This window comes from Mirounga angustirostris, unplaced genomic scaffold (genome assembly GCF_029215605.1).
Source record: "Mirounga angustirostris isolate CCGP_5_RB_7025 unplaced genomic scaffold, mMirAng1.0.hap1 SCAF_3, whole genome shotgun sequence".
Classification (NCBI taxonomy): domain Eukaryota; kingdom Metazoa; phylum Chordata; class Mammalia; order Carnivora; family Phocidae; genus Mirounga; species Mirounga angustirostris.
The window spans coordinates 135,724,471-135,857,389 of record NW_026991711.1 but is presented as its reverse complement, the minus strand read 5'-3'; the positions used below and the strand labels follow the sequence as shown (position 1 = coordinate 135,857,389).

The window sequence follows — 132,919 nt, the reverse complement described above, 5'->3', positions numbered from 1 at the left end:
TAAATAAGAAATAAGATGAATATGAAGAAGTACAATTAAACATATATTGTGTGACTAGCATTTAGTATGATCTGCTTACAGAATTGAGGTTATAGGGTTTTTTAAAAGATTTTATTCATTAATTTATTTTGAGAGAGAGAGTGCAAGCAGGGGGAGGAGCAGAGGGAGAGGGACAAGCAGACTCCATGCTAAGCGTGGAGCCCGATGTGGGGCTTGAACTGATGACCCTGAGATCATGACCTGAGCCAAGATTGAGAGTTGAATGCTTAACTGACAGCCACCCAGGCACCCTGAGGTTATAGTTTTATATTGTCCTTAGAATTGTTCACACAGGGGCGCCTGGGTGGCTCAGTCGGTTGGGCGTCTTCCTTCAGCTTGGGTCATGATCCCGGAGTCCTGGGATCGAGCCCTGCATCGGGCTCCCTGCTCCGCGGGGAGCCTGCTTCACCCTCTACCTCTGCCTGCTTCTCCCTCTGCTTGTGTTCTCTCTCTCTGTGTCAAATAAATAAATAAAATCTTTAGAATTGTTCACACATATTTTTTACAATGCCAAGGAATATGTGTTTAGGTACAGTTATTCTAAAAGAATGACTTCTTTCAGAAAGGTAATAGTAAATTACCAAAAAGGAAAAAGGCATTTTCTTTTTTTGCAGGGTTTTCCCCTCTCTTTTTAAATTTTATTTTACCTTGTTCTAAAGGGGATTTAGGAGGTAAATGTTAACCACCATGGAATAAAATTTCTGCAAAAGGGATATGCTGTCCTTATACATATGGAAGAGGCAGTAAAGGGCTGTGGAAAGTTCAATTCCCTGCTATTCTCATTTCTACTACTTCATGATCATGTAACCTTGTTTCATCTATTAAGTGAAAATAAAACTATCCTTCCAGTCACCACACCTGGGTTGTGAAAATCAAATGGAACAATATTTATGAAAGAGGTTTCTAAACTCTAAAATTATATGTTAATATGAAGTGATAGTAGTATGATAATATTTATTCTAGAATAGGATGTTTGGAAAAGGCATTTTTCTCTAAGGAAAAAGCCATATTTCACTATTAGGAATGAACTGGCAACCACATGTTTGATATAGGTTCAAGCACATACGGCCTAGTAAATTTTGGAATCCTGTGTGGAAACCTCCAGAAGAGATTTAAAAAAAAAAAAAAAAAACATGGTATTAAAGAGATGGACATCAGACAATGCGTATAGGAAATCTGGGATCTAAAAGAAAAATGCAGATACTTAATGTATTTTTATTTCAAAATATATACCTTTCTACAGGTAAGTAACAATAGCTAGTTAACTCATTTGTTTAGTTCATAGCATTAATAGGGGTGCGGGGAGGCAATGAGTTTCAATTCCCAGACCAATTACCCAGAATGCCCTACCCACCTACTTGATTTTCGTAAGAGTTAAAATAAAATAAAAATAGATCAGTTCTTATCGAAAATATTAGAATAACTTAAAGACACACATTGCCAACAATTTGCACACTCCATTTTGTAACTCTCATACACTACCATAGGAATACAAACTACTACTTTTTGAGAAGTAATTTAGCAATTTTAACAAATTTAACACATTTTTTTAATTTGTATGCTTTTTAAATTTATATATCTTTTGAGGTAGCAGTTCCACTTACAAGCATTTGTCCTACAAAACTCTTTGCATAAGAATGCAAAGATATATGAACGAAGATGTTCAATGCAGCATTAATTTTACTGAAAAATTGGAAATAGCCTAAACATTCATCAAAAGGGGTTGGTTAATATGTACTGACTTGGGAGAATATCTACTATATAATAGGTTAAAAAATAAGTTATACAATATTATAATGTTATGTTATTCATATAAAGAAGTGTGTTTTGATATAAACATAGAAAACATCTAAAAGCATACCTAACAAGTTTAACAGTGACTGACTGCCTCTAGAAAGGAGAGTTTGGAGACGAGAATTAATGAGGGATTTTTAAAAAAAAAAAAATACTGTTTGCTACTTTTAATGAGGCTATGTTGTTTTCTTTCATAATTAGAAACAGCATCTTTTTGGAGGTTTTTGAACATATTTGCTAACTTCTTACCCACTTTACATTCTATGAATCAGAGAGAAACAGCTTAATTGAAACAAGGAAGAGTTGAAAATTAATATCTCTCCTTTTTCATTATGTCATATTTTCAGGCAAAGATTGGTCAAAATGAGGGAAGAGCACTATAATTGCTTATACTTGTTTACAAATGACCATCCAGTGATGCATGCTTCACTTTTTGAAACTATAATTTGTAAGAATGGCATTAATTATGTGTGCCTACCTAGGGTAATACAATATTGCCTAAGATATTTCACATTCCATGGTGAAAATGCTGTTTCAAATATTTTTTTCAATGATAGCCAACAAAAAAATGAGCATTATTCTTCTGTCTTAAATTTTTTTGCTGTTTTGTGTTGTTTCTTTTTTTTTTTTTAAAGATTTTATTTATTTATTTGAGAGAGAGAATAAGATAGAGAGAGCATGAGAGGGGGGAGGGCCAGAGGGAGAAGCAGACTCCCTGCCGAGCAGGGAGCCCGATGCGGGACTTGATCCTGGGACTCCAGGATCATGACCTGAGCCGAAGGCAGTCGCCCAACCAACTGAGCCACCCAGGCGCCCCTTGTGTTGTTTCTTAATATGGAAAGCTTCAGGGTAGAGGGAGGGTGAAGAAAACTTTACCAAAGATACTTAGATATTAAAGAAATAAGACTGAAAAGTGATAAAAATTATAACTAAAAATATTCATTTTAAACTGATACATTATTTCAGTCATTGTCTTTTTTTTGACTGGCATAAAACACATAAAATTGACCATCTTAATCATTTTTTTAAGACTTTATTTATTGGGGCGCCTGGGTGGCTCAGTCGTTAAGCGTCTGCCTTCGGCTCAGGTCATGATCCCAGGGTCCTGGGATCGAGCCCCGCATCGGGCTCCCTGCTCAGTGGGAAGCCTGCTTCTCCCTCTCCCACTCCCCCTGCTTATGTTCCCTCTCTCGCTGTCTCTCTCTGTCAAATAAATAAATAAAATCTTTAAAAAAAAAAAAAAGACTTTATTTATTTATTTATTTGAGAGAGCACAAGCAGGGAGAGGGTGGGCAGAGGGAGAGGAAGGAGCAGGTTCCCCACTGAGCAGGGAGCCCAGTTTGGGCTCAATCCCAGGACCCTGGGATCATGACCTGAGCTGAAGGCAGATGCTTAACCGACTGAGCCATCCAGGTGCCCCGACCATTTTAATCATTTCTAAACACACAGTTTAGTAGTGTTAAGTACATTCACGTTATTTTGGAAGCTGTCATTTTAATGGACTGGTTTTCAGCCAACTTCTTTGTGATCTATTTACTCATATTACTATGCATAGAAAGATTCTTAACTTCTATCATATAGACACAAAAAGTAAGTAGCTTTATACCAGCTGTATAATGCCATTAGTTAAATGTTTCATTCATAAACCCATCCTTAAAAGAATTGTAAAATAAAATAGTTTAGCTTTATGATAGTGTTTCTTCTAAATTTTTTTATAAATCAGAATTTTGAGGAAATATATATATATACATATATATATGGTTATCAGCAAACCAAACCAACCAGTCACTGCGCAAATTAGTAAAATGTAAAGAATTCTGAAAATTTTGCTAGAGGGAATCCAGACTTTAAGTTTGTTGTTAATCTCATCAACACAGGGCTCTCCCAGAATCCTTTTGCCTGTCTCTTGAATGAGCTAAGAGGAAGAAAGGGTCATGCCAACTGGCATCATATAATACAGAGAGAACCTGCTTCATAAGGTAAGAAGGGTGTGTTGGTAGGGTTAGGATGCATTTAAATAATGAAAGGTTTACTGTTTCACATCTTTGTAAAATTAAATTTTGTTGTATATGAGGAAGTTTATGTTATTATAGATATGGTATGATTTTTAAACATAGTTTAAGAGAAACTAAAGTACTTTGAATAATATAGAACCAGAACTTAAAGCATAGTGATTTTAGAAATCAGGTAATCTAATCACTGCCATCTTTTTTTATTTGGTAACATATGCATAAAAATTTTTGTTCATATCTCCATATAAATATATATCTAATATATTTTTATTAATCTTCATTCCTATATTAAATATTACTATTGTTAACCTTTTATTTTTTAGACAAAAAAGAATATGCATACTATTTTTTAATATATCCCACCCAAGTAAATCACTTGTGCTCCCCTGAAAATCCCTGACTTCATCCCACATTCTTGTTTCAGGCTTCTCAGCAAGATACTGATAGGTGTGATACTGTTGGTATCTCTGTTTGGTCCTTTGTTTTTCTACTTTTTTCTTTCCATTCTTGCTATTGAAAGGAATAAATTTCCTTCATGAAATACTTTACTTTGGAAAGAAAGTCATTGTGTCTGGTACATGATTGACATCTATTAAATGTTTGTTAAATGATTTTGTAGTAATACCATCAAGAGCACAAGTTCTCCCCCAAACAACTAAGCTTCCACTTTTGTTCCAGCACTTCATGGTTCTTGGGATTGGAAACTGCTAAGTTTCAGGACATGTGGGTGGCTCAGTCGGTTAGGTGTCTGCCTTCAGCTCAAGTCATGATCCCAGAGTCCTGGGATCGAGTCCCACATCGGGCTCCCTGCTCAGCGGGGAGCCTGCTTCTCCCTCTCCCTCTGCCTGCCGCTCCCCCTTCTTGTGTTCTCCCTCTCTCTGACAAATAAATAAATAGAATCTTTGAAGAAAAAAAAAAGGAAACTGCTAAGTTTCTTTGCTTTAAAACATCCTTCAGCAGATGATTAGAATCAAAGACTAAAAATCACCTTATTCATGTTCAACCCATCCTACCGACATGTATAATACAGGCCTTTCCTTCTTATTAAATTGTTCTTTGGATGTCACCAGGAAGTAGCTCTGGCCTAAGGTGGGTAATCAACACAATTGCCAGGAGATGATCTTTTGCCAGAGTACATTTATCCCTGGTAGCTCCAAAGACAAGATTCTCCAGGACACATGTATTCTTGTAGACGAGCCCAAATCGTCAGTAGCCCTGGTTTTCGCCAGAAAATTTTAACCCAGATTCTAGCTTTCTCACAGAGCTCTAAGACAGCCTAGCTATTCCTCATCAGCAGCTTACCCTGCTCTTTTATACTTCCATCTCTACCCTTCAATCAGTTAAGCACCCAAACATTCAGTCACTAGATGTAGGCTGTCATCTCCCCAAAGCCAGGTCCTATCAGGAATATACTTACAGAGTCGAAGGAGAGGTATTGGGTAAGTGGTACAGTGGATATAACATCCTTCCTCCTTTTCTCCCTGGGTTTCCCACAACAAACAGGAGCGAACCCATGCTGTTCCCTGCAGCAGCCCCACATTTCACCCCAAGTGAGGCTTTTATACTCTTCTCTCACTTCTCTCCAGTTGGCTTCATTGAGGCCTGCTGTATCTGGGGCCTGCTGTGTTCACTCACCAAGGTAGGCCTACTTATCACAGAAAGATTGCTTCACTTTCTGATCTGTCCTCCTAGGGGATAATTATGAATCATCACCTTCTCCACTCTTAAGCTTATTTACCTCTTATTGATAACTCCTCCAGGGCTGGAACTATGTTATCTTCATCTCTGAGTTCTTACTTGAAGTGAGAACAAATTCTTTTACCATTTGTGAAAGATTTTTATTCAGATGAAGTATTACATTGAATACATTAATATTTTTTTAAAGGTTTTATTTATTTATTTAATAGAGACACAGTGAGAGAGGGAACACAAGCAGGGGGAATGGGAGAGGGAGAAGCAGGCTTCCCGCTGAGCAGAGAGCCCAATGCGGGGCTCAATCCCAGGACCCTGGGATCATGACCTGAGCTGAAGGTAGACACTTAACGACTGAGCCACCCAGGCTCCCCTTGAATACGTTAATATTAAACTTGCTCATATCTTCTCTTCTTAGGGCCACTCTCAGGTTTGTTTATCTTCCTCCCCTCTCTGCCTGGTCCTTAAGGACAATTCCTTGGAATTGTCTATTTACTGCAATACTGGGTTGTATTCTCATTTTATGAATTCTTACCTAAAAATCTGAATGTTGACTTTAAAAAAATATCTAATATTCTCATTTAAGAACAAATACTTGGAGAAATGAAAACTTCTATTTTAAAAACGTTGTAAGAACAATTGTAAGGGGTTCCTAAAATATTTTAAAATATTAACAAATAATTATAATATTTTGTTTTATGTAAGTTTTGCTATGCCAGAATCACAAGAAAGACCAGGAAGAAATTTTCTTTTCAAAAAATTGTGGCTGCACATCTACATTGTCCTTGGGTGTATAGAAGCCCTGCTGAGCTAAATTGTATGTTTCTTTCGTTTAGTAAAGATTTTTTTTTGCTATTTTTTCCTTTTTAAGTGGACTTTCAAATTCTTTGATTCTCAGATTTTGAACTTCACATTGTTCTTTTGAGCAAAATGCACAGAAGAACTGTAGCAGGGAGATGACAAATGTCCAATTCTTTCAAATAGTATCAATATGATTTAATTATCTTAGTTTTGCTTTGCTTTGCATTAAAAAAATAAATCAGATAATGTGTTTAAATGCCAAATGACAATTTCATTTACTATTAAGAGATTTAATTGTATATGAGCCCATTTATAAGCACAAATGAAAATTGCATAGTTATGTATTTAGTATGTCACAACACCTTATCCATTTATTAAAGGAAGGTAAGTACTTACCTAAATCATAATTGTGACAGATAAGAACAATAAGCTGTAATTTAAAAGGTCGTTCTTTAGTGAGCCTTACTTTATTTTTATGCTATCTAATTCATATATATTTTCCATTGGGGTCATATGGAGTTGAGATTTTTAAAAGATAGCCATAAACTTTTTATCTCTTACCAGGCTTGGGTTAAGAAAGGGTTAGGGCATTCCTAGTATGACATCATATATATTGTAATATATATATTGACATATATTCCTAGTGTATTGTATATATATTGTAATATATATATTGACATATATTCCTAGTATGACATCAATATGTTGTAAACAATTCCAGGAGATTCTTACCCTGCGCCAGTATCCTAAAATATTCCAATGTGAGAGGAAGACTTTATAAATTAGAGTCCTCATACAAATATTAACAATGATGCTATAGAAATTAGAGTAAGAGATAGAATAGGTTAGGGTAGATGATTTCACATCAGGTGGGCCTAAAAGAATCTTCACTGGAGGGCTCAAAAATATGTTCTCTAAAATATCTCTGCTATTAACAATTGTATGTCTGGACTCCCTGCAAACTAGAATGATTACAGATAATGGAAAAAGTCAAGCATAATACTCAAATTTTAATGGAAAAAGGAGGAACTGAGAGATCATTTAGTCTTCTTCTTTGAAATACTATGGTGTTAATCTTTGAAACACAATAACAACCAAAAAAAACCAAAAACAAAACAAAAAAAAAGAAAGAAAAAAACCAACCACCCTAATTTACAAGTCCACAGAGGGAGGCCACGTATCTATTTTCCAACATGGATTTATAAAAAGCAATCTTGCTAGATAAACTTATTTTACTTCTTAAAACAAATAAATGGCAAAAAAAAAGAAGTGTAATAGTAGGTCTGGTTAGATATACAATCATTGCTGACCTTATGCAAAATTGTGATTTAGAGAAAATTCACTTATCTGCTCCAGGTGTTGTTTAATATATTCAGATTACTCATACATTTGTACTTGCCACATACATACAGTTTCAAGTTCTGATTCATTCACTTAACATTATATCATAAACTACATACTACTATTTCTTTTACGTGACCAAGTTACTAAGGAATCTGAACTTGGTTGGGGTATGAACTAAAATGCTTTCTTTTTCTCTAGTCATTGCTCCACTATACTGTGTTCCCCCCAGGGAGATTCCATACTTTTCTGGTCTTTTAAGTTATTCAAAGTCTAGCCTATCCTAGTTAAAACTTCAGTGTTTTAAAACCTCCTCCATTGCTGTCTAGCTTTGTAGCCACAGGGACTTGAAATGAAGAAGGGAGTATAGTCAATTTTTCACTCCTTCTCCTTTTCCAAACCCCTAAAGATTGGGTTGGGGAATGTCTGGTCTAGGACATTTTTTCTTTCCTTCTCAAGGCAAGCTCTTCTGGTGTTGGGGGCTAGAAGTAGGAATAGAGGAGAGATGAATCTAGCTACTTAACTACTCTATGTTTTGGTTATCTTTGCTTCTCCAGTTGATATTGGCTGCCATCGGTGCCCTTACTGTCTCTCACATGGCATGCATTCTTAATTTATTCAATGAGTTGAAAGGGACATCCATTTTATACCAACCTGAGAAGAAAATTCTGACTCTTCGCTGCTTTTGTCTCCTTTGTTAGTAGACCTCCCTTTAGGATGGAACACTGCAAAAGCAATTCAAGTCCCAATATCTTCCTGGTGTCATTTGACCTGTAAGAAATTCATGTATCATCTCTTGTGTGACAATCAATGTCCCCAACACGATGGGCACACGTAGACATATCATATCATCACAGGATAATGAGATTTAAAATGCTAGCCAATGCCAATGCTCTTTATTTATTTTTTAAAGATTTTATTCAAAATAAATTTATTTTTTATTATTCTATAGAGGGGTAGAGAGAGAGGAAAAGAGAGAAAATCCCAAGCAGGCTCCATGCTCAGCACAGAGCTCAATGCAGGGCTTGATCTCAAGACCCTGAGATCATGACCTGAGCCAAAATCAAAAGTCGGATGCTCAACTGACTGAGCCACCCAGGCACCCCTTAGAAACAGAGATAATAACATGAGATAGCCCTATTTCACATGGTTGTTTTGAGGATAGATTCATATTAACTGCTTAGGATAATGTCTGATACATAGTAAGTATTCAATAGTAAATATTAGTTACTATGAGCTATGCATCAGTATCTTGTGTATTTGGTTAGCTTAAGTGATCTTTGGGTCATTTACAAGATGATTTCTGACCTCTGGAACCAATGACCAGATATTCCGGACTTCAGTGACTTCACCATATTAAGCCTTTTTTGAAAGACTTAACAGTTGGCCTTCAGCAATCATGCCTCTCTATCTCAATATGCCCTTCAGACTCAACAATCTTTCAAGTCCCTTCTCCAGTTTTGCCTATCTCTGTATCTGTGCTTACATGTCTATGTTTTCATCTTAATTTAATGTCTTATAAGAAACTCTTATTTCTAAAAAAGGAAAGTGATAGGGGGCAAAAGATGATTTATGAAGATGGTCTTCCCAGAGGTGTGTATTTATTTTTTTATCAAACATTTTTATTGACTACCGCTATATGCCTAACCTTGCACTAATTCCTAGAGATACAGAGATTTTTGTTTTATCTTTTTCTCAATTACTTATAGTGAGCATCTATCATGCTTAAGAATCTATGTGAGTTCACAGTCTGTTGTAGTATTTTTATTTTTTTAAAAAAAGATTTTATTTATTTATTTGACAGAGAGAGACACAGCGAGAGAGGGAACACAAGCAGGGGGAGTGGGAGAGGGAGAAACAAGCTTCCCGCTGAGCAGGGAGCCCGATGTGGGGCTTGATCCCAGGACCCTGGGACCATGACCTAAACCGAAGGCAGATGCTTAACAACTGAGCCACCCAGGCATCCCGTGTTGTAGTATTTTTAAACTGGGCCATGAAATCAGTTCAGTATATTAAAACCAGAATTAGAAAAAAGGGAGAATAATACAGAATAATAAATACCAGAGTATATTGCATGTAGTAAAGTTTGGTATTGCTTCATGAAATTTTTATTTCAGTGTGTACTGGGGTGGGGTGATTAAAAATATGTATTTCATACTGTATAGGTCTGTGTCAATAAAGTTTGAAAGCCACCAGTGGAAAAGACAATAAATGAAGAAGTGATTATAACACAATGATAAATACTATACACAGAGTGGGGCCTACCTACTCCAGTCAGGGAAAACAGGTGGAAGATTGTTTTTCTGGAGAAGATTCTTGAGCTGTATCTTAAAGGGTAGGCAAAGTGGAGTAAACGTGGAGTAAAATATTCTCAAAGGATTAGCACAAAGGAAATAGCACAAAAATCCTTGTGACTAAAGGAACAAGTATAGTAGCAGTAAGGCCGAAGATTTAAGTAAGAAAAGGGAACAATTTAGGAAGGTTTCACTCTTCACCATACTGAGGAATTTGGATTTTATACTGAAGTGACAAAATTTAATTTCCCTTTTAGATTGAACACTTGACAGCACTGTGGAGAATGGATTTGAGGAGAGTGACAAGAGGCAGAAAGTAGAAAACTGGAGGCTTGCGGAACAATCAGGAGGCCTAATGAAGGCTATTTTAATGAGGAGAAGTGATTTAAAAAGCACTGAAGGGGATAGAAAACAAAGGACTGGGGACCTATTCAGATGTGAGGGGTAAGGAAGAGTCTGATACCCAGCTTTCTGACTTGAGTAACTAAGGCAATGGTAATGGTCTTCACTTAGGAAATATAAAAGTACTAATAGCTAGTGCTAGAGTGATCAGCGAGGAATAATCAACAAACATTTAATTAGTACCTATATAGCTAATGTCAGGCATTGAGATAAGTGTTAGGACTGAGGGTGTGGGTGAAGGAGGAAGGATAGGGGAATAAGACATACTCTGCAAGGAACGCAGAGAAATGGTAAATTCAAGAACAAGTGGTGAATTATGGTTTCCATGAAACTTTTGGTGTATAATCCAGCTTGAACCGATTTTTTTCATTTTCTAAGCCTGTATTGCATAAATTTACTACACAATTAAGCATACACATTGTAAATTAATGATTTTACTTATGTTTTGTTTTCCCAGTACATTGTAAGATCTTTATAGAGAAGGATAGTTATGTTCCCTTCATATTTCCTACTTACAGGTATCAATAATAAAGGACATACCACATCTAAGAGATAGCCATATAGAATTCTGTAGGATGAAATGTCCGACCACCCCTTCAAAAGTTCTTTAGTATGTTTAAGGAGAGGGAGACTTGACCATCTGCTATTGAGCATTTGCTTTCTGTGATCCATGCCCCTCATTACAATTCATCATGTCATGGATTATACTCACTTAGTTTCTGTTCCCCATCTAGAACTCTGAGCCTACTGTGTTTGATGAAATGACATTGTTGCTTCTGCCACATGGATCTCAGTGAAGGGGTGATATGTGGAAGGCATACTTCCCATTGATTTTCTTTTCGCTTTGATTTTGATTTTCTTCCACACCATCAATACAAAACTTGTTTATATAATGCTTTATTGAAGGGTTGGGGATGATTAAGTGAAGTATAATTGCTGACTCCCTATTTTATTCCCCATCCCTTATCCTGTGCACCATCCAGGTAAGCCTACCCATCCAGGATGATGGAAGAACAGGGTGAGCAAATAGTGACTGTTTCTGTAGCTTCTTTCCAAGTACTGATAGTGAGGGTAATACAGGAAAGACCATGTAGATGTGTTACTCCATGATTTTTTCCAGTGTTTACTTGACCAGAATCAGGGAAGAAGCAGCAGGTCAGTATTATCCAGAAACTTCCTCAGAAGTGCAAGCTATAGTTAGCTGTTTTTATATGTCAGTTTATTCTTATCCTTTCTGGCATCTTTTGCAGTACAGAGACGTTATGTCATTTTCCTCTTCTGACTTAACTCTTAATTCCTGTTTATTTCTTTTTCATGTAGTTTTTCTTTATTATGTTGTCATTACCTTAAGGTGGTATTCTATTGTCAGGGCTAGTGGGAATGGAATATGCAGAGTACAACTCTGACTGAGACCTTTAACAGTTTTTGGTCAGGTTCCTTCTGTGTTCTCAGCTTCATCTTCTTCTGAATAAAAGAATGCAATCATTCCACATTTCTGCCCACTTTTCCTCCTTGATCTGTCTCTTTCCAGAAGGCGTAACTCTCCAAAGTCTACCTGTTTCATACTGTTTCTTCAGAACTTTCTAACTTAGACTTCCAGATTATTAGTCTGATCAGTACAATCCGATACTGGTCAATATTATACTTTTTGTCATAGTAATTCTTCAGAAGCCTATTCCTATGCATACCCCAGTTCCTAGTTTTCTTGTCTTGAGGGTTGTGGCCCTCTCTTCCTCAATGAGTCCTTTCTTTAAGTCTTCCACTACAAATACGCCCTCCTCTTTTTGGAAACTTCCTACTCAGTGGTTAATTTCATCCTTGTATATCAGTTCTCCTTCTCCCAATAGGGCAATCCAATGACACAGTGATCCATTACAGAATATTTCCCACCAAAGTCTTGAGTTTCTCAGTCTAGATTTACACGCTGGTGTACTTAAGCAGGAGAGTTCCAGGGTAGGCTTTATTTATTTATTTATTTATTTATTTATTTATTTATTTATTTATTTATTTATTTATTTATTTATATTTTTAAAAGATTTTACTTATTTATTTGACAGAGAGAGACACAGCGAGAGAGGGAACACAAGCAGGGGGAGTGGGAGAGGGAGAAGCAGGCTTCCCGCTGAGCAGGGCGCCTGTATTTATTTATTTATTTATTTATTTATTTATTTATATTTTTAAAAGATTTTACTTATTTATTTGACAGAGAGAGACACAGCGAGAGAGGGAACACAAGCAGGGGGAGTGGGAGAGGGAGAAGCAGGCTTCCCGCTGAGCAGGGCGCCTGAGGCGGGGCTCGATCCCAGGACCCTGGGATCATGACCTGAGCCGAAGGCAGACGCTTAACAACTGAGCCACCCAGGCGCCCCCAGGGTAGGCTTTAGATTCTAAGTCTGGTACCTTCCAAGATTTCTGTCAGTGTGTTATACAAATAAACTTCCACATGAGGTGCCTGGGTGGTTCACTTGGTTAAGCATCCAACTCTTGATTTTGGCTCAGGTATGATCTTGGGATCCTGAGATGAGTCTCTGTGCTGGGCATGGAGCCTGCCTGAGATTCTCTTTCTTTCCCTCTGCATCTCCCCCAGCTCCTGCTCTGGTACGCTCTATGTCTCTCTCTAAAAAACAAACAAAAAAACAACTTATTTCCTGTAGGTAACTATTAGACCAGAGAAACACAAACACACAAACACAGCTCCCAAGGACATATAATTACTATCTGAATCCATGTTAAGGAGAACATTTTTTCCTTCAGTTCAATGTGGTTTTCATAGATTCCCCTGCCTATCATAGAGGTACATTATTTGTCAAGCAGTTTCAGTTTCCTTTCCCTACTTTCCAGCAAGGCACAGAGGCTAACAGTGTTTAAAAAACAAGTCCCATTACAATTTCTAGCCAAACAACAGAATTATGTCCCTGAATAGCCATCTTTGTAATGCAAAGATCCAGCACAGTTTTCTGCAATGTTTAATTATGAAAAATTTCAAACATATGGAAAAGTTGAATTTTTACAATAAATTCCCACATATCCCTCAGGTATCACTTATCTCTCCCCGCTCACTATTCATCCATCATCCATCCATCCATCCGTCTCTCTATCCATTCATCAATCTTATTTCTTTTATGCACTTCAAAGTAAATTTAAGATACTAGGACTTTCCCCCCTAAATACTTCATCAGCTAGAATTCAATATTCACAGATTTTTTTTCTTTTGAGGAAAAATTTACGCATGATAAAATGTATAAACCTTAAGTGTACATTCCCTAAGTTTTGGAAAATACATACACCTCTAATCTAAACCCCTAGCAAGACATAGACTATTACCATCACTCCAGATAGTTCCCTCGATTCCTGTCTTCCAGAAAACATGGTTCTTTTTCCACCATAGATTATTTTTTTTGTTCTGGAACTTTACATCAATGTAATCATACAGTGTATGTATGCCCTTTTACACTGTATAATTTCATGTAAGGTTTCTTTCACTTAGCATGATACTTTTAAGACTCATCCACGTTGTGCGTATCAGTAATTTGTTCTTTTTTGAAAATTCCTGAGTAGTATTACATTTTGTAGATATACCATAGTTTATCCATTTTCCTATTGATAGACACCTAGGCTATTTCCAGTTTTTGGCTTTTGTGAATAAAATGGCCATGAACATTCTTGTACAAGTCTTTTTATCCACACATATTTTCACTTCTCTTGGGTAAATACCAAAAGGTAGAATTGCTGGGTCATAGTGTAGGTGTATGTTTAGTTTTATAAGAACCTGATAGATCTTTTTCCAAAGTGATTATACCATTTACACTCCCACTACAGTGCGTAAGAGCTCTGGTTGCTGCACATCCTTGCCAGCATCTGTTGTCAGTCTTTTTAATTTTAGCCATTCTAGTGGGTGTGTACTGCTATCTTTTTACTGTGATTTAATTTGCATTTCCCTGACGGCTAATCATGTTGTGCGGTTTTTCACGTGCTTATTGGCTATTTGTACATCTTCTTTTGTGAAGTATTTGTTCAAATCTTTTGCCCATTTTTAAAATAGGCTGCTTATTTATCACTGAGTTTAGGAGTTCCTTATATACTGGAATATCAGTCCTTTGTTGTGTATATGGGTTTTTTTTTTAAGATTTTATTTAGGGCGCCTGGGTGGCTCAGACGGTTAAGCGTCTGCCTTCAGCTCAGGTCATGGTCCCAGAGTCCTGGGATCGAGTCCCGCATCGGGCTCCCTGCTCCTTGGGAGCCTGCTTCTCCCTCTGCTTCTCTCTCTCTCTCTCTCTGTCTCTCATGAATAAATAAATAAAATCTTTTTAAAAAAAAGATTTTATTTATTTGAGAGAGCACAAGTGGTGGGGGTGGGGAGGGAGAGGAAGAAGCAGACTCCCCACTGAGCAGGGAACCTTATGACCCTGGATCATGACCTGAACCGAAGGCAGACGCTTAACTGACTGAACCACCCAGGCGCCCTTTTGTATATATGTTTTGCTAATTTTTCTCCCAGAGACTGTGGCTTGCTTATTCATTTTCTTAATGCTGTTGTTTGATGAGTATAAATTTTAATTTTAGTGCATTCTAACTTATCAATTTCTTAATTTGTGGTTATTGCTTTTAATATGCTGACTAAAAATCCTTTACCTACCTTTGAGTCACTAAGATATTATTTTATGTTTTCTGCTAAAAGCGTTATGATTTTAGCTTTTGCATTTAGGTCTATGATTCATCTTAACTCAGTCTTAGTGTATGTTTTGAGGTAGAGGTTGAAGTTTATTGACTTTCCCCCGTGAATTTCTGGTTATTCCAGAGTCATCTGTTGAAAAGATTCCTTGCCCCATTAAATTGTTTTAGTACCTTTGCTAGAAAACAAATGACTTTATAATTTTGTATCTATTTCTGGTCTCTCTAATCTCTTCCATTCATCTATTTATCAATCCTTATACCAGCCAGTACCACACTGTACTGATTTCTTTAGCTTTATAATGAATCTTGAAGTCAGGTAGTGTAAGTCCCCTAACTTTGTTATTTTTCAACTTTGCTTTGGATATTCCGAGGCCTTTGCTTTTCTCCTGGCACAATTTTTAAAGTGAAAATTTTTCTTTACTTTGGACCAGATTCCAACCATCCTTCCTTGTTGACCTCTAAGTAGAAGGGAGTCAAAAACCAGATCCAAGTAAATCCCCAGGGATTGGTAGAGGTGGGCATCTGAGGGATTGAACAGGGTATTTATTGTCCCATTTATATACTTTTGATTGGGACAGGAATTTGTGGCAAACCACAGATTTTTTACCGCATTATTACCTAAAGCTGCCTTGGCCTTTGGCATATGCAGAAGGTTTGGTATCATTCATTAAAAAAAAAAAAAAGAATAATAGCAGTTGCCACAGTCAAATATTCTCCATGCTTTGGGAATCATGCTATTTATTTTTCTTATATTTCCTATAGTTGAAACAGTGAGTTTAGTGCAAACAGAAGGCACTCAATAAATTTTTATTAGCTAAAATTTGGCTCACTCTTAATCATGACATTGGAGTATTAAAAGAAGCATTAAAGTTCATCTAGTTCAATCCTCCATCTGTTCATAAGGTTTTTCACTAAATATCAGCTTACACATGACTAGTATAGTGATAGGGCCCTCACAGACTTAAACATCTAGAGCAGCTCATTCCATGAATTCCTTCCCAAATCCATTGAAAAGAAAACTGTTATTGCCTCCACAAGGGAATAAAGAAGACTGTGGTCCAAAAATAAGATCACTGTTATCCCCATCGCATAATTTATAGGACTCAGAGTCAGACTGTGAGGAAGAGCAGGTTAGGAAGACGTAACTGCAAAAGTACAACTATATCATCTGATTTTTGATACCCCACTCTTCCCTCTCCACCAAAAAGAGAATTTATTTCAATAAGACCAAATATTCATAGAGGGAGTATAATACTTGTATGGTATAGAGAAGTCCTAAAAGGTCTAATTTATCTAGTATGTATAAGTGGTTTGGGTTGAAATAATAATTTTCTGATTGATTTTGAGGTCAGCCTATGAAGTAGAATATAATTTGTTCAAACTTGGACACCTAACGCTTAATATTTCTCCCTAGCCTTCCCCTTACCATTTCCCCACATAGACTCTTAGCAAGGAAAGAGTTGAAGCACATCTTATAAAATTTAAGTTTTGTAGTGTTTCAGTAAAATAAAAAGAACCATTTTATAATTCTATTAGGTCAGAACCAATATATACTTAAAAGTTCCAGATGTTCAGGGGCGCCAGGGTGGCTCAGTTGGTTAACTGTCTACCTCTGGCTCAGGTCATGTTCCCAGGGTCCTGGGATGGAGCCCCACGCAGGGAGCCCGCTTCTCCCTCTCCCTCTGCCTGCTGCTCTGCCTACTTGTGCTCTATCTCTCTGTCAAATAAATAAATAAAATCTTAAAAAAAAAAAAAAAGTTCCAGGGGCGCCTGGGTGGCTCAGTAGTTAAATGTCTGCCTTCCGTTAAGGTCATGATCCCGGGGTCCTGGGATCGAACACTGCATCGGGCTCCTTGCTCCGCGGGAAGCCTGCTTCTCTCTCTCCCACTCCCCTGGCTTGTGTTCCCTCTCTCACTGTGTCTCTGTCAAAAAATAAATAAAATCTTAAAAAAAAAAGTTCCAGATGTTCAAATATCCTTTGTGTGTGTGTGCCGAAGTCAGATCATGCTATTTATTTCAAATATTTTTAGTGAGCTTCATCTTGATGGGAGGCATAAAATGCAGCTTATTCCTCATCATAATGATGGTATATGTACTTTTAACCTAGGAAGAGCTTCACTCCTGGTTTAGTCAGTCAATGATATCCTAATGCTCTTCTAAGTGTTTATACACCACCTGGATTTACTTCTTGCAAGATGACATCCATAGTAGCTTGTGTGGGATATGGAAACAAGAACAAAAATGTATTCATGTCAGTAAAATAATTGGAGGAGGCTAGAAGATAAACAAAAATAATATGTTATTAAAAATGGAAGGAAGGCCAGGAGTTGTGGCAGAGCAAGCTCATTGGAAATTGCCTCTTGTTTTAATTATTATATTTTAGTTTATTAAGACACTAGGCATTAGTATAATTCTAACTTTCACCCACAAAGTGCCTGGCTGGTTTCAAATTAATATAATGTAAGCTGCTTGGGAGTTAGAAACACGTTTCTGTGGGTTTGTCTAGCAAACCTATATTTTGGTTTTGCATTTGGGGTAGTATATTATTTTCATGGGCAACAACTTTACAAGCATATTTAAATTCCCAGCTCAGTCAAGCTACATATTGAATCTTTTATTAAATCAATTCTAAAAAGTGGCTATTAATGGCAATATATTTGCAACTAGCCTTTTAGCCTTTAACTTCCAATTTTGCTTTCTGAAATGTCATTATAGACGGTTTTAATTATTAAAGTTTCAACTTATAGTTGTTCCATAGTTTTAAAATTATTTCTTGTTTACAAATGTCGTTTGCAATTTAAGGAAAGAGTTATAAATTACTTTATTGGCAAGTAATTTTAAAAAGCTGTGAAAAGTTTTGAACTATTTCTACCACCTTTTCCCAAATATATTGTGAATATTATTTGACAGGATTGTCTTTTGATACCCCATTAACTAATAAGTTTTCCTTCAACTCTGATCATCTGCAATTGAGGCAAAAGTAAGTTTTAATTTGTTTAACTTTTAATAATACCTTTCATCAATCATTATAACAGAAGGATAGATCACAAAGCTTTTCAGAGTAGGAGCTCTAACTCATAGACTTTTGTATTCCTTTAAATACTTGGTTTATTGCTGTATAGTTTACAATTTTAATTCCTTTATCCATTTTATTGTTTATTATATTTGGATAGATAAAAAATCTATCAAAACCCACCTTTATTTACGGTAGCTGAGCTTTTCTATTTTCTCTGTATATTAGCCTTATTTAGTTTTAAATTATTACATCATCGGGGCGCCTGGGTGGCTCAGTTGGTTAAGCGACTGCCTTCAGCTCAGGTCATGATCCTGGAGTCCCTGGATCGAGTCCCGCATCGGGCTCCCTGCTCGGCTTCTCCCTCTGCCCCTCCCCCCTCTCATGTGCTCTCTCTCTCTCATTCTCTCTGTCTAAAATAAATAAATAAAATCTTTAAAAAAAAAAAAATTATTACATCATCTCCATTGCAACTAGATTAGGACCAGTGAAGGTCTTGGATTTGCTCAAAATCAGCTATTTTTTTGAAGAGATTTGTACATATATATATAATTTTTTTCAAAGATAGCCTATTTTTTAAAAACTTATTTATTTTAGAGAGAGAGAGCACACGAATGGGAGAGGCAGAGGGAGAGAGAGAGATTCTCAAGCCAACTTGGTGGGGTTTGATCTCGTGACCCTGAGGTCAGACCTGAGCTGAAACCAAGAGGCAGAAGCTTAACCGACTGGGCCACCCAGGCGCCCCTCAGCTATTTTTTTATTCAAGAAAATTTTCCTTGTGGCTTGGTGCTTATTCCTAGGAATTATTGTGGTGGGCTCTGTTTAAATGTGATGTTGTCTTCCTCTGTAGGAGTGGCCAGTCTGACCCTAAATTTTCACTCCAACAATATAGATTTGGTCAGCAACATGTTCCAATAGGTAATAATTCTTTCATTTTAAATAAATGCCCTCCTTTCCCTTAAGTACTTTTATTCAAACTGAGGAACTTTCGCCTACTAAACAGACATTCTTCCCTTGTAAAGTAATGTAAAATAAACATTTTGAGATTCCTACTTAGAGAAACTTCAGGAAATAAGAGAGAGCAAAGTATCAGGGGCATAACGTGCTAGAATAACAAAATATGAATTTGTAAATCCTTATGTCCAATAGTATTGTTAAAAGAACTTGGAACAAACTGAATAAATAGATGTAATAGTTAAACCAACTGCAGCAGGAAAGCTCATTATAGTACTAGTAACGTAGCATTCCTTATCAACAATTTCCATTTGCCACTCCTCTTTTCCTCATTTCTGTAAACTTGGATACTTAACATAAATATTATGATTAGTGAAACTGGAGAAAAGGAAAGCCTCCTGTTAGATCCAACATTGGAAACTTGAAAGAGGGTGGAGAGGGGTTACAGAACTAAGTGAGATTAAGATAAATCTTATGTTGTTAGCCTTTTTTTAAAAAAACAGGAAGTATGCCTGTAGTCACAAACAAAAGAAATATACTTAAGGTTGGGGTTTGGGGTCGCATTGACCATCTGTAAGATACTAGAGGTTAGGGACTATATGTTATTTGTTTTTGTATTTTTTACAAGCAAGACTATGTCTGGCATATAATAGATGCCCAGTAAACGTCTGTTGAGTGAATCAATCTGTGGTTCAATATAGTCATAATGGCAAAATTCGGTTTTAGAGACATTATTTTGGTTCAAGGTAGAGGTACTACTTAGGCAGGACTGGCAGTGTTTATGTAGGGGCAGATCGGGCCAGGATTCAGTCCCAGACCTGTCAAAGACAAATGGATTGTTTCCATATGCATTTGTGCCCCACCTCATTGCACAAAGGATTTGGGTGATTAGGAGTGTGGAGTGAGCCTACTAATAAAGCTTTATAATAGAAGAAGAATTACAAATATATTAAGCATATTCATCTCATGCCAATTTAAGGACCTATTTGTCGTTATGTTTCCTTAGGTTTTCCCCAGAGTGCATGGTCCCCCATCTTTTTTATTGTTAGTATTTGCCATTTGTTGTACTTAATTCATTTATTCATCAATGGGACATGCCATTCGATCCGTCGAAATCTTGCTTAATCTGGATCCCAAGCGTTCCTTTAAGTCTCAGGACAAAACGACTTTGGCTGAAGTCGGTGCCCAAAGCCACATCCACTAAGAGGCCTTAAGAAACCTGGGGCTTTCCCGGCGGCGACTCAGCTGTAGGCAAGCACGCGGCGCGTCGGAATCCCAGGGCTGGCACTCCAGCATTCTCCGTGGGAGGCGCGTCCTCCTCCCCAGCGAGGCAGGCCGCCCGCCCGGGTCCAGCTCCCTTTCTGGCGGGGATTCGGGGCCCTCTTCCCGCCCCGCCCCGGGCTCATTTGCATAGGGACGCGCGCGGCGCCGGCGAGCGGGAAGGCGGGCGCGGCCGGGGAGGCGGCGCGCGCGCGCCCTGACAGCTCGGCCTTGCTCGCTCACTCTGCTCGTCCCCGGCTTCCGAGCACAGCATGGCGGTCAAGGTGACTCCCAACTCTCTGCTGCTGCCTTTATTGCATAAGAGCCATTCCGGGACCTTGCCTTCAGCCCCTCACCTCTCATCATTTTCTTCGTTGCCTGGTTCTTAGATAGCGTATCCTGGGGCTCCAGCTTGTGGGTGGGAGAGCTGTGTGCGACTTGGACTGGAGGGAGAGGATGCCCGGCTGGGGGAGGGGAAGTAGGAGGGATTAGGAGTTGGAGGGGCTTCTGAGGACCACAGGTCGGAGGAGGAAGAGTAGTGTCCTGCTCTAGATGCATGGGATTGTGAGCCCGGACTTGGAGGGCATCAGAAAGGGAGTAGGAGGAAGTGGCATGTAAAGCCGGGGATACCTAAGGCATCTGTGTTTTGCAGTGGGGGAGGGGGTGAGTAATTGAGTAATTTGGGGCTTCAGTGGGGCCTGGGGCAGTGGTTGGCATTTGTGCTGCAGGTGGCAGGATGTCGAAAGTATCTGGAAACATTGTCGCAGCTTTCATATTTTAGCTTGGGTGGAGAAAGAGAGGAGATAATTATTTTCTGGATTGCTTTACATGGGGAAGAAAGGCTGCTAGGCCAGGCGATTAATTTGGGTGTTTCAACTTTCCTGTTGCTCTGTTCTTGATGGCCTCTTGATTTGGAGGTGGGTGGTTGCTATTGTGTTGCTAGTGGATGTGGAGTAAAGTAAGGGATTGATCCTCACTGCCTTCCCTTTCCAGTCCAGAGGAATCTGGGAGATTTGCTATATATTAAGCTCTTCACACCTGTACTTCCCCCCTCTGTAGTCACAGAGCTCCAATTTGACAGGTGTCATCAGTATTAGTTCTTTTGGTTTGTTTTAAACCAAACATCCTTATAAAAGATAAGAGCATTGATTGTTAGTGTCTGAGAACTCTAATCTGAAGAGATTATGTGGTCTCTAGTAAAGTATTAACTGGCTTTTTTTTTTTCTTACAGGTGCAAACAACCAAGCGAGGTGATCCCCATGAGTTAAGAAACATATTCCTACAGGTAAATTGGCTTATGTAGCATGCTCTTTTATTGGGACCAAAAAAAAAAAAAAAAAAAAAAGATGTAAATTTAGTGCTTTTCAGGCCTTAACTTTCAGGATTGTTCTATTTTCATTTATTTTTAAAAATATGGATAGACAAATATAGCTTATAATTTAAGGTTTGAATAAAGATTTTCTTTTTTATTAAGGTTTGATAAAATATTTTCCTCAAAATACTGTTTTTTTTTTAACATGACTTAAAATATGTAAAGAAGAACACTAAAAAGAGTTTCTGGCTTCCCTTAAGCACTATGATCAAAATCTTATTTCAAAATGTATTGACACTCTTGTGTAATTACTAGGTATGGTGATTAAATTTCTTTCTTGAAAGTTGCAAGTTTATAGTTTTCCTCCTTATAAGCATTTATGTAATTTGTTACAGAGATAAGAATATTATAGTTATTGTTAATTTGTGTGTGTCTTTTCTCCCTCTACTTATTTATATTCATCAGCTTTTAAGGTTTGTTACAAAATGTTACTGTCTGCAATTCTTGCAAAGATCCACCTTCTGCTAAGTTTCTAAGATCAGCAACTTGGCTGCAGACTTAAAAAGTTGTCTTAGTTTTTTTGTTTTGCTTTCTTTTCTTAAATTTCAGAAGTTCCTCAGGCAGGAAGTTGTACTTAAGAAATAGATGAAAAGGGAGACAAATTAAGGTGTTCCACCAAGTACGGTGTTTTTCTCTGAAATATTCTTTTGAAAACTTTCTATTCTGGAGCTGCATTCTTATATAGAAACTTTGACCTTGGGCAGGTCCCTGCTGGGTATTTGTTTCCTCTGGAAAATGAGAGGTTGATCTCCAAGGTTCCTTCCAACTCCAGAAGTCTATGATTCTATATTAGGAACAGATTCTAACATATGCTGATCAGCCTGGAATAGATGACATTTTTATCTGAGGCATAGATTGCTTAAGCTTTTGTTGGGGAGGAGGCTGCCTAGATGACCATACATATGTGTAGTTCATGAAAAAGAATTAGCAAAAATTGGAATCTTAAATTTTACAAAATCTGATAAAGGGAAGCATCATTTCCAGAACGTAAGTAATTGTAATAGAAATGATCTATTTATGGCTTGAAACCTTTATTCCTCACAAGTGTTCTTGAAAATAATGGAAAAACATGTCAGTATTAACCGCACCGTATACTTAGTTGTTCTGTGAAAAGTTCGTGTGATATAGTTAATTTTTTCTAGATTAAGTAGATATGGAAGAAATCAGTTGAAAGATGCATGATGTAGTGAAGGTGTCAGGAACGGTGGGTTCAATTCCCCGACCTGCCTTTGATTGTTGTACCTGTAGGCTACCTGTCTGGCCTTTCTGGGCTTCACCTTCATATGTGGGGTTCAGTGGGGCGTCAGGAAATGGAAATTGAGGTCCTTTCAGCTTTAAAAATCTTAGGGAGTGGCGCCTGGGTGGCGCAATCAGTTAAGCGTTGGACTCTTGATTTTGGCTCACGTCTGATCTCAGGGTCATGAGACTGAGCCCCATGTCAGGCTCTGCTTTCCGTGGGGAGTTTGCTTGAGTTCCTCTTCCCCTACCCCCTGCTCTCTCTTTCTCTAAAATTAAATATCTTTTTTTTTTTTTTAAAGATTTTATTTATTTGACACAGAAAGAGAGACAGTGAGAGCAGGAACACAAGCAGGAGGAGTAGGAGAGGGAGAAGCAGGCTTCCCGCCGAGCAGGGAGCCCAATGCCAGGCTCCATGTGGGGCTCGATACCAGGACCCTGGGATCATGACCTGAGCCGAAGGCAGATGCTTAATGACTGAGCCACCCAGGCCGGGGGGGGGCAGGTAATATTTTGAAAGCTAGAGGTATATGAGGGGCTAATGGCAGCTGTGTTTGTTAAGTTAAAGGAAAAAAATCTAGTTACTTAGGTGATGAAAAAAAGTGCCTTTACACTGTAACTACCTAGAACATTTGGCCAGTGAGTTTGGATTTGAAACAGTAGGGAGGCCTATCGGTTTCTGAGTGAGCAAATTGAAGTGGTGAATTCTGACAGCTCTTTGTGTATGTTGGATAAAGTGTGGAGAGGTTGGAAGTAGGTAGGGAGATCAGCTAAGAGGCTATTGAAATAATACATGTGGGAGATAATGATCTGGAGTGGCTGATGGCTGGGGAAAAGGAAAGGAAGGACAATACCAGGGACTTTGTAAGGATGAATCCATTGAATTTGGTATTAAATATAAAAGTAAAGGAAGAAGTAGTGAATCTGGATAGATGTTAATTGATAAGGCATCCATTTTGGGATTTTTTTGGGGGGGGAGCAGTTTAAGTTGGGTTGTTAAATAAATATGTCCCATTATGTTGAATCTGTCAGGTTTGGGGAGAGACAAATTTATGCAGGTGGTAGATAAATCCTTGTGGTGATGGGATTAAATATAAAAGAAACAAGACCAGGAATAAGGGACTGATTTATAAGTGATATCCACAATTGAAGTGGGAAGGAGGAAGAGGAGAACTAGGGAGAATCGTCCCAATGGAATTTAAAGTAGTTTCAAAAAGATATAGTCAAAGATTAAAATATAGGTTATTGTTATTAGTATAATTTGTTATAATTTTGGTAGGATTTTGGGGCCGCTTGAGTTTAGGATCATTTGAGCTGTTTAAAGACTACAGAGAATATTTAATTTTGAATTTTGGAATACAATTGAAAGCTTTTTTTTTTTAAAAAAAGATTTTATTCATTTGTGTGTGAGAGAGCACACATGCGCTCACGAGTTTGGGGAAGGGTAGAGGGAGAGGGAGAAGCAGACTCCCTGCTGAGCAGGGAGTCTTATGTGGGGCTCAATCCTAGGATCCCAGGACCCGAAGATTGTGACCTGAGCCGAAGGCAGATGCTTAACCATCTGAGCCACCCAGGTGCCCCTAATTGAAAGCTGTTTTTTGTAAAATTTAGATTAACTCTCTAATTCACAAATACTCATTTGTTTTTGTCATCAGCAAAATATTCCTCTTTGAAAGTGCTGATCTCTCTATATTTAATGGAATTACGTGTGCAAGTTTGTGAGAAGGGCTTTATAAAAGTAAAGCGCATTAACATTTTGAATATAGGGACATAGGCTTATTTTTTCTGTGTTCATTGCTTCTCAAATTTTGATGAGCTATATTTTCAATTAAAAAAAAGAACAATAATATTCACTTGGATTCTGCTTTTTCCTGTCCCCTACAAGTTCATGAAATTGGAGCACAACAAATGAATTGGTATGTGTTAGATTGTGCTATAATTTTACAATCGGTTGTCAAGTTAAGATCTTACTATTACTGTCTTTACAACTGTCATTTCTTGATTTATCTCTTCTTTTACCTCTCTCACCCACACACTATCATTGACCCAATTTTGCTACATCAGAAATACACAGTAGCAAAAGGAGACAATAGAAGCAATGAAGAAGGAGGTAAGGTGAGGATAACAGGAATGTCACAGGCTGTTTGTTATAAACCTGACAAACTTCAAAATGAGGAGTTAATCTAGTCTATGCTTTGTGGCAAAGTAGGTTTATCAAAAACTGTTTTAAGTGAATTGTTTGTCAAGGTCTCTTTTTTCAGTTGGTAGACTTTTTGTTGTTTATCAATGTATTGTACGGTAAAAGCAACGCATGTTGAGACTATCATTACATATGTTAGACTAGAAACATGGTGCAATATAGAACTCAAATATTATTTCCATCCTGTTCTTTTTCTTTTTTTTTTTTGAAGATTTTATTTATTTATTTATTTGAGAGAGAGCAAGAGCACAAGCAGGGGGAGGAGTGGAGGGAGAGGGAAAGATACAGATTCTCTGCTGAGCGTGGAGCCTGACATGGGACTCGGGCCCAGGACCCTGAGATCATGACCTGAGCTGAAGTCAGATGCTTAACGACTGAGCCACCCAGGTGCCCCACCCTGTTCTTTTTCTCATTATCACCAATGTAACGATGAAGATCATATCCCATATAAAAATTATGAAAATTCATTTTCTTCTGTGTTATTTTAGAAAAGAAGTGGAAGAAGATGCTGCTAATATAAAGCAAAGAGTGATTCTTCCTTAGGGATTTTATGATAACATTTAATTTTTAATTGAAAGAAATATCCTTTTATTCAATAAATAATTTGTTTACATATTACGTATTTATTTATTTTGGGCAGTAACCTGGAGCTGAGAAGGGAGTTAAGCAGGACTTTTAGCAGGAGACACTTCCACTTTGTTGAATAGGTATTAGGGCTATGTTTTCGGAAGCATGGAATGTGGATTACAAATGATAACATCTACTGAGGCTCAATGTGGAGGAAAAAGGTGCTCTCACAGGGTATTTGTGGAAACAAAGACTCTTTGGAAAGCAATCTGGCGATAGTTTAAAATAGAAAGAAGATACCATTTGAACAAACAATCCAACCTTTGGGATATTTATCCCAGAGAAATAAAAATACTCATAAGAATATCTATGTACAAGGGGCGCCTGGGTGGCTCAGTTGGTTAAGTGGCTGCCTTCAGCTCAAGTCATGATCATAGGGTCCAGGGATCTAGTCCTGAATCAGGCTCCCTGCTCAGCAGGGAGTCTGCTTGTCCCTATCCCTCTGCCCCTCTCCCCTGCTTGTGCGGGCATACTTGCATTCTCTCTCTCTCAAATAAATAAAATCTTAAAAAAAAAAAGAATATGTATGTACAGCGTTGTTAGTTGCAGTACTCATTTGTTCCTTGAGGGAAAAAAAGTAAGAAATGAGAAATGTTATCAAAGGGGAGTAGTAGAAAAATTATGGAATAACCAGCCCATGGAAAATTATGCAGAACTAAAAAGAATGAGTTAGGCCTATTTCAGCTGATTTAGAGAGATATCCAATGTACTATTAAGTGAGATAAGAAAGATGTAAATAAGTGTATATAGCATGATTATAGTTTTCTAAAAGTCATTTTGTATATGTTGTATTTATATTTACACATATATATGCTTATAGAAGAATTAGGGGAAAATAAAAACAAAGTCTTGATGTATATGTATTAGATTTTGATCAAGTGAATAATTTAAAAAGTAAGAATTTAGCAGTTCAGAACCTGAAGTTAAAAGAAGACTTCCCAGACTAAATTGGGTTGAATAAACCCAGTATGAGACACACAAAAGGGTATCTGACTGATTAAGTTTTCACCAGTTCTTTATAATGTGGGCATTGAAGATGATAGCCTTTATCCTTAGTATATTATTTTAAAAATTTTTATTTTTTTAATTATTTTTTAAAGATTTTATTTATTTATTTGACAGAGAGACACAGCGCAAGAGAGAACATAAGCAGGGGGAGTGGGAGAGGGAGAAGCAAGGCTCCCCGCTGAGCAGGGAGCCCGATGCGGGGCTCGATCCCAGGACCCTGGGATCATGACCTGAGCCGAAGGCAGACGCCTAACGACTGAGCCACCCAGGCACCCCCAAAATTTTATTTATTTATTAGAGAGAGACATAGCAAGAGAGGGAACACAAGCAGGGGGAGTGGGAGAGGGAGAAGCAGGCTTCCCACTGAGCAGGGAGCCCAATGTGGGGCTCGATCCCATGACCCTGGGATCGTGACCTGAGCCGAAAGCAGATGCTTAACAACTGAGCCACCCAGGCGCCCCTATCTTTAGTATATTAGTACTTGCCATAAACTATATAGAGTTTTCATTAAAAAAAAAAAAAGGGTTAGGCATTAAGGGCATATTCACACCATAGACTTTATCCTTGAGTCAACTGAAGGATTGAAAAATAATTGAAAAGATGAGAAAATTAGTGTTATTAAATGCATGTTGTGTTCTATGACCCATCAATATATTTTTAATTGTCTACCATGTGCCAGGCTAGGCATTGTGCTAGGTTCTACCTTTATAGATTTTAAAGATTTTTTTAAAAAAAATGTATTTATTTGTTGGGGGGCGAGAAAGCAATCATGAGCCAGGAGGAGAGGCAGGGCGAAAGGGAGAAGCAGACTCCTCACTGAGCAGGGAGCCTGCTGTGGGGCTTGATTTTGACCTGAGCCAAAGGCAGATACTTAACTGACTGAGCCACCCAGGTGCTCCTACCTTTATAGATTTTAGATAGAGGATTTCAGTGAAGGTAAAACCTCACGTTCTAGGTCGTCGTGAGATAGACAATAATAGTAAAGCCCACAGACTTGGAAAAAAAAACAAAAAGCAGCTGCAGAAGGTGATAAGTCTGATAAGGAAATAAACAGAATGATGGAAAAGGCCATCATTTTTCAAGGGGTGGTCAGGAAAGACCCCTGAGGAGGTGATACTAGAGATGAGACTAAAAGGTGGGCAGAGAGAATTCTGAACAGAGGGCTCACAAGTCTAAAGGCCTAGACAGAGATAAGGGTTTGTATGTTTGGCAAACAGAAAGCGGGCCAGTGTGCCTGAAGTGTCAGTTAGTGAGGGAGTGAATGGCCAGTAAGAGATGAGGCTGAAGGAGAGCCGTATCAGGCACGGCCTTGTTTGCAGGCCACAGAAGAGTTTGGATTTTTTTTTTTAAGAGCGTTGTTGAAACTACTGAAGGTCTTTCACCTTGGAAGTGGAATAATTCAGTTTACATTTTGAATAGATCATATTTAAGTAGATCATATTGACCTATTATATAAGCTTTCTTATACATTTCTGTGCTTTCTTATGGATGACGGCTTTGAGTAGACTGTGAGCCTTCCTATTTAATTTCCTCCTGTCCCTGGGGTTCTTAGACTACCTTGAGTGAGGCCTCACTGACTCCTTTTCATCCAGAAGACCAGTAGCTGGAGCCTACAATGGCTTTGTAGTCTGATCTGGATTTGAGTCCTTATTTGCTCCCTTTTTGCTGTATTACTGTAGGCATTTACATTAGCTTTGGAGTCTGTTTCCTCATCTGTCTGAGAAGGGATAACTACACCTAGCGCATAGGGATGTTATAAAGATTAACTAAGTTAATTTGTAAATGATGCCTGACACATGGTGCTTAGTTCCTTGTTCCCTTCCTTTTCTTCTGAGATGAAGACTTTTCTTTCCTGAATAAGATCTGAGACCCTGTCTTTCCAAGACAACTGTGCTGGACCTATAAAGTGACTAAGATGTTAATATGTGTTTATGATTATGTATGTAATCAGCTAATTACTCACATTCTTGAGACATACACCTGAAGATCTTTACAAATCCCCACATTCAGAAATACCGCCATAAGAGGTGACTTCTCTCAAGTTTATAGGTTCTGAGAAGGGATATAGCCATGGTCTAAGATTGAGAGACTATGAAAGATGTGTACAGAGTTGTTTTTGGAAACTTCAGCTGCTCAGTCTGGACCAGAGAAGGAATAATAGTCCAAGTAGGCTCTGAAATACCAAGACACAGACCTAAAAGAGACTTGTAACTCATTCTTCAGTGTGTAACTTAAAAATCATTTCCTTGTGCTGTCTAGCTCTCTTTTACTTAATATTACTGAAGTTTCTGAAGCATCATTCACTGAAACCGGTGCCATAGCCACTATTGGGCTTCTAGAATGTGCCATTGCTTACTTACTGAATCACTATTATGTGTCAGGCACTATTGTAAGTATTCTATACAAATCTTTATAGTTAATCCTCAAAACAACTCTATAAGATAGGAACCATTAATATTCCCATTTTCATAGATGAGGAAACTGAGCCCTAGAAGGGTTAAGTAACTTGATCAAGGTTATACAGTAAATGGAAGAGACTTGCTTTATGTATTTCAAAGCAACTTGGCTTTTTTAGTTAATATTGTTTGGAGATAGGGGTATGTTAGTACATATAGAATCATCTCATTCTTTTTCTGTCTTTTAAAAAGTCTTTTTTAATTATGGAAAATTTTAAACCTGTATACAGTTAGAGAAAATAGTATAATGAATTACCATATATCCATCACTCAGCTTCACCAACTGTTATGGCTGATCTTGCTTCGTCTGTATTGCAGCTGCATTGGATTATTTTGAAGCAATTCCCAGACATTGTATCACTGCATACACAAATACTTTAGTATCTCTAAAGGTGATGACTCTGAAAATCATCAAACCATAATTCGATTATTACAGGTAAAAATATTCCTTAATAATGTGGATTTCCATTCAGTGTTGAAATTTCCCTGATTGTTTTATTTTTTAAAGTTGTTTTATTAAAATCAGGATCCAAGCCATGTTCATACATTACATTTGTTTGATCTGTCTCTTAAATCTTTTAATATTTTCCACTCCCTACCAGGATAAAGGTCCTTCTATCTCTGTGGCAAAAATCTTGGTATTTAATCAAAGCTTACCAACATTAAAGCATTCTGTCCCCCTAGGAGCTGCACCTTGATTGTCAAAGACATGATTTGCTCAGGCTTACAAATATATATGCTCCTTGTATGTTCCCATGGTTACTTAGACCAAGAGATTGAAGTATTATTTTAAGAACAATGCAAATTAATTATACAACTTAATCTGTCCTGAGAAGCATTCTAGTTTGAGTTATTGAGTTCTCTGGGGTCATTATTTTATTTCCAAGGTTTTTGGCCATTTTGAGGGGAAAATTGTTTTGGTAGACCTCATTTATTATGGTAGTTTCAGTTGATTTCAGTGATTAACAAGGGTCTTGTACCTCCATGCTCTGTTAGGACTTGCATTTTTTAGTAGCCGACAGTAGGACTTGATATAATGGACAGTAAAAATACATATACTGAAGCAAAAAGAAAAATAAGCACATAATATTTCATGGAAACAAGCTGAGTTAGAAAGCAGACTTTTGGAGAACTTTTTTTGTAAAATCAAATAGAAGGTTTGATTCTCGTGTTTGTGAAATATGCAACAGAAAGTGCTAGTTAAAATTAGATGGATGGGACACCTGCGTGGCTCAATCAGTTAAGTGTCTGCCTTTGGCTTGGGTCATGATCCTGGGGTCCTGGGATTGAGTTGTGCATCGGGCTCCTTGCTCAGTGGGGAGCCTGCTTCTCCCTCTGCCTACCACTCCCCCTGCTTGTTCTCTCTCTCTCTCTCTTTCACTCTGACAGATAAATAAATAAAATCTTATAAATAAATAAATAAATAAAATTAGATGGATAAAATTACCTTTTCCTAATGCATGTGTAGTTGATTTTAGTAAATATCAAAAAAATTTTGCATTGCTAATTAAAATCTTTTAAAAAATTGGCCATATGTGTTAAAAGTATTTTTTCTTACTAAAGTATTACTTATGATAATGAATTCCACATTGTATTGTTGTAACAGGGTTTGTGTGTCAGACCCATTGCAGTTTGCTCCTCATGGAGAGTGCTCGTGTAGTGAAAGGGCATACATTCCTGACTAAATTTGGCTTCCGTTAGGAGTAAGAGCAGTAAAAGTGAAGGACAGCAAGAGGATTAACTTTGTATGCTCAGCTCTTCCATTGTTAATGTATTCATTTTTATACATGGGAAATGCTTTATGTGATATCTGTAATTACCAAACTTTGTGACATTGTCATTTGAGAGTTGCTGAAATTAAAAGGATATTGAGATCTGAAAAATGTCAGTTCATCTCCGTTGGAACAAAGTCATGGAGCAACAGTGTGTTTTAACTCATATTACAGCCCCATGTTAGATAAGCAGAGATGAAGCTGGCTAGACCAGTTAGGACCGATGTGGTAAACCCAAGAATAGTGGAAGCCACCCCCAAGGAAACCTTGGTTTGGAGGAAGATGAAGAGTTAGAACAATAACTCCTTCATGCTTGGGCAAAAGCAGAATAATTAAATAAGCAAAGGAGGGAAATTGGGACCCTATGCTTTTCTGTGTTTCTAAGCATTTTAGAAGAACTACAGTATTTCAATATGCATTAGTTTTACAATTTCCAGGTACTTTGGTGTTCAAGATCTCATTTTTTCCCTTACATCAAGACAGCTAGCTTTCTGTACTGTTTTATTAGAGAAGAGGCTCAAAGAAGCTATGTTTCACTCAAGAAATCGCACAGGAGATTAGAACTCGTTTTCTGACCCTGGTTTTGGTGTCCATCATGCTATCGTCTCTGAGCTATGTGAGGGTAGGAATTATGTTTTTGTGATCTTTGCATCCCTAGTACCAGGCATAGTGTCTAGCACACAATCGCTACTTGATAAATGTTTTTTAAGTAAATGCAAAATGACCGGAAGATTTGAAATTAGCAGATTTTAAGTAGTGCCTCTAAATATATTACCTTGGTTTTGGTGTGCATACTTAAAAAGAAAATCCTTGATACAACTATGCTTTTTAAAAAGTAATCCGCTTTATAGTTCTAGCAGATCAGAATTTTTCTTTATAATCTCTGGAAAGTCCTTTAGACATAAAATATCAAAGGATCTATTTGTCTTTGAACTTAAACCATTTTAACAGGTAATTTGTATCATTTAGACTGTTTGGGTTTTTTACTCATTTGTGTCATTGAATTTTATGTTAACCTTCTTTTCCTCTTTACTCAATAGAAATTTAGGATTGTGTGAAAACTCTTTGTAAAGTTTGCTTTATAGTAACCTGTAATATAGGTTGAAATTTGGTAAATAGGTAAAGGAGTTAGTTACTACTGTCTAACTTACTTCAGTCAGGTAAGACCTTGATATGTTGATCTATTGGCTTGGTAGGCAAAATATTTCTAGATAACATGATCTCATTTGGAGCTAGAGGTAGTTCAGTGTAAGTACAGTAGTGTAAGTACATATATCTATATGTGAAACCCTACCATCTTTCATCAGCAATAAAGATTCTAATCTTTCATTAAGATCCATTTTATTTCTCAATCTTCAGAATGTAAAGACTTTTTCAAGCACATGTGAACTACACTCAATGTAAATTTAAATATTTCTGGAAATGTCAAATCTATGTGCACCTTTACATTCCAAAACTTGAGTTGGATTTGGAAAAAGTTTAATCAAGAAAATGTCACTATTTCTGTTTGGATACTGTCAGCTACTTCCTGTCAATGTCTTTCATGTGTCCTTGACTTCCTGCCCAAGAGGGATTTACAACTGCTTAAGAGACATCTTTGAAATGGCAAATGATTAACTCTAAAATTATTTGGAGTATGGATATAATATTTGGTCAATTTCATTTAAAGTAATTTTGGTTCACTCTTTGAAATGACAGGAACAAAATGGAAATGATATTATGAAACGAATAAGTTAGTTGATACATTAAATTTTTAGCATAACTGTTAGCATGGTAGACCCAAAACTTTGTTTTACATTGCTTTTTACTGTTTTTAGTATAAATATGCGAGTCATTTTGGTTAGCAGAAAGAGGTCTCAAAATGGCTACTTAATCTATTCTGATTTCTAGCCTTTTGTGTTACTCAAGGTCATGTTTACTTTGTTTAAAACATTATTATGCAGTCAATTAAAATAAACATTGAAAGTAATGAAGCTGTTTAAAATAAATGGGTCATTCTTTTTTTAAAAGTATTTAAAAATATACTTTTGGTTTAAATATATCATCTGTTTTTAAGGTACCTGCTTTTCTTTGTTAACATAATATCTAAAATGTTTTAGCATCTTGACTGACTGTGGGTAGATTCTAGTTTCAGTTCTATACTCCCTCTTCTGTTCTGTCTGTTCAGGCAAACAGACTCACTGACATTGCCAAGTAATTGTCTCTAATTTAATGAGTTAATTAGTTAACTGTCTCCTGCAAAAGTCAAGTACTAACTCCTTATGGATGAGAAGAGTTATTTTTTTTTCCCTCTGAGCTATACACTTTATCTTTCAGTTCAAATCAAGTTAAAATAGACTAGGAGAGTTGGGGAAAACACTAGCAAAATACCTCAGGGTAAGTGATTCTCTGGCATCATTTATAACCCCAGATACTGGCAAAGCCTGTTCCGGTACTTGTCAAGAAAAGCATTTGTTTTCCTTGTTGGCTGCTGTGTCCTTGGTTTGTGCTAAGGCTGCTTTATTTCCTGATAAAGTCAAGAATGTTGTGAAATCCTGGTGATTCTGTAAGTACAGTATAATTTGTGTGTGTGTGGGTGTTGTGTGTGTAGTGGTGGTAATCCTGGCAGTCAAATTCAGGTATTAGTGTTAGATGTGAGACACCTATGTGGCAAAAAGAAATGGAGACTTTGTTGCCACATTTTGTTAATACTAACTCTGAAATGTTTTCATATTCTCTTTTTTGAAAACTGACATCTGATTAAGGAAAGCAAGCAGCTCTCAAACCATTGGAGAGAGAACAAAGATCTCCATAACCCATCTCTAGTATTTTTTTTTATTTTGCATCTTGTGTTTAGTTCTTCCTTCTTTTAAATTTTCATAGGAGTCAGACCCAGGATTCCTTGTCAAAGGACGTGAGCATTCGTATAGTTCTTTATATATGATATGTATATGTGTATATATTGCTGAATTGCTTTTCAAAATGACTGAATTAGAAAAAAGCAAGATGTACAGAACAGTATCTATAGTTATTTGTGTAAAAAGAAATGAGTAAGAATATTCATGCATATTTGCATGTATATACATTAGCATGTATATGCATATATCTTATATGTGTATAATCATTTATGCGTAAAACATCTGGAAGGATATACAAAAAATTGATTGCCTCTGGAGTGGGGTATTGAGTGGGGACAGAGGTGTTAGAAAGACTTTTCACTGTATACCCTTCTGTACCTTTTGAATTTTGAATGGTGTGACTGTAACATTATGAGAATCATTTTTTAAAAAGGCCATTAGCAAGGGGTGAAAATACCCATTGTTTTCTTATTTGCACTCCCACCCCCTTGGTTGGTTCAGGCCTCATCCTCTTTTATCTGGATCTTCAGTAGGGGACACTTGTTCTCCCTGCCCCCAGTCAGTCTCTGTCCTCTCCAAACCATCTTTTCCCTTGCCACCAGAGATGGCACAGGTTAAATCACATCTCTGTCCTCCTCTAAAATTTTTAGTGGCATCCCAAGGTCCACAGAATGGAGTTCAGACTATTCAGCTTAGCATTCAAAGTCTTCTATCATCTGGTTTCAAACTGCCTTTTTGGTCTCACCTCTGCATGTTATCTTTGTATATATCCTCTCTTCATTACCATTTCCTTTTCAACTAACTCTCCCCCCCCCAAAAAGGAAAAAAAGTATTTTAAAATTTCTATATTTGTTCACATTTTCTTTTTTCTTTTTTTAGCCTGAAAGACCCTGTCTGTTTGCAGTTAAAATTGAATTTTATTTTCAAGGCCTATTCTGAATGTTACTTTCTCTTTCCTACTGCAGCCTCATTCCACCTGTTCTTAGAATGAACCACTCTTTTTTGAATCCCATAGTATTTCCCATACCATTGTTTGGCACTCATGTTCTAGTGAGTTGTTGACTTGTCAGTGTCTTTATATTCTATTTTTAGACTTTCTTGTGTTGATTCCTCTTTTCAATTGCGGTAGTCTTCCTGACATTGTGCTTTTCCCCACTCCTGCCTATTCTTAACTCCGTGGTTTTCTGATTTTGGTAAAACATGTCAGATTTTGAAGAACACTGAAGAACAAAGAGCAAAAGAAGTAGTTGACAGGAATTGGTAGAATCCACTCACTATTAGTATTAATACTATACAGTTAATTTTTTCTTTATTCTATATTTGCATACCTATTGTTTTGAAATGTCAAAGATTATTTGGTCTTCATTTTATTTTTTTAAAATTTTTTATTGTTATGTTAATCACCATACATTACATCATTAGTTTTAGATGTAGTGTTCCATGATTCATTGTTTGTGCATAACACCCAGTGCTCCATGCAGAATGTGCCCTCCTCAATACCCACCACCAGGCTAACCCATCCTCCCACCCCCCTCCCCTCTAGAACCCTCAGTTTGTTTTTCAGGGTCCATCGTCTCTCATGGTTCATCTCCCCCTCCGATTTCCCCCCCTTCATTCTTCCCCTCCCGCTACCTTCTTCTTCTTCTTTTTTTTTTTCTTAACATATATTGCATTATTTGTTTCAGAGGTACAGATCTGAGATTCAACAGTCTTGCACAATTCGCAGCGCTTAACCAGAGCACATACCCTCCCCAGTGTCTATTACCCAGTCACCCCATCCCTCCCACCCCACCTGGTCTTCATTTTATAGATGTATGATATATCTAGAAGCTTGGGGAGAATGGAGTTCTTTTTTTTTTTTTTTTTTTAAGATTTTATTTATGTATTTGACAGAGAGAGACACAGCGAGAGAGGGAACACAAGCAGGGGGAGTGGGAGAGGGAGAAGCAGGCTCCCCTCAGAGCGGGGAGCCCGATGCGGGACTCGATCCCAGGACCCTGGGATCATGACCTGAGCTGAAGGCAGTCGCTTAACCAACTGAGCCACCCAGGCGCCCGAGAATGGAGTTCTTGAAGGACTCGGTGAGTTAGTGGTAGGGCCAGGACTTAAACTTAGGACCATTTCGGGAATGACGTTTATAGCATGTAGAGAGAACATGACTTTATTTTGAGGTGATATTTGTTAGGTGTTTTTGGTAGTACAAGCTAGTAAAAACATGTGTACCTTGGGCTACTTCTTGTGCAGGCTAATAAAGCACTGGCTGTGATAGCCTCTGTGGTGTGTTTTAGAATATGACAAAAGAAACGTATTTTATTTAATTCTTTCCTTGTTGAAAGAGCTGGTTGCTTGGTTTAGTCAGATTCACAAATGAGAATATTTGAAATGCTTAACCAAAAAGCAAACCAATAGTCCTTTGCTTTGATCCTTTCCATTCCTGTCTTGTTTCCCAGAAGCAACCACTTCTAACTCTTAGCTATTTATTGTGGTATTTCCCTTCATATCTCTATACTGCTATTTCTAGGCATTATTGACTTCCTATGATAGTAGTTGAGGACTTCCTTATACTTCTTCCTCCTTCCTTCTCCCTCCATTCCTCTCAGTATGTTTATCATTGTTATTAAATTAATATTTGTATCTATATTAGTATGACTATAAATACTGTTTGTTTTGAGCCAAGTCATGTATTATATTTCCTGTTTTTGTACAACAAAAATACCTTTTCATAACTTACTTTCTCATAGGGTTAAAAATCACCTAACTTTCCATTTACTTAGCAATTTGTATACCTAATACCAATTCATTAATTTAACAAATATTTACCATTTGTGCCATTATTCTTGGTGCTTGGGATACAACAGTGAACAAACTAGACAAAGATTCATTCCTTTTTTTGGGAGATAGACAATAAACATAATAAAGAAGTAAAATACGTAGTGTGTTAGAAAGTGATTGGTGCCAATGGGGAAAAAAGAGCAATGTATGGGGGGTTGGGAATATAGGTGCAGGCATGGGTTGCATGGGTAATACTAAATAGGGTGATAAGAGTAGATCTCATTGAGAAGGTGACATTTGAACAAAGATTCATACTCCTCCCAATGTTATTTTTCACATAGCCAAATGCCTTGGGTAATTTAACATTTCATTTTCCCCAGTGGCTTCCTTCTTGGAGCCCTTTGTCTGCTCCCTGCCAGGATTATGAACTCTAGAGGCCTACAGCACAGTTGTCCTGGGATTTCTCTTGGCCACTTTCCTGGGTTGGATCATCGGATTCCTGGATCCCACATCTTCCTCTGACTTGGTTCATGCCCTCTTTTTGATGGAGTAAATTTTCCTATAGCTTCCTGAGAAGGCACATGATGAGAGAAAAAAGTATTGAGAACATGGATATCTCAAAGTACTTTTATTTTTATTTATTTATTTTTTAAAAGATTTATCCATTTTAGAGAGGGAGCGAGCATGCATGAGCAGGGAGAGGTACAGAAGGAGAGGGAGAGAAGCAGCCTCCATGCTGAGCACCAAGCTGGCTGCAGGACTCGATCCCATGACCCTGAGACCATGACCTAAGCTGAAACCAAGAGTCAGATGCCCAATTGAGTAAGCCACCCACGCACCCCTCAAAGTACTTTTAACCTACTCTTACAATTGATTGAAAGTTTGGCTCAGTTTAGAAATCTGGGCTGAAACTCATCTTAGAATTTTCAAGGTCTTACTGCATTGTCTTCAGCTTTCAGTGTTTCTGTTGAGGAAGCATTGATGCTGGTGATTCATAATTCTTTATAGGTGACCTTTTTTTTTCTGTCTGAAAACTTTTAGGATTTTCTCTTTATTCTGATGTTCTATAATTTTATGATGATGGGCCAGGTCCTGATGTGGGGTTTTTTTTTTTTAATTTGTTTTAATATATTGTGCTTGGCATTTAGTGATCTCTTGTATTCTTCAATTCTGGGAAAATTTCTGATGTTACTACTTTGATATTTGACTGAAGTAGCTAAATTGATGAGCTGCAACCCAAAGAGGAGAGCTTTGGTTGTTCATGTTTGATCATGCCATAGTACATAAAACGCTTAAAATAATGAGGTATTTATTTGATAGGCAGGTATTATTTTCTTTGTAAAAATTAATCACATAAAAGCAGAATATTTTTGTTTCTTTTTTCCAGCTACTGGAACATAGAACAAATACCTATGATGGAAGGTCATGTTTTTCTCGTTCATTTCACTTTCTAAGGTTTAGTAGTCTGTCCTGCACCACCCTCCCTCCCCCGCCCCCCAGCTCCCCACTATTGGAGGTGGAAACCCTCTAGGAGTCTACAGGTGTCATCTTCTCACTCTCAGGTCTTGGTCACCTCGGCTGCCCTTTCACCTTTCTTCGTCTTTCTCGTATTTCTTCTCTTACGTATTATATGTTTCGTTGAGATAAAAGTCACATAACAAAATTCACCATTTTAACCATTTTAAAGTTTATAGTGCAGGGACACCTGGGTGGCTCAGTCGTTAAGTGTCTGCCTTCCGCTCAGGTCATGATTTAAGGGTCCTGGGATCAAGTCCCGCATCGGGCTCCCTGCTCAGCAGGGAGTCTGCTTCTACCTCTCTGTCTGCCTGCCGCTCCCCCTGCTTGTCCTCGCTCTCTCTCTCTCTCTCTCTCTGTCAATAAATAAAATATTTTTTTTATTTGGCAAAAAATAAATCTTTTATTTATTTGGCAGAGAGCACAAGTAGGCAGAGTGGCAGGCAGAGGGAGAGGGAGAAGCCGGCTCTCTGCTGAGCAGGGAGCTGGACGTGGGGCTCGATCCCAGGACCCCGGGATCATGACCTGAGCCGAAGGCAGCCGCTTAACCGACTGAGCCACCCAGGCGCCCCTAAATAAAATCTTTAAAAAAAAATCTTAAAAAAAAATAAAGTTTACAGTGCAATGTCATTTAGTATATTTACAATATTGTATGGCCATTGCCACAATCTAATTCCAGGACATTTTCATTGCCCCCCCCAAAAAATCTCATATGTGTTTAAGCAGTTACTCTCATTTCTCCTTCCTCCCAGTTCCTGGCAACTATGCCTCTGCTTTCTGTCACTGTGGATTTGCCTACTGTGGACATTTCATGTAAAAGGGGTCATACAATCTGTGGCCTTCGGTATTTGGCTTCTCTAACTTATAATGTTTTCAAGGTTTGTCCATGTTGTAGCATGTATCAGTATATTAAATCAGGCTATGAGTATTTTTTACTATCCAGAGAAAAGCCCTGCATTTATTATCTTTATTATGATTTTGATAACTGGCCTTTAATTTACCTTTTCACAAACATTTTTTGGTTACAAGATGTTGTTGAATAATTTTAATTTTTAAGTATACATTATTTATTTTTTAGTATGCCAGTACTGAGGTTGATGGAGAACATTATATGACCCCAGAAGACTTTGTCCAGCGCTATCTTGGACTGTATAATGATCCAAATAGCAATCCGAAGATTGTGCAGCTCTTGGCAGGAGTAGCTGATCAAACCAAGGATGGGTAAGAACCTTTATACATTTTTTGAAAATGAATGTTCCTCAATACCTTACTAGAAAATAGTAAACTCTAAGTTTATCTATAACTATCTGGAATTTTAATATTAAACCATATCTTAGAAGTTTATAAAAAGTGTTACTTGCTGCCATTATCAAGGATTTGGCATAATTAGCATTTCTTTCTTGCTTGCTTTTTTTGGGGGGGGAAGAAAACTACACGTAAAAAACCATATTTTATATTGAATAATCTGAACAGAATGGTTTTCAGATAACTAAGTGTATTTCTTTCACTCATACAACAAATATTGAATACCTTCTATGTTTTAGGCAATGTTCTAAGGCCTAGAATTACATGAGTGAATAAACTAATAAATGCAAAAGCAATATACAAATTTAAAAGTAAACTATAGCATGTTAGATTATAAGTGCTATGAAGAAGAATAAATCAGGGAAGAATTTAGAGAGTGGTATTTATGTATTTATTTGTCTCATTTATTTGACAAAATTTATTGAACAACCACCATTAGATAGGCACTGTTGGGCCTTAGTAATGCAAGCATAAGTAAAATGGGGTTCCTGGCCTTAAGAAGAAATTCATGGTCTAGTGAGAAAGAGGATGAGTAAACAAAGAAAATAATACTTTGGGAATAAGGTGCTATAATAAAAGTATGTGACAGATACAAAGGACACCCAAGAAAGCATGGTTAACTCTGTTTTAGGTGATCTAGACAGCATTATAGAAGAGGTGATACTTGAGTGAAATCTGGCAAGATGAACAGGAGATTGCTGGTGGTTGGGTAGTAGGGAGGAGGATTCTAGGACAGGGAACAGCAGTGGTAATGAAACATCAAGGAGAGTGTGCGTGTGTGTGCCTGCGTGTGTGTGTTTTGGGGAGTGACGGGGAAGTTGTGTTAAGTGTACCTTGGCGTGGCTGTGGTGTTGCTCTGTTGCTGCTGGAGTTGTGGTTGGAGTGGAGCTGGGGACCTTGTGTGCTAAGTTTTGACTGTATCCTGAAGGCTCGTGACTTAGTCTTGGAAGTATTTTTAGCCTGGCAGTGTGTGGGTGTGTACAGCCACAGAAATAGCAAGGTGCATCTTACTAGAGTGTCAGTTTACTCGGGGGAAAACGCACACCATTTTTTTATTAAATCAAATATGATTGTATTATGGAGCAAATGAATTATTTTTATGAATTATAAAGAGAATTTTGTCATGCTTTGTGAGTTCCAAGCTACATCTTCAGGCCTTCAAAGGCCCAGGTTCTTTCTCCTACTTATAGAGGTAGTTGTGTGAAAAACTAGGCAATGAGGAGTTGTTAAAAGTTATTTCTATTACCACAAATATGATCAGATTTTAGAAAAATTGTAGGTTGGAATAGGGCAAGACTTGCATGCAGTGAAATCCATTTAGGAAATGAAATGGATAACTACTGTAGTAGTTAAACTAGAAATGTTGGTATCTAAGTTGTTTGAGTCCAGCGTTAGTATTGTATTTTCATTTGTATTTTCCCACAGAATCTAGTACAGTGCATGATATCTACTATGAGTATTTTATATCTTAGATAAAGATTTTATATAATTTATCAATAGTAGATATTGGGGAACTTGTATACATTTTGTGACTGGTCTCTAAAAAAGTCAAATCAGGGGCTCCTGGCTGACTCAGTTGGTAGAGCATGAGACTCTTGATTTTGGAGTTGTGAGTTCAAGCCCCACACTGGGTGTAGAGATTACTTAAATAAATAAAGTTTAAAAAATTAATCAAATCAGCTGATAAGTTACTATGGACTATTCAGTCATTGGATTTCTCAATAGTGATTAGGCAGTAATACATATGAAAATCAATTATTTTTAATCAGAATTCATTCTTCAAAAATTTTAAAGGTAACATATACGTTTAGATCTTTTAGAAACTATAAGAGCATTTATTGTCATTAATTTGGCCTGAGACCTGCTTTCAGAGTACTCATATCTTTTCAGATGCTTTTTTTGTGACCCATTTGCTCTGGTCCATCTCAGTAAGTGTATTTTTTTTTGAAGCTTCATGTGGTTCTCCCAGACTCAGGTGCATTGTTAATGTGGTTGAGTGGAATCAACGGTTAAGTTGCCAGAGTAGATGAAAGATGGGTTTTGGCTAGTGAAGTATCTAATAATGTTGATAATGTTCACTTAAAAACAAACCTGTTGGGCGCCTGGGTGGCTCAGTCATTAAGTGTCTGCCTTTGGCTCAGGTCATGATCCCAGGGTCCTGGGATCGAACCCTGCATCGGGCTCCCTGCTCCGTGGGAAGCCTGCTTCTCCCTCTCCCACTCCCCCTGCTTGTGTTCCTGCTCTCACTATCTCTCTCTCTGTCAAATAAATAAATAAAATCTTAAAAAAAAAAAAAAAAAAAACCAAGCCTGTTTTTCTTTGTAAAAGGTGAATCTTTTTTTTTCCCCTCCCCCTGAATGGTAACTCTTTTCTATTTCAGATTTTAAGAACTTTTTAAGCTTACTTTTTCCCTCCCTTTGGAATAAGTCAGATTGGGATTGGATAGGAAATCTGATTCAGAGAGTTAGTTCATAAAAATTAAATGAGTTTATGAAACATATAGGTTGTTTCTGAAAGCAGAGAAAGGTGGAATTTTCTAGAAGCACAGCAATTCTTTTTATTTATTTATTTATTTATTTTTTTAAGGGGAATAGGAGCACAGGGAGAGGGAGAAAGAGAATCTTAAGCAGGCTCCACACCCAGTGTGGAGCCCAATGTGGGGCTTGGTCTCACAACCCTAAGATCATGACCTGAGCTGAAATCAAGAGTTGGACACTTAACCAACTGAGCCACCCAGGCACCCTGAAACACAGCGATTCTTAACCTCCTATTCATGGCTTGTCTTCAGGGGTTCCTGAACTTGCTGAAATATAATGCTAAAAGAGTGAATTTGTACCTGCATTTTTCTGGGGAGAAATCCCAGGTTTTCAGGAGGGGGGATTTATGAAATCAAAAAAGGTTAAGTATCCTTGTTAACGTTTCTTTAATACTTATAATTTAAGAGAATCAAAAGCTTTGATATTGTTTAATTTATTCCAAGTAGTCAACCCTTGCTCATTTAACATTTAAGGAAAATGAGACCTAAAGAGGTTGATTGATTTGCCCAATAACACCAAATTCTCTTTTTAGTCCATTTTCCTTCTTATAATCATTTTTTAAAAAAATGTTCTCTCCCCCCCGCTCCTTTACCCACTCCTTTATCCAGAGCTGTGATGGAAGAATAGAATAGTGCAGTTGGTACATTTTTTTATAGCCCTGATATTCATTGGTTTTACTGTAGTTGTTTTTTTTTCTTAAGATTTTATTTATTTATTTGAGAGAGAGCAAGAGAGAGAGAGCATGAGCAGGATGAGGGGCAGAGGGAGAAGCAAACTCCCTGCTGAGCAAGGAACCCAATGCAGGGCTCCATCCTGGGACTCAGGGATCATGACCTGAGCTGAAGGCAGATACTTACCAACTGAGCCACACAGACGCCCCTCTTGTCGTTTTTCGATGAGAATCTTATAGGTACAGATATTTTTTTTTTTTTTAAAGATTTATTTATTTATTTGAGAGAGTGAGAATGAGAGAGAGTACATGAGAGGGGGGAGGGTCAGAGGGAGAAGCAGGCTCCTCGCTGAGCAGGGAGCCCGATGCGGGACTCGATCCCGGGACTCCAGGATCATGACCTGAGCCGAAGGCAGTCGTCCAACCAACTGAGCCACCCAGGCGCCCTAGGTACAGATCATTTGAAATAGCATCACATAATATTGTTTATAATTACCCAAGACCCACTCTCAATTAATAGAACTAGTATAGGCAGGCCTAAGTGATTTAGTTAATAAGTATGTGGGAAAAGCAGGTTTAGGAGTAGTGAATACCATACCTTTTTGTGCTCTGGACTCCCCCACCCCCTGCTCCATGTTTTCTTAGCATGTAAACTGCCCCTCTCCTCTTCCCCATTCCCATTCCTCCAAAAGATAGTAAAATAAGCAGGAGTGTTTTGATATAGGTGTTTGCTGTGCAAAGCCATGTAGAAGCAACATTTTATGGTGTAAAATAGCATGATGGGTTGTCTAAAAGTAAAGGCCATTAGCCAAGTATTTGTGAAATTGTGGCATAAACTTTGAAGATGTGGTTATATAATGAAAAGCAAAATGATTTTATGCATTAAATGCAGGTTTGGGGAACTATTATTGTGTGACCTGATCTTAAAAGTTTAGACAGTTGCTTGTTTGAAACTGTAACTTCTAGAATTGTAGTTTTTATATTTAGCTCTAGTCAGAATTTCATCTGGAGGCTCTATTCTCCTATAATGTGTAAAACTATTATTTTCCTCTCAGTTTTTCACAACTGTTTTCCTTTAATGTTCTACATACATATAAAAATATATTTTTTTAAAAGATTGATTTTAGAGACAGAGAGAGAGAGAGAGCACCGGGCAGCCAGGAGGGTGGAGGCAGTGAGGAGCAGAGGTGGAGGGAGAGAGAAAGCCAAGCAGACTCCCCACTGAGTATGGAGCCAGATGCAGGGCTCTGTCAGCACCTGAGATCATGACCTGAGCCAAAACGAGTCGGATGCTTAACTGACTGTACCACCTGGTGCCCCAAAAGGAAAAGTATTCTTCATGCATATAGAAAAACCTTTTATATAGAAATCTCGGTTGCTCTAAAAATTGCAAAATTAACATAATGAAATTTTATTAGTTTCTACTTGGTAAATTTAAAAGGAACTTTGTAGAAAAATTTATTATTATTTTTTAAAGATTTTATTTATTTATTTGACAGAGACACAGCGAGAGAGGGAACACAAGCAGGGGGAGTGGGACAGGGAGAAGCAGGCTTCCTGCTGAGCAGGGAGCCCGAAGTGGGGCTCCATCCCAGGACCCTGGGATCATGACCTGAGCTGAAGGCAGACGCTTAATGGCTGAGCCACCCAGGGGCCCCTGTAGAAAAATTTAAAACATGCAATTCATAAAATACATTATTTCAGAATTATAAAATGAATATATGTTCTTTGTAAAAAGTCAAACAGGAGGTATGGTAAAAATTGAAGGTGCCACCTCATCCTCATTAAAAGAAAACCATTTATTAAAGTATGAACTAAGCAATGGTTTCTTCACCCCAGAGTTAGTGGCTTGTGGTTTGCATTCTGCTTAAATCTTGGTCAGAACCTTCTAACAATAGGGAACTCATTGCAGGATATGGGGAAAAGAGCCTTAAAAATTATTCTGGAACATGTTTGCTTTATGTTCACAGATAAACAGGCTTTTCTTGCTTTATGAAAATTATAGTTACATTATCATGTGGTATAAAATGCCTATGGGCTAAAAATAGATAAGGGGCATATCAGAGAGACGTTGTCCATGCCCCCCCGCTCCCTACTTCTTCCCAGTATCTTATAATGAAAATTCACTTATATACCTACCATATTCTACCATTAACATTTTTCTGTGCTTCCTTTTTCATATATCTATCCCTCTATTTTTCCATCCATCTTATTTTTTCACACATTTCAAAGTAAATTCCAAATATTGATACTCCTTAAATATTTCAGCATGCATATTATTAACTGGATTTCAGTATTTGTTTTGAGTGTTTTCTTTAGATGTAAAATTTACACACAGTGACAAATATTAAAACTTAAAGGTTCATTTGTGGAGTTTTGATAAATGCATATCCTGGGTAATTTCAGGTGATTTTTTTATTGTATTAAAATATATATAATGAATATAATACCGTTTTAACTATTTTTAAGTGTACAGTTCAATGGCATTAAGTATGTTCATTTTGTTTTACTACCATCACCACCATCCATCGCCTCCATTGTTTTCATCTTCTCATCCTGAAACTCTGTACCTTTTAAACAATGAGTCCCTGTTTTGCCTCAGTACCCAGCCCCTAGTAACCTCTATCTAGTTTCTGTTTCTAATGCGTTTTACTATGCTAGGTATTTCATATAAATTGAATAATGTAATATTTGTCCTTTTGTGTTTGGTTTATTTCACTTAGTCTATTGTTTTCAAGATTAATCCATGTTACAGCATATATCAGAATTGCATTCCTTTTTAAGGCTGAATAATATGAAGTGGCTTTTTTTTAAGTTGCTGATACTTTTGTGTTTCTTTTTTTTTAAAGATTTATTTATTTGAGAAAGAGAGCGTGCGCAAGCGTGATGGGGAAGGGCAGAGGCAGAAGGAAGAGAGTCTCAAGCAGACTCTGTGCACGGAGGGTGGTTGGGGGTGGTGCTGGTGGCTGGATCTCACCACGCTGAGATCAGGACCTGAGCCAAGATCAGGACCTGAGTCAGAGGCTTACCTGACTGTGCCACCCAGGTGCCCCTGCTTTTGTATTTCTTAATTGACCTTTCTTCAAATAAATTGCTCTGTGTAACAAAGGTAACTGTGAGTATTGTGAATTGGCTGTGTATCCCCCCAATACCTTCTTATAATGTCTACTTAGTACAAACACCAGGTACCCTTTCTATTTTTCATCTATAACTTTAAATTTGGGGAGGGGGCAGGAATACATGCACTGAATTGAAGGCAGGAATTGAGAATCTTCCACTGACTTGCTGAATTTCTTTGAGCATATCACTTGACTTTGGATTTTCTGAGGTCCTTTTGGATTTGCCTTTTTGAATATACTGATAGAGAAATGTATATATATATATATTTATTTTTTTTTAAAGTTATTTATTTATTTATTTGAGAGAGTGCACGTGAGCCAGGGGGAGGAGCAGAGGGGGAGGGAGAGGGAAGAGGAAAGAATCCCAAGCAGAATGGGTGTGGAACCAGACTTGGGGCTTGACTTCATGACTTGAGCTGAAACCAAGAGTCTGAGGCTTAACTGACTGAGCCACCCAGGCACCCCAAGAAATGTAGATATTTAAAGTCCACAGACTTTATATTTTAGAGAAAGGTCTACTTAGTTGGAAACCTACATGAGGGTGGTTGTAGATAACTGATGGGCCCTGGTCTCTCTGAAGAGGCGGCTTCTGCTTTGGCCTCAGGGGGCTGGTGCTACATGGGATGAGAAACATGTTGCCCACGCTTGCAATTTAACAAGAGAAACCAGAAAACTGGATATTTGTGTGAAGTACTTACGATTTCCTAATGTTGACAACTAATGTAACTAAAAAAATTATACTTTGCCTGCCAAAGAAAACATGTGTGGGCCAAATTCCGTCTGCCAGCCAACTGTTTATAACCTTTGCTAGTTAAGGAAAAAGTCTTTTACCTCTTCTGATAAATACAGAAAGTTTTGCTACTGAGTATGAAAGGTGTTTGAAAGCTACATATTCTGTATTTCAGGGTGATTGTATTTTTGATGTTAGATTCCTGAGGCTGTTTTGGAAAAGCCAAGATGTTATGGATTGTGTTTTTTAATCCATCATCAACCTAGTTACTTTTTATTTTTTAAATTACTCTTATAATCAAAAGAAATAATGCTAAATAATGATAAAAATTTCAAACATTTCAGAAATACAGACTGTAGAAAATGAAGGCCTTCTCTAAGTCCTCCCCTATATCATTATTTTATTCGTGTTATATATTCTTATTAAAACCACATATTACTGGGCGCCTGGGTGGCTCAGTTGGTTAAGCGACTGCCTTCGGCTCAGGTCATGATCCTGGAGTCCCTGGATCGAGTCCCGGAGTCCCTGGATCGAGTCCCGCATTGGGCTCCCTGCTCGGCAGGGAGTCTGCTTCTTCCTCTGACCCTCCCCCCTCTCATGTGCTCACTCTCTCTCATTCTCTCTCTCTCAAATAAGTAAAATCTTTAAAACAACAGCAACAACAAAAAAACCCCACATATTACTCATTGCTTTTTCGGGGTGTGTGGATGATGATACCTGATATGTTATAACTTCATTTGTTTTTACTACTCTAGAATTTGTGTAATGATAACCACACTTTGGAGTTTTATTATAGTTTTTAGTAGTACACCAATGCATAAAGTGTATTATGACGTGTGACCTGATAAAGTTTGATTATTCTTCTTCCCAGGATTCATTAGGCAATCAAGCTCCTAATTTCATCAAAGATTCTTCAGCAGGGGTGCAGTGAAGGCATAGTCTTTAGTGTCCTGAATAATACCACCACAAAGGCCTTTTCCTCAATAAAGGGAAAAGGCATAGAATACACCATTGCTTTGGATATGATGTAACTTGTGTAACTTAACATATTTCAAAGTATTTTATTTAATAGAAAATGAAACTTTGAATGTAAAATATGTCTTTGATGAGTGGGGGCATAAAATGAAATGTAAAATGTAGTCATTCCTAATACTTTGTTGAGAAATATGGCTCTCTAAAAAGCCTTGTATTCTAAATTGAGTTTATTCAAGAATATTTACAAGTTCCTATCCTGAATCAAACCTGTGCTCTGTGACAAGCCTACCTTCTTGCAGGGAATTAGACTTTATTTTTTATTTTATTTTATTTATTTTTTGAAAATGGTTTTATTTATTTATTTATTTGTCAGAGAGAGAGACAGTGCGCACAAGCCGGGGGGCAGCCAGCAGAGCAGAGGCAGAGGGAGAAGCAGGCTCCCCGCTGAGCAAGGAGCCCGATGCGGGGCTCGATCCCAGGACCCCGGGATCATGACCTGAGCTGAAGGCAGACGCTTAACAGACTGAGCCTCCCAGGCGTCCGGGAATTAGACTTTAAACAGTGAATTACATAATTACTTTAATAAAAATTTTGCAAGGGGCACTAAAAAGGTACAGTGTGCTGCTGTAGGGGTGTGAAGGGTATGTAAAGTCATCTGGGGACTCTGCGATGGTTCTCTTGAGGAAATGATACTTGAGCTGAGCTATGTAAAGATGGGTATAAATTAAATGGGCAACGGTTTGGAGATGGTGGGATGAATCCAAGGAGAATGAAATGGTCCTGAGTGGAAAGATCATGGATTTAAGAATGAATGGGTTCGGGCGCCTGGGTGGCTCAGTCGGTTAAGCGACTGCCTTCGGCTCAGGTCATGATCCTGGAGTCCCGGGATCGAGTCCCGCATCGGGCTCCCTGCTCGGCAGGGAGTCTGCTTCTCCCTCTGACCCTCCTCCCTCTCATGCTCTCTGTCTCTCATTCTCTCTCTCTCAAATAAATAAATAAAATCTTAAAAAAAAAAAAAAAAAAGAATGAATGGGTTGGAGTGCAGAAGAACAAGGGGGAGGTGTGCAGAGATCAGATCCTGAAGGACTTGGAGCCATGTTACAGATTAGGTCTGTTCCTTTCTACAGGGTGACTGCAAATGTGTTGTCTAAACCAGGCCATTTGAGAATAAAAGGCAGCACCATTACTAATATAAATAAGCAAATAAATTGGTATATGTATTTATATATTTATAAAAACAGATTTTTATAATGCTGTTACTTGGATACTAGTCACCAATAGCAGCAACAGGGTATGGGATCTTTGCAGCAAGCTTGCTGTGGAAGATGACTCTAAACTAGCATATGCTAGCTCTGTAAGAGCATTGAAGGTGGGGTGCCTGGGTAGCTCATTTGGTTAAGTGTCTGGCTCCTGATTTTGGCTGAGGTCATAATCTCAGGGTTGTGAGATCGTGCCCTAAGTTGGGCTCTGTGCTGGGTGTGGAGCCTACTTGAGATTCTCTCTCTGTGCACCTCTGCCCCCTACTCATGCTCCCCCCCTAAAAAAAAGATCACTGAAGACAATTTTAGTATAATTTTGACCACTGGCTAATTTCACAACCCTGAGTATTCTAGGACTCAATATGTTTTAGTTTTCTCCCCTTTTGTTTTGAATTTTCCTTTAAAAAATGCATTTTCTTTAAAAAATTTTTTTTGAGTAGGCTCCATGTCCAGTGTGGAGCCCAACATAGGGCTTGACCTCATGACCCTGAGGTCAGGACCTGTGAGCTGAAATCAAGAGTAGGATGCTTAACTGAGCCACCCAGGCACCCCTAAAAAATGTATTATTGACATTTCAAACATACAAAACAAACTAGTGTAGTGAATTCAATATCCTCATCACCAAGTTTTAGTAATTATTAAAATAATTATTATGTTTGTTTTATTTATACCTCTTCCCATTCTTTCATCCCCTGGATTATTTTGAAGCAAATTCCAGATGACATACTTTTTGTAAATATCTGGGTATATCTCAAAAAGATAAAAAAAATTACCAAACAAAACAAACCTCCTCAAAAACATTAGTATCAATGTCTTAATATCATCAAGTATTTGTGTTATATCATTATTACCATTTACTAATTTTCTTATAAATTAAAAAAAATTTCTTTGCTTAAATCAGAATCCAAATAAGATCTTTATCTTGTAATTAATTACTATACCTTTTAGGTCTTTAATGAGGTTCTCCTCCATATCTTCTTTCAAAGTTGTTGTTGTTTTTTTTTTCAAGTACAGAATGTTCGCCCTGTAGTTTCCTACAGTCTGCATTTATGCTGATTGTGTTTCTGTGGTGATGTTTAACATGTCCTTTGTCCTTTGTATTTTCTGTAAATTGATTACATGGAAAGCAGTGAGTCTTAACATGGTGGGTTGGCAATTTGCAATTTGGTGGGTACAGGCCAGGGAGGCTACTAAACATGATACATTGCCCAGGAGGCCCCCAAAACAAAGAATTATCCAGCTTAAAATGGTACTGTTGAGTGCCACAGTTGAGAAATTATGATCTAGAGACTTTATCAGCTTCCAATTTAATTATTTTTGGTTTAGTTCTTTCTCTTTTTGTGATTTTAGGAGTGATTGATTATTGCCCAGGTCCATTAATTTATTAGGGACTCACAAAAGGGTAGTATTCTAATTCTTTCATTCCTTTCTTCTTTCTTTATTATCTGGAACACCTCTATAAAGAGAAATGTCCCTTTTTCAATTATTTGGTTACCCCTGAGCTGTAGCATATATTAAAGGCAGGTTAAATGCCTGGTATTTTCCTTTTCTTTACCAATCAATAACATTTTATATTTTATTCCAGATTGATCTCCTATCAAGAGTTCTTGGCATTTGAATCTGTTTTATGTGCTCCAGATTCTATGTTCATAGTGGCTTTCCAATTGTTTGACAAGAGTGGAAATGGAGAGGTGACATTTGGTAAGGAAAAAAAAAGATTATAAGGGATAAGTGAAGTCAGTAAGGCTGGTACAGTCTTTAAATGCTAAATCTAGTAACTGCATATAGATTGCTGCTTATTTAGGAGCTAGTCAATATTAATTTCCTAAAAGAATTTACACAGATAAAATTAAAATGGTGTATTTTCTTCAAAGCTTTAGACTATTGCAAAAAAGTAAGGAATCTAGGAATGCCTTGCTCATTGAGTCACTGACACTTTTACATTCCTAAAATAGGTGGTGTAAAATTTTCTTGTTCTGGGCTAGCCTGGGCAAAATTCTTTATGAAACAGACCGTGAACAACATGGAATAATCATGTCATTCTTTAAGGAATTTTTGGGTAGAGAGTGCAGAGCTTCTCAATAGCAGTTTGGAAAATTGCTGCTTTGTCATTGTAGCACCAAGAATGGAACTGAAGGAGGGAGTTGAGAATAGTTAGCATTCTCTAAACCCCCATTATAGTTTTTTGATTTTAGGAAACAAGCCTAGTACGTTGAAATTGATATCTGTGTTAAATGTAGAAATTGATATAAACCCTTTGGTAGGCACATAATTTAACATAATGTCATTGTTTGACAAGCATATAAACTAGAATTTCTATTTGTAGCCATGTGTTAGTTTTTAAAGATGCTTATTTGTGGAAATTAGTTTGTGTTTAAAGTATCTGCTAATTTTTCTGACAACAGGCTTTTCAATAAATCAATGCAGTGTTTTCAAGGACCTTGAACTCTCTTCCCTTTTTTTTACATTTACATTTTTTATTGTAGTAAACGCATAAAATCTTAACCATTTTTCAGCATGCAATTCAGTAATGTTGAGTATATTCTTGTTGTTGTGAAACAGATTTCCAGAACTTTTTCACCTTGTAAAGCTGAGCTTGAGTCCTTTTATGGTGTGAATTGGCATCAATATGTGATAGAAAAACTCTTGAAAATCAAGCTTTCCCTGACTATAGTGCTAAATATTTAGTCACTGCAGTATTTGTTATATAAAAAGCATCCTTCAGTTAAACTCAAAGGAAGAAGTGTCACTGCCATGGAAAGAGAGAAAGTATAGGTATTCAGAAGAACCAGTGGTGCCTTTACTCTGGTTTTAGTGGGCACATTTTCTAGCTTGGCATTGACTGTTTCCTTTTGCCCATTGACCCAGTTATTTTCTGTATAAGAAGATTTTCCCAAATAAATACAAGTGCAGACAGAACTCCTTAGGTTTTTGCATCTCTCTTGGCATGCTTCCTGCTTTGGTGCAAGCTCTGGCCATTCTGCCTCCTAAAGAAGGTTGACTTTCCCCAGAAGCACCTAGATTCTCTAGTTTAATGTATAAAACCTTTATCATCTCATCATTCAGCATTTACCCTGGACCACGAATAATGCTGCATTTTCTATTTTCAGTAGGTACCACATATTCTCATATGTCTCACTTCCAAATGTTGTGCAGCAGTGCTTGGGAAATACCTTGATACACGTATCTGCATTAAGAACAGCATACTTGTGCTTCTAGCATGTGTCCATTGTTTAAGAATTAGATTTCCCAAAACCAAATTGTGGTTTCTTTTGTCCCACCTACCTTGGTATCTTGGTTCTTTGTGTCTCCTCAATTTGATTGCTTTTCCCAATTTTATTTTAAAAAACAAGTCACTCAAGTCAGTTCAGCCAATAGAATAACAATAGAGACTCATGCCAGTGTTGATTAGTAGATTAAAATGAGTATAGAAAATAGCTGAGTGGTTTATAAACACATTTATTTCATGCAAATGAAAGCTTGTAGTTATTAGATCCCAACTTTAGCATTTTAAAGATCTTTTGTTTTCCCCAGACTATGATGTATGAGTTAGAATTTTAAGAAAATATAATTAAGATTAAAAACCAAACAAATCTGTTTGCGTTGTTATAACGCCTGTTATGAACTGAAGAACATAAGCCCTCCAAAACTCTGCTTTCATTCTTCTGCTTCATAATCTAGAGATAGAAAGATTCTTATGGAATGATATAAAGCTGAACGCCCTTTCAACATTGTTCTTGGAGTCCCTGGCCAGCTGGATGGTTGTCTTGATGTTCACATATTTCCTGGGGACCGTAACCATTTTCCCTTCCTGCCTTGCCTCCCTAGTTTTGAGGATCCATTTTGGACAAATTTTCTTAAATAAAAATCATAATGAAGGAGAGGAAATTTAATTTTATATTTTTAGGAGGAAAAGCATTGAAACTGTTACAAATGCCATTTAACAAGATTTCTAAGGCCTACTCATTACAGGCAGTTCAAGACGACAGAATTTCCGCATAAGGAAATAATTAACTTGGAGTTTATTTTTATAGGATTTTGGATCTGTGATAAAGGTCAGTTTTCATGTTTGTATCCACTTAATAAAATGAATTATGCTTATGTATTTATAGATAAATGCTTAGGTAAAAGGAAATTTTAGATCCATAGTAACTCTAAATCCTTTTCACTAAATGGCCTTATGTTTTCTAGTTTGGAACTTGTTTATAGTTTTCTCTTGAGCACATCAGGAGAGAAAGGTGGGAGAGAATATTGGATGCCAGGTGTAATGGAGTGGGGAAAACTGTTATGCCATCGATATCTCGTGGACTATGATGATGATGTTATCTGTGTATTTGTATATATTGTTCTCATCTATGCTTTTTTTTTAGATATGCTTTTTAATACACATCAGATTAGATACTTAAACTGTGTACGTTTTTGAAAGTATATAAATAGAAATATTGAACAACTTTACTTGAGTGCTGGAAAAGTTTTGTTTTTTTTAATTGTTAGAGATGCCTCTACTTTGCGGGAGAGGACTTACACTGAGACCTCAATAATCCATTTCAGAATATGCAAGCTCAGGAGAGGGTTCTGGAGTTTTTAAAAGAGTGAATAAAACCGTTAGTTGTTTCCTCTTCAATGTTCTTTTAATAAAACTTCTAATGCATGCTGTGGATAATTACTTACTGGCTTGTTTATCTGTTATTGCCTGGTGGCATGAGCCTTGTAGAGGCCACTGCATGACTGGGGTTTGCTAGATACATTATAAACTTGCCTTGGTGTCCCTGCTAGCCACTAGTGTACTGGATATTCTGCTCGATAGAATTAGGTTAAGGTAACCTAGATAACCAGTATACTACATTGTGTTCTCAGTAGCTGCCATGCATTTGTCCCACATTTAAAAAATCAAAGCCTATTGGTTTAACAAAGATGTAATCCTTCTAAAAAAAATGAAACCCGAACTCCTGTGTATTAACTAATAAATGAATATAAGATACATTATACAGTCTAAGTTTTCTATTAAAATCTCATCAACATTGTTTTCCAAACTGCTTGCCTAGGGATGGGAACTCTTCAAAGTGAATTTTTTTCAAGGGCCTGTCTTCATCTCCTCACTGTAAAACCCTCAAAAGCAGGGATTCCTTTTGATTTTATACTGTGTTTGGTCATCATTAGATACAACAAATAAATATGTGTTCCATTTGTGCCTCTAAAATAGGCTCTTTTTCTATGAAGGGAAGAATAGATTGGGTTTGGCATAACCACAACTGTTATTAAAAGGTTCCCTCTCTCATGGAAACAAAGCTGTAGACATGGAGTAATATGAAAATCTAATAGTAACAAATACCTAGTTTAATCTGGTAAGAATTAGAGCTTCACTTGGGTGTTCAAATTGAATCAGGAAGAATTTTGAGATTCCTTTCAGATACTACAGAGAAGGTCGTATTAATACTCAAAGCTACTAAAGTAGCTTAGTTTGAGGTAAAAAAAAAAAAAAGAAGAAAGGATATGGCGTTATTAGTTTTTATGCCATTTGGTGATAGACTCTTGAAGCATCTAGTTTCTATAGTAATAGATGCTCTTTAAGTGTAAACTTATCTTTCCTGAGAAATGGACCTTCACATGTATTTGGCAGAAGGACTACTTTATTGACTGACTGTGTGGTAGTCCCTTCTGGAGGTAGGTAAAGGGTTAATAGAAATACTTTCTTGCTTGGAAAAACAGAGGAAGTCACCTAGGAAACTAATGCCCTACCTGGAAATACAACCTAGCAGTCTGGGACTGAGTACATGCTACGTTGGTTGGGACTTCCTCTGCTAAGTTCCTGTTGTTGAACTTTTTGTTGTTGTTTGTTTTCCTTTGTTTTCCTTTTTGGTCTCTTAGTTGTTCCTCTTCTTTCTCCCCAAGTTTTCCTTCACTGAAAAACTCTTTACTTCCACAAGTCTCGCCATTGTTTTTGTTCAGTTATACACAAGGAATTCATTGTTTTGGTGGGAGTCCTTCTAAAAGCCTCTCTGACTTCACTTTAAGAACTGTGCAGGTGAAATTCAGCTATTGAGGATTTCTTTTTTTTTTTCCCTGACAATAAAAATGTTTGGTCTCAAGCCTATTAAGTTGGAAGCAGTGGCTCCTGCTGGGCTGGAATCCTTGGAATCAGGATGTCGTTGGGCTGATGGTAGGTGGGCTGTGTCACAGGGCTGATGGCTTGTATACCTACAGGAGGAGTTCTCTGGCCACACCGTTGGTACAGCAGCTCCTTCCAGGCTCATTCATGGAACAGGCATGGCGGCAGTCTTGGAGAAGAGTGCCAGCCCCGGTCAGAGGTAATTTTGTACTGCAGAAAGGTGAACAAGACCAGTAGGAAGCTCCCATAAGGACCAGGGGAGGGATGAGGGTGGATGAGACGGGGAGACACAGTGTGGGCTGATGGGGAAATTAAAACCTCTATTAAGACATATTTACATAATATATATGCTTCAATGTGTATTTCATCTAGTCCTATTATCATAAGTGACTGATACAGCTAAACTGACTAATGTTATACGTCTGTGAACATTTTTACTTAATCACAGTTTTCACCATTACCTGCCCTCCTGACAAATTGTGCTCCTTTCCTTTGAGCAAAGAGAACATAATGACAGGCTACTTTTGTATCTGTCCCCAATTCCCTTTTCAGAGGAATTATAAACCTTCTCTTTCATAAGCCCATGCTCTGCAGGAAGTGAAAAAGTGGTCTGTTGTTTTCTATATGTCAGAAAACGAATGGATTCCTATATCCCATAGCAAAACCAGCCTAGTATAAAACACTAGATCATGATCTTGCTGCATAAGATGTGACCGTCATAGCTCTTTCATCCAGGCCAGAACTATGGCCACTGAAATAGCACTCCAAGGAGTGCTGCTTAGAACCAAAGACCCTTGTTTGCCACTGGAAAGACGGGATTCTCTCTGGGGGGAAAACTTGCTATGTAGTTTCAGTTAGATGCCCTGGGAATATTTGAGATTATTGGGGTTTTCTTTCATGTCATGCAGGACTTGATAAAACTGGGTAAGGTAAGAACAGCATCTCTGAGCTATTGCCTCACACACACAAGTAGAAGCTCCCCAGTTCTGGAGCTTTTGCATAACTTTTTTTTTTTTTTTTTTTTTTGGATAAAGCACATCCTGGTAAAGTAGTAATTATGAATTGGACCTTAAAACAATAGTTGTACTAATTATCTTTGTAAGCTTCTTGAATTAGCCTTAGGCAGTTGGTAGTGACAATAACAACAGAAGGGAAGTGGGACACATCAAGAGGTGCCAAAGTAGGTTGGAAATATTGTTATTCCTAGTAACTATAGTTGTAGCCTGTGATATCCTTAAAATAATTAAAAGTGTCTGGGGGGGTGGTTAATAAAATACAGCACATATTAATGGTCATAATAAAACCATATACAAAGCTGTCAATGACCACTTTGCGAGAAGTAGGAAATGTTGAAACAAATACTCATGGAAAAGGACACTTCAGTATTTGGGGAGATTACTATGAGTAATTTGAGTTATCATTTTAAATTGTTTCAAAGATATTCCAAGATCTTATTTAGAGGTTGTTAGGAAGTTTACAAAATAGGATTTTAGTTAAAGTTTTTTTTTTTTTTTTAAGATTTTATTTATTTATTTGACAGAGAGAGACACAGTGAGAGAGGGAACACAAGCAGGGGGAGTGGGAGAGGGAGAAGCAGGCTCCCCACGGAGCAGGGAGCCCAATGCAGGGCTCGATCCCAGGACCCCGGGATCATGACCTGAGCCGAAGGCAGACGCTTAACGACTGAGCCACCCAGGCGCCCCTAGTTAAAGTTTTTATTATAGAACTTTTTTTGAATGTAAATCAGACATTGTAGTTTTGGTTCGTAAGTATCCATTTTGTGATAGTAGAAAACAGTTTTCATAATTAAGTAAACTTTCATAGTTTGAAAGCTTTTGAATCTTTCATTATATTTGATTAGTTCACACTAATATTCTAATATTTTCTGATTATATAAAGGGAATGCAGTTTTATTCCACCATTATATAAAACTTCTCTAGGTAGTAGTATGTACATTTCTTATTAAATAGTTGAGTTTTAGAACTTGTGACCTTTAAAATAAAGGTTATCATAAAATAACTTATTCCCTTTCATACTCTTAATATTTAAAATATATATAGTAACTTAAGTTATTCTATTCTGCTTTTGATTAATTTCTTCATGTTTCCTTAGTTTAACACTCTGTTAGACCTTAAAAATAAGAAATTAAAGTAATTTGGGAATAGAGCAGCTAGTTAATTAAAGGAGATTATAAAAAAATCTTTGCTCTCATATTTGGCTCTAAATATTATTTGTAACCCTTATTATTTTCATGACCTTGTAAACTTTAACATATTTTACAACTGTTGAAATTCCGTGTAGATCTAAGGGTAAACTTTTGTATTGGTTATAAGCCAGGATCCCATGAATTGCTACTGAGTTAATTCTTTTTGTTTTTAGAAACAAAAACCCATATATTTAATATGGGTTTATGGAAGGTGAAAATAATTTAAAATGGTTTGAAAACTCTGAGACAGTATTGCTAACTAGGCAAGAAATAAATGCTTCATTCCATCTGAAAGGAAAGATGAGAATCCCATCTCCCCAGTGACATCCAATGCCTTCTTCCAACTTACTGATAGCTGTGACCTATTCGGAGCTGTACATTGAGTCCAGACTGGTAGGATTTCCAGTTCAGAATTCTTCTACCTTCTTCCACCTTCTCCCAATAGCAATGCTTTTATCAAGAAAAAAAGGTATATAAAACTAAAGGGAATCCATTAAACCATTTACAATGTGAGATCGGTATCTTATTCAAAGAATTTGCAGAAATTAGAGAAAAGAGTATAGTTGGAGATTATAAAACATTAAACTTTTACTAATTAGTAAAATTGATAGCTATGGATGGTAAAACACTTCCACTAATATAATTGGCATGAACTTGAAAATAATTTTGTTCTTAAGACATCAGTAAAACAGGCTTCCTGCTTTCTTAACTTTGCTAATGATTTTTTTTTTTTTTTTTTTTGGCATGAGCTTCTGAATTAGGCTATCCAGTCTATGCTTGTTAAAGTACCAGTCATTTGTGAATTGACTTTTATAGTAAGTGTAGAACTGTGTAAAGAAAGTGACTGACGTTGTTAGTGCATGAAGACAAGCTGTCATAGGGTTTTGGTTGTATATTACAAGCTTGACTGGTTCCTATCTAAAAGTGTAGTGTGTTTAGTCCTTCTTTATTTAAAAGTGAATCACTAATTTCACTTATCTTAAAATATTTTTAATAGTTGAGACTAATAATCATGCTTTTTATGGGGATTTTGAAGCTTTGTGTCAAGACCATATTTTTGACAATATCAGAAGCTTTTAATAAGGTGCTTGCTGCTGAGCTAATGATACGCTTTTGGTAGTATTTCTTATACCTATCTTCAATAGACATTCAGGCTAGTGTGAATGTAATAATCAAGCCTCAATCAAACCATACTTAGTATGACAAATATTGCATTATACTGTAATTTAGGTATTCATGCTTCTGATAAAGGGCTTAATTCGACTCCTTGAGGAATCGGGAAAACACTATTGATTTTATACTGGAATGCAAAGTAGCAGCCATTTATAGTGCAAGATATAAATCACTTCCTAATTAAAATTAAATCAAGAGAAATTAAGAATCTCGTGGCCTTATATGTAATGGTACACAATCTTAAGTGTAAAATTATATTTTGTATCAATTGTGTTCCTGTGCATGGGTTTCTGGGCACAAAAAATTTTGCAGCTAATCTTAATAGAAGCAGATAATATTGACTTGAAATTTCTCTTAATTTCTTTCTGTAGGAACATTGCAGTGGACTAAACTACTTATTCCAGATATAATTTATTTATTTTTGTTTTCCCTTTTAAGAAAATGTCAAAGAAATTTTTGGACAGACTATTATTCATCATCATATCCCTTTTAACTGGGACTGTGAATTTATCCGACTGCATTTTGGGCATAATCGGAAGAAGCATCTTAACTACACAGAATTCACACAGTTTCTCCAGGTGAGCTTAGTTTTCCTAACTGGTGTAAATACATACCTTTTCTCCTCCACTTCTTTTTTAGTTTTAAGTTTATTACCAAAAATAGCAATTCCTTGTGGCATTACACCCCCATTTTTCATTTCCCACTCCCAGAGGCAACTTTTTAAAACTCTTGTAATTGTTTCTTTAAGTGATTACTTCTATAGCTTTAAGTAATAAACTTGCATTGGCACTTCTATTTTTTTTAATCTTTTTTTTTTAAAGATTTTATTATTTATTTGACAGAGAGAGACACAGCGAGAGAGGGAACACAAGCAGCGGGAGTGGGAGAGGGAGAAGCAGGCTTCCCGCTGAGCAGGGAGCCCAGTGCGGGGCTCGATCCCAGGACCCTGGGATCATGACCTGAGCCGAAGGCAGACGCTTAACGACTGAGCCACCCAGGCGCCCCTTAATCTATTTTTTTAATTGAAGTATGGTTGACACACAGCATTAAATTGTGATTGCTTAGTCTATGCTCACCACAAGTGTAGCTATCGTCTGTCACCATACGATGCTACTATAGTACCATTCATTATATTCCCTATGCTGTGCCTTTCATCTCTGACTTATTCATGCCATAACTGGAAGCCTATACACCCCACTTTCCTTCACCCATTTTGCCCATTCCTCCACATGCTTCCCCTCTGACAACCACGTTTTCTGTATTTATGGGTCTGTTTCTGCTTTGTTTGTTCATTTGTTTTATTTTTTAGATTCCACATATAAGTAAAATCATATGGTATTTGTCTTTGACTTATTTCATTTAGCATAATACCCTCTAGGTCTGTCACTACTGTTGTAAATGGCAGGATCTCATTCTTTTTTTTTTTTATGGCTGAGTAATATTCCATTGTATGTATATACCACATCTTCTTTATTCATTTATTGAGGGATACTTGGGTTGCTTCCAGGTATCTTGGCTATTGTAAATAACGTGGCAATAAACATAGGGGTTCACATATCTTTTCAAATTAGTGTTTTCATTTTCTTTGGGTAAATACCCAGTAGTGGAATTACTGGATTGTATGATGTTTCTGTCTTTAATTATTTTGAGGAACCTCCATACTATTTTCTACAATGGCTGCACCAATTTACATTTCCACCAACAGTGCATGAGGGGTCCCTTTTCTCCACATCCTCAACAGTACTTGTGATTTCTTGTGTTTCTAATACTAGCCATTCTAATAGATGTGAGGAGATATCTCATTGTGTGTGGTTTTCTTTAAGATTTATTTATTTATTTTAGAGAAAGAGTGTGGGGGGTTGAGGGGCGGAGGGAGAAGGTGAGGGTGTCTTAAGCAGACTCTGAGCTGAGCAGAGCCCGACACGGGGCCCGATCCCATGACCCTGAGATCACAACCTGAGCTGACATTAAGAGTTGGATGCTTAATGGACTGTGGGGGCCATCTGGATGTCTTCTTTGGAAAAATGTCCATTCATCTCCTCTGCCTGTTTTTCTGCAGATATTTTCTCCCATAACTATGTTGTTTTTTTCTTTTATTGATGGTTTCCTTTGCTGTGCAAAAGCTTTTTATTTTGGTGTAGTCCCAGTAGTTTACTTTTGATTTTGTTTCCCTTGCCTCAGGAGACATATTTAGAAAACTGTTGCTAAGGCCAATGGCAGTGAGATTACTGCCTATGTTTTCTTCTAGGAGTTTCATGGTTTCAGGTCTTACGTTTAGGTCTTTAATCCATTTTGAGTTTATTTTTGTGTGTGGTGTAAGAAAGTGGTCCAGTGTCATTCTTTTGCATCGTTTTGTCCAGTTTTCCTAACACCATTTATAGAAGAGATGGTCTTTTCCTCATTATATATTCTTTCCTGTTTTGTTGTAGATTAACTGACCATTTATGGTCAAATTGTGGTTTTATTTCTGTGCTCTCTATTCTGTTCCATTGATCTATGTGTATTTTTGTGCTAGTACCATACTGTTTTGATTACTACAGCTTTGTAGAATATCTTGAAATCTGGGATTGTGGTACCTCCAGCTTTATTCTTCTTTCTCAAGATTGCATTGGCTATAAGGGGTCTTCTGTGGTTTTGTACTCTACTTTAAAATTTTTCACTTTTAGGTATTTTTCTTTGAATTTGAACTGTGGAAGATTAGGAGCTGGTTCTTTTACCCCTCTCCCTTTCCCACAGACTTGGATATTTTCTATCTCCATCACCCATATAATTATGTTATGATTCTGCTTAGATCAATAATCATATTTTAATTACTATAATTTTATAAATACGCATGACTAAAATGATTACTTTTTTTAGGGTTTCTAGTTTTTCTTATTTGTTTAGTTTTCTATGTATTAATGCTAATTCATTCTTAAATTTTGCCTCCGTTATTAACATCTCATTTTAATATGTTTAAAACGTATTAGGTATTCATTCTATCAATTTCGTCTTCTTGGAGCTCTCTAGGAGCTTTTTCTTTTTAAAAAATATCAAGGTAAAATTCACTTAACATAAAATTAACCATGTGAAAGTACATAATTTAGTGGCATTTAGTACAATTCACAGCGTTGTGCAACTACTACCTTTGTCTTATTCCAAAACCTTTTCATTACCAAAAAAACCCCTCTGTACTCATTAAGCAGTTACTCCCCATTCCTGTTTCTCCTCACCTCCTGGCAGTCACCAAACTACCTTCGCCTCTGTGGATTTACCTACTCTGCGTAGTTCATATATGGTAGCTCCCCCATTATTTACACTTTTGCTTTTTGCAGTTTCAGTGTACCTGCGGTCAACCGCGGTCCAGAAGCAGATCCTCCTTCTGATGTATCATCAGAAGGTTAGTAGTAGCCTAATGCTATGTCACAATGCTCACATCACCTCACTTCATCTTATCACTTAGACATTTTATCATCTCACATCATCACAAGAAGTTTGAGTACAGTACAGTAAGATATTTGGAGAGGGCGAGAGAGAAAGAGACCACATTCACATAACTTTTATTGCAATGTAATGTTATAATTGTTCTATCTTATTATTTTAGTGATTACTGTTAATCTCTTACTGTGTCCAATTTAGGAATTAAACTTTATCATAAGTATGTATGTATGGGAAGAAACAATATATATAGGGTTTGGTTCTATGTGCAGTGTCAGGCGTCCCTTTAGGGATCTTGGAACATATCCCTCTTGGATAAGGGGATATGGATACTGCTGGTGAAATTATACAATTATCCATGTTGTAGCATGTATTACTACCTTATTCCTTTTTATGGCTGAATAATGTTCCACTGTATGGATATACAATATTTTGTCTATCCATTCATTAGTTGATGGACACTTGGGATGTTCTCACCTCACCTTTTGGCACTTGTGAACATTGGAGTACATGTATTTGTTTGAATACTTCTTTCCAAATCTTTTGAGTATATCCCTAGATGTGAAATTGCTATGTCATATGGTAATTTTATGTTTAGCTTTTTGAGGAATTGCCAGACTGTCTTCCATAGCCCCTGCACCATTTTCTTGGAACTTTCTGACTTGCTTCATGGCTGGAGGTTGGACTTCGTACTTTTTGCATAACTGTCAGTCTGTCATTTCCCTTCACCTTCATCGTGGGGAATCCATTTGTCATCATTTTATGTTGAATCTCCTGTTTTCTGGATTCCATCTCTTCCTTTATTATGGTTTACTTCCTCTTTTTGGTGGAATGCTTCCTGCAGGAGCTTCTTGAAGAAAGTAAAATAATTTTTTGTGAGACTTTTCATATCAGAAAACCTCTGCTCTGTTTACACTTAGTATGACTGGGGGGGGGGTATAGAATTCTCTCTCTCTTTTTTTTTTTTAAAGATTATTTATTAGGGGGAGAGGGAGAGAGACAGAGGGATTGAAAGAATGGGTGAGAGGAGGGGCCGGGGGAAAAGCAGACTCCCCGCAGAGCAGGGAGCCTGATATGGGGCTTGATCCCAGGACCTGGGATCATGACCTGAGCCGAAGGCAGATGCTTAACTGACTGAGGCACCCAGGTGCTGGACTGGGTATAGAATTCTTGTAGGAATTATTTTCCTTCTGATTTTGAAAACATTTCTCTTTTGTTTTCTTCCTGTTTTGCCACTGAAAAATCCAGTGCCATTCTCATTCTTGATTCTGTTTTGAAACATTTTTTTCACTCTGGAGGGTTTTCAGATTTATTTTTTTTCTTTTCTTCAGTATTTTGAAATTTCATGATGATACTCCTTGGTGTGGGACATTCAGTAGGCTCTTTGAAAACTTTTGTCCCTCAATTCTTGAAAATATTCTTATTACTTTTCTTATTTACTTTTCTTTCTTTCTAGGACTGGTTAACATATTAAATGTATGATTTAGTTTTTTCTTCTCTTCTACTTTTGAACCTTTTATTAAGTTTTTAATTTTGTTGTATTTCAAATTTTCAGTTAAAAAGAACTGAATATTCCTTTCTGAATATTCCTTTTTAAAAAATAACATATTATTTTTTCATGGATGTGCTATTTCTCTCCCTTCCCCAAAGATATTGAAGGCAGGTGTTTGTTTTTCACCCCCTCCAAAGTGTCTGTTTTCTCCAAGTTTCTTTCTTTTTCTTTGTTTGGCTTTACTCATGTCTGATTGTCATTGGTCCTCTGCTCATATTTAAGAGTGAGGCTTATTGGGAGTTCTGATTTCATGGTACTACTTATTAATCTTATTGTAAAGTTTGCTGGCTCAGCTGTTATATTGGGGACCCTCTAATGGCTGTATGTTCAGGTCTTTTCTTTTGCATCCCACCTGAATATTCAGTCTGGCTTTTGACATTCTGGTTGCTGAATAAGACAAGAGGGTTGGAGGTCTCAACATTCAGTATGGAGATGGACTTTCATTGAATTACCTCTTTTCTTCCTTTTTAAAAATTTTTTTAAAAAAGATTTTTATTTATTTATTTGACACAGAGAGAGAGAGAGAGACAGTGAGAGAGGGACACAAGCAGGGGGAGCGGAAGAGGGAGAAGCAGGCTTCCTGCAGAGCAGGGAGCCCGACGCGGGGCTCGATCCCAGGACCCTGGGATCATGACCTGAGCCGAAGGCAGACGCTTAATGACTGAGCCACCCAGGTGCCCCAAATTACTTCTTTTCAACACTGCCTGGGCTCCCCTAGTACAGAGACCCTCTGTTACATTCTCGAGGCAGTGAACTTCTAGTCTTCTGCCAGCCTTGGGAAAGGGCAGAATCCTGGCTACAGTGAGGCAGTGCAAGTGACTAACTGCATTGAAACAGACTTCCATCTAAGCCTCCTATTTGTAGTTCCAGTCTACGGTCACTTCCAGGGGTACTAGTGTAGCCAATTCCTGCGTGTTTTGGGGGGTGCTGTCATGTATACATTGGACTGCTTTTTGGTTTTTTCCATGTCCAGTTTTCTTGAGTCTGCTAAGTCAGTTGTCACTTGCCTTTCTGCTCTCTAATCTTAATAATATAGTTGCTATCTTCTTTTCTGTTCTCTTTGTCCTTGAGTGTCTGTTTTTGGTTCCTTTACTGTGATTTTAGTGAAGAGTGGAGTTTTAGAAGACAGCAGCGTTACATGTACTAGGTCATTCTCCTTCACTCCCACAGTTTCTGAAGCTCAGCTGTTTTCATCTCATAGTTGAAATGCATTTTAACTTGAGCATAACTTCCTTTTTTTTTACCCTTTCCTTCAGTTCCCCTATCCACACTTGAAATCTGAAAGCAGACTTATTTTATCTTTCATTTATTAGAGTATCTTTATCTTTTTAGATAAAGTATCTTTTTAGAGTATCTTTATGTATTTTATCTTTTATAAGCCTAGGGTATTGTTTTTCTTTATGAGCGTGATCACAGTTTGAAAACTATATCCTTTCGGTGTGGTTGTTTGTAGAATTCAGTGCTTGTTCTAACACTTGCACGGTTAGTGCCTACCTGACTGACATTGTAAAGTGCTCAAACTGGAAAAGTTGAAAATATTATTTATTTGAGACATGTTTATTTAAAAAAGGAAATGACCCCTGAAAGTAATACTACACTACACAAATTTGAATTTAAATAAAATCTTGAAAGAAAAAAAATAAAATGAAAAAAGGAAATGTTCTTCCAACTGGGGTTTTTTAAGATTTCTCTAAAGATGGTTTGTTCTTGTCATTGGTTCCCTTGCATTTACTGAATATATTTTACAATATCTACTTCTACCCTGATATATTAATTATACTACATAAACTGGAGAGCTGTAGATAGGAAACTTCTTTTTTCCCCCCTTGTTTTGCTTCTCATTTGAAGTCCTTAATGTTAATTTTTTTAAACTTTTTATTTTGAAAGATTTCAAATATATTTAAAAATAGAATAGTGTAATGAACTTCCATGTACCCATCAACCAGCTTTAGCAGTTATTAACTGTTGGCTGCTCTTATTTTGTCTATAGTTTCCACTGGCTCCCTCCCTCATTTGGAAGCCAATCCCATACACTCTATGGTTTCATCTGTGATACTTTCACTATGTATCTTTAAAAGATACATAGGAGTTCTCCAATTGTTAACCTAATAGAAAATAGAAAATCTATTCTTCCAGCATTACCCTTGCAGTGAAGATTCTGCTTTGTCTTTAATATAAAGGTCCACATTTTCTTCAGTACTGAGTGTCATTAATAAGGCTTCATTATATCCATGGTTGTCACTGGATATTTCTGAGAGACTAAGACATGGAGAAGATAAAGACATGACAAAAACATAAAGAAGGAGGGAAAAAAGAGGAGTGAGTAAGGGAAAACATATAAGACAGGGAGTGGACCTGTGTCTGTTTCTGATGCTGCTTAGGAATATCCTTTCTGTGGGGAATACTTTCAACAATATTTTAAGGTTGAAATAAAGACCTAAAATTCCTGCTTCATTTGAAGGGTGATATGGTTGGAGGTGATAGGAAGGATGGAGTGAGTAGGGAGAATGAAGAAAGTAGAAGAGGACAGAATTCACAAATATGTGGAGATTATACAACACACTGCTGAACAATTAATGGGTCATAGAATAAATCAAAAGGAAAATCAAAAAATATCATGAGACAAATGAAAACACAACATATCAAAATGTATGGGCTACAACAAAAGCAATTCTAAGAGGGAAGTTTATAGTAATAAACACCTACATTAAGAAAAAATAAAGAACCTACCTTTACATCTCAAGGAACTAGAAGAAAAATAAACTAAGGTCAAAAGTCATCAGAAGGAAGAAAATAACAAAAGTCAAAGCAGAAATAAATGAAATATAATGACTAGGGAGACAATAGAAAAGATCAGTGAAACTAAGAGCTGTATTTTTTTTAAGACAAACAAAATTGGCAAATGTTTAGCTAGACTGAGGAAAAAAGACTTAGAAATCAAAGAGACATTACAATTGATAAGAGAAATACTAAGGATCATAAACTACTGTGAATATTTGTATGCCAACAAATTAGATAACCTAGAAGAAATGGATAAATTCCTAAAAACATACGCCCTACCAATTCTGAATCATGAAGAAATAAAAAATCTGAACAGACCAATTACTAGTAAGGAGATTGAATCAGTAATTAAAAACCTCCCAACAAAGAAAAGTATAGGACCAGATGGCTTTCCTGGTAAATACTACCAAACATCCAAATAAGAGTTAATACTAATTTTTCTCAAACTCTTCCAAAAAGTAGAAGAGGAGGGTACACTTCTTCCAAATTCACTTTACTAGACCAGTGTTAGCCCTGATACCAAAGCCAGATGAGGACTCTGCAAGAAAAGAAAATTACAGGTCAGTATTCTTGACGAAGATAGATGCAGATAGCCTCAACAAAATATTAGTAAACTGAATTTAATAGTACATTAAAAGGAGCATACACCAAGATCAAGTGGGATTTATTGCTGGAATGCTAGGAGGATTCATCATATGCAAATCATTAAATGTGGTATACCACGTTAAGAAGATGAAGAGTAAAAATCGTATGATCATCTCAATAGATACAGATAGAGGAAAAAAATTTGACAAAATTCATTATCCTTTCATGATAAAAATGCTTAGCAAATTAGGTGTAGATGGAACATACCTCAACATAATAAAGCACATAAATGATAAGACCATAGCTCACATCATGCTCAACAGTGAAAAGCTGAAAGCTTTAAGATCAGGAACAAGACAAGGATGTCCACTTTTATCATTTTTATTAAAAAAAAGTACTAGAAGTTTTAGCCAGAGCAATTAGTCAAGAAAAAGAAATAAAAGACATCCAAATTAGAAGGGAAGAAATAAAATTGTCCCTTTTTGCAGATGACATGATATTATATATAGAAAACCCTAAAAAACTACACAACACACACACACCAAAAACTATTAGCACTAATAAATGACTTAAGGAAAGTTTCAGGGTACAAAATCAATATACAAAAACAGTTGCATTTCTATACATTAATGATGAACTATTAAAAAGAGAAATTAAGAAAACAATCCCATTTGTAGAACATCAACAAGAATCAAATACTTAGGAATAAATTTAACCAAGAAAGTGAAAAATCTGGTCACTGAAAACTGTAAGCCATTGATGAAAGAAGTTAAAGAAGACAAAAATAAATGGAAAAATAATTGTGTTCATTTATTCAAAGAATTAATATTGTTAAAATGTCCATACTACCCAAAGTGATCTATGGATTCAACAGAGTCACTATCAAAATTCCAATGGCACTTTTTACAAAAATAGAAAAACAGTCCTAAAATTTGTATGGAACCACAAAAGACCTCAAATAGCCAAAGCAATTTTGAGAAGAACAAAGCTGGAGAATCACACTTTCCGAATTCAAACTGTATTGTGAAGCTATAGTACTCAAAACAGGATAGTATTGTCAAAAACAGACACATAGATCAATGGAACAAAATAGCCCAGAAATAAACCCGTGCATATATGGTCAATTAATTTCTGACAAAAGAATTAAGAATATACAGTGGAGGAAGGGTAGTGTTTTTAATAAACAGTGTTGGGAAAACTGGATATCCACATGCAAAAGAATGAAACTGAACTCATATCTTCTACCATACACAAAAAGCAACTCAAACTTGAGCATAAGACCTGAAACTGTAAACTCTTAGAAGAAATCAGAGTAGGTAATCTCCTAGACTTCAGGCTTGGCAATGATTTTTTTAATTTGACACCGAAAACAAAGGCAGCAAAAGCAAAAATAAACAAGTAGGACCACATCAACGTGAAAAGCTGCACAGTAAAGAAATCCGTCAACAAATGAAAAGGCAACCATTGGAATGGGAGAAAATATTTGCAAACCACTTATCTAATAAGGGATTGATATCCAAAATTTACAAGGAATTTATACAACTCAATAACATACCTACATATATACATAAAAATGGGCAAGGGACCTGAATAGTCATTTTCCCAAAAAAGACCTACAAATGCCAAGAGGTATATGAGAAGTTGTCCAACCTCACTAATCATCAGGGATAAGGGCAAAATAAAACCACAATGAGATGTTAACTTCATATTTGTTAGGATGTCTATTATCAAAAAGACCAGAGACGACAAATGCTGGCAAGGATGTGGAGAAAAGGGAACCCTTGTACATTGTTGGTGGCAATGTAAACTGGTACAGCCACTATGGAAAACAGTATGGAGGCTCATCAGGAAATTAAAAATAGAGCCACCTTATGATCCAGCAATCCCACTTCTGGGTATGTATCCAAAGGAAACAAAAAGTCACTACTTCAAAGAGGTAGTTGGACTCCCATGTTTATTGTAGCATTATCACAATAGCCAAGGTATGGAAACAACCAAAGTGTCCATTGGTGGATGAATGGATAAAGATGTGGGTGTGTGCTCACATGCACAGGCACACACGTGAGAATATTATTCACTCTAAAAAAAGAAGGAAGTCCTGTCATTTGCAATAATTTTTTTTTTAAGATTTTATTTATTTATTTGAGAGAGAGAGTGAGAGAGAGAAAGAGCACAAGAAGGGGGAGCGGGAGAGGGAGAAGCAGACTCCCCGCTGAGCAGGGAGCCCGATGCGGGATTCGATCCCGGGACTCCAGGATCATGAACCTGAGCCGAAGGCAGTCGTTTAACCAACTGAGCCACCCAGGCGCCCCTCATTTGCAATAATTTAGATGAACTTGGAGGACATTATACTAAGTGAAATAAGCCAGCCAGAGAAAGCCGTATTACAAGGTATCACTTCTATGCAGAATCTTAAAAAAAAAGTTGAACACATAGAAACACAAAGTAGAATAGTGGTTGCCAGGGGCTGGGTTGGGAAGAGGGGTGGTGAGAGAAAGCCTCTCAGGAGAAGCTGGAAAAATATTACAAACTTTCAATTATAACATGGGTAAGGTCTGAGGAGGTACTGTGTATCATGGTGACTGAATAATACTGTGCTGTATAATTGAAATTTTTTAAAAAAGATTTTATTTTAGGGCGCCTGGGTGGCTCAGTTGGTTGAGCGACTGCCTTCGGCTCAGGTCATGATCCTGGAGTCGCTGGATCGAGTCCCACATCGGGCTCCCTGCTCGGCAGGGAGTCTGCTTCTCCCTCTGACCCTCTTCCCTCTCATGCTCTCTGTATCTCATTCTCTCTGTCTCAAATAAATAAATAAAATCTTAAAAAAAAAAAAAAAAGATTTTATTTTAGAGAGTCGGGGTGGGGAGGGGCAGAGGGAGAAGAGAATCTTAAACAGACTCCACGCTGAGAGTGGATCCCGACGTGGGGCTCAATCTCAGGACTCTGAGATCACAATCTAAACTGAAATCAAGCGTTGGGACGCTTAACCGACTGCACCACCCAGCACCCCTGTATAATTGAAATTTGCCAAGAGAGTAGAACTTGAGTGTTCTCATTAAAAAAAAGATAACTGTGACGTGATGGATGTGTTACTTAACTTGGTGGGACTCCTTTCACAGTGTATGCATGTATCAAATCATGTTTCACACTTTAAATATATTATGATTTTATTAATTTTATCTCAATAGAGTTGAAATTTAAAAAAAGTAGAAGAGTGGGAAAAGAAAACTTTGTCAAATCATGCTGGTTGTTTATTTTGTACTTACCAGTTGAGTTTTAGTTTCTCCACTCCTGTTGCTCTTTTCAAGAAAATCCAAACATTTAGATGTTTAATGATAGATGTTACAATGTTTAGATGTTTTCCTCAGTGTTATCATTTAATTTTTTAAAGTTATGACTATTGAAAGATTTAGTAGTTTTGATATACTTGTCTCTAGCCTGCCAACCTGCTAAGAAAAAATATCTTAAAAACTTCTTTTGTTGCTGGGGTGCCTGGGTGGCTCAGTCAGTTAAGTGTCTGCCTTTGGGTTGGGTCACGAACCCGGGGTCCTGGGATCATGTCCCACGTCAGACTCCTTGCTCAGCGGGGAGCCTGCTTCTCCCTCTCCCTCTTCCTGCCACTCCCCCTGCTTGTGCTCTCTCTCTCTCTCTGACAAATAAATAAATAAAATATTAAAAAACAACAACGGAACAACTTGTTTTGTTGGAGAGAGATAATGAGCAAATGTATTGGTTCTTTTAGAGGAGGCGGCAAGCACTCTGTTGTATGTGAATTTGGTTATTTGGTCAAACCACGCATTCCTCAGTTTTCATTTGAGCACCCACATATAGAAAAGATGTCTCTTGGGGCGCCTGGGTGGCTCAGTCGGTTAAGCATCTGCCTTTGGCTCAGGTCATGGTCTCAGGGTCCTGGGATCGAGCCCCACATGGGGCTCTCTGATCATCAGGGAGTCTGCTTTTCCCTCTCACTCTCCCTCTGTGTGCACGTGCTCTCTCTCTCTCAAATAAATAAAATCTTAAAAAAAAAGATGTCCCTTTAAAAAAATAAGAAAATTAAGTTTTAAATAACATTAAATATTTTAATCTGACATCTAAAGCATATTGAACATAGCCTACTTCTTGCTTGACTTAATATTCATTTAATTCTGGTTGTCCAAATGTATATTACTTATTCCAGAGGTAACCTTGTCCATAATAATTTGTAAATGGTGTTATAGCTTAATACCTGTGCAAGGAAATGGGAACTATTTTCATATTTACTTATAGTGCTATAGAGTCCAGTATGTACAATATTAAAGCCAAGACATGGATGTTTAAAAGAAATTTAATGTTCACAGTTATCACTGATGCTTTCACACTATTAATAAAACCATATTGTGAAAAAATTGTTTTGTTTAATATACAAATACAGAAGGTCGCATACAACAAATAGTTTGATGAGTTATTATGAGACAAACACTTAAGATAATTTAAATGTCTTTGAATTACCACTGATCTATCACAAGCCCATAGGAAAATAAATTAGTAAAATGGTGAGACTTCTGTCAAAAACTATTTTAATTTTTTTTAAAGATTATTTATTTGAGAAAGAGAGAGTTCACACGCACACACGTGCGCTCAGTGGGGAGGGGCAGAGACAGAGCAAGAGAGAATCCCAAGCAGCAGAGAGCCTGACCTGGAGATCACGACATGAGCTCAAACCAAGAATTGGATGCTCAGCTGAATGTACCACTGGGCACCCCCCCAAAACTATTTTAAATGTCAGAAAAAGCAACATTGATTTGTAGGCTTGCATAAATAAATTACAATGAAAATTGCAGTATTGTATCTATGAATAATATTTATTTAGATATGAATTTTATTTCTAGAGTTGCAAATAGTGTGAAAATGGCATCCAAGAGCACCATTATTATGTTGTGATAACAGATTTATTTGAATTATGTTATGGGTCGTCAGGGCAGAAATGCTCCAGTTTTGACTTTTCTATAGTATTTAGAGTATTACTGGCATATTTTATTGTTTTTGTTGATATCATTTATGACAAAAATTGGCTGCCCAATAGTTTAAAAGTTCAGTGATCTTTTGGATTATTTTACAGTTTATGAGTAACTGCTTCTCAAAGCCAGACAGAATGATAGCTGAACACTAGTTATCGGTTTGTTATTCATAACTTTCATGTTAGAATTACTAAGTATTGCTCTTACCAGTCAGTAGAGTTTCTCACGAAGTTCATTTTTTTTTTTTAAAGATTTTATTTATTTACTTGAGACAGACAGAATGAGAGAGACAGAGAGCACATGAGAGGGGGGAGGGTCAGAGGGAGAAGCAGGCTCCCTGCCGAGCAGGGAGCCCGATGCGGGACTCGATCCCGGGACTCCAGGATCATGACCTGAACCGAAGGCAGTCGCTTAACCAACTGAGCCACCCAGGCGCCCTCACGAAGTTCATTTTTAAAAATTGTTTGAAAAGTAGTCTAATTCATTGAGAGGGAGAAAGAGACATTATAATTGCAGTATTGAAATTGAAATACTGAAAATGAATCTAAACTTTTAATTCAGAAATTACCCTTGGATAAGAATGCCTTCAAGCAGGAGAGAGTACATTTTAAAAGTCGAAGGAAAGCACAGAACTGTTTTCAGTGCTGGAAACTTTTCAAGTAAATGAAGGGTTTTTTCCTCCTCCCTTTTCTTTATTGCCATGCTGTGCTTCATTCTTCCTGAGGAATAGTGTGTGGTACATTTTCAGGAAAACATGTTCCTTTTAAAAGAAATCAAAAGTTTTATAAATTCAGAGCTCTACAGTGTTGATTTCTGTAGTAAGTGCATGTAGGGAAAGAATGTCCTTCCTTTTCAAAACATGCAGTTGGGATGTGCTTTGACCAATCTAATGTCCTATTTCTAACTTTTCTCTCTAGGAGTTACAGTTGGAACACGCAAGACAAGCCTTTGCACTAAAAGACAAAAGCAAAAGTGGCATGATTTCCGGCCTGGATTTCAGTGACATCATGGTTACCATTCGGTCTCACATGCTCACTCCCTTCGTGGAGGAGAACTTAGTTTCAGTAAGTAGAAAGCAAGTACTTCATTGTGTATTTCCTTAAAATTTTTGAGCCATTTTGTCCTGGCTTGCCTCCTTGGACCCATCGAACTCTCTAGTATTCTAACTTTATGTTTGGTTGTAGAAGGTAAACAGGTATGTGTAAGGGAGGTGGGGGTGATGGTGAATAGTCTTTCCCCAGATCATAGCTTTTTTAGAGCCACCATCTTGCTCTCATAGATTTCCAAATTGTTTATTTCCGTTTATAGAGTTCAACTAAAGAAAACAAGGGAGTTTGTAGACAAGGGTGTGCAATTACTTTTTCCAGCGGCAGTACCTCTCCCAGACACTACTGCCTTCACCCTGGCCTCTTTCTGCCCCCCCAGGCTCCTTTTAAAGCCTTGCTATAAAGATGGCTCCTTCCTTTGTTGCCTGCAGGGTGCTGTTTGCTAGAGGATCATCACTGGCCTCTGCACTGTTTTAATAACCATTGCCCTGGCAGAAGGTATGGAGGAAATATGTGGGCATCAGCCTCTGTGGCTCCCTCCTCTCTCTGCCCCTTCACCTGTGCATTCAGTCTGCATGGACCAGACGGGGTTTTTTTTTGTTCTGTCAAACTGCTAATCTCTACAAAGTAATCATCTGGACCAATAGCAAACTGATGTCATTCACTTCCTCACAAAGAGTGGCGAAACTTTCCTCACTTACCAGTTTTCTTGTTCATGCATTGTACTTATGTGTAAGTTTTTGATTGCTGCTTGTTTTAAATGGAGGGAAGCCAATGAGTGCTTTTGTTGTTTCAGCTGAAGATCATTATCCCTGATTTAGACCAGGGTAGGAAGATCAACTTCTGTTCTTTTTCTTCAGTGAATGTGAACATGGAGCATGTCACCTTGTCCTACACATTTCACCTCCTTGACACCCGTCTCCCACTCCCTGAACCCTTACCTCATACCCCAGCCAAAAAATGAGAGAAGGAAGGGAAGAAAGGGAGAGAGGGAGGAAAGTGGTGGTAGTGGTTGTGGGATATCCTAGAGGGAAGGACTCAGCTCAGTGCCTTGGAGTGAGGGGACCCATTTAATCTTTTCCAGTTGGGTTACATAGACCTATTATAGCTTCAGCTTACCAAATGGCATTTCAATTCCTGAAGGAATGTATTAAATAATTTGAGTTCTGCTTTTGGGTCACTGGCATCCAAATTCAGGCTAATACACATATCATCTATATTTGGGTTAAGGCATGTATGTGAGGGATGGGTGCATTTGCCTATCATTACCTACACTGTTCTTAGTAGACCTTTATGATTAAGGTCACGCTGGTATTTCCATTAAGTATTTCTTTGAGTTTTTAATAGAGAATGTTTTCAATCATATGGGTTCCTCTGACTCCTGGCTTAGAAATTAGGCTTTTACAAACTATGAAAAATATTCTCTTTTGAGTTTATGTCCAACGGGTAGGCAGAGGGAGAACTTACCTCCTCACCTTGCAGAAGTAACGAAGGCCACATTGCCCCCCCATTGCTCCGCAGGCATGAGCCTCTTCTGCACCATTCCACTAAAGATGTAATTCATGGTGAATAAATCCTCTCTAGATTTTCTCTACATTTTTTGGAGTTTTTGGTAGTTGTACCTTTCATGATGTAGGTTCAGAGCCCAGCACAGATTGTTAAATATCTTAATTATAACAGTGGCCTTTAAAAAAAAAAAAAAGATTAGGAGAGTTGATATAGTGACATAGTCTTAAAATGTACATTTAGCACTGGTTTTTGTGTGCGTGTATAGGAATAAAAACAAGTTTAAAAAATACTCCTTATGTTGTACATTGATGTTTGAATTATGCTGGACTAGCAAGAGTTCCATAGTTAAGGATCTTGAAAATCCTGTTTAAATAAGTATTGTTTTTGATCTGTGATGATTGTATTTGTTGTTTCTGACCTTATAGGTAGATGAACCGTGAAGTCCAACTTCCAGATGTTGCTTTCTTCCTTAAAACCTAAATTACATAGACCTCCCTGAGGGCGTGAAATGCACTGTTTCAGTATGATACTTTCTTTGTATTTATGGACTGGTTGTTAATCATTTTAATAATGAAGAGTCCTTTGGATCTTCTTTGGGAAAAGTGTAGTGTCCTTAAGCGTGTTTTTTTTGTTTTCATTTGTTTTTTAAACTTTTTGTGTTGTCATTTCCTAGGCAGCTGGAGGAAGTATCTCACATCAGGTTAGCTTCTCCTACTTCAATGCATTTAACTCCTTACTGAATAACATGGAGCTTGTTCGTAAGATATATAGCACTCTAGCTGGCACAAGGAAAGATGTTGAAGTCACAAAGGGTAAGATTTTAAAAATATGTATTGATTTGAATCTGTATTTTTACTTTTCTTTCTCTAGGGCATGAGGTTGATCTAAGTTTACCACTCTGAAGCCAGATCCAGAAAGTATGTTGCTATGTGTATATGCTTCACTTGGGCCCTAGTGGTCTCCAAAAATCCAGGTGGAATTAATGGGATGCTGGGGTCAGGAATGGAAAAGTGGCTTTGACAGTTTTGAAAAGAACCTTGGCCCAGTCTGTCAGACTGGTCAGTGGCAGTGTGGTGCAGCTTGTTTGTTCTAGGAAAGAGTTGTCACAGAAAGACGGGCAAGCCTATTCTTTCTGCTATATTGTAGTAGGGTGTTTTAGGTGATTGGAGAATAGCCAATTCTTTTATCTTGTAACCCTGGAGACCAAAGCAAATAAGCAGGATAAGAGAGAGGATTCTAATGAGATTGCTTTATCTTTGAAATTAATTTGTCTGTTTTTGCTGTTCACGATGTTAACATTTTATCTTTTGCCAGCTTTCAGAAGTATAGTTGAACTTAGATATTTAAATTCAGTTTTAGATTTTTAAAATAATACTAAGATGCCTTTTGCTTTCAGATTATAATTGGTAAAGTAGAAGCATATTAAGAATTTTTAAGATTTTAAAATACTTTCTTTTTCTTCTAGAGGAATTTGCCCAGAGCGCCATACGCTATGGACAGGTCACTCCATTAGAAATTGATATCCTCTACCAACTTGCAGACTTATATAACGCTACAGGGTAACTATTTCAATAATTCTTTGTGTTATTTATTATAGGACAGTTCCTTTAACATGTAAAGCAGGGGTATGCTTTTAGTTCATTTTAACAGTAGTTAATTCAGTCTACAAATTCTAAGAAAGAGAGATAGGCAATATGAGAAGCAGGGGAGGAGGGAGAGACAGAGGAAGACAGACCCTTAGGTCAGGGAGATGGACAGAGAGAAAGGGAGAAAGGAAAGGGAAAAGGAAAAGAGGGCGGGGGAAGGGAGGGAAGAGGTGGAGAGAGGGAGGTAAAAGAACAAGGTTAGCTTAAGGGGCCTGAGAGGGAAATGGGGGACGGAAGAAAAATGAGAGTAAGGGGGAGTGAGAAGTAAGAGAAGGTTGGGAAAAACTGATTTCATCTGGACTCCATTAAATGTAAGAGACTTGTGAAAATTTGCCTAAGTTTATCAAATAAACTGAAGTACATGTTCAGGAGTCTTATAAGCTTTTTGGTTCATTGTAAATGGTCATTTTACTGAATAGTATGTATCATTATGTGTTAGAGGGTATCATTTTTGTGAAATATGCCTGTGACATTATCATCATAGTTACCATCACGGACAAGCTCAGATGTTTTATGCCTCCACGTCATAGACTAAAAAAACCAAAGCACATTGAGAGTTTTTAATTTGCAGAGTTTTTTTTGCAAATCCAAAAGGAAAACCTTCATCTCTGGCAGGATTTGTGGGATAGGGGACATATGCTCTATTAAGTAATAAGATTTTTTTTTTAGATGACTTTAGGAGTTATTTAAGTGTAGGAATATCTGAAAAATGGGTTTTAACCGTAGAGCTGAGGACTAATAGAAGCTGAGTATAACTGGATGATTTATTGCCTTCATGCTACATAATGAATTGTTGGGCTGGAGATGATACTGAACATACCACCCCATCTTTGGTGATTGATGTGAAATATCAGGCCACGTCTCATCCATCTAGAATTCACATTTTTAGCAAAGGTTCTGAGCCTCCTTCATGATAATAAATGGTTTCAAAAACGTGCTTTTCAAAACTGGATCTGAAGGACCTACCTCGTTCATGGAACATACTTATTTTTAAGTAAATTTTTTGAAAACAGTAGTGCATGGTTCAAAACTCGCAGTTTAAAAGAGAGTGCCATAAAAAGTCTCTCTTCTACCTTTGTGCCTTTCCTTAAAGGCCAGCAGTATTTATCAGTTTTGTGTTTATCTTTCTCAAGGTACTTTGTACCTACGCATTAAATATGTACGCTAAAGAAATACCTTTAGTATGTATGAACTGTCAATGTCTATACTTTGTTTCTGGTAATTTTAGTTCTTTTATTATGTATCACTGGGGAGTCTTATTAAATTTATGTACTCCACATTACTTTTCTGGGGTCTTTTGCTTTTTGTTGTGGGAACCTGGGCCTGGAGATTTTTTTCTCACTAAAAAATGATCTGGGTAGATAGAGAAATACTATTTTTAAAGCATAGTTCTTTTCTCCACTCCTTTTTTCCCGGAAGAAATATGATCTTGGTATGAGGAGTTTGTTGGTGTCTAACCATTTTCCTTTCCCGTATTTTTGCCTGAAGGCGCTTGACTTTGGCAGATATTGAGAGAATAGCCCCATTGGCTGAGGGGGCCTTACCTTACAACCTGGCAGAACTTCAGAGACAGGTAGGAGGAGTCTCATAAATAGAATCACCTTCAAAAATGCTGAAATCATATGTACGCCATAGCCTAGAGCCTGTGAATGCTATGAAAATTAAAAACTACTTTCCAGAAAAACACTCTATAGTTAGCCCAAAGATTACCTTTATAGAACTGTTACCCCCATCCTCATGGAGTATTTTTATGGGGAACTAAATTTATGGGTTTTTTTTCTTTTAGCTATTAAGATAAGGAAAATAAGAGTGCAAACATACAAGGGCTTGACTTCCTTCTTCCTAGAACTAGCAGTCTTTTCCTTTCATTTGTATAGTGACATTTAGATATTAGTGTTAAGTTCATTTTGAATCATTGGGCTGATATTTATAGGGCTTTTAAAATGTAAAACAGTCTTCTAATGAAGTAAATCTTTCACTGAGATTGTGTTTGATAGATTACGATAGTAACACAGGAAAACTATGTAATTAATGAACCAGAAAGAAACCTTGACTATTATTACATTTTTGATAAAATATTAGCATTTTTTCTTAAAGGATGATTTAAACAATAGCTCTGAGTCCCATAAAGTTAATACAGTCCCATTTCTGATTTCAAAAATACTACCTTAGTGGGAAAATAAACCCTGTGATACTATGTGGAAGAGTAGAATGGAACAGTTTTTTTTTTTTTTAGGTCTTGTTTTATTTTTTATTTTTTTATTTTTTAAAGATTTTATTTATTTATTTGACAGAGAGAGACACAGCGAGAGAGGGAACACAAGCAGGGGGAGTGGGAGAGGCAGAAGCAGGCTTCCCACGGAGCAGGGAGCCCGATGCGGAGCTCAACCCCAGGACCCTGGGATCATGACCTGAGCCAAAGGCAGATGCTTAACGACTGAGCCACCCAGGCGCACCTTTTAGGTCTTGTTTTAAATTGAAACCCTTAACTTCTGTAGTACCTGGAGGCAGCCTCAGTTGTAGTGATGGTCACATGGCTTTGTGTGTGGGGTGAAGGTGAGGAGGGCTACTCCCTGTCCTCCTGCTGTTCCCTGCTCTAATAGATGAGGCCTGTGTCCCACATGATTCCTTAGGAGACTGTGGTGCCCTAGGAGACATTGAAAGGGTGTGGGGAGACAGGGAAGAAGACCAGAAACAAGGAGAGAGAGAAAAAAAAACTAAATGGGCATGCCATAGAAAGAGCCCAAGTCTGCTTTTTCTTCATTGCTGCCACACGGGTGAATAGCCATCCGTGCTAGTGAAAGATCAGGCATGTAAGTGGGGTTCACTTTGGGAAATTTTGATAGGAAATTTTTCTTCTGCTTGAGCTCCATGGAATGATGATTCTGCCTCTGAAGCTAAATACAATTTCTAGTTCTATTTTACATAATAAACAAGAACTTTTTAGTTAGATAAGTAGATTGAAAATGGAAAATACTGCTTTTATATCTACATTTTATGGTAATACTTTCTTTGCTTGGAATGGGATAAAGCTTCCTGCAGATTAAAATATACCTGTAACCCATTACAGTTTAGCTTCTTTAGTAGCAAAAAATTATTATCTGCTGCTATCAAAGTTTATTTCCACCGAATATTCTCAGATCCTTTAAAAAAAATAGGTGGATTTATTCCAGTTCATTGATTTATAAAATTTAATGAATTTATTAAATAATTGAGACCTTGACATATTTATAGAGCTTAGTGAATTTAATTTTGCATTATGTAGTGTACATTTATAAAAATTTGCTCTTGAACTTTAAAAAAAATGCATTTCAAAAGGAGATAATTTTCAGTGTTAATGTCTATTAATATAGCTTGCAAATTACTGATTATATTTTCTGTGCCATATTTTTTATCTGTGTGACATATTTAGTTTATAACCGGAAGTTTGTACCTCTTAATCCCCTTTATCTATTTTGCCGACCCCCCACCCATCTTCCCTCTGGCCACCATTATTTACAAAAGCCAAGACATGGACGTAACCCAGTTGTCCATCAGTAGAATGGATAAGAAAGATGTGGTATGTTTACACACCTGCACACGTGTGCGTGCACACACACACACACATACACACACAGAGGAATATAATTCAGCCATAAAAAAGAATGAGATCTTGCCATTGGTGACACCATGGATGGACCTAGAGGGTATTATGCTAAGTGAACTAAGAGAAAGACAAATAGCATTTCATTTCACTTACATGACATAGCTAAATAACAAACAAAAAACCCACAGACACTTAAATCTTGTTTTATAAGGCCAGGAATATTGACTTCAAATCCATTGTGATTTATAGGTAAAGAATTTTGTTTTATTTTTCCTGGACTTATTTTGCCATTCCAATCCTACATTTCAGTTGGTATTAAAATCTAGCCTTTTTCTTCCCCCCTTGTATGCTCAGTACAAAAATCATCAGCTTTTCCTTCCTTTTCTTCTCTCCATTAATAGTGTGCAATTTTGAAGGGGCAGTTCTTTTTATTGGGTGGGCATACAGCCTGAAGCAGCGTGTTTAGGGCAGGTAGTTTGACTTGTTCACTGGAATGATCTTGTCTTATCTAATTCTCATTTATAGAATGAGCTACATTCAACAACAAAAGCACAAGAACTTTCTACTATCAAATGAAGTCTCAAGTCATTTCCTGTCTTACACATATGCTTAGGGAGCAAGTTAAAAATCAGTTAAGATTCTCAGCTCTTATTTTGCTTTGAAAAACACTTAATTAATCTTGTTAAATATCACCTTCATGATCATAATCATAACCTTAAGGGAAAGAGTGCCTTTTCCTTTGGCCCATTTGCTCACGGTAGGCGATCTTCTTAGGGCTGAGTATTTTCTTTCAGCCTAAATGCTAAAAATTCAGTACACAGTCATTAATAGGAATGACAGCTACAGTAGCATTTCTACTTATGAATATTCATGAAGTGAAATCCATAGCATTAATTAAATTAATTTACATACCTGAATACAAGTGAACCATAAGTTACAGTGCTAGCTAAGCTTGAAAAAACCTTCTTACTGACCATATATTGTAATTAAAAAAAAAAAAATGCTATTTAATAAGGGCAGAGGCCAAAAGGCATTTAGGCATTTATAGAGATGTTTTTAGCTAAGAATTAAAGCACACTATAATCCTTCAGTTTTCATAGGATTTTGTAGGGCTTATAAACATTCTTTAAAGGAAGAGAGGGTAAAGAAAATATATGTGGTTGAACACAGGAGAGACTTTTCATATGAATAAGAATTAGTGGTTACTTGATTCTTATTTGGGATCATAGTCCTTTTATTCTATGAGTTTTAGTTCAACATATTCTTTTGAAAGGAGACATGGTTAAAAATAACAATCTATGAGAATGAAGCTTATTTTCACTCAGTTTTGTGATTGAGAAATTCCATTTTGGAAAAAAGCTTTATGTGCGTGTTTTTAGAAGTTAAAAATATATTTGCCATCCAGGAAAGAGACTCTTAACTATAGAGAACAAACTGATGGTTACCAGAGGGGAGGTGGGTAGGGGGATGGCTGAAATAGGTGATGGGGATTAAGGAGTACACTTATCATCATGAGCACTGAGTAATGTATGGAATTGTTGAATCACTATATTGTACACCTGAAACTAATATTACACTGTATGTTAACTAACTGGAGTTTAAAAACTTAAAAAAAAAAAACATATTTGGGGGCGGCTGGGTGGCTCAGTCGTTAAGCGTCTGCCTTTGGCTCAGGTCATGGTTCCAGGGTCCTGGGATCGAGCCCCGCATCGGGCTCCCTGCTGGGAGAGAAGCTTGCTTCTCCCTCTCCCACTCCCCCTGCTGGTGTTCCCTCTCTCGCTGTGTCTCTCTCTGTCAAATAAATAAATACAATCTTAAAAAAAAAAAAATTTGCTGTGTGTTTAAAAGGTAGCATAACAGCCCCATTGATTTTAAACAATTTTTAAATCTAAGCTAAAATGCCATTACTTGAATTTCTTCAAAATACATGATGTTAAAAACATCATCTTTGCTGTGAAGATACCCATTGTGTTTTCAACTATGTTATTTTTTTTTTTTTTTTAAAGATTTTATTTATTTATTTGACAGAGAGAGAGAGAGAGTGAGAGCAGGAACACAAGCAGGGGGAGTGGGAGAGTGAGAAGCAGGCTTCCTGCCGAGCAGGGAGCCCGATGTGGGACTCGATCCCAGGACCCTGGGATCATGACCTGAGCCGAAGGCAGACGCTTAACGACTGAGCCACCCAGGCGCCCTCAACTATGTTATTTTTAAAACAGAGTATCAGAATTAACTGGTTAGCTTCACTTTGTTCAATGTTTAAAAAACTAACAAGCATATTTAGTCAATATAACACATTGAAGTGATACCAAAAAGATTTTTGGATTAATAAATGAAAATAAAAATTTTAAAAAACCATTTAATTTCATATCATTCTTTTATAATTTCTACTTTTATATATGTTTAAAATGCATACTCTGTAATTTAATAAGCCATATTACTTAGATTTATATAGATATTACTACTACAATGGGAACTATGATTTATGATTTATAAATGAGTATGATTTATAAATGAAATCATATATTGGGGTTAGATGCTTAAAATCTCCTGGCAGGCGTGTTCAATCCCAAAGAGTTGCTGGAGCTGTTGACTTAAAGAATGATGGAGAGTTGCATCATTCTTGGGTGTGCAGGAAACTGCGCCATTACTCTGCTTATTCCCCATCTCACGATGAGACCTGTAGCAAGTCTTTTGTCCTGTCTCTTGTATGGCCATCTCACCTTTTGTGTGCACAGGGAACTGACTGACAAATTAGTACAGAAATTGCTGAAAGCATCCTCCTGATGGTCTCACAAGGGAGTTTATTTACAGAAGATTGAAAAACACTGGGCCCCTGAGGGCTGCATTGGGGCACAGGTCTTGAGTACTTGGTAAAGGACTTTCACCCTTTGGGAGATAATAAATCTCAACACAGTCTAAAATTAGTGTTATTATAAAATAAATAAATAAATAAAATTAGTGTTATTATTATAGTGATAAAGAGAATAAAAAGTATCTTTTTGGAAGGCCCATTTTTTGCTATTCTATGAATGAATCAAAATTAAGCTTATACTCAAGGTTTTGTTAAACTATCCTACTCTTTCCCTTATTAGATTTCAAATAAAAATATCAATTTCCAATTATTAATTGCTCACTTTTGTTGCAGCATGTAAATCAAACATAATGGATGGCTGTGTAGTTGCTTGGGCTAACTTGATAGGAAAAAATGTATTTCCTACAAGATCATGATAATGTACTACTCTGTAATTTTCCACCTTTTTGATGATGGTTTCTTCCACATACTAAATTCAGTTTTGTATGTAATAGATGTATACTTTCACCTAATTGGATTATAATAAATTTAGCATATTGTGATAGTTGAGACTTATAAAATATGTACTGATATTATTTGAAATAACGGTGTACCAATTTTTTTTTGCCAAGGGTTTTCAAGGGTTTCATTTTGACTTTTCATCAAACATTATTTATTTTCCTTTTTACTATAAAATTTATTGAACTACAATACTGGCAAACATAATGAGCTTTTAAAAGATCTCTGCCTACAGAAATCACAATCAAACATTAAATATTTAGGTATCAGATGCTTTGGTTAAAAACTGAAAACACGCTTATTGTGGTACAGAATTTACAAAACAAGAAGCAGATAAAACCTTTCTACAGGCTGTTTCTCAGATTATTTGTAAATATCTGGGTTTGCCATATTTAGCTTGGTTAATTGAGCTTTGAAGAGATTGTACAGATGAAAGCAAGTCCGAGCGGACTAGCTTTTTTTTCCTTCTTTTAGATTTTAGGCATGGATTCCCTCTCCATTAAATTATTTTAATGAGTGTATCTATTTTTATTATGCTGGTTTTTAAAAGCTTATTCCAAGGTAATATGTTTCAAGTTTCCTTTATGATAAACCAAATATTTTATTCTTTATTCTTTCATCTCAAACTGTTTATAGAGCATAACTGCTGTCTTCATGAAGAAAATATTAAAGAACGAGACTGGCAGACAAGTATAGACCAATTATTTTCGATCCTTTATGCTGTGGGATTACCTATGAAATAATATTCCGGGTCACAATAGGGTTTTTTTCTTTGCATTATTATCATTATAGATTCTATGGTGGAACTATAAATATGGCTAGGATAGTGGTTTTCAACCTAACTGTATAGCAGAATGATATGAAGGCTTTAAAAAATAGATAAGCTCCAGGCCTTAGGAATTTATTTTTTGAAAGCCCCTCAGCTGTTTTCTTTGCATAGGTGTAGCTGGAAAATACATAGGTCTGGGAGAGGAAATGCTCGGTAACATAGGTCAGAAATACTGTAGTAGTGGGAACTTCAGTGGTGAGCTGTAAAGCCAGAAATAAGGGGGCCAAGGCTCTGAGCACTTGAAATAGTCATTATTAAAGGTTTTCACTTTGGCCCCAAAGAGAAGTATTTGACTTTGCTTTACAAATATAATTCTAACAGTCCTAGTTATGTGATTTCTCCAGCCCTAATAAGAGGCGGCAAAACCAAACTAGGAGGCTATTGGTAAAAGAGGTAATGTCTGTGAGGCATGGGAAGATAGCACAACCAGCTGCATTAGATCTTGATGCAGTAACTGATGGACCTCGGAATAGGACGACTTTCAGTCATTAGAGAAGGTAGATTATGATCAGTATTCTCTGATTTAGGAATTAAGGTAGTGTTGGGTTTTTTTAAGATTTTATTTATTTTAGAGTGAGAGAGAGCGCGTGAGTGAGCAAGTGGGGTGAGGAGGGGCGGAGGGAGAGGGAGAGAGAGAGAAACTCAAGCAGGTTCCCTGCTGAGCGTGGAGCCTGACACGGGGCTCGATCTTATGACCCAGAGATCTTGACCTGGGCCCAAATCAAGAGTCGGACGCTTAACTGACTGAGCCACCCAGGCGCCCCTCAAGGTAGTTCTTGTGCATTTTAGAAATATTTTAAAATTTTAGGTTGGTTACAGTAAAGAAGGGGGAAAGGATTTTATACCCGAAATGTTTATTTACCTGAAAGAGTCACCTCTCTGGAATGATAGTGTATTCCCCAATAGTAGCAGACAAATCAGCTATTAATAGGCTTGTAAAAAAAAAAATGGGGGAGAAAAAAGCAACGGTGTCTATTTGGCTGGATGTGGTTTTTAAATGCTAATTGAGGTATCTATTTTAAAAATCTTAAAATAGCTGATTCGTAGCGCTTTTTTTTTGCCTTATACTTTTCCAAAATTTTTTTTACGTGTTTTCCTCCCCACAGCAATCTCACGGTTTAGGCAGGCCTGTCTGGCTCCAGATAGCCGAGTCTGCTTATAGATTCACTCTGGGCTCAGTTGCTGGAGGTGAGTGACACGGCCCTGTGCTGTTCCCAGCTTGCGTTGATGTAATATTATCTCACTAGACCGAGACAGATCAGAGGTGCAGTTCATCGTTTCTGCGGGACAGGACTGCAGAGCTTTCCGAAGCGTTCTTGATTTCTCCCTGTGATCAGAGGACTTGCTGCAGCGCAGCCGTGGCCCCTCGGGCTCCAGCCTGTCTTCAGGACAAAAGCTCTGTAATAAAGTGAAAGTCTGGATGTGTGCTACTCTCACTTCAATCACCCCGCTGAGAACCAGGATGAAGAAATGGAAATGATACTGTGTCAATGGTGTTGGGGGTGAGGGCAGGTGGGCAATCAAGATTTGGGATAGAAATCCCAGGACCTTAGGAAGTAAAACAACCTCCTAAAGTGATTCACTTTGGCTTTTCTACTTGTATTTTTTTCCTCTCCCTTTTTTACTGCTTGAAGAATATCTAGACTTGTAGTTAACTATTTCTAAAAGGAACCTCCCCTCCTGGCTCCTGGGCAAAATTTGGGAGACTTCTTTGGCTTAAATCTCTCCATAGAAAATGTGTAGAATCTGAAGCTGCTTTGTTGAGAAGAACCTAGGAGGTGCGATTAAAATGTTTATGATTTTTCAAAACAAGCCTGAACTGATGAAACTATTATTTTTTTCTTTTCAGTTTCAGTTTTAGAAGTTGCAGAACATGTTTTGGTTTTCAACAGTTGAAAAATATAACACTCTAATTCATTTTATAAATTTCTCAATCTCTGAAAAATTCTAAAGCCTGGCGTTTTCATTTTTTTTTTTTAAAGACCAAATTCTGTACAAAGGGATAAGGTCATGTTGAGATTGGTTCCGATATTATGCTCATAACGAAGATTAGTTTATCAAAACGCTTTAGTAAACTAAATTTTAAAATTACAGCTACCTGTGTGAAATATATGGTTATTTTAAGGGGTAAATGGTATTATGTTTAGGCACTGAATGGAAAACATAAAGAAATATATATATAATAGTTTCATGTTGTTACAAAAAATCAAGTCTTGGTTATTTAATGTTGGGGATGACTTGAAAATCCACTGCAGTTGTTCTCTGAAGCAGCTGTATTTATGGATCCCAGTTGCTAGCCTGTCATCCTTCAGTGGTACAGGGTGTACGGGAGAAGGAAAAACCACTTAGTCTCTTTTTTTGTGAGAAATAGATAACTGAGTTTTGTTTTCTAGTCCTTTGAGATGAGATTTCCTGTCCTTAAAGATCCTCCATTTAATTGTGCTCTTGTTTAAGCCTAAAACCCGTTTTGTTTGTAGCCGTGGGAGCCACAGCAGTGTATCCTATAGACCTGGTGAAGACCCGCATGCAGAACCAGCGTGGCACTGGCTCGGTGGTTGGGGAGCTGATGTACAAAAACAGCTTTGACTGTTTTAAGAAAGTCTTGCGTTATGAGGGCTTCTTTGGACTCTACCGGGGTGAGTAAGCGTATCTCAGCTGCCAAAGTTAGTGATTTTATCTCCCCAGCAGCAGATTTTAACTCCATCATTATGAAAATCAGTGTGTAGCCTGTCCAGTCAGACTAGAGCTGTTTCTCTCTTTTTATTTTCTTGTTGCTTGTTTCCCTTTTCACATCCTTGCTGTAGCTAGCAATATTAGTCTGCAGACAAGGCCTTCATTTCTTCTTCCTGATATTTATATTTCATGGAATCCAAATCCTGCGTTTGTCCCAACATGAGTCTCCGTCACTGTGCTCTTAGAATCTCAGGCACATGTCTGCAGGTTGAATAAAGGATGACAGCTAAGAAGTAGATAGCTGCTTTTCTCAGAGTTAGAGAAGAGAGATGCACCTCTTCTCTGTGAAATTGAAGCCAGGCTGTTACTTGAAGGTGGTGAGTTTACCCTCTGTGCACTTGTTTCAATTGAAAGAGATTATCAGATGTGTTTGTCTCTTCCAAGGAGGTCATCCATAAATCTTTTTTCCAGTGAGTTATCTGAAGTTAAAAAAAATGAGTAAAAGAAAACCTTTGGCTTCAGGTCTCATTCTCTCTCCTTTCCTCCCCTTAGCTCAGAGGCACTGAGTAAGAGCAGAGAGATTTTCTTTCGCAGGGAATGTTACCACCAAGTGGAGGCTGAGCACAGTGCTGTCTGCATCAGAGGCAACAGCCCCTTGTAGAATTCTCCCCACCCCCGTGGGCTTTGTAGGAACTTGTTCTTTTTAGGGAGGGAATGACTTTCATGTACATGTTTTCACATAAGAATTTAGGGTTTCCTTTGGGAGGGAGATTAATTTTTTAATCCCTTTGGGCGCCACTTGGAATTCTTTGAAAATATTCTCTACATGTTCAAGTCCAGAGCGTTTATGTAATTTACTGTACTTATTTGTTTGCACACACGATCTCATTAATCCCTAGCTCGCTCTGAGCTCTGTTGAACTGTTTGGCTTAGAACCTCTTCCTTGGAAAGAAAGATTGGAACTGCACAAAGCTTCTGCTCACAGAGAGGAGAAAAAAAACACCTCTGGTTAGCGTTATTTGCAGATATTCGAGTGAAAAATGTATCTCTGATATACTTACATTTAAAGGAGAGGGTCATGAGAATATTCATTTTTGGCATTATATACAGACTAAGAAAAGAGAGTGGTCAAATCAAACTAGGCTCAAATACCCTGCTCCTAATTAGCATGTAGTTAATTTTACTCAATATTCAAAACTCTAGCCTCTCTAAATTCTAGCTGTATAACATGTAGTTACTCCATAGGAAAAGGTGTGTGTTGTCCAGAATGCAGATCGTTCATGGGAATGCTTATTTTAAGGTGTATCAAACCTTGCATATCTAGATTTTATTCAGTGAGGAGTTTAAGGAGGGTTGAGTGGTGCTAAGGTTTTTTTTTTTTTCCTTTGTCATCTCCAGTCTTTCTTTGTTGAATAATAACCTTTCTTCCTCCTTGGTATAATTTTAAAGGGAATGTTCCTATTAGAAGTAACCTGGATGTATACTGCACAGTTTAGCCTTCTCAATGGATGGACGCTTAGAGAAAATTTCATTTCAGAGAGATGCCATGTTAATTAAATGGATCTGATATGGCAAGTTTGGGGGTGGGGAGAGGTGGAGGGATTGTTAGCTTTATTCAGGATGTGAACTGATAAAATCAGTTCTTTAAATGAGAGACTCTTGTATCAGGGAGAAGATTGTAGGAGTCCTGTATGTGAACACTGTGATTATTGAGATTGTCATATATTGCTTAGAACTGGTCCTTTATTCTGTCAGATGATTGACAAAATTGTTGACAGATTAGCTTAAATCTCTTTGCAGGCAATAGTGATAAAATGACATAAATCAGTACTTTATTAAAATTCAATGAGCTTTATTGAGGCAAGTTGTAAAACAAATACATACACTGACATGGTTGTATGGAAGTTAGATTAAAAGTAATAGGGCCTCATAATCATGAAGGTTAGAAAGTTAAGACTGCCATCTGCTGATTTATTCTTTTAAATCAATCTGCTACCCATTAAAGGTGTGTGCAGATTTGTGTTTGTCATTGATAATTCAGTTTGACTGACAGTAGCCTGTATATATGATTACTTGCTGGCTCTCAACTCATAGAAAATCACTCAAAGTAGGCTTAAGATCAGCAGTGAGTGTGCAAACACATACATAACTCCCCCATGGCTGGGTGATTTAAAGGGTATAGAATGCTTATTGTTAGCATATTTAAAAAATGTATGCAAAAAATGTACGCCAGCAATTTGGATAATCTGTGTGCTTTTAGAAAGCTGAGCCTTATGAATATCTACAGATGTTGAATTGTTTATATATTTTTTTCTTTTCCAGTTTGCAGCCAACCTGGGAAATTTAACTTTCTAAGAATAATGATTTCCTTTGTTTTAAGAAGATTCTTTTGAAATGTCTTAAGTTTGACATATATTAGTAAATAAGAACGCAGGAGGCATATGTTTTTGCTTGTAGAAGACACCCATTAAATGATACTTAAAACTGCATTTTTCTTTGCAGTTTTGGCTTCCTTCAAAATAAATGAGTACTGAATTCTGTTTTTTTCTAAAGAGAAAATTATGGGAGTTGGTATTCTGTAATAACAAAACCACCATACGCTATTACATAGGTAATAATGTCATTTGTGGCAAAATCTGGGTCTACTCAACATCATGCTTTGCAGAGGTTTTCCAAACACAACACTGACTTCTCTAAAGTGTTTGTGTATGTTTGTATGTTGTTGGTTGTAAAGGGAGGGAATTTGGTTACATTGTTATTGGCAGGGTTTGGGAGTAGAGAAGATCATGGGCTCCATCCCTTCCTCAGGTACTTTTTGGGAGATGTTAGATAACTAGGCTTTAAAGGAAGCATGCTTAACAAAAGGATCTATAGCCTCAAGAAAGCATAGCATTATATTTGACATAAATAATTATTACATACATGTACAGACTTTTTAGGATAATCCATTTTTCCGTATTTTAGTGAAAACCCTAAAAGGTTTGATAGGGAAATAATATGGGGGAAACTATTACTTATTGGGTTTCTATATTCATGTCTAGTACATTCATATTGCTGATGCTTCTCTCTGTTTCTGTAGGTCTGATACCACAACTTATAGGGGTTGCTCCAGAAAAGGCCATTAAACTGACTGTAAGTTTCCTTCTCATTGAATTTACATGTCATTTGTTTAGATTATCATTAAGCCAAAAATTAATGCTGATGCTGCTGAGTCTATTAAGACATTTGTAAAACTTTCAACTTATATGTAGACATTTGATAATTCTTTATTTTATCGTGAGACACAGGTATTTTGATGACTTGGAAAACCAATGACATGCCAGTGGAGGAAATGGTTGAGAATTCCTGTTAATTGATGTTGTCTTTCTGATTAGGTTAATGATTTTGTCCGGGACAAATTTACCAGAAGAGATGGCTCCATTCCACTTTTAGCAGAAATCCTTGCTGGAGGTTGTGTAAGTATTAATACCGGGCATTTCTCATGGCAAGTATGTTCCTTTAACCTTTTTTGCACATTAGATGTAATACCTGAGTGACATTCTTTCTGAACTCAAGGGATTCTAGGATTTTCTCAGTGATCATAAGGAATGCTTTTTAATTTCATTGCATTATCTAACTGGTTTTAAGAAAAGAGGTAGTATTTTTATCAACTCTGACTCTTAAAAGCCCCTGACATTACCTTCCACACTTTTAAAAGTTCTAATCCTGATTCTTAAATATCACAGAATATAGAGTAGTGGGTAGAGTTCCCATACATTTATATTGTCTGGAACTTTAAAATAAGTGTGAGATGACTGATTAATTGGGCTCTTAGATTTTAGGTGTAGGACTGAATAAACCATTGTGGTATAATTATAATTTTCCTTCTTTAGGGACCAGAGGTTATAGCAAACAACCATAATTATGTTAAGGCGATTACAGTTCTGAATGCAGAGATTCAGATTATATTCACTTAGAGCACAGAGGTTTCTATCTTTAAAGCGTGAGCATGACATTGGATTTAGACCAATTCTCAAAGTTAAGTTTGTAGCTCAACTGATTTTATTTGTGGTGTTCATTTCAAATTTGTTAATACATGATTTGTTTAAGACTTATTTAGTCCATTTTGTCCCTGAAACCCTTAATAACTTCAGTTGAATTGGCTGACAATCTTGGCTAAACCCTCCTCAGTTGCTTGTGGAACTTGAGGTGATGAGGTCAATGACCTTTGCAGCTTTTAATTCTGCAAAGAAGCCCCAAGGGTCAGAGAGAGTGGCTGCTCTGGATTCTTTTTGATGAGATTTGTCAGCCTGGTACGTACCTGTGTCCTCACCTTTGTGCAACCAAAGTCCTGCTGAAAAGGTGACTTGGGCTCTGTGTGTGTGTGTTTGTGTGTGTGTGTGTGTGTGTCTATGTACCGTATGTCTGTGCATTTGCATGTATGATTGCACTCATGCCCGTCCAAGTGCATTCTCAAGAAGCAAACTCACCTCTTTGGCTGACTTTTTTTTTTTTTTCATGAAGGACAAATAATAAACATAGAATAAGACCTTTGTTTAAGCAGATCACAAAAAAAGTAGTTTCTCCTCTTCCTTTACCCCAATTAGATGCTGTAATTATTTCTCTTCAAATGAGAGAATGTTTGCAAATCATAAATACTCTTTTTCTCAGTGGTCTTAGTTTTAGTTTGGTTAAGAAGTTTCCAAACTCAGTTTTGCCACTGCTCATGCATATATCTGCCAGAAATCTCCTAAGTCATGCTCTTTCTGTTCCACATAGTTAATTATTTCTGTTTCCCTTAGTAATACCCAGAGGTTTTTGCCCATGAAACTGACCTGTTCCCATGTCTGACATGCGACCTAAGTGGTTAAACCGTAATCAGATCTTTGGTTCCTTTGTTTTTCCTATTATGGACCCTGTTTCTAGGTTTGAACTTTGGGAATTTCTCTTGAAGTCTAGGGTGCCTTGAGGGTTGTGCTGACACTCTAAATCTCTTCTTTAATCATGACTCATTTCTGAGAACTTTGATGGATTGTCTAGTTGGAAACTGACAGCATGAAAAATAGACAGGTTGGGCTCTAGGCAGAATGATAAGGTTGTCTGCCATTCTTCACCTCAAACATTTTATGCTTCCCTCTTTTTTTCTAAATCTCTTCATTCAGGGAGGAAAGAAAATGTTTATCTATTGAGTTTGTACTGATGAATTCAGTCACACCACAGTGTAAATGATTGTTAAAGCATAATCTGCCACTTCTCCCCATGTCTGTGTATTTCAGCAAAGAATAAAGCCTTAAACAAAATGAATGAGTCTCTGTTTAAAGAATATCAGGCACTGTGGAATATAGGAATGTTCTCTTTACTGAATGAAACCTTGTAAGCAGCCACTGGATAGACACCGGGAAGAGTGGCTGCCTGTGAGCCTGATCATGAGAACCCTCACCATCCTGGGTAGTGGTGGTGATATGATGTGCAGGGTCCCTGTGGGTATTGGGCTAAAAGCTGTCTGTATCACCAGCTGAGATCAGTGCTGCTGTTTTCTCAAAAATCACTCAATTTTAAAGATGTGCCTTGTGTTAACCTATTGCAAAATGTGTTAACCTAATGCAGATTAATTCAAAAGAAATGGCTCAAACTGAATAGTCAGTATTGGTGTTATAGTTTTTTCCCAGCAAAGGGATCATCTAGGACCTGGGCTTTGAATTCCCTATATATGGGAGAGAAATTCTGCTATGAAAATGACTGCTGCCCTTTAGGAAAAATGGTGTTTGTTGACCTAGATAATGAATTGACCAAGAAATAAAAATATCCATACCTTATTTTTTTTTGGTTGTTTGTTTGTTTAGTTTTATGATCTGTTTTTAAGAGTATGTGATATTTGATAAATGCAGAAGAGTACACATTATAAATCTAGTACACGTTATAATTAGCATCTGTAAACCTATCACTCAATTAAAACATTACTGTCATTGACACTGGTTTTTGCTTCTAATGTAGCTCTTAATCTGCTAGGATTGCTAATGAGCAGTAAGGACTTTGCCTATCTGAACATTTTATTTTTTTATTCATTTTAGAGAGAGGAAGAGAGAGCACAAGCAGGAGAGCACGAGTGGGAGGGGCAGAGGGAGAGAGAATCCCAAGCAGACTCTGCACTATGCACGGAGCCCACTTTGGGGCTTGATCCCATGACCATGAGATCACAACCCTAGCCGAAACCAAGAGTCAGATACCCAACTAACTACACCACCCAGGCACCCCCCACCAAACATTTTATAGGCATTATCTATCTCATTATTTTTCCCAACTAGAGTTGAAGAAAATAAACCTAAGTGAGATCCAGACTTAGTAGGTGGTAAAGTTAAGATTCAAACCACTTTTGTTTTAAATCCATATTTATTCACATTTGGTATATTTCCATTCGTTCTTCCATTTATTCATTCTCATTCAACAAGCTGTCAAGTCTTAGAAGGATTTACTTCTTTTTTCCTGTGAAGGGAACCAGACTTAGGTTATGTTTACATCTCATAGAAAAAAAGGTAGTTCCTGATTATTCTCACCAGGTAAAACTTAATCTTAAGTCTAATCATATTCTACTGTGGTAATTTGAAAGCAGAATTCCTTATTGTGATTTGCTTCATTTCTGCATATCACCAAAGAAAATACATGCTTATGATTATAAGTCATCATAATAGCTACCATTCCTTGAGCATCCTGCACTGGATTTGCACTTTATAGGCATCATCTCATTATTCCCAGCTAGAGTTGAAGAAATTAAAAGCTCAGTGAAATCCAGCACTTAGCAAATGGAAAAATTGAGATTTAAGCCATTTCCGTCTCCAAATCCATATTCTTCAATATTTGGTATATGCTTCTATTCATTCATTTTCTCATTTATTTATTCTCTCACTCATTGAATGCCTGCTATGTTTCAGGAATGTTTTAAAAACAACAGCTTTACTGAGATATAATTCACATACCCTACAGTTCCCCCATTTTAAAGTGTACAGCTCAGCAGTTTTCAGTGTATCCACAGAGTTGGCAACTATCACCACAGTCGATTTTAGAACATATTTATCACCTGAAAAAGAAACCTGGTACCCTTTAGCTGTTGCCCATCAGTTTTTCCTATCTGCCCCCTGCCAAGCCTTAGGCATCCACTAATAAACGTTCCATCTCTATAGATTCACCAATTCTGGACATTTCATATAAATGGAATAAAAAATGTGTGGCCTTTTGTGTCTGGCTTTTTTTACTCAGCACAATGTTTTCAGGATTTATCCATGTTGCACTATGTATCAGTACTTCAGGCCTTTTTATTGGTGAGTAATATTCCATTATATAGTTATATCACATTTGGTTTATGCATCAACAACTTTAGCCAGTTGTTGAACATTGGGGTTGTTTCCAATTTTTGGCTATTATGAATAATGCTGCTGTGAACATTAATGTAAAAAGTTTTGTTTGGACATATGTTTCCACTTCTCTTGGGTATATACCTAGGAGTGGAATTGGTGGGTCATATAGTAACTCTAATTTGTATTTTGAGGAACTGCCAGACTGTTTTCCAAAGTGGCTGCACCATTTTACATTCCTACCAACAATGTATAAGGGTTCAGATTTCTCCACATTCTTGTTATTGATTGTAGCTATCCTAGTGGATATGAAGTGTTATCTTGTTGTAATCTAATAACTGACATGATGAGCATCTTTTCAAGAATGTATTGGCATTTGTATATCTCCTTTGGAGACATGTCTATTCAGAACCTTTGCCTGTTTTTAAATTGGGTTGTCTTTTATGATTAAATTATAAGAGTTCTTTATATATTTAGAGTCCCTTATCAGACATGTGATTTCCAATATTTTTCACTTTGTGTCCTTTGAAGAATTGGACTTTAATTTTAATGAAGTCCAATTTAACAATATTTTGTTGCTTGTGCTTTTGGTGTCATAGGTAAGAAATTATTGTCTAATCCAAGATCATGTAGATTAATACCTCTGTTTTCTTCTAAGAGTTTTATAGTTTTAGCTCTTATATTTAGGTCTTGGATCTTTCACACAAATTATTAACCTTAATTTTTTTAGGGTCTTTTGCCTTGAGCATAGATTACCAAATGACAGTTTTATTTTTCATTGTCAACATTTTGGTATATTTCCTTCTTCTTCTTTTTTTTTAAGATTTTATTTATTTATTTGAGGGAGAGAGCACAAGAGAGAGCAGAGAGCACAAGTGTTACGGGGGGAGAGGGGCAGAGAGAGAGGGAGAAGCAGACTCCTCACTGAGCAGGGAGCCCGATGCAGGGCTCAGTCCTAGGACCCGGAGATCATGACTTGTGCCAAAGGCAGATGCTTAACTGACTGAGCCACCCAGGCGCCCCAAAATATTTCCTTCTAATGTTCTCATATGCATGCTCACATACATGTGTCTGTACACACAAACACACACACACACACTCACTTTTTTAAACTAAATGGAAATTTTGTTGACTCTGATTTCCTGATTGGAAATGCAAGCTGCTCTCACTTTCTAAAGGCAGCAGAGAATCACAGCAGAACCTCTCACTTTAGAAATAGAATGTAACCTTTCTGATGACTGAGTAATATTCCAGTGTATATATGAACCACATCTTTATATGCAACTAATGAATGAATCATTGAACACTACACCAAAAACTAATGTGTACTATATGTTGAATTTAAATTTAAAAAAAAAGAAACCATGAGATAATAAATGTGCATTATGGTAAGATGCTAAAAAAAAAAATAGAATATAACCTTTGGGAATATAGAAGTATATACTTCTAGAAGTATAAGCAGTGTGCATTTTCAAATTTTAAGTCTTCATTGTGAACATTAACCAACCTTTTTTTTTTTTTTAAAGATTTTATTTATTTATCTGAGAGAGAATGAGAGAGAGAACATGAGAGGAGAGAGGTTCAGAGGCAGAAGCAGACTCCCTGCTGAACAGATTGGCTCTTTGTATATCTTTTCTTGTAAAGTATCTGTTCATGATCTGATTCTTTTCTTGTAAAGTATCTGTTCATGATCTGATTAGGATCATGACCTGAGCCGAAGGCAGTCGCTTAACCAACTGAGCCACCCAGGTGCCCCTAACCAACCTTTTTTTATATCTATATCAAAACCTTCTCAAAAAATACTTAGTTTGGAATTTATAATATAGAGGTGCTAGCATAAATTTTTTTGTTGTTGTAGTATCAATAAATTGACCTTTAGGCTTAACAGTTGCTTGACCCTTCTTTAGGTGCGGTTGGGGCAAGAGTGTATTTATATATACAGTTACTCACAAATACATGTTATGGATGCTGTATGTGTAGTGTATATATAGCAGTTGGTTTCAAATAATTTTTCCCATTGTTCTCATAGATAAGCCATTCTTATCAGGCCATATGTTTTTATTCTTCTATTAAGAAGTCTCTCTTTGTATATGTATAAATACGTATCTGTGTACACATACATATTACATGTGCATATCAGACATAAATATAATTGAGTGCTTAATTATGATATCTGTTGTGAGCAAGAATAATACTTTAATGTCAACTTAGAATTTTCAAAGTACTTTAATATGCACATTGTCACTTCTTGTGAAATAGGTACATGAGGAACAGAAGCTCAGAAAAGTTAACTCTCACCCCGAATCACGTAGCTAATATATGCTGGTTTCCTGTGAGCACCAAGTATTTTGATTTTAAGATCAACTCCTTTTGTTTGATCATGTTCTCTTGGAGAGTCAAGTCCAGGCCTTCTTCATGTGTCAAAATAAATCTAGATCAACTTTGTAGTGGCTTTTGTTCTTTTTTAAAATTATATTGTATATGTAGTAAAAATTTAGCTTCTATCTGAATATATATACATATATATGATCATTTATTTAGGTATAATTAAGATACCAAGAAATGATCAGATCTTAGAGGTCAGCTCAGTGGGTTTTAACAACTGTATACACCCATGAAATCACCACTCAAGGTAAGGTATGGAACATTTCACCTCAGAAAATTCATTCATGCCTCTTTCCAACCAGTCACTCCTCTGTCCCCCAGGCCACCACTGTTCTGATAATAGTTTTGTTTCTTCTTAGATTTCATATAAATGGAATCATACAAATGCATCCTTTCATGGCTGGTCTCTTTTGTTTAACATGTTTTCAAGAGTCATCCATGTTATTTTGTGGGTATCAGTCGTTGGTTTTTTGTTTTTAATTTTACTATTATTCTGCTGTATGAATTGACCACAATTTGTTTATTCATTCATCTGTTAATGGACATTTGAGTTGTTTCCAGTTTGTATCTGTTATAAATAAGGCTTCTATAGGGGCACCTGGGTGGCTTAGCTGGTTGAGCGTCCAATTCCTGATTTCGGTTCAGGTCACGATCTCAGGGTCATGAGATCGAGCCCTGTGTGGGAGTGAGCATGGAGCCTGCTTGGGATTCTCTCTCTCCCTCTCCTTTTGGCCCTCCCACCCTTCCCTCCCTTCCCTCCCACCCCCACTTGTGTGTGCATGTGCTCTCTCTCAAAAAAAAAAAGAAAAACAAGGCTGCTATAAACATTCTTGTACACATCTTTTTGTCAACATTTTTCATGGGTGAATAAGATAGAATAGGCTGCAGGTATGTTGAATTTATTTTTTTAAAGATTTATTTATTCCATTTATTAGCATGCATATGCACACATGGCGGGGAGGGGCAGAGGGAGGAGGAGAGAAAAAATACAAGCAGATACCATGCTGAGTGGGAGCTGGGTGGGGCTTGATCCTAGGACCCTGAGATCATGACTGCAACTGAAACCAAGAGTCCGATGCTTAGCTGACTGAGCCACCCAGGTGCCCCAGGTATGTTCAATTTAAAAGATACTGCCAGGGGGCTCCTGGGTGGCTCAGTCGATTAAACATCTGCCTTCAGCTCAGGTCCTGATCCCAGGGTCCTGGAATCGAGCCCCACATCGGGCTCCCTGCTCAGTGGGGAGCCTGCTCCTCCCTCTCCCTCTGCCCCTCCCCCTCCTTGTGCGCTCTCTCGCTCTCTCGCTCTCTCTCGCTCTCTGTCAAAAAAATAAAAATCTTTAAAAAAAAAGATACTGTGACTTGGTTCTTGGAAGTGGATGGACCATTTTGCAGTCTCATTAGCAGTATATGAGTATTTGTTACTCCACACCCTCACCAACGTTAGAGGGTCTTAGTCTTTGTTATTTTAGTCATTCAAGTTGGTGTGAAAGCATACTTACTGTGGTTTTAATTTGCATTTCTCTGATGCTTAAGGCATTGACCATCTTTTCATGTGTTTATTGGCTCTTTGTATATCTTTTCTTGTAAAGTATCTGTTCAAGTTTTCTACCTATTTTTTATTAGGTTATTTATATTTTTATTATTGACTTGTAGGAGTTCTTTATCCATGATAGATGTAGTCCTTTGTCAGATATATGTATTATGAATATTTTTCCCAGTCTATGACTCACCTATTATCTTAATGTGTCTGTGTTGTGTTTTTTTTGAGTTATAATGGCCATATAACATTTTATTAGTTTGAGGTATACAAAATGATTCAGTATTTGTATACACTGGGAAATGATTACCACAATAAGTATAGTTACCCCCGTCACCATAAAAAGTTACATAATATGCAATATATTGTTCACTATGGTTACCATGCTGTACATTACATCCCCATGGCTTATTTATTTTATGACTGGAAGTTTGTGTGTCTTGACCCCCATCTCCTATTTTACCCACTCCTCTAATCCCCCTCCCCTCTGCCAACCACCAATCTGTTCTCTGCTCCTGTGAGTTTTGTTCATTTATTTTGTGTTTTAGATTTCACATATAAGTGAAATCCTACACTATTTGTTTTTCTCTCTCTGCTTTATTTCGCTTAGCATGATACCCTCAAAGTCCATCCAATGTTGATACAAATGGGACGATTTCATCCTTTTTTATGGCTGAGTAGTATTCCATTGCATACATACACCACATCATCTTTATCCATTCATTGATCTGTGGACACCTTGGTTGTTTCTGTGTCTTGGCTATTGTGAATAATACTGCAATAAACATAGGGGTGCAAATATCTTTTCAAATTAGTGTTTTCTTTTTCTTTGGATAAATACCCAGAAGTAGTACTCCTGTATCATATGGTAGTTCTATTTTTAGTTTTTTGAGGCAGCTCCATACTGTTTTCCCTAGTGGCTGCACAATTTACATTCCCAGCAGCAGTGCATGTCCTCACCAATACTTATTATTTCTTATCTTTTTGAGAATAGCCATTCTGACAGGTGTGAGATAATATATCATTGTGGCTTTGATTTACATTTCCCTGGTAATTAATAATATTGAGCATCTTTTCATATGCCTGTTGGCCACTTGTATGTCTTTTCTGGAAAAATGCTATTCAGATGCTCTACCCATTTTTTAATTGGATTGTTTTTTGTTGAGTTTTATGAGTTTTTTATATATTTTGGATATTAACTCCTTATTGGATATATGATTTGCAAGTATCTTCTCCCATTCAAGTAGGTTGCCTTTTCATTTTGTTGGTGGTTTCCTTTGCTTTGCAAAACCTTTTCAGTTTGATGTAGTCCCATTTGTTTATTTTTGCTTTTGTCGCCTTTGCCTTTGAAGTCAGATCCAAAAAGATATTGCCAAGAGCAATATCAAGGTGCTTACCACCTACATTTTTTTAAAAAAATTTTTTATTGTTATGTTAATCCCCATACATTACATCATTAGTTTTTGATGTAGTGTTCCATGATTCATTGTTTGTGCATAACACCCAGTGCTCCATGCAGAACGTGCCCTCCTCAATACCCATCACCAGGCTAACCCATCCTCCCACCCCCCTCCCCTCTAGAACCCTCAGTTTGTTTTTCAGAGTCCATCATCTCTCATGGTTCATCTACCCCTCCGATTTCCCCCCCTTCATTCTTCCCCTCCTGCTATCTTCTTCTTCTTTTTTTTTTTTCTTAACATACATTGCATTATTTGTTTCAGAGGTACAGATCTGAGATTCAACAGTCTTGCACAATTCACAGCGCTTACCAGAGCACATACCCTCCCCAGTGTCTATCACCCAATCACCCCATCCCTCCCACTCCACCCCCCACTCCAGCAACCCTCAGTTTGTTTCCTGAGATTAAGAATTCCTCATATCAGTGAGGTCATATGATACATGTCTTTCTCTGTTTGACTTATTTCGCTCAGCATATTACCCTCCAGTTCCATCCACGTCGTTGCAAATGGCAAGATCTCATTCCTTTTGATGGCTGCATAATATTCCATTGTATATATATACCACATCTTCTTTATCCATTCATCTGTCAATGGACATCTTGGCTCTTTCCACAGTTTGGCTATTGTGGACATTGCTGCTATAAACATCGGGGTGCACGTACCCTTTCGGATCCCTACTTTTGTATCTTTGGGGTAAATACCCAGTAGTGCAATTGCTGGATCGTATGGTAGCTCTATTTTCAACTTTTTGAGGAACCTCCATACTGTTTTCCAGAGTGGCTGCACCAGCTTGCATTCCCACCAACAGTGTAGGAGGGTTCCCCTTTCTCCGCATCCCCGCCAACATCTGTCATTTCCTGACTTGTTAATTTTAGCCATTCTGACTGGTGTGAGGTGGTATCTCATTGAGGTTTTGATTTGTATTTCCCTGATGCCGAGCAATATTGAGCAATTTTTCATGTGTCTGTTGGCCATTTGGATGTCTTCTTTGGAAAAATGTCTGTTCATGTCTTCTGCCCATTTACCACCTACATTTTCTTCTAGGAGTTTTATAGTTTCTGCTCTTATATTCAGGTTTTTAATACATTTTTAGTTAATTTTGTGTGTGGGGTAAGATAGTGGTACAGTTTAATTCTTTTGCATGTGGCTGTGCAGTTTTCCCAACACCATTTATTGAGGAGACTGTACTTTCCCCATTGTATGTGCTTGCTTCCTTTGTTGTAAAGTAATTGACTATAGATGCATGAGTTTATTTCTGGACTCTTTTTTTGTTCCATTGATCTATATGTTTTTATGCCAAAACCATACTGCTTTGATTACTATCATTTTTAAATATAGCTTGAAATCAGCGAGCTTTGTCTCCAGCTTTGTCCTTCATTCTCAAGATTGCTTTGACTACTCAAGATCGTTTGTGGTTTCATATAAATTTTAGGGTTCTTTGCTCTATTTCTGTGAAAATGCCATGGGATTTTGATAGGGATTGCATTGAATCTATAGATTGCTTTGGGTAATACAGACTTTTTAGCAATATTAATTCTTCCAGTCCATGAGCACAGAACATCTTCCCATTTATTTGGGTCTTCTTCCATTTCTTTTATCAATGTAGTTTTTTATGTACAGGTTTTTACCACCTTAAATTTATTCCTAGGTATTTTATTCATTTTGATGCAATTGTAAATGGAGTTGTTTTTGTAATTTCTCTTTCTGACAGTTCATTGTCAGTGTAGAAAAACACAACAGCTTTTTGTATGTTGACTTTGTATCCTGCAACTTTACTGTTTTTGTTTATTCAGTTTTTTGGAGGTCTTTTGGATTTTATGTATATAAAATCATGTCATTTGCAAATAATGAGTTTTACTCTTTCCTTTCCAATTTGGATGCCTTTTGTTCCTTTTTCTTGCTGAATTGCTCTGGCTAAAATTTTTATTTCTATGTTGAATAAAAGTGGTGAAAGCAAGCATCCTTCTCTTCTTCCTGATCTTAGAGATTTATGCTTCCAGTTTTTCACCATTGAGTGTGATGTTAGTTGTGAGCTTGTCATTAAATGGATGCTGAATTTTGCCTGATGCTTTTTCTGCATCTATTGAGATGATCATGTGATTTTTAGCTTTCATTTTGTTGATGTGGTGTATCACAATGACTGATTTGCAGATGTTCAACCATCCTTACATCCTGGAATAAATCCCACTTGATCATGGTGTATGATGTTCTTAATGTATTTTTGAATTTGGTTTACTAATATTTTGTTGAGGATTTTTGCATCTGTGTTCATCAGGGATTTGGGTCTGTCATTTTCTTTTTTTGTGGTGTTCTTGTTTGGTGTTTGGTATCAGGATAATGCTGGCCTCATAAAATGAGTTTGGAAGCATTCCCTCCTCTTCAATTTTTGGGAGAGTTTGAGAACGATAGGTATTAACTCTTCTTTAAATGTTTTATAGGATTCACCAGTAAAGCCATCTGGTTCTGGACTTTTGTTTGTTGGGAGGTTTTTGATTACTGATTTAGTCTCCTTCTCAGTAATCAGTCTATTTGGATTTTCCATTAGTCAGTCTTGGAAGACTGAATATTTTATGTTTCTAGGAATTTATCCATTTTTTCTAGGTTGTCCAGTTTGTCAGCATATAATTTTTCGTAGTAGCCTCTTTTTTTTTTTTTTTAATTTTATTTATTTGACAGCACAAGCAGGGGGAGTGGCAGGCAGAGGGAGAAGCCGGCTCCCCGCTGCACAGGGAACCCCATGTGGGACTCAATCCCAGGACCCTGAGATCAGGACCTGAGCTGGAGGCAGATTCTTAACAGACTGAGCCACCCAGGCGCCCCTCATAGTAGCCCCTTATAATCCTTTGTATTTCTTTGGTATGGCTTATAACTTCCCCTCTTTCATTTCTGATTTTATTTATTTGAACCCTCTTTTTTTCTTAGTCAGTGTAGCTAAAGGTTTATCAATTTTGTTTATCTTTTCAAAGAACCAGCTGTTAGTTTCATTGATCTTTCCTATTTTCTTTTTAGTCTCCTTTATTTCTGCCCTGATCCTTATTATTTCCTTCCTTCTACTGACTTACTTTGGGCTTCCTTTGTTTTTCTTTTCTAGTTCCTTTAGGTGTAAAGTTAGATTGTTTATTTGAGATTATTTTTGTTTTTTGAGGTAGGTCTATATCACTATGAACTTCCCTCTTACATCTGCTTTTGCTGCATTTCATAGTTTTGTTGTGTTGTATTTTCATTTGTCTCAAGGTATTTTTTAATTTTTTCTTTGATTTCTTTGTTGACCCATTAGTTGTTCAGTAGCATGTTGTTAAATCTCCACATATTTGTGATTTTTATTTTTATTTTCTTTTTGTGATTGATTTCCAGTTTTGTACTATTGTCTGAAAAATGCTTAATACGATTTCAGTCTTAAATTTATTGAGACTTGTTTTGTGGCCTAACATGTGATCTATACTGGAGAACGTTCTGTGTGTACTTGTAAAGAATGTGTACTCTGCTTTTTGGTGGAATGTTTTGTATGTGTTAAGTCCCTCTGGTCTAATGTATCCTTTAAGTCTAATATTTCCATATTGATTTTCCATCTAGATGATCTATCCATTGATGTAAGTGGGGTATTAAAGTCCCCTACTATTACTATATTGCTGTCGATTTTTCCCTGTAGTTCTGTTAATATTCCCTTTATATGTTTAGGTGCTCCTCTGTTGAGTGCATAAATATTTACAAATGTTATATATTCTTGCTGGAATGACTTTTATTATTATGTAATACCTGCCTTTTTTTTTAGAACAGTTAAAGCAATTTTTATTATTTATTTATTATTTTTTAAAATTTAAATTCAGTTAATTAACATATAATATATTATTGGTTTCAGAGATAGAGGTCTGTGATTCATCAGTCTTATATAATACCCAGTGCTCATTACATCACATGTCCTCCTTAATGTCCATCACCCAGTTACCCCATCCCTCTCCCCCCTTCCCTCCTAGCAACCCTCAGTGTGTTTCCTATGATTAAGAGTGTCTTATGGTTTGTCTCCCTCTCTGGTTTCATCTTGTTTTATTTTTTCCTCTTCCCCTATGATCCTCTGTTTTGTTTCTTAAATTCCACATATCAGTGAGATCATATGATAATTGTCTTTCTCTGACTGACTTATTTCGTTTAGCCTAATACGCTCTAGTTCTATCCACGTCATTGCAAATGGCAAGATTTCACCTTTTTTTGATGACTGAGTAATATTCCATTGTATATATGTATACCACATCTTCTTTATCCATTCATTTGTCAATGGACATCTGGGCTCTTTCCATAGTTTGGCTATTTCCATAGACATTGCTGTTATAAACATTGGGGTGCAGGTGCCCCTTTGGTTCACTACATTTGTATCTTTGGGGTAAATACCCAGTAGTGCAATTGCTGGGTCGTAGGGTAGCTATATTTTCAACTTTTTGAGGAACCTCCATACTGTTTTCCAGAGAGGTGCACCAGCTTGCATTCCCACCAACAGTGTAGGAGGGTTTCCCTTTCTCCGCATCCCCGCCAACATCTGTCATTTCCTGACTTGTTAATTTTAGCCATTCTGACTGGTATGAGGTGGTATCCCACTGAGGTTTTGATTTGTATTTCCCTGATGCTGAGTGATGTTGAGCATTTTTTCATGTGTCTGTTGGCCATTTGGATGTCTTCTTTGGAGAAGTTCTTTACAGATTTTGGATACTAGCCCTTTATCTGATATGTCATTTGCAGATATCTTCTCCCATTCCGTCAGTTGTCTTTTGGTTTTGTTGACTATTTCTTTTGCTGTGCAAAAGCTTTTTATCTTGATGAAGTCCCAATAGTTCATTTTTGCCTTTGTTTCCCTTGCCTTTGGAGATGTGTCTAGCAAGAAGTTGCTGTGCCTGAAGTTGAAGAGTTTGCTGCCTGTTTTCTCCTCTAAGATTTTGATGGATTCCTGTCTCACATTTAGGTCTTTCATCCATTTGGAGTCCATTTTTGTGTATGGTTTAAGGAAATGGTCCAGTTTCATTCTTCTGCACGTGACTGTCCAATTTTCCCAACACCATTTGTTGAAGAGGCTGTCTTTTTTCCATTGGACATTCTTTCCTGCTTTGTTGAAGATTAGTTGACCATAGAGTTGAGGGTCCATTTCTGGGCTCTCTGTTCTGTTCCATTGATCTGTGTGTCTGTTTTTGTGCCAGTACCATACTGTCTTGATGATTACAGCTTTGTAATAGAGTTTGAAGTCCAGAATTGTGATGCCACCAGCTTTTCTTTTTCAACATTCCTTTGGCTATTTGCGTCTTTTCTGATTCCATAAAAATTTTAGGATTATTTGTTCCATTTCTTTGAAAAAAGTTGATGGTATTTTGATAGGGATTGCATTGAATGTGTAGATTGCTCTAGGTAGCATAGACATTTTAACAATATTTGTTCTTCCAATCCATGAGCATGGAATTTTTTTCCATTTCTTTGTGTCTTCCTCAATTTCTTTCGAGTGTTTTCTAGTTTTCTGAGTATAGATCCTTTGCCTTTTTGGCTAGGTTTACCTAGGTGTCTTAAGTGTTTGGAAGTTTTCCTTCCATTTTTTTTTTTTTAAGATTTTATTTATTTATTTGACAGAAAGAGACAAAGCGAGAGGAACACAAGCAAGGGGAGTGGGAGAGGGAAAAGCGGGCTTCCCGCTGAGCAGGGAGCCCGATGCAGGGCTCGATCCCAGGACCCTGGGATCATGTCCTGAGCCAAAGGCTGACGCTTAACGACTGAGCCACCCAGGCGCCCCCCCATTTCTATATTTTGAAACAGCTTCAGAAGAATAGGTATTAATTCTTCTTTAAATGTTTGGTAGAATTCCCCTGGGAAGCCGTCCAGCCCTGGACTCTTGTTTGTTGAGAGATTTTTGATGACTGCTTCAATTTCCTTGCTGGTTATGGGTCTGTTCAGGTTTTCTATTTCTTCCTGTTTCAGTTTTGTAGTTTATACCTTTCTAGGAATGCATCCATTTCTTCTAGATTGCCTAATTTGTTGGCATATAGTTGTTCAACATATGTTCTTATAATTGTTTGTATTTCTTCGGTGTTGGTTGTGATCTCTCCTCTTTCATTCATGACTTTTATTTATTTGGGTCCTTTTTCTTTTCTTTTTGATAAGTCTGGCCAGGGGTTATCAATCTTAATTCTTTCAAAGAACCAGCTCCTAGTTTCTGATCTACTGTGTTTCTGGTTTCTAATTCATTGATTTCTGCTCTAATCTTTATTAATTCTTGTCTCCTGCTGGGTTTAGGCTTTCTTTGCTGTCCTTTCTCTAGCTCCTTTAGGTGTAAGGTTAGTTTGTGTATTTGAGACCTTTCTTGTTTCTTGAGAAAGATTTGTATTGCTATATACTTCCCTCTTAGGACCACCAAAGATTTTGAACAGTTGTGTCTTCATTTTCATTTGTTTCCATGAATTTAATTCTTCTTTAATTTCTTGGTTGACCCATTCATTCTTTAGTAGGATGCTCTTTAGCCTCCATGTATTTCAGTTCTTTCCAAATTTCCTCTTGTGATTGAGTTCCAGTTTCAAAGCACTGTGTCTGAAAATATGCAGAGAATGATCCCAATCTTTTGGTACTGGTTTAGACCTGATTTGTGACACTGTATGTGATCTCTTCTGAAGAATGTTCCATGTGCACTTGAGAAGGATGTGTATTCTGTTGCTTTAGGATGGAATGCTCTGATTATATCTGTGAAGTCCATCTGGTCCAGTGTGTCATTCAAATTCCTTGTTTCCTTGTTGATCTTCTGCTTAAGTAATCTGTCCATTGCAGTGAGTGGGGTGTTAAAGTCCCCTACTATTACTGTATTATTTTGAATGTGTTTCTTTAATTTTGTTATTAATTGGTTTATATAATTGGCTGCTCCCATGTTAGGGGCATAAATATTTCAAATTGTTAGGTCTTCTTGTTGGATGGACCCTTTAATTAATGATATAGTGTCCTTCCTCGTCTCTTATTACAGTGTTTGGTTTAAAATCCAATTTTTTTGATATAAGAATTGCCATCCCAGCTATCTTTTTTTTTTTTTAAGATTTTATTTATTTGAGAGAGAGAGAATGAGAGAGGGAGAGAGCACATGAGAGGGGGGAGGGTCAGAGGAAGAAGCAGACTCCCTGCCGAGCAGGGAGCCCGATGCGGGACCCGATCCAGGGACTCTGGGATCATGACCTGAGCCAAAGGCAGTCGCTTAACCAACTGAGCCACCCAGGCGCCCCGCGACCCCAGCTATCTTTTGATGTCCATTAACATAAATAGTTTTCCACCCCCTCACTTTCAATCTGGTGGTGTCTTTGGGTCTAAAATGAGTCTCTTTCAGGGATGCCTCGGTGCCTCAGTAGGTTAAGTGTCTGCTTTGTCTCGGGTCATGATCCCAGGGTCCTGGGATCAAGTCCCTCATCGGGCTCCTTGCTCAGCAGAGAGTCTGCTTCTCCCTCTGCCTGCCACTCCCCCTGCTTGTGCACTCTCTGATAAATAAATAAAATCTGTAAGAAAAATAAAATGCAGACAGTATATCAATGGGTCTTGCTTTTTTTATCCAATGTGATACCCTGTGTCTTTTGATAGAGGCATTTAGCCCATTTACATTCAGAGTTAACTATTGAAAGATAGGAATTTAATGCCACTGTATTACCTGTAAAGTCACTGTTTCTGTATATTGTCTCTGTTCCTTTCTGGTCTATATTACTTTTGGGTTCTCTCTTCGCTTACAAGATCCCCTTTATTATTTCTTGCAGGGCTGGTTTAGTGATCACAAATCTTTTTAGTTTCTTTTTGTCCTGGAAGCTTTTTATCTCTCCTTTTATTTTGAATGACAGCCTTGCCAGTAGTTGTTTATCCCGTTTTTCTCGGCTTCTTTATTCTTCATCATTTAGTCTTCTGTATCACTAATTTTCTCTTCTGCCTCATTTATCCTAGCAGTCAGGGCCTCCATTTTTATTGCATCTCATTAATAGCCTTTTTGATTTTAACTTGATTCGGTTTTAACTCTTTTATTTCTCCAGAAAGTGATTCTCTAGTGTCTTCTATGCTGTTTTCAAGCCCAGCTAGTATTTCATAATCATTATTCTGAACTCTAATTCTGACATCTTATATCCATACTGATTAGGTCCCTGGCAGTCAGTACTGCCTCTGGTTCTCCTTTTTGAGGTGAGTTTTTCCATCTTGTGATTCATGTAGAATGTGGTCACTTTTCTATTTGTAGACCTGCAGCAATTCTTTTTTGTCACTCTGGGTGAGTTCTACTGCCCTGTCTTCCAGGTCACTGAGCCTCTCTTCTCTTTCATCTGGTCTGCTGTTGAATCCATTTAGTATATTTTTCAGTTCAGTTATTGCATTTTTCAGCTCTTCTTTTTTGTACTTTCTTACATTATATGTCCCCTTATTGAAGTTCTGTTTATTCATCCATTCTTCTCTCAAGATTGGTAAGCATCTTTATGACCATTACTTTGAACTTTTTATCAGGTAAATGACTTCTCTCCATTTCATTGAGATTTTTTTTTTCCTGGGATTTTGTCTTGTTCTTTCATTTGGAACACATTCCTGTTTCCTCAGCTTGACTCTGTTTGTTTTTCTATATTAGGCAAAACAGCTGTCTCTCCCAGTCTTGAAGAAGTGCTCACAGGAAGATGGGGGTGTGTTTCTGTCTGTTGCCTGTGTACCCTGGGGGTGGTAGCCTGTTAAGAACCGTCTCTCCAATTGTTTCAGTCCCATGGGCCCCAGAAATGCCAGTCCCATGACTACAGATGCTCAAGGGGTATCCCCTGTGTGGACTGCATGCACCCACTTGCTTTGGGAGGGCCTCATGAAAGTGCTGGGCCAGGGTAAGCTCACCTGCCAGGGTTAGCAGGGCTAGAGTCACAGGAGAGGGCAGGGCTGGGGTAAGCTTGCCCACTGGGTTTAGTGGAGCGAGGCTCCGGGAGAGTGCAGGGTTGGGGCAAGGAGAGGAAGAGTACAAAAATGATGCCTACCAGTGCCAGCACTACCCAGGCAGGAGAAGAGTGCAGAATTGCACCTGTCAGCACCCTCATCCTCAAGAGAGGGTTCCAGCAGGCCCCTCTCCTTCCTGCAGATGCCGTATGTCTAGCCAGTGGATCTCTGTCACATGTGGCGTAGATGCCCTCTAACCTGCCGCTTTTGCGCTGGGTCATAGCGTGAGTGTGTGCATGAACCCTTCAAACGGGGAGTCTCCGTTTCCTTCAGCTCTTTGGATCTCTTGGTCTTTAAAGCCAGATATTCTGGGGACTTGTCTCTCTGGTACAGGTCCCAAGAGTTGGGGTGCCTGATGTAGAACTCGAACCTGTTGCTCCTCACGGATGTTCTCTGTATTTGTGAGATCACTCTTGCTTGTGGGTCATCCCCGCATGAGTGCGGTTTTTGGCCATACTGCATCTCTGCCTGTTTTACCTGTCTCATTGTGGTCTTTTTATCCGTGGTTGTGGAGGAGCTGTTGAGTTAGTTTTCACATCTTTTTCAGAGAGAATTGTTCTATATGTAGGTGTAGATTTGGTGTGTTCTGGGTTTTTCTATACCATGTTGACCTGCCCCCTCTGTGGTGGTTTTTTCAAAGAAAAGATTATGTAGAGTTTCTTAGACTACCTATAAACTTAAACAGGAAAAAAATTTAATGTCTTTCCAAGTCAAAAAAGCAGAAAGTTAATTAGCCTAAATGGACTGATCTATATGTATTTTTAAAAATATCCCATTGGTAAGTACCTATTTTTATGTTAAACTCTAACCAGAGCACATACCTGCCTGATCACATTACCTCTTTTAGAGTGTATACTTCTGAATGGGTAGAAGTCTTTTGACTCAGAACAGATTTATTGCTCAGCAAAAGGCTAGTGTCATCTCATCATGTTGCAGATGTTCTTAGCCCTGTGTGAACATAGCTCCTGAAGAATACATCCCTTCCCTTCCGTCTGCACAGTGCTTCCACATTAGTGCACAAGAGCTCTGCGAGGTATATGGGGGCAGTTGTTGGGATCCCTATTGTCATATTAGGAAACCAAGGACTGGGAAGGTTATGACCTATCCAAGGTTACAAAGTTAATGGCAGTATAGATCAACAAACCTAGAATCTTTCTACTCTTCCATGCTTCCTCCCTTTGGCCTATGGGTGTCCACACCCATAGATGCAGCAAGAGGTCCACTTGTTAGTTGGAGCATTTACTAATCCTAGGACCATGATTTGTAGCTGACCAGCCCTTATGCTGTGTCTTCCTCAGCAAACTGAGTTTGCATAACTCCAAAGAGTTGTTGGAAATGGTATCTCCACCTGCCGTCCCAGGAATCAGTGTGCTCCCCGACTTGATGCTTGCATACTTGTGTGAGCACATATACATATGTGAACAAGTTCAGAGTCTATATATATTTATGTCTGAGTGGCTCATGATAGGTACACAGAGGTTTTGACTCTTCCTTTACCCTAGTTAGGGCTATGTGTAGTTTTATCTATCCATATCCTAACACCCTGGCATATATCAGTGACTCAGCAGTGAGCAAATTGCAACTTAATCCTTTTAAGTTATCATGGTCCTAGGCTATTTTAGAAAGAACCATTGCATTTCCCATTGCTTTATAAAATATCTAAGAATGCTTGGTTGATGGCATGTGAGACAGAGTCACTGTTCCTATTCTTCTTGAGTCAGTCCTAGTGACAGCTAATTCTGTGGCTTTTATTAGCTTGGTTATTTTAAATGCACATATTTTGTACATCTGTTCAAGTTCCTGGTGTGGCCTTAAGTTGAAGTTAGATTTTCATCAATCTCTGTAAGGGAAGACTATAATGAATTGTTCAGATTGTAGTAGGAGGGAAATAGTTCCAAACGACAGGAGAAAACAGATCAAAGAAGAAAGTAAACAGGAGACTGGGCACAAGCAGGGCCAGGTTGCCTGCCTCTTTGTGGACTCTGCCCCTGGGGTAGGATTTTAAGGGCAGGAGGTTGAACAGGCCTAATCCTGTGTGTAACCCCTTGGCCTCAGGCACATCAGAGGCCTGGTGACATCTCAATATTACATACTTTTTCCTCCTAATTTGTACTGCCCACTTGAGTTGGTTTATTTTCTCATTAAAAAAATAATTATGTGACACAAGATTAAATGGAAGTGTTTACATTCTTTCCATTTCTGTTATATATAGATAACCTTCATTCAAAATGAGATTTATTCTCTTTTTTTGTGTCATTTGTAATTCATTTCTAGAACAACAAAACAACTTGGTAATGAAAAATGAAAGCCTCTGAAAGTTTTAATATTAATGTTTGCCTCTCTTTATAAGAATAAGCAGCAGATTTGAAGAGGGAAATTTCACCATTAGAAGTTTCGGAGCTAATTTTGGTAATTCGGTAAGGGGGAAAAAGTCACCGAATGTGCTGCATGGAATGGTGTTATCTAATGTAAGCATCAGGATGTCAAATTAGACCAAGTCCACTAAGAGTATAGAGCTGTGTATCATCATGATGTAATTTGAAATTTTAGATATCTTTGTTATTTCAGATCACTAGCTATAATTGCTTAGATTTTTTTGATGTTCATATCTACATAGATGGATAAGCCTGTTTAAAGTTTTGGATCCGCAGATAACTAGTGCTAACTAGTTTTTAAAATGCATTTAATGTATATAAATACCAAATTTATCATGGGGAAGAATGTGAGAGAGGACCTAGTCTATAAAGGAAGCCATTGTTTCTAAGACCAGTTCTGTTTCTTGTTTTTTGGTTGGTGTTTTGAGTACTTAATACATTTCATGATTCAGAATTTAAAAGGAACAATAGGGTATGCTTTAAAAATTCTTTCAGGTACTCATTTCTCTTTCCAGAAGGCAACCAATATTTTCATGCCTCAGCCATTCTAATTTTGACAAACTAATTTTGATCAGTGCATACCTATGTTTTATGTTTGGTTTATGTTACTTGGCATAATTTTATTACCAGATCTTATTGCTTAAGAGCTTATAATTGTTTCTACTTAACTATTTCCGTATTGGGCATTTACATTTTTTTGTTTAACTTTGTTGCTCTTTAAAGTAGCAAACATATTTGCATATTTGTAGAACAGCAAACATAATTAGCATATTTGTAAAAATACAGATACTTTTTTCCATTGAAAAGTTACCATATTTTTATTTCACAATTTGATACTTCCTGAAATTCATTATATTCATTATGTTTACTGTGTTTTTTCCCTGTGAAAAGCTGTTTTTAATGTAATAATATCACTCACAATCAGTAGAGCCTTAAAATAGAAGAGAAATGCTATTTTCCTGTGTTTGTTTTCCGAGAGGAAACAGTTACGAATGTGATAACACATAATCCTTGTTCTGTGTCTCTAGATTTCTTACTAGAGGGATTGAATTAATTGCACATTTTCTTCCCCCATCCCACTGTCCCCAGTTTAACATGTGTGAGATAGTGGTCAATCTCAGAGTTTAGAAAAGGACAGTGCGTATTTGCCATGGATGTTTCCCTTTAAGTGTTACCAAAGTTTCAGACAACTTAAATAACAATCTTTATTTTTTCTAAAATTATTCAATGTTTCTGGATAGTATTGGCCTACGTATTCCTAGGCCTATCATAAAGTTTTTAAAAATATAAATATTTAAGTCATATACAGACTGTGCAACTGCTAGACGTTTTCTCCCTTCAAATACAGTAGAGTACGTAAGTGTGAAACACGCTCACAGATGTGCGCCTTGCTACAGTGTCCCTGCTTTCTTGTTTACATGCTCACTTGTCAGATGTATATATAAATGCAGATCAGTTTAGTTTTGTCCTTATGTCCATTGCATCCTCAGGACTTAGTATGCATTCTGGGTAACAGATCTTCAAAGCATACAAAAGTTAATGTGTTAGATGTTACATGTATACTCAGAAAGAAATGTGAAGAGCTGCTGAAGGAGTACAAATCTCAATCTACTGGCAATTATTTCCCGAAGGGCCTGGTGAGGAGAGGAGGAGGAGCTGTGGGGTGGGGTATGACTGACTGGAGTACGCCTGCTCTGTGGGACATTGTACTTTACTAATGATTAAAAACATGGAAGAACTTTGTATTTGTTTAAACATGATGTCCATAATTAATGAATGGCGTCCCAGGTTTGACATTATCTGATGGTGGCAAAGTTTGGAGATTATAATCAAAATTTGTGTTTCTGTCTTTTTTTTTTTAATCTGCTTTAGTTTAGAACATAAGGTGCATTTTCCCACACGTAGTCTTCGCAACCATTATTTAAACACGAGGTTTCAGGGAAGTAGTAAACTTTTTCCATTGGTTTGGTCTTTAATACTAGCTATGGGAACAATTACTTGGATTATCATTTTAACATAATTTTTCACCCAGCAATCCTTTTGAAAGTATTGTTTGCTTAGATTGAAACATTGAAATGCTTCCTTCTCCCTGCAGCGCAGTAAATTAAGAGAGGGAAACTCAGGCATATCAACATGTAAAATTGGGTCAGTTGTCACTCTGGGATTTGTGTGCCAGTGGTATGGATTGTGGAAACCCAGAGAGAGACAGCACATTGCTGCACCCCATGCCTGGTGGACAGCAAAGGGATCAGGGCCCTGGGGAATCCCAGATAGTAAGCTTCCCACAGAGCTGGAAGGGCTCTTGTGTCAGTGTTGGCACTTGGGAACAGCGTGGTCCGTAGGAGTAAGGGGTCAGGGTTGGAGCAGGCAGTTGAGGAGAATGGGCTGAGACCTGCTACCCCTTGGAAGTAGGACTGGAAGAACTGTGGGTTTTAGAAACATGAACAGGAATGTGGGTGAAGGTAGAGTGTTGAAGCGTCATTGAATGCTGCACATGAGTTTTAAGGGTATTTTTTGTAGTGTGTCTATACCAGTGGAATTGGCCCCAGTGAGGCCTTTCCTAGTTCCTGTTCCACATGGGACGTGCTATTGCAGTGAAGTTACAAGTATATAGTATAATATGATTATGTGACTATGGTTATGATTGTGTAATATAAACAGCTGCAGTTCAGATGAAGATGTACAAATGAGATTTTTTCACTTCGTGGAGATATATTTATGTTTCTTTTTTTTTTACAAGATTTTATTTATTTATTTTAGAGAGAGAGACAGAGACAGAGCCATGAGCAGCAGGGAGGAGACAGAGGGAGAGGGAGAAGCAGACTCCTCTCTGAGCAGGGAGGCTGGTGGGGGGACCTTGATCCCAGGACCCTGAGATCATGACCTGAGACGAAGGCAGACACTTAACGACTGAGCCACCCAGGCGCCCCTATATTTATGCTTTAAAAATGTATTTTTATATATCATATACACACACCCATACAAACACATTTTTTCCTTACAAAAAACTAAAAAAAAAAAGAATTGGTAGCAGTTTTGTTAACACATTCTTTCCCCCCTCCCAGTTAACAGATTTCAGATTCGAATACACCCTCATTATCCAAATTCAAATTCCTGTCACTCACTACCATTGTGGAGTGTAGCTTTGATTTGCCCAGTTTCCTGCTCATGGTAACTAGATGATCCATTTCCCAGCAGTTTTTCTGGTTTTGTCTTGATACTGAAAGTGTCTTTCTAGGTTCTCTCCTTTTAGCTACGTATCTGTCTCAAGAGTTTTGCTCGGTATAATAGATTTTAGAATTTGAACGGGGGGAGACTTTTCCCCTATGACTTAGGCACCTCTGTGGGGCGAAGTTGTGTTAATTGCTCTACAATCCAAGGAAGCGGAACCGGGTGGCTGAGCTAAAATGAATCCTTGCTAAGAGAAGGAAAGTGACCCTTGTAGATCCACGTTTTACCTCCAGCTTACAAAAGATACCAACCAGTCTTTTACCATCTCTTTCCCTTTCATTGGGAAGCTCCCTGCTGCCTCATCTGGCTTCACTTTTGTTTTCCAAATGTGTTTTTTAGTTTTGCCATTTTGGATATGGCTGGGTTGACCCCGGAAAGACTGGTTTGAGAAATACTCTTGACATTTCGAATCAAAACACATCCAGACATAAGATTCTCTTGAAACTGAGTTTGGGGGGCGCCTGGGTGGCTCAGTTGGTTAAGCGACTGCCTTCGGCTCAGGTCATGATCCTGGAGTCCCAGGATCGAGTCCCGCATCGGGCTCCCTGCTCGGCAGGGAGTCTGCTTCTCCCTCTGCCCCTCCCCCCTCTCATGTGCTCTCTCTCATTCTCTCTCTCTCAAATAAATAAATCTTAAAAAAAGAAAGAAAGAAAAGAAACTGAGTTTGGGACCATCCCTGTGAGCCCCTCTAGCATTGGCCAAAGTGTGGGCCTCTCATTCCCCTATGAAGAGGGAGGAGTAAAGCAGTGCCGTGCAGAGGCTTTTCTGGATTTTTCTTGGTAACGCTGCAGTCCGTCTCTGATTTGGAAATCTGCTTCCGTCTCTCCTCCCTTGCCTGCAGGCTGGCGGCTCTCAAGTCATCTTTACTAATCCACTGGAGATAGTAAAGATTCGCCTGCAGGTAGCTGGAGAGATCACCACAGGACCCAGGGTCAGTGCCCTGAATGTACTCCGGGACCTGGGACTTTTTGGTCTGTATAAGGTGAGTAGATTCCCTTGGGTGATCTCAGTAGAGAGCTTGTCATGTACTCAATAGAACCGTGAAAGAATGTGGAAACCACGCTTCTCCCTGCAAAGTGGAAAAGCAATTTTGTCCAGCAGGGTGGTTCCTCGAGTACAAAATCGGACAAAAAAGACAAAATCAGCACACTTTTATTAGAGGCAGTGGGCTATACAAACACACTGTCCTGTTGTCGCCTTCAGCCTTTATGAAGCTGCCGGCAGGGAGGCCCGCCTCACAGCCTTTGATTTGATGGCAGGTTTGGGAAAAGTTTCTTTGGTGTTCTCTTTGGTCTGTTTTTTAGGACTTCAAAATAGTCCTGTGTTTATTTTGAGTCTGAGTTATCTGTATTGTTATCTTCCCAGTAGGAGCTTCTGTTTGTCTTAATAATTTGACCACAGTGAAACAGTAGCAGAGTTTGGGAGAATTCAGGTCTTTAAGAAGTTAAGTGGTGGGATTTGTCAATAATGAATTCCATTTAAAACACACACACACACACACACACACACCGCAGAGTGTACTGTACTTTAGCAAAATGCCAGTCAACAGACTCCTTCCCTGCAGGTACACTTACTCCCATCATTACAGATCGGATGTAATGGAGCAGAAGCTATTATTTTTCTTAAACAAGGAAGAGTATTTCTTTCCATTCTTTTGCCTAGCATAAGGGGGGAATACGTAAATTTGGCTGCTATTAGACAACAGTGTTTCTACAGCATCTGATTTATTTATAGATCTATCACTGTAGAAATGTGTAAATTGGCTTCTGTAGCTACGAACTGGAAATCAGAAATTCTCTAGATTAGAATCACACAGGTACAGGGCTCTTAGGAAACCAGTAAACCAATGATGTTTATCTTGAGAGAGTTCTGTACACATTTCCTCCCCTCCACCCCCAATTTCCATCCTTTTTGGAATTCCCTTTGAGAGCTGAATTTATTAATACTGCTTCTGTCTGTATCATCCTTCACAGAGTCCTTGGATTTTTTTTTTTTTTTTTAATGTTTTGAGTTTGTCTTTTCAAAACAGAACCATTAGGGAAACAGCGGCCGAAGATGGAGTATTCGGCTGGAAGATGAGTATTCAGGTCAAACCCTGGGCAGGAGAATAGCCTGGGCAACTGACCAAGTTGAGGAAGGTGTTTACTGTTCCTCAGTCACTGAGACGAGCTCTCCCTGGGTAGCTTTCTATTCCAGTGGAAACTTCTGCTAAAATAATTTGTCCCAGTTCCCCCAGTCCTCTGCTATCTAGGAGTGGTTTCTTTTTCCCATTCCCTAGAATAGTCACCTTTCTTTTCCAGTGCCACTGCCTATAGCTTAACTGGTACTTCATGGGCTCTATGCTGTGTAGATCGAATGGATGAATTGTTAGTTTTGTGGGCTGCCTTTGCTCGTTGCTTTGGAATCAAGGTATTAACATTGTTAACAATGTACAGTACACTCCACCAAAGCCACACAGAACAAACAGCCTGGAGGTTTGAGAACTGAATTTTTATTAACCTTAAAATCTGAATCTGTATTGGAAATGCCAGAAAATTCTTAGTTGTCAGGATAACATCATTACCCAGTTAACTAACTCTAGGTCTCCAAACTTTGAGCCAGGTATATTTCCTATGCCCATCTCGTTCCCCCCCATTTCCATTCCACTCAGTCCCCATGCTGTTTGAGGGAACACCTAAGGCTTGCCACCCTGGATCCGTTGTGGGCATTCACGGCCCTGTTTACACAACTGTTTTGCACTGTTTCCTCACTTGTGACAGGGTGCCAAAGCGTGTTTCCTCCGAGACATTCCCTTCTCTGCAATCTATTTTCCTGTTTATGCTCATTGCAAACTACTTCTGGCTGATGAAAATGGACACGTGGGAGGTATAAATCTCCTTGCAGCTGGAGCCATGGCAGGTAACTACAATTTTTTTTTTTTAAGCCAAAGAACCCTCCCCCCCATTCTCTTTAAGAAGTACACAATTTCTGTGCCCTGTCCGCCTTTATTTCTGGAAGGGTTATTGTTTGTATCTGACTTAGTTTAAATATGATTGCTTTTTCTCCTTTGTGGGATGTGCTGTAATTCTAATGAGAGTTAATTACATTTGCATAATGTGGATAAACAGCATAATGCAGCTTAGCAACTCAGAGCCAAATTAGATCTGCCCATCTAAATTGGGCCTTCATCATTAACATGCTTCTTAGCCTCCCGTGCCCCTGAAACCTTGGGTGCAGCCAAGCTAAGCATAAAGGTGGAAGAGTTCTTCATCAAATCAGTTGCTTGGTTGTACCTCATGTGATGCCCAGGTCTAGCATGCCTCACTTGCTATTTCTGCATGATGGAGTCTACATGATTGGCTCAAAATTGAGCTTTCTTCATGGTACTGTCGATGTTCCTTCTACCATCGTTCTCATTAGATACAAGTGAGCAGTACTTCCCTGGCAAACGACCCTGTACTCAATTGGCATCTCTTCTCTGTCCCTTAACACTTTCTTTAGTAATAGTTGTTTGCATAAGTTTTATTTTCTGTACTAGGCTGGGAGCTTTTTGAGGGCAAGAGCTTCATTTTCTTCATTTTTGCTTTCCCTTCATGGCCAGCATAGTAATAATAGGAGCTCAAATGTCAGTGGAACAAATGAAAATCTTCATTTGGTCTGAGTTCCCAAGTTAGACACAAAAGAGATTCCATCTGAAAGAGGAGCCTAACAAATGTAGGAAGGTACTAAGTTGTTTCCTTCCAGTCTCACAGGTCTAGCCTTCCTCTTGAAGGAGCTGACTTGGGATAGAAGGGGAGGACCAGGTGTTCTTGGCTGTACCAGCTCTCAGAAATGACAGAGGAAGGAAAGGGCATGTATTTGCTCCCCATTACTGCTGGTCCAGGCTAGAAACGTGAAGGGTGAACACCAACTCAAACGTAGTGCCCAGATGCTCGGTGTCGGTCTGCCTACCTGGGCTCATGGTACTGTGTAGCTCTCACTGCGTTCATTCTCCTCCGGTGCCCTGGCTGGACAGCCAGACAGCCTGAGCACTTCCTAGAGTGTAGTGTGTATGGCGGCGTTCTGAGGGTGTTGGGATGGACCGTGTTCTTGTTCTCACCCATGATGACAGGGAATGACTTGTGATGGTTAAGAAACTCTCCCAGGGAGCTCTGAGCCCTTATTTGGGGTCTAGCAAATCCCATGTTCTCTGGCATTTGTTACTTCAGTCCTTTAAAAGCCAGAAAAGCTGCCTGCTCCGTGTTGGTGCTGAGTGCTCCTCCAGCCCCTTTTCTGTACTCACCAAAGTCTCCCACTTTTAAATGGGGCCAGCAGATTTTCCCCCCAAGCGTTTGCCTCTGCTTTCCAGTCAGCAGTAACAAAACAAAACAAAACAACAAAAAAACAGCCAAAGAACAGTCTAATCATGGACAGGCATTTTGCCAGTGGTTGATGGAACCAAGTAAACGTTTTCATGGAACTGTCAGTGCCAACTTCTTGCCCCCAGATATTTGATGTCGGTTTTCAGAATGAGAGATGATTTTTTTCTAATTTTTACAGGAAAGCCTTGCTGGCAGGCCCTAAGAACATTTAGAATTCAGAACATTCCAAAGACAGGTAGTTTACCTAGTTTCATCTGACTACGGTGCAGGGCCGCGTGGAGCGGAGGTATTTGCATCCTCCTGTAACAGCGGCTCCCACAGGTCCCACAGGTCCGCTAGCTCCATCTGCCTAGTGGAGATTCAGTGATAGTCAGAGGCCCAATTGAATATCATCCCTCTGAGGAAGGTTATCTTGCTCCTTTGTCCCCAGCTTTGTTTTATAAGGGAAAGATATGGTTGTGAAATCTATCTTGGGTGTCCCACTGCTGATCAATCTCAGCATGACCCAGGGAGCTCCGGCACAGGGGATAGATGATGAGGCCTTTTGATGACCAGTTCCCCTGTTGTTCCTTAACTGGTTGCCTGGCCGCCTCAGCTCCCGTTGTAATGACTTCTGTCATGTAAGCATGTCTGAAAAGAGTCTCAGCCAACTCCCGAGTTAGCCCCTCAAACAGGTGAGTGGATATGACTATTGACATTCACCTTGCACAGTAAGGTGACAAGAATCAGCAAGAAAACACTACGTTTAGCATCTCATCAAACGGGCAGTGTCCTCATTTCTTATTATATACAAAAGTACTTGTATCTTATTCGCTGAAAAAAAGGAGGTAAAATAATTGAAACCTGAAAGGGAACACTTGGGAATTGTCCTAGTAATGTTGCTGCGTTTTTTCCTCTCCTAGTTCTTTGGGATCATGCAGTGTAGAGTGATTTTCCTAATTCAGAAAGAAAAAAGAATTTTGTTCCACACTGAAGCAGCTAATAGGCTTATGTATCCTTTTTTCCATGAGTGCCCAGGCACCTACTTACTGGAGTTAGAGCAGTTAGAGTTGCTAATTGTATTGTTGGCTGTTGGCAGTATTTCTGCTCCTTATAAGGTACTTTGGGTGACTTCAGTGTGCCTTTCTCCTGAAAGGTGTGCCTGCTGCTTCCCTGGTGACCCCCGCTGATGTCATCAAGACAAGACTGCAAGTGGCCGCCCGTGCGGGCCAGACGACATACAGTGGTGTCATTGACTGTTTCAGGAAGATACTCCGGGAAGAGGGGCCCTCAGCATTTTGGAAGGGGACTGCAGGTAGGGGCTACAGCCATGCAGAATGGCTCGCTGGTGTTAGGGACCTGCTCCCATTACTCACCGACTGGCTTTGCCACAGTCATGTTCAGTATCCCCACTCCGGTCTGTTTTTCAGCTCGAGTGTTTCGATCTTCTCCCCAGTTTGGTGTTACCTTGGTCACCTATGAACTTCTCCAGCGGTGGTTTTACATTGATTTTGGAGGCCTGTAAGTGCAGCTGTTCAACTCCTTGTAAAAGAAAGCACCGAAACCAAAATAGGTCTTTGTTCATTCTGCGGAGGCAGTTTTGGAACTCCTAGAACTGGGTAGGACAGAGAACCCTACAGGACCAGTGCATTTAAAACAGTGGGCTTGAGAAGCTTCCGTATGAGGGGACATCAAACGCAGTGTTAAGCAGCGACTTGGGGAAAGTGAAGGCAAGCAGCAAATTAAACTGTTACGTGAATAAATTATCTTTTTTAGTGTAAGCAAATACAGAGCTTCATGGATTTAGGTCTTTTATTATTTGAATTCTATTATATGGCCTTTTCACCAGATATAAGGTAAATTTGTTTTAGTAACAGTTTTATGAACTTTGTTTCCAAGACTCAAGCCTTTTCCCACCTCCGAGACTTCATTATTTATTTTTATTTATTATTAAGTAGGTATAGATGTTCTTAGAGCTAACAAACAGAAAAGAAAAAAAAAAAACGTTCAGAGAGAGGTTATGCATATGGACATAATTACTTGTGAAATCTAGGTCAGAAATTGGGCCACTTGAAGCCTGTGCTGGGAAGAAAAGGAATTACTTGTTGAATCTGCTGGGTGGGCAAGGTTTTACCTAAAGCAATTAATTGTCAGCTTTTCAGCAGATAATCAAATCCCATATCTGGGTCATCAGCTCATAAACCTTTGACCCCCTTCCTTGCTTAAAGGCCAAACAGGGAATTAGCTGCTGAACCCAAGGAATAGAGAGACCTACAAAGTAGGAAGTAAGAATAGCAATCTTACAATTCCAGGCTTTTCTGTGCTTTCACATTCTGTAAAAGTAAGAATTATATCTATGTCTCTTTAAATTTAGTAATAACCGTCATGAGTCTACCACTTAAAAAGTTAACTTTTTTAACTAGGTCAAAATAAAAGAAAAATGTAAACTTTTTATGACTAATTTATGCTTAATGCAGAAAACTTGGAGAACGTAAAAGTATAAAAGAGAAAATCACTCACAATCCTACTTCCCTGAGAGTGTTAATATTTAAGTGTATTTTCTTCTGATCTTTTCTCTGTGGATTTATTTATAAATTGAGGCCATTTCTCTTCCAAATAAAAAATATGAATGTGTTGCTTTCCAAGCAGCCATAAATCCTGAGAAATGTGGCATAGATGACAAGGAGGTAGCCGGACAAAGACTCCTCTTTGGGGCGCATGGGTGAGACTGAAAATGTCCTGTCCGCATGTGCCATCCGCATCAGCCTTGAGCGCTCTAACCATTGGCTTTTTCCTATCAACAGCAAACCCTCTGGCTCAGAACCAACACCTAAGTCACGCATCGCAGACCTTCCTCCTGCCAATCCCGATCACATCGGTGGATACAGACTTGCCACGGCCACTTTTGCTGGCATTGAAAACAAGTTTGGCCTTTATCTCCCCAAATTTAAATCTCCTAGCGTTGCTGTAGTTCAGCCAAAGGCAGTGGCGGCGGCAGCTCAGTGATGAGACAACCGTTGAGCGTGGCCAAATGGTGCCCTGGAGAGAGAAGCCTAGAAGAGCAGCCCTGTAATGTATCCAGTCAGCTGCATGGTGCTGACTGAGCTGAGGAGTCAAACTATTCTTTCTATATGACATATACATATATTTGTTTATAAAGTAACCATTTGCCCAGGAAAAAACAACCACGCAGTTTTGAGCTTTAGTGTTAAGTGTTGAAATGTTTTCTAAGCCTTGGCATGAATTAGTGTCCTAGACTGCTTTGCACAGCTTGCACTTACAGTGACTGTACATATTGTACATCTTTGTACAGAGACATCTTGGCACCTCATCCCAACAAATCACGTTTATAGAATGTACTGCAGTTCTAAGTGGCTTGAAATGTACAGAATGTTTTGAAAGTGTTTTATTAAGAGTCACACAAAAATAAATGTATTAAAATTAAATTCATTCTCTTATTGGTGACTTCTGGCAATAAAGCATCAATATTGGATGTATTTAATTCCCAGCTCGTTTTCCATTCTGGAATAAAAAGGTATTTGCTGATAGGAGGCATAGTGAGACCCAGTGCTTACACCATTGAATAAGAGGTCCTTTGGAAAAGATGCATGCTCGTGGATGCCAGAGGACCAGGCTAATGACTTGTGTGTGCTGATGTGTTTCCATTTGTGTTTAACATGTGTGTAGATTCTCCTTTGTTCATCATCAATCAAAAGGCATTTCCTCGATAGCCTCTCTCCTGTCAGTGTGCATTTGGAAACAGTGGTGTCTCCAGCATTACTGACTTTGTTTTGCTTTCCTCTGACATGGCAAGGCAAGGGCCTAGCTTTCAAGGTTAAAGGATACTTTGGCAATTTTTCTTCATATGGCTATGATTCCAAAAAAAATAATAAAATGCACACCAAAATGTATACATGTAGTTGGATTTTCCTTCATAAATTCACTGATAGTGCTTTTTATTTCGATTCACTACCAGTTCCAAATAACTCATCATTAGGTTTCCCTCTCTCCCACTTCTATAGGAAATTATTTGATTTGGAAAGGGCTATGGGAGTGAGGGGGGAGGGAAGAAGAAAAAGAGAAGCTGTATCTTGTGATTTTTAGTGTCTCTAGGATCTTCCTTATGAATCCAAATCCAAACTACTTACTCCAAAAGTCACTCACGAAGGGTGTGATTACTAATTTAGATCTAAACATGCATCTTGACAGCCACATCTACACTTTACTATGGTTGTGATTTGATGTGTACATCACAATTCACTTGAGCAAAGTGCTTTGGGAAAACATTATTGCTGTTGCCAGTGAGCCAGGATATGAGAATGTATGCAAATATTTTCAAGGGGCAAACCTGGAGATAGACCCAGTCACTTAGAATCCTCCACGGCACTTACACTTGATGGCTCACAGCCCTGTACCACAACCATAGGCTCTCAGGCCCTCAAGAAGCAAAAGACTTAGCTTTGAAAGCAAGTTATCCCCAAATGTATTCAGTTCTCATTGGAATGGAATAAATAGTACAGTTGTTTCACTATTACCACCTGTTAAAAATATTCAAGTAGTTCATGGATATGTTCTTACAAAAGATTCATAGAATATCTGTGTATATAATTGACCCTTGAACAACTTGGGGCAGGGGGCACCAACCCCCAGCACAGTGGAAAACTGGCATATATTGATTCCCCGAAAACTTACCTACTAATAGCCTACTATTGACCAGAATCCTTACCAGTAACATAACCAGCCACTTAACACATATTTTGTATGTTATATATATTATATACTGTATTCTAATAATAAAGTAAGTTGGAGGAAAGAAAACATTTAGAAAATCATAAGGAAAATACATTTACAGTACTGTATTAAAAAAAAATCTGCATAGGGCTCCTGGGTGGCTCAGATGGTTAAGCGTCTGCCTTCGGCTCAGGTCATGATCCCGGGGTCCTGGGATCGAGTCCCGCATCGGGCTCCCCACTCTGCGGGGAGCCTGCTTCTCCCTCTGCCTCTCTCTCTCTCTCTCTCATGAATAAATAAATAAAATCTTAAAAAAAAAAAAAATCTGCATATAAGTGGACCAACCACACAGTTCGAACCCAAGTTGTTCGAGGGTCAACTGTATTAGAGTAAGATATGAAAGTGCCCTCGTGCCCTCTTCACCCTGCTTCTCCCTTCACCACTCCCTGCCTGAGAGGTAATCACTAATAGGTTAAAGTCTAAATTTGTAGTCTGTTTTTCATACATCTCTATAGAAAAAAGTATGTGTATATTTATATTTTTAAAACAGGGTTATGCTATGTATGTATTGTTCTGTGACTTCTGTTCATTTAATATCTTTGAGATCTTTCCATGCCCATTCATAAAGATTGATCTTAATTTTTAATAGCTACATAGGACAGCATTGTATGAGTTATGACACTTTTCGTAAATACTCCCTATTAACGTTCATTTTTTTCACTGTTGCAAGCACTACCGTAGTGAATGGTATACATCTTTTTGTACATATATTTTGAATATGTGTGCTAGTATTTCATTAGGATATTTAAAATTGGAACTGATGATTCACAAGATATATGGGTTTTACATTTTTGTATATATTGCCACATTGTTCCTCAAAAAGTCTTTACTAATTTACTTTCCTACTGACAGCATATGAGAATGCCTCTTTCTTTGTAACCTCCGCAAAAATGGGTATTATCAGTCCTGCATTTTAGGTGAATCATGACAGGTGATCACTGTTGTTTTAATTTTCATTTTCCTAATTACTAGTAAGGTTGAATGTCTTTTCATATTTACTGGCCATTTGTATACTTTCTTATTGTGGAGTATACAGAAAGTACATGAGATGTACATGTATGTATGTATATACATAAATATTTTAAAATCATAAAGTGAACATCCATGTAACTACCCATGTCAAAAAATAGAATAGTTCTAACACCTCAGAAATTCCCACATATCCTCCCCATCATACTCCTTCTCTCCTCTTTAACACCAGCCCTACTCTTCTTTTCTTTATAGTTTTAGACCTATGTATATATCCCTAAATATATCCCTAAATATTTAGTTCCTATTTTTGAAATTTATATGACTCAAATTATATTGTAGTCTTTTGAGACTTGTTTCTTTTGCTAAACATGTTTACAGGATTCATCCATATAATCATGTATATCTATACTTTGCTTATTCCATTATATGAATATATTATAATTTTTCCATTTTACTCCGGACATCTGAGTGGTTTCTAATTTGAGGATATCACGAACAGTGCTGCTCTGGATATTTTGTATGTGTATTCTAGAGTATGCACTTAAAAAAAAAAAGTTTATTTAATCTCTACACCCAGCATGGGGCTCGAATTCAGAATCCCAAGATTGAGTCGCATGCTCCCCCCAGGAACCCCTAAGAGTATGCACTTTTAAAAGGACATGTACTTAAGAGTAGAACCACAGAGGCACAGGTTTGTTAGATTCTTGCCAGATCATGCCAAACTTTCCCCAGAGATTCTTGTACTGATTTACATTCCTCCAAGGGTATATTGGCTTCTTAGTTTTTACCAATCTGTTGGGTGTATAATGTTATCTCACTGTGGTTTAACTTAGCATTTTCCTTATGTCAAATTATGTTCATATATATTGCCACACTGCTCTTCAAAAAGACTTATTTAGCACACGAGAAGGCCAACATGTTTACTGGATATTTCGATTTCATCTTTGGTGAGTTTAGTATGTTGTAAAGTTTTGTGTCCATTTTTTCCCCAGTAATTTGCAGGGGATTCTGATATATATCCTGGATACTACTCCTTTATGAGTTGTGTTTGCAAAAATCTTTCCCCAATTTGTGGCTTGTCTTTTCAGTGTTTTTGATATATTAACATTTTAATATGTTCACATATATTTTTACCTTATGGCTAGCATGTTTTAGATTTCAGTTCAAAATTGTTCGCTCTCTAGGTCATGAATATGGTTGATATTTTCTTCATAAATGCTTTATAGTTTTGCGGCTCACATTGAGATTTTATCCAACTTGGAAATGTCTTCTACATGTGGTATGAGGTAACTTTTTTTTTTTTCATCATTATATGGTTAGTCTGTTGTTCCAGCACTGTTTATTGAAAAGACCTTCCTTTCCCTACTGCTTTGAAGTGCCTTCTCTATTATATATTGAGCGTTGATGTGTGCAGACATCTCCTTCTAGACTGTTTGTTTTGTTGGTCTTTCCTTGTGCCAATATACACTCTCTTCATTACTCTATCTTGAAAAAAGTTTTGAAATATAGTATTGCAAGTCTTTTCACCTTGTTGTTCTTCAAGAGCTTGTGGCTTTTCTTGGTTCTTTGCTCTTTCATATCCATTTTAGAAACAACTTGTGAATTTCCTCCCAAAGACTAAGCAAACCAAACACACTGAGATTTTAATTGGAGTTGCAAAGACTCTGTAGGCCATATGGGGAGAATTTACATCATTATACTGGACCTTCTAATCCATGAACATGATATATCTCTTATTTTCTTATTTAAGTCTTTTTAATGTCTTAATAAAATTTTATTATCACCAAAGAGGTCTTGGACATTGTGTGTATGTATATTTGTTTCTATATATATATCATAGTATATATCATATACTATTATACCTTTTTAAAAAAGTCATTCCTGGTACATAGGAATATAATTGAGTTTGCTCCCCACTTTTTATTTTCAAAAATTACAAACCTGAGAAGTTTGAAGAGGTAGTATGAAACTCTTTGAATGTGTTTCAACTAGATTCACTTATCTACATTTTTCCATGCTTGCTTTATCTTTGCAAATAGTTATTTTTGCTGAACCATTTGAAAGTATGTTGCAGGTGACATGGTACTTCATTCCTAAATATTTTAGCAAACATCTCCTAACAGTGAGGACATTCTGCAACCAAACACCATTATCACACATTAAAAAAAAATCCACAATAACTTCATATTATCTGATATTGTCTAAATTCAAACCTTCCCAACTACTCCAGAAATGTCTGTTTTTCTGATGTGGATTCTAATCAGTATTGATACATTATGCTTGGTTATGCATCTTTAGTTCTTAACTCTGGAATAGTTCCATGCTTTTTCACTTGTTTGTCGGTCCTTAACATTGTAAGTCATTTGTCTTAAAGAGTATCTTACATTGTTTATCTCATTGTTTCCTTGTGGTATGGTCTAACTTGTCCCAATACTATAAACTGGAAGTCTAGTGGTACAGTGGTTAATTTTTCTTTTTAACAGCTTTACTGCTGAGGTACGCTTTAAAGAGCTATGTAACCATCACCACAGTTCAATTTTAGTACATTTCCATCACCTCCCCAAATGTAAAATATCATTTTATATGCCCACCAGTAATTATGAATACAGTTTTTCCACATTCTCACCAACACTTTATTGTTTTTTGTTATAGTTACTCAGTGGGTATGTAGTGATACACATTGTGGTTTTAACATCCATTTCCACAATGACTAATGATGTTGGGCATCTTTTCATGTACTTATAGATATTTGTGTTTAAGCCTTTTGCCTATTTTTAAAATGGGGATTTGTCCTTTTATTATTGAGTTGTAACAATTCTTTATACATTCTGGAAATGAGTCCTATATCAGATTTGCAATTATTTTCTCCCAATTTATTTTCTTGATCATGTCTTTGAAATGCAAGAGGGTTTTTTTCTGTTGGTTTGTTTTTGTTTGGGTGGGGGCAGAGGGAGAGGGAGAGAGAGAATCTCAAGCAGACTCCATGCTTAGCACATGAGCTGGACATGGGGCTCATTCTCACAGCCCTGAGATCATGACCTGAGATGAAATCAAGAGTTGGATGTTTAACCAGCTGAGCCAGGCAGTTGCCCCGGAATGCAAGAGTCTTAAAGTTTAAGTCCAGTTTATCAATTTTTGAATTTTATGGATCATGTTTTGGTGTCATCTGAGACTTCTGCCTAAACCAAGGTCATCAAGATTTTCTACTGTGATTTCTTTGAAAAATGTTCTATTTTAGCTCTTATATTTAGATCTGTGAACGATTTGGAGTTAATTTTTGTGTACAGTGTGAAGGGTCTAAATTCATCTCTGTGCATGCAGCTATCCAGTTGTCTCATATCTTTTCCCTAATGAATGGTTCTGGTACTTCCATCACAAATGAATTGCCCATACATGTTTATTTTAGGACTCTTCATTCTGTTACATTCATCTATATGACTGTACTTACGCCAGTACCACACTTTCTTGATTGCTATAGCCTCTTATTAAGTTTCGAAATAGGAAAATATAACTTCTCCAGCTTTCTTCTTTTTCAAAATTGTTTTGGCTGGATCTTTTGCACTTCCATATAAATTTTAGATTAGCTGGAGAGTTTCTTCAAAAAAGTCATTTGGCATTTTGATACAGATTTTGTTGGATCTATAAATCAATTTGGGGTGAATTGCCATCTTTTTAAAAATTTTATTTATTTATTTATTTATTTTAATTAAGATTTTTTATTTATTTAGTTGAGACAGAGAGAATGAGAGACAGAGAGCATGAGAGGGAGGAGGGTCAGAGGGAGAAGCAGACTCCCTGCCGAGCAGGGAGCCTGATGCGGGACTCGATCCCAGGACTCCAGGATCATGACCTGAGCCGAAGGCAGTCGCTTAAACAACTGAGCCACCCAGGCGCCCTGAATTGCCATCTTAATCTTTATTCTTCCAATCCATAAACTTGGAATCTCTCTCTACTTACTTAGATATTTTAAAAGTTCAGCTATGCTGTTTTGTTTTCAATGCACAAGTCTTCTTAATTATTTTATTGTTTATGATGTTTTTATGAATGGGATTGTTTTCTTAATTATATTTTCAGATTGCTCACTATTACTATATAGAAATACAACTGATTTTTCTATATTGATCTTGTATCCTATGACCTTGCTGAATTCACTTATTAGTTTTGATAATTGGGTTTTGTTTTCTATATGTCTCATATCTTTTTGTTCCTATCTTCCTTCTGTACTGCTTTCATGTGTAAAATAGATATGTTTAACTAGATCTATTATTTATATTTATAGCTGTAGTGTACCATTTTAATTCCTTTGTTTTTACCATTTTAAAAAATACTTATTTTTTTTCTAGAGCAGTTTTAGATTCACAGTGAAATTAAGTGGTATTATAGAGATTTTCCATATATACCCCCTGTATCTCCACACATACATAGCCTCTCCCTCATTATCAACATCCCCCATCAGAGTGGTACATTTGTTACACTCAGTGAACCTACACTGATACATTAAAATCACGCAAAGTACATAGTTTACATTAGGGTTCACTCTTGGTGGTGTACATTCTATGAGTTTGAACAAAGATATAATAACATTTATCCATCATTATAGTATTGTACAGAGTATTTTCACTGCCTTAAAGATCCTCTGGGTTCCACTTATTCCTCCATTGCCTCCCCTCAGCCCCTTAACACCTGGTAATCACTAATGTTTTAATTTCCATACTTTTGCCTTTTCCCGAATGTCATATATTTAGAATCGGATAGTATGTAGCCTTTTTCAGATTGGCTTAGTAATATGTAATTAAGATTCCTCCATGTCTTTTCATGTCTTGAGTACTCATTTCTTTTTAGTCCTAAATATTTCATTGTCTGGATATACCACATATTTATCCATTCACCTACTGAAGCATATCTTGGTTGCTTCCAGTCTTGGCAATTATAATAGAGCTGCTGCTATAAACATCCAGGTGCAGGACATGTTTTCAGCTCCTTTGAGTAAATACCAGGGAACATGCTTGCTGGATCATATGGTAAGAGTATGTTTAGTAGTGTAGGAAACCACCAAACTATCTTCCCAAGTGACTGTACCATTTTGCATTCCCACCAGCAATTGAATGAGAGTTCTTGTTGCCCCACATCCTCATCAACACCTCATCTGATGTTAGTGTTCCAGATTTTGGTCATTTTAATAGTAGTGGTTCTCACTTTTGTTTTAATTTGCATTTTCCTGATGATATATGTTGTGGAACATCTTTTCATATGTTTATTTGCCATCTGTATATTTTCTTTGGTGAGGTGTTAAGGTCTTGGGCTTACTTTTTATTATTTTTTTTATTATTTTTTTTTAGATTTTTTATTTTTTCATTTGACAGAGAGAGACACAGCGAGAGAGGGAACACAAGCAGGGGGAGTGGGAGAGGGAGAAGCAGGCTTCCCGCGGAGCAGGGAGCCCGATGCGGGGCTCGATCCCAGGACCCTGGGATCATGACCTGAGCCGAAGGCAGACGCTCAACTGACTGAGCCACCCAGGCGCCCCTGGGCTTACTTTTTAATTGGATTGTTTACCTATTTTTAAGAGTTCTTTGTATATTTTGGATAACAGCCCTTTGTCAGATGTGGCTTTTGCAAATATTTTTTTCCAGTCTTTTTTCTCTTGACATTGTCTTTCACAGAGCATAAGTATTTAATTTTAATGAACTCCAGCTTATCAATTATTTCTTTCATGGATCGTGCCTTTGGTGTTGTATCTAAAAAGTTACCACCATGTCCAAGGTCACCTAAGTTTTCTCCTGTGTTACCTTCTAGGAGTTTTATAGTTGCATGTTTTACATTTAGCTCTCTGGATCTATTTTGAGTTAATTTTTGTGAAGGGTGGAAGGTCTGTGTCTAGATTTTTTTTTTTTTTTTGTATGTGACTGTTCAGTTGTTTCAGCACCATTTGTTGAAAAGACCATCTTTGCTCCATTCTTTCCGCCTTTATCAAAGATTGGTTGACTGTATTTATACCATTCTGGCTTCTCTATTCTGTTCCGTTTGTTTGCTTGTTTGTTTGTTTGTTTTTTAACAATACCACTGTCTTGACTACTGTGGCTATATACTAAGTCTTGAGGAGGGGTGGTGTCAGTCTTCTTTGTTCTTTTTTTTTTTTTTTAAGATTTATTTATTTATGTATTTGACAGAGAGGGGGGAGTGGGAGAGGAAGAAGCAGGCTCCCGGCTGAGTAGGGAGCCTGATGAGGGGCTCGATCCCAGGACCCTGGGATCATGATCTGAGCTGAAGGCAGCCCCTTAACTGACTGAGCCACCCAAGCACCCCTTTTTTGTTCTTTAATATTGTGTTGGCTGTCTTTTGCCTCTCCATATAAACTTTAGATCTGTTTGATGTTATCTACAAAATAACTTACGGGGATTTCAATTGGGATTTCATTGAAATCAATTGGTCAATGTGGGAAAAACCGACATTTTGATAATGCTGAGTCTTCCCATCCATGAACATGGAATATCTATTTATTTCATTCTTTCACTTTGTTCATCAGTTTTATAGTTTTCTTCAAGTAAATCTTTGTACATATTTTGTTATATATAAACATTTCATTTTAGGGGTGCTAATGATAATGGTATTGTGTTTTTAACTTCAAATTCTACTTGTTCATTGTGGAATATGGTAAAGGAATTGACTTTTGTACATTAGCCCCATATCCTTTAACTTTGCTATGATCACTTATTAGGTCCAGGAGGGGTTTTTTTGTCACTTCCTTCAGATTTTCTACATAAGCAATTATGCTCATTTTCAAACCAACAGTTTTTTTTTTCTTAAGATTTTATTTATTTATTTGAGAGAGAGAATGAGAGAGAGAGAGAGCATGAGAAGGGGGAGGGTCAGAGGGAGAAGCAGACTCCCCACTGAGCAGGGAGCCCGATGCGGGACTCGATCCCGGGACTCCAGGATCATGACCTGAGCCGAAGGCAGTCGCGTAACCAACTGAGCCACCCAGGCACCCAAACCAACAGTTTTATTCCTTCCTTCCCAATTTGTATATCTTTTATTTCCTTTCTTTGTCTATAGCGCATTAGCTGGTACTTCCAGTGCAGTGTTGAAAAGGAGTAGTGAGAGGGAGCATCCTTGCCATCTTTCTCTTAATGGGAAAGCTTTCCCTCTTCCATCTTAGTGGGAAAGCTTCATGTTTCTCACCATTAGGTATAATGTTAGGTATAGGTTTTTTGTAGATCTTTTTTTTTTTTTTTTAAATCAGGTTGAGGAAGTTCTTTTCTCTTCCCAGTTTACAATTTTTTTTTTTTAAATCAAGAATGAGTGTTCAGGGGGCGCCTGAGTGGCTCAGTTGGTTAAGAATGAGTGTTCAGGATTTTATTTTATTTATTTTATTTTTTTTTAAAGGTTTTATTTATTTATTCATGAGAGAGAGAGGCAGAGTGAGAAGCAGGCTCCCAAGGATCAGGGAGCCCGATGCGGGACTCGATCCCAGGACCCTGAGATCATGACCTAAGCCGAAGGCAGACGCTTAACCATCTGAGCCACCCAGGCACCCCGAGTGTTCAGGATTTTAAATGCTTTTTCTGCCTCTGTTGATATGTTCATGTGATTTTTCCTTTAGCCTGTTGTGATGGATTACAATGATTTTCAAATGTTGACCAGTCTTGCATGCCTGGGGAAAAAATCCCAATTGGTTGTGGTATGTAATTCTTTTTAAACATTGTTGGATTCAATTTCCTAATATTTTATTGAGGATTTTGCATCTATATTTATGAGAGATAGTAGTCTATACTTTGTTTTCTTGTAATGTCTTTGGCTTTGGTATTAGGGTAATGCTGGCCTCATATGATGAAATACTCCCTCTTCTGTCTTCTGAGATTGTAGAGAACTAGTAGAATTTCTTCCTAATATGTTTGGTAGGATTCACCAGTGAACTATTCTGGGTCTGGTTCTTCTGTTTCAGAGAGTTTTTAATTATTGATTCAATTTCTTTGATACGAACCTATTCAGATTATTTCTTTTGTGAGTTTTAGCAGTTGTGTCTTTCAAGGCATTATTTCCATTTCATCTAGGTTATCAAATATGTGGGCATAAAGTTGTTCATGGTATTCCTTTATTATCCTTTTAATGTCCTTGGGATCTAAAGTGATGTTCCCATTTACATTTCTGTTATTAGTAATAATTCCTTTCCTTTTTTAGCCTGGCTAGAGGTTTATCAATATTATTGATCTTTTTAAAGAACCAGCTTTTTGGTTGCATTGATTTTTCTCTATTGATTACCTGTTTTCAATTCATTGATTTCTGCTCTAATTTTTCTTTTCTAATGCTTGCTTTGGATTTAATTTGCTCATTTTCTAGTTTCCTAAGGTGGAAACTTAGATGATAAATTTTAGATCTTTCTTCCTTTCTAATATATGTATTCAATGCTAAATTTCCTTCCAAGCACTGCTTTTATTGCATCCCATGAATTCTGGTGTTATCATTTAATTCAAAATATTTTATTATTATGTTAATCACCATACATCATTAGTTTTTGATGTAGTGTTCCATGATTCATTGTTTGCATTTAAAATTTCTTTTGAGATTTCTTTTTTGACCCACATATTATTTGAAGTATGTTGTTTAATCTCCACATATTTGGGGATTTCCAGTTGTCTTTATCTTACTGATTTCTAATTTAATTACATTGTGGTCTGAGGGTAGATATTGTATGATTTCTATTCTTTAAAAATTTTCAGTGTTTAGACAAAAGCAGAGAGGGAGACAAACCATAAGAGACTCTAAATCTCAGGAAACAAACTGAGGGTTCCTGGAGTGAAAGGAGAGTGGGAAGGATGGGGTGGCTGGGTGATGGACATTGGGAAGGGTATTACTATGGTGAGCGCTGTGAATTGTGTAAGACTGATGAATCACAGACCTGTACCCCTGAAACAAATAATACATTATATGTTAATTAAAAAAATTTTTTTTCAGTGTTTTAGGACCAGAATGTGGTCTGTCTTGGTGAATGTTCCATGTGAGATTGAGAAGAATGTGTATTCTGTTGTTTCTGGATAAAGTAGTCTACAGATTATTGATTATATTCAGTTGATTGATGGTGCTTTGAATTCAACAACATCTTTACTGATTTTTCTCCCTGCTGTATCTGTCCCTTTCTGAGAGAGGGATGTTGAAGTCTCCAACTATGATAGTGGTTTTATGTATTTCTCTTTGCAGGTTTATTAAAGTCTTTACCTCCAGTAGTTTGATGCTCTGTTAGGTGCATACACATCAAGGATTATTATTTCTTTTTTAAAATTGACCCTTTTATCATTATATAAACCCTTTTTAATCCTCAATAACTTGTCTTGCTTTGAAGTCTGCTCTGTCTGAAATTAATATAGCTACTCCTGCTTTCTTTTGATTAGTGTTGGCATGGTATATTTTTCTCTATCCATTTACTTTTAATTTATGTGTCTTTATATTTAAAGTGTGTTTACTATAGACAACACATATTTGGGTCTTCTTTTTTG

The 132,919-nt window shown here is 37.5% G+C and overlaps 1 protein-coding gene across 3 annotated transcripts; it reads left to right on the top strand.

The window, feature by feature from the left end:
* The first annotated feature begins 20,411 nt into the window (after positions 1-20,411).
* SLC25A12 (solute carrier family 25 member 12) lies at positions 20,412-121,573 on the top strand. Of its 3 annotated transcripts, XM_045868627.3 has the most exons (18): positions 20,413-20,560; positions 21,508-21,561; positions 39,150-39,292; positions 50,252-50,367; positions 58,593-58,732; positions 72,404-72,550; positions 74,715-74,853; positions 75,507-75,600; positions 77,176-77,260; positions 84,519-84,600; positions 85,890-86,048; positions 89,165-89,217; positions 89,460-89,540; positions 114,185-114,325; positions 116,103-116,241; positions 118,819-118,977; positions 119,093-119,183; positions 120,467-121,573. In XM_045868627.3, the coding sequence occupies exons 1-18, from the start codon at positions 20,549-20,551 to the stop codon at positions 120,666-120,668; spliced, it is 2,037 nt and encodes a 678-aa protein (XP_045724583.1). In that variant the 5' UTR covers positions 20,413-20,548; the 3' UTR covers positions 120,669-121,573. The 3 variants fall into 3 exon arrangements, with proteins under 3 accessions (XP_045724584.1, XP_045724583.1, XP_045724585.1); XM_045868628.3 differs by lacking the exon at positions 119,093-119,183 and having other exon boundaries at positions 20,412-20,560; XM_045868629.3 differs by lacking the exons at positions 20,413-20,560; positions 21,508-21,561; positions 39,150-39,292 and adding an exon at positions 54,871-54,974 and having other exon boundaries at positions 50,267-50,367.
* Positions 121,574-132,919: the final 11,346 nt, after the last annotated feature.

Bases quoted from the DNA above. Each gene is read 5' to 3' on its own strand.
- SLC25A12 (XM_045868627.3), top strand. The intron at 89,218-89,459 runs GTAAGTTTCCTT...CTTTCTGATTAG, and splicing joins AAAAGGCCATTAAACTGACT to GTTAATGATTTTGTCCGGGA. The intron at 89,541-114,184 runs GTAAGTATTAAT...CCTTGCCTGCAG, and splicing joins AAATCCTTGCTGGAGGTTGT to GCTGGCGGCTCTCAAGTCAT.